Source organism: Camelus ferus, chromosome 8 (genome assembly GCF_009834535.1).
Source record: "Camelus ferus isolate YT-003-E chromosome 8, BCGSAC_Cfer_1.0, whole genome shotgun sequence".
Classification (NCBI taxonomy): domain Eukaryota; kingdom Metazoa; phylum Chordata; class Mammalia; order Artiodactyla; family Camelidae; genus Camelus; species Camelus ferus.
In genome coordinates this window covers 5,162,201-5,298,005 of record NC_045703.1, presented here as the reverse complement: position 1 = coordinate 5,298,005, position 135,805 = coordinate 5,162,201, and the positions used below count along the sequence as shown (strand labels likewise).

The 135,805-nt window shown below is 36.0% G+C and overlaps 1 protein-coding gene and 1 pseudogene across 1 annotated transcript; one reads left to right on the top strand and one right to left on the bottom strand.

Annotated features, from left to right (window-relative positions):
* The first annotated feature begins 143 nt into the window (after positions 1-143).
* Positions 144-969, top strand: LOC102505484 (annotated as a pseudogene).
* A 13,755-nt stretch (positions 970-14,724) lies between these two features.
* HACE1 (HECT domain and ankyrin repeat containing E3 ubiquitin protein ligase 1) lies at positions 14,725-105,335 on the bottom strand. The gene is given in 25 exon segments (XM_032484430.1): positions 14,725-16,131; positions 16,681-16,794; positions 20,688-20,758; positions 21,046-21,144; positions 26,826-26,957; positions 36,008-36,204; positions 36,715-36,864; positions 40,357-40,444; positions 40,627-40,724; positions 40,820-40,931; positions 46,898-46,985; positions 47,235-47,303; positions 54,893-55,227; positions 61,032-61,182; positions 66,369-66,475; positions 67,084-67,185; positions 68,146-68,242; positions 77,754-77,836; positions 85,089-85,169; positions 85,171-85,221; positions 92,064-92,139; positions 97,705-97,809; positions 98,563-98,652; positions 99,596-99,650; positions 105,000-105,335. Coding segments are annotated over 25 exon segments (2,730 nt in total). The 5' UTR covers positions 105,076-105,335; the 3' UTR covers positions 14,725-16,028.
* Between the last annotated feature and the right edge of the window lie 30,470 nt (positions 105,336-135,805).

Below are 135,805 nucleotides of genomic sequence, written 5' to 3'. Positions count from 1 at the left end.
CCACGGAAGAAGACATCCAGCCGGAAGCCAGTAACAGGCCCAGGCCCCAGTGGAGCTCAAGACCCGCGACAAAGAGCATTAGTCTGGTTTTAGAAGGAAGGAGAGCCCCAATCCGAGAGGACCCATAACCATGGAAGCCAAGGATGCAGAGGAGGCAGTTTGACCCCTGCCTGCTGGCCATGCTGTTCATCAGCTGGAATAGCCCCAAGGACCTTTCACAACACAGATCGAGGACAGTTTTGGGGCGATGTGGTTCATCAGCCTGCCGAGCCGCACCCAGATGGAGCGGAAGATGTACAAAGGCACCTTTGACATCACCCTGTGCTTTACCTGGAATTTCCAGAGCTACCTGGCCAAGGGCAGCACCAACGAATACACCAAAGAGAAGCACAGTCTGGTCCTGGCCCCCAACCGCACTATGGCATGGCAGCTGGCCAGCCTGCTCAAAAGCACCTCAGAGCAGTCAGTGACAATCCCCAACATCTTCCCCAAGTATATCTGTGCACCCAGTGGGCTTGAATCCAACCCCTGGAAGCAGCCGCAGCCTAGTGAGGAGGCCGACAACCTTGACACCCACATCCATCTTGGAAGGATCATGTGAGCTCAGGACCACTGGCTTCCACCAGTGGTGGGTCATTGACTGCTGGACTGACCAGCCGACTACAGTCTACCACCCATGGTCATCTTCAGTGACAAAGTCAGCCCCCCCAGGCTCAGCTTTATGGCCAGCTACAGGAACACCGAGCTTGATGCACCTATTGTGTTGGTTACTGGCAAGTTTGTGCCTGGCTTCTTCAGCGTTATCTCACACTCTCTGATGTCCAGGGAGCTGCCACCCTCAGACTCTGCCAGGACATCTTCCTGATATGGGAGACACAGGAGCTGGAGCTGGAAGAGGAGTTGTACATCAGACTCATCTTCCTGTCCCACTCCCTCGAGACCAAGATCAAGTGGACCCCAGAGGAGTAGGAGCCAGACAGACTCATAGGGCTCTGTGAATGAAGGAGCCGGCCAGGTGCTCCTTGGGCTACTGGAACAGATGCCTTAGTCCAAGGCTTCCAGCTGTGACACATCCTCCCAGCTCACTCAGCCCTGATACTGCTGTCAGAAGGAAGCTGTGGTCCTTCCACAGCCTGGCACAGGACTGCTATCCCTTCCCATCATCCCCACGGGGCACAGGGGCACAGCCCTCCCTTCCCCATGCTTACTGTATGCTTCCTAATTTAAAAAACTTTTTATTTATACAAATGAACAGAAAAAAAAAAGTCTGTGTGACTGGGAAAGGCAGTCTCATGTGCACTGTCTTTCTACCTCCCCTGGCTACACAGGAATGAGCCTTGGGCCTGGAACACTTCCTTACCAAGAGATAAGAACCCAGCCAGCCTGTGCCGGGCTTACTGCCTTGTGTGGGTATATGTTTTCCTGTTTCAGACTCAGTGGGTGCTCCGTTCTGCTCAGTGGCCCTCGGCTGTGCCCCCAGCTTTCAATGCTTGAGACCCCACAGGGGAGAGGTCGAGGTCCTTCTGCTGTGGCACGAGATGGGTGTGTGTGGGTGATTGTCCTGCGTCTGTAGCCGGAAGCCCCTGCTGGCCAGAAGTGATCGGTGTATCCTCGCTGAGCTCATCTTGCTCCATCTCTTCTCTGTGTGGGTAAAACCCTTGCTCCATGCTGCACTTGTCTGTGTTGTGTTTTCCGTGATGACGCTGATACCAAGATGCAGTGGGCAGAAGCGTTGGGAATTCTGTTCCTGGTGGCTGGTGCTGTGGCGATCTTTGCTATCCTCCATGTAGGTGGAGGCCTCCCCTGGCTTTGATTCCTGGTTCACAGTGTTCTGCTCGATAGACCGCTGATGGATATTTGGGTCTCTGTTGGGTGATGAAAATGATCTACACTCAGGTCATCACGATGGTCACACAACTGGATAAATATAAGAGATGGACATGGTAACGATGCTCTGGGTTGACAAAAATTCTCCACAGATTCACTAAAATTAAAGCTGTAGCCTAGGTCCCATGAGGATGATGCTCTCAGGGGACTTAGTCTCCTAAGAAAGAAGAGAAGAAACAATCAAGCCAGGCTTCTCATCTCCCCTACTTTAAACATCCCATTCAGCCTCCATATTCACAGAGATCAAGGAGTTGAAATACAGAAGGAAGCTGGGATGGAAGGGATGGTGTGTACGAGACTTTCCTTTTCCTCGTACAAGTTTCAATACTCTTATTTATGTGCTGATCCACCAGAGATGGGTTGGATGTCAGCTTAATGTCATGTCAGCCACTTTTTTTTAATCTATAGCTCAGGCAGGCTGGGAATGTAATTTCAGTCATCAGGCTTAAATTTTACTTAAATCAGATATTCCACTCACTTTTTTAAAAGATGATTTAAATCTCAGCATACTGCTCTTTCATTCTCCTTGATAGCATTGTTTCTTCTATTAAGTTCTTGGGTCCATTCTGAAAGGAGGGAGTGGGAGATGCCTGTATCCCCAAATGCTTTCCATTGTTCACTCAGAAGATGAATCTTTCTACTCCCATTCTAACAGTGGTCAGTGTCAGACGCCTGTGGGGCGGAGGGATACCTCAGACATCCGTTAACGCCTTCGCAGTACACTGGGCACAGCTCAAGTTGCTATTAAAAGCGACATACTCTTCCCTCCCTCACATATGCCTGGGGTCACTTTTGTTTGGCATTGATACCCTTCACATTATTACAAAACCACCATACCCTGGAGGACTGCTAACTCAGTTTTCTCTTTGCTACATTCAATGTAATTTTTTACATCAAGGTGTTTCTATAGACTGGACAGAGTTAGAGTTCAGCTTCTTCTAGCCAAAGTGTTTAAATTTGACTAGACAGCAGCAATTGCTTTTTAATCTAAGCAAACTGATCTGTCAAAGGCAATCAACTCAAGGAAGTTATTCCAGGAGGATCCTAATAATCCCGGTGAATCACACAGCCCTGTGTGAAATTCAGCCGCTGAACTCTTGACATAGTGTCACAAGTACTTAGAGGAGCAAGTACACAAAGCCGAGAACTCTGTGCTGACACACAAACTCTAGCCTCTCGTGCATGGGTTAATGATCACTGCATCTGGTCTGGTGGAGGAGTACACTCTTATGTGTGGTGATGTCAGTTCATGTTTAATGACATTACATCAACTAAGCCTCATGTCCTATAACCCACTATCCTCACTAACACCTATCAACACTGTGCTCCATTGCTCTGGATGTAGATAAAAGTTTTGTGTTGTTGTTTTTAATGGCCTCCTATCCTTTACACAAGGGTTCCCAACCTCTTGATGCCTGTGCCAATTTAGGGCTTTACCATGATCTTAAGCACTCCATCTTCTTTAATTATCGCCAAAAACACCAAACAGTCAGTAGAGACGGTAACATCAATTACATCATCAGTAAGTCACCGGACTGAGACTCAAGATCTGATGGTCTTCCCATTGCTGGAAATCTTGTTCCTGGAGCTGCTGTCTACTGCTAGTCTAGGGTGGCTGGGTCAGGCTGGGAGAGCAGTGGTGAGAGTCCTGTCTTGAGTGGGACAGCACTGTCAGGGTCCCTCTGCTCCCTACAGAGAACCATTCCACACTTTAGATAAGGAAACGGTGGATGCGGAGGCAGCAATAAGTGAGTGGGGTCTGGTAGAGGGCAAGGCTGAAAATTCTCCCGAAGTGATGGGACAAGTCATCTTTGAGAATGATCTCCACTTATTACCAGCTGGAGGAGAGCTTTGAGAAGAATATTGACACGCAGTCAGTTCAGTCAAAGGGCAGTGAAACAGTAGGTGGGCTGGGAGGTAAGCTTGGAGGCATGGTAATAACAGTCATAGTAACAGCTAAAGGATAGTGAGCACTTATTGTTCTCTACTCTTCTAAGTGCTTTTTGTATATTAATTTATTATATTCTCATTATAACCCTATGAAGGAAGCACTGTTCTTCTGAAGAGAAAACTGAGGCAGTGGGAGGTTGATAAACTTGCCTGTGACCACACAGCTGGTAAATGTCAGAACTGAGATTCCAGCTGAGGCAAACTGATTTTCCAGCTTGTGGTCTGATTATTGTGTGGCAGTAACGATGAATTTGGGAAGACCTCCTGAATTCAGAGAAATTTCATCAGTTTTTCCAACTAAAACCAATAACGAATATTTCCATTTCAGGCAGCATTACAGCCTAGATAGCCCAACTGACCTTCTCACCGGAAAACACCCAAAATTGATGCATACAATTAAAAGGGAAAAAACTTTTTAAAAACATGCTAACAAGCTGGCTTGAAAGTAAGGAATACTGAGGTGCCTAAAAATGACATGAAACGTGGACCTGGAGAGGCCAGCGGAACCGTGAAGACGGTGTTCACTTGTGATATCCACCAACCCCAAGGACCTCGCTTTTCGGTTTTCACAGGGTTGTGGGGTGTGGAGACCCAAGTCAGAATCCAGGGCCTGACCGAGGTGGGGAGTCTAATGGGAGACCGCAGTGACCCACAGATCCACTTCCTCCTACATTAGAGATAATAAGAAAGGCTAATTTCTTAATCCCTAGTGCTAATAGAGGAAGAAAAAAAAAAACTCTCCTCAGGATTCATAACCACAAAACAGCCTCTATTTGGGTTTCTAGTCCAAATTCACTGGGACCAAAGAAACTTCAGATTCGGAATAGGGTTTAGAATGGTTCTGGGTCGGTGGTGCATGCAGGTTCCTGGCAGAATCAAAAGCAGCCCCACTCTAAAGGAGCCAACCTTAGGGTCAGTTCTCAAAGAATTCCCACAGACGAATTGCCAAAGAATAAGAATTTATCACAGAACACATAAATAAAGTGTCATGAGTGTAGAGCCAGTAGAAACCGTAATCCTAAGAATCAAACCCTCAAAGACACCAGATAGTGCAGTTGTGCACTAGAGAGTGACAGGTGTACCCTGGTACTGCTCTGCTTCAGCTGCACCGCATCTTGCTCTCTGTGATGTCAGTTAGGATGTCTTCAGAAATCAGCTAGGCACTCGTGCACACGTATCTGGAAGTGTGGGCAAATTATCATCCTTGGGTCGACCTTTTGACCGATGGGCTATGAAAACTAATGGATAAGTGCCCCAGTCTTTCATTCATTTAGTGGACAATCCTGAGATGCCAGCTCTTCCAAAGGTCATGGAATTGAGTCCCAGTTGCCCACAGTGGCGATCAGTCCAGAGAGCACCCTGGTACTGGCTTTCCCTCCTTCCTTGTTTCACTGTCTCCAATCTCCCAATCCTGCTTCCCAGGTTCGCTTCCCACAATTAGCTACGTGCCTGAGAATTTAAAATATGAATAAGAAACAAAAGACTAAAACATGAAAAGGAAGATTTGGAAAAAAGAACCAAACAGAACTTCTAGAAATGAAAAAAAATTTTAAATTAACATTTAAAAGGCAGTTAAACAATAGATACAGCATAAGAAAGAACAAACTGGAAGGTACATCAGCATATTTTGCATAATGCAGAAATGAGACACAAGGAGATGTAAAATATGAAAGCGATGATAGAGTGGAAATATCTACAAAAGCTAAATTGAAATTCCTAAAGGGGAGAACAGAGAATCTTTGGGGAGACAATATTCAAAGAAATAATGGCAAAATTTTTGAGATCATGTTACTTAGATCTTTGGATTCAGAAAGTCCTAAATTGCAAAAGAGAAAAACACAGAAAAGTTGGACAAATAAAAAACATAAACTGATGTTTTAATAAACATTAGTACATGGAAATAAATACAAAATATGAATTACTATATAAGTTTAAATGGAAAAATAAACCTGTTTAAAAGTAAAGATTATCAGATTGGATAAAAATAAGTAAAATCTACTTACACGGTGCTTTAAAAAGAAGCCTGTGACAAATATAATAAATAGTTGAAATTAGAAGTATGAAAAAATATATATACAGTGCAAATAACCAAAGTAAACTGATGTACTATATTAATATCAGCCAAAGTAGACGTTAAGGCAAAAGGCACTGAGACAAACCACATAATGAGAAAAGGTTAATTCACGAGTGATATAAAAATTCTAAACACAATTTAAATAATACAGCATGAAACTATATAAAGCAAAACTTAAAAGAATTACAAGAAGAAATACATCAACACACCAGCAGAGCTGAAGGCTCAGTGGTTGACAGCTCACAAAACCAAGCAGTAAGGATACAGAAGATGTGAACAATATAGTTAATCATCTTTACCTAATTGATATGTATAAAACATTTTGCCCAAAAAGTGGAGAATTATTTCAAGCAGAAACAGTAATTCACAAAAACTGAACACATTCTGGGTCATAAAACAAGATTCAACTAATTTTAAATGACATACCATACAGAATATATTCTTTGCCACAGTGTGATTCACAGAAGAATGAAGCACACATGGCCAATAAATTATAAAAATGCTACTTAACTTTTTGGTAATAAGGAAAATGAAACTTAGAAGCACACTGAGATACCATTTCACACTGGCTGTATTGGCAAGATTTTTTAAAATCTGACAATCTTAAGTGTTGGCAAGAATCTAAAGTAACCACATCTCTTATACACAGCTAGAGAGAATATTGATAGGTATCACCATTTGGGAAAACAAAGGATCATCTATTGAAAGTTGGAGATATATGTTCCTTATGATCCAATTTCACCAAAAAAAAAAAAAAATCCTATAGCACATATGCAGACATTCAAGAATATTCATAGCAGTATTGTTTTAATAACAAAAGCTGAAAGCAATCCAAATGCCTACCCTAAACAAGGCCACAATAAACAAATAATGTCTTCCTTTGGACATATGTGAAATTCCTCTGGGAAATACGAAGCATGAGATGATCATAGGTACACACATTTTAATTTTACTAAATTTTTCCATAACTCTTTCCAGAATGGCCCCACCAGTTGACACTCTAAATAGCAGGGCTCAAGAGTTGTCATGCGCTCACTAAAATTTGGTATTTTCTATTTTCTGATATTTGCTATTCTGATGTAGAATCTAATTTGTATTTTAAACTTGCCTTTTTTGATTTGCATGTCTTCATATGCTTGTCAGCCAGTCAGGTGTCTTCATGTGTGAATTGCCTAAACGTTACAACCTTTGCCCCTTTGTCTATTGGGTTTCCTGTCTTTTTCTCATTGACATGACATGATCTGTTTGTGTATTCTATATGTCAATCTCTTGTTGGACTTAGACATCTTTTCCCAATATGTCATCTGTCTGTTAATTTTCTCTGCTGTCCTTCAAATTAAAGAACTTTTTAATTTTCCAGTAAGCAATGTTTTCACTTTAAACTTCGTGCTTTCTGGGTCTTGTTTAATTTTTTCCCTATTTTCAGGCCATGAGTCCTTTAAATAGTTTTAAGGTTTTATCTGTAAAGGTTTTTGCATTCTTTGAGGGGTTATTTCATAGAAACTTTATAGTTTTAGCAGCTTTTGAAGGTAGTGTCTAATTTCCAATTAAATTTTCTTGTTGGTTATTGCTGATAATCATTCTTACCTCCCATTAGTTCTAATAGTTGTTCTGTTCATTCTGCTTATTTATGTTCATAATATCTACAAATAACTTCAATTTTGTCTTTCTTTCTCATCCTGATAACTCTTAATCCTTTTCCTTACGTCATAGCCAAACCTTCAGGATTATGGCGAACATTAACAGTATTCTTTTCTTAAAGCAAAGCTTAATGAGAATTAAAGTTTTTCCATTAACATAGTTGCTGTAGAATTTTTTGGTATATTATCTTTATCAAATCAAGGAAATTCTTATAAATTTTTTGTGATAGTTTTTATCATCAGTAGAGATAGAAAAAATGCTTTTATAAAGCATTTATTTCTACATTTATTGATGGAATCATGTCTTTTCTCCTTTATTCTAATAACGTTCTGACATCTAGAACTGTTCTGATAATAAATGTGCGTGGTTTTAAGCCACTAAGTTAGCAGTAATTTGTTACAACAGCAATTGGAAACTAACACAGTATGTAATTCTTACAATTTTACATCTCCTTTATAAATTGTTGCATAGAGAGATCAAGAAACTTGCCCAAGGCCACACAGCTGAAAGGTCCGGCTTCTATTAATTACAAAGGCTTTACCTGGTATTCCTCACGGGGAAGGCTGCCCTCCTCACAACAGACTTGGTGCACAACCAATTCACTGCGGTCCCTGGACGAAGCAGCAGTCAAGGACTCAGGCCCCGCTGGCCAGCCATGCTCTTTGCATATTTGCATTCCTAGACCCTGTACCTACCAGCAGGCACCTTCATTCCTAGGTCTCTATCTGATGCCTAGGACAGAAGTCTTAGGGCGCCTCTGCTGAAACCTCTTTATGAGGGGAGGAAGAGAAATCCTTGAAAACACTGTCCCACTCCACCTTTTTCTAATACTTCTACAATTTACACTACAACCTCTCCTCCTTCACCCTGCCCCCAACCTCAGGGTCCATACAATTGCTGGAGCCTTTAGTTCCGAGTGCCCTCAACAGTTAGACAACGCCCGTGTCTGCGCTGATGCACCTGACCCTGGATCAGTGCGCCCCTCCATGGGGGACATGTAACAGGGAGGGCAGACGCCCTCTCCAGTTTTAGATTCTTGATTGTACCAGTAGGTGATGAAAGGCTTAACGCTTTCATTTTGCACTTGTTACATCAATCAACTACTTCAACACCTGACAGCTCAGCTCGCTTGCTCCCAGCTTTTTTTTTTTTTTCTTGTCTGCTCCTCTCCTCTCTTTGCTGTTTGGGCTCACAGTCAGGATTCTTGAGAGAGACTACAGTGGCTGGTCTGGAGAGGGTGGGGGTGGAGAAGGGGAAGAGAGGATTGTGGGAAGTCTTCTAAGGCTCCATCAGGAAGCTGGTGGACTGATTAAGTCCATTAATAATAATAGCTAATGTCTGTATGACACCAGCCATGTGCCAAAACATATATTAATGCATTAAATCCTCTCAACGACCCAATGAGTTAAGTTCTTCTGGTATTTCTTATTCCTGTTTTATCTCTCAACAGAGAGGTTAAGTGACTTGCCTAAGGACACACAGATAAATGCTGAAGACAGGATTGAATTTAGATTCTTTGGTCTACACTCTTAGCCATGACACGGAAGTGCCCCTTGAGGGTGAGGGTAGCTGTCTGCAGAGGCCCCTCTAACTCAGTGGTTCTCAACTAGAGGCGATTTTGCCTTCCAGGGGACAACTGGCAATGTCTGCAGGCATTTTTGGTTATCATGACTCAGGGGCAGATACTACTGACATCTAGTGGGTAGAGGCCAGAGACGCTGCTAAACATCCCACAGTGCACAGGACAAGACAGCCCCTTACAACAAAGAGGCTTCCAGTCAAAAATGTCAATAGTACCAAGGATGAGAAACGCTGCTCTACCTGGACCTATATTCCAGATGTAGCCCAAGAAGAAAACAACAGTACGATTACTAGTTCTCCCTCGGCAAGAAACAAGGATGGTCATTAATGCAGCTAGACACTTCTCTGGCTTTTTTAGCATTCATCCATGTCACACTGTTGGCTTCTATAAAGCTAGTTAGTGGTTACAGAAAATCCTCAGGGTCGTTCTCCCTCATGAATTTACTCTCAAGCCACATGTTCCCTATATTTTTCAGCTTTTTGCTTGAAACCAAGATATAAAACCTTAAATTTAGCTGTTTAAGTTTCATCTTGTTTACTGATCCCTATTTTTCCAGTCCATAGTCATCTTTTTTAAAATTGAGATATAGTTGACATATTACATTATATTAGTTTCAGGTATAAAACTTATTCAGTGTTTGTATATATTGCAAAATGATCACCACAGTAAGTCTAGTTTACATCTCTCACCATATATAGTTAAAATTTTTTTCTTGTGGTAACTTTTAAGACCAATTCTCTTAGCAACTTTCAAATATGCATTAAACTATTAACTGTAGACACCATGATGTACTGATATCCCCAACACTTATTTACTTTATAACTAGTTTTTACCTTTTGACCATCTTCACCCATTTTGCCCACCCTCCACCCTCCTGCCATTTGCAATCACCAATCTGTTCTGAAAACTTGAGTTTGTTTTTTATTTTAAGATTCCACATGTAAGTGAGATCATACAGTGTTCATCTTTGTCTAACTTACTTCACTTAGCACAGTGCCCTCAAGGTCCATCCATGTTGTCGCAAATGGCAAGATTTCATTAGTTTTTATGGCTAAAGAATATTCCATTGTGTATTCATATCCACATTTTTCTTCTCCATTTATCCATCCACTGAGCTTGCTTCCACATAACTTGGCTATTATACATAATGCTGCTGTGAACTTGGGGGTGCAGATTTCAAGTATTTTCATTTTCTTCAGATAAATATCCAGAAGTGAGACTGCTGCATCATATGGTAGTTCTATTTTTCATTTTCTGAGGAAACTCTGTACTGTTTTAGAATTTTGGAATTTGAGTAAGAATATTAATTTTATTTGAATACTGTATAGACACCACTTTAAGCACTCCTCCCCACTTCTACAATAAGCTTTTCAAAAAGAATCAGATATTGGCACTCTTCTCTGAAAAACGTCAAGCCATCCGGACACAACAGCCTTCCAAATCATGAAAGCCATCAGGAGATCAGAACTCTCAAGGAATAACCAGAAAATAGAATGGAGTAAGCTAATATTCACTAATTAAAAATTTTACAACTTAATGACTCATACACATTAGTTTTCTTTTACTCTAAGTTTTTCATGTTTAACTTTTTCAGCTATTTGCTCAATCAACAGGATGATCAATTTATTTGTCTCCAAGTCTAGAGGGCAATTTAATAATTCAGTTAGGGCAGATACTTGAAGCTGCCTTGGACAATTTATATGAAACTCTTCTTCCCCTGCACTAATACACTTCTGAAGCTGGTTTTTACATTTAGTAATATGCTACACTGCATTCTTTAAAAACCTGTTTCAAGTAGGCTTTCCATCTGCCCAACTGAATTTTATTTCCTTTAAGGGTAGGTACCTGGTCACGGACCCTAAACCAGTATTGAATACATAGAGGGCATTAAAGGGAACTTGTTGAATTGATTTGAAAAGTTATCTTCACTAACTGTACATCCAGCACCCACCAAGGACTACTTCCCGTCCATTTTACTCACCTAGACTTGACTTACTCACACAAGTATACAGTTAGAGTCATTATAATCTCAGTTGATGGTATTAATGGCTTTACAACATTAGATGCACAATGTATTTCCAAGCACTAAGTATGCTTGAAATTGAACATTTTTATAAAGATAATAAAAGTTAATGACTACCCATGATCTATGATCTGACAATACATCTGTTCTTTTTCATCCTGAGATGAAGTTTGCTGTGGCACAGTGGGAGAGAAGAAATAGAGTCCTATTAATCATTCTTAACTATCAGCTTATTAAGTTATACATTCACAACAGGCTTGTCTTACATGACTATTAGCAGACTGCAGGTGTTTTTCTAAAAGAGTCTTTTTATAATGCAGTTATGTCATAAAGAGACAGTGTGGAGTAAAAGAAATACTAATGGACTAAAAATCAGAAAATCTAGGTTCTAAATTCTAGTTTGGTTAAATAGCCATGAAGCCATAAGGAAGTCATCACCTCTCTGGTCTCCAATTTTCTCTTCTGTAAAATGAGAGGACTGATTATAAATTAATAAATTTGTGCCAATTTGCACTAGACCAATAGACAGGTAAACATAATCCCAGGAACTAAGAATTTCACAAAAGACATTCTAAGAGAAATCTTGTCCACATTAAAATATCTTAAACCAAATTATAAAATTGGGATTTCTGTTACTGTTGTCAAACTGACAAGTAAATTTTGTTGCCTAACAACCGTTGAATTACACAGGAAAAGAGGCACATTTCACATAACAAAACAAAACAAAAAATTGTGACTATATACATTGATATGCCTAAGTTGTGGTGAAAATAATCAAAATTTTAATATTAGCTAAATACCCACTCAGAAAGACAGCTGTTACATACACATTCTCCAACTGACAAAAGGGTTGCACTCCAAAAGACTGTAAGTCCATTTTGGGGAAATTTTATAAATGGAGACTACATTTCTAGTTTAACCCATAAGCACATTAAGTGACCCCTGATGTAGCTGAACATTAAAATGCTTGTGAGTTCTAGGTCCTAAGACTGGGGCTTGTGTGGCATAGATGATGAATTTCCTCCCCTATTCTTGGGAAGAAGACTGGAAGGAAGCAATTATTAAAACTAATTCACCCTTGTCACAGCCTTCTACCTCCTTCTAATCTTTTTACATTCTGGAAGGGAACATATCCCTAATTGTGCTGTTGGAACAATCCTATCCAGTCCTACCAAAGGGTTCTGTGTTCCAACAGCCCTTTCTTGGGTCTTCAAACAGTAATTCCGCATCTGTGGAGTAACTGATGACCATTTCAACAACCCAGAAAATGTTACTACTCCTAGACTATAAGCAGTGTTGAAAGAGGCCACCTATTATTTATAAAAGCAAAAATATTAGAAATCTAAGCGTTAAAAACTTTAGAGATATGGTCAAGTAAATTATGAAAAATCCACATGCCAGAACATCATGCCACCACTGAGAAAAAGTTTACAAATAAGCTGTAATGACACAGGAAATATTAATTTATAAGGCTGAATACATAAAGAAGATACTAGTATGGAAAAAAACACATTGAGAAAGATTAGAAGAAAATATAATTGTTAGGAAGTATAATCATAATTGATTGCTTTTTTCCATTCAGCATTATGAATCGTGCTTTCCAGATTTTCCCATATTAAAGAAGTACCACTTTTGTTATTAAAAAAAAAAAGGAAAATGGGGGTGGGGAGTATAAATTCAAATAAATCTCTAATTAATAGAATTTGAGCGAGCTATAAGCAGTGCTAATTATCAGGCAATATGGAAACAGCTTTGTGGGCAAGGGAGCGTTCCTTTCTTTGACTTTGTTAGCAAAAGAGTTTAATCAGGAGACATTTTAAATTAATCACATTATAAAATAAGTTTTGTGATTATGAAAATATTGCTTATTGCTATGGCATTTTATAGATTCAGTAAAACCTATTACTGATACTTACCTTGATTTAGGACACGGGACATTTATTTTAATTATATAAATCATGTAGAAAACAACAGGCTTGTGATTTAGACAAACAGGAAGAAAAGGTTATATGGTGAAAAAGTCTTCATCCCTTACAGTGCTCTCCCAGATATAGCAAGTCTGGCCCAGACATTTTTCTTGTGTATAACCCCATGTATACTGTATTTTTACACTAACAACTCTTACGTTCACTAGTGAACATTCTTGTACAAATATCTTATGTACATCAACAAGTATATCCATAGATAAGTTCTTAGAAGTAGAACTGTTAAGTCAAAGAGTATGCGTGCATTTTTAAAAATCCAATATTGCCAAATTGCCTTCCAAAGAATTTGTACCATTTTACACTCCAGGGGAACACTTCTGATCAACAGATTTTTTTTTTTTTTTTTCTAAAGCAAACTCCACTGTTGTCAAGGGCTAAGAAAATAACATAAAGCAGTGAAGGAGGCTGGGGTGGAAAATGGCAAACTGGGAGGCTTGCTCACTCATTGAAAGAAGTGGCTTCTGCTCAATTCCAGTCTGCTAATACCTTCTAGGAATCTCTGCCCAAGGTTAAATTGTCTGATTTCTCAAAAGCCAAAAATCCGGACTTCTGCATGAAATCTCTAGATTTTTTAAATGTTGAAAACTCGTTAAAACTTTAGAATTGGCATGACAGACACAACACGTGAGTGGGAATCACCTGTTCGGCCTCCAACCTGTGACTGACGCTTAAAAGCTTTCATTCCCTCTGACACAGCCAACCACGACGTCCCAGCCACAGGCTTGTTCAGCACATTGTTTTACATCTAGGATTTCCTTAGATTACATTACATTTTGATTTTGGATGAACTAGAGGATGGGTTATATTAACTCTGTGGTCACTATTTGAATAACTTAATCTAGTCTTGCCCAGCTATTTTCCTTAATCAGTTTCTGACAATATGCTCCCTTGCCTGTTAGTTTTCTTCCTTGTATGATACTACCACATGTTTTAAGAGTTATTCCTATTAGTGTAATCTTCTTTTACCCAAAGGGGAAGAAAAATCTCTAATCATTTTTCTAAACTACCTTGCATTCAACATATCCACAACTACTTACAGAAAAAAATTGTGGGGATAGAATAAATTAAAAAGACTTGCTGCCTCTAGTTTAAATGAGATTTTTAATCCATATAAAATCTTTCTATATTAACTAAATTCGTATACCTTAAAAAATGAAGAAATATAAAAGAATAAATCCTAAAATTGCTAGCTCCATATAAAAAACTATTCAAATTCATGGATATAAAACCATGAGACTTTTTAAAATTATCTCTTCTACATAAATACTTGCAAAATGACCACTCTGACAGAGGCAATGTATGATTATAAACATAAATAAATATTTGCAAACATTAAAATTGTAAGCAATGTAATATTGAATAAGACAGTTACCTACCTATTTGAAGTCAGAAGGTAGTGACCTCTTGTACAATTAAATTTTTAAAATTAACATTCTTAAAATTAGCTTCATTTATTGTAAATAAAGCATCTGAATCCTAATTTTAGAACAGTAATTTTTCAAAATTTCCTAGTTTTTAATGCAGTATGTTGAGACATTTTAATATTAAAAAAACCACAGTAACAAAAGAGGACCAAAAAAAAATGTGTTAAAGAAGTTTTATAATTTAGCCAAGCTTTCAATGTATATGCCTATATACATATAATATACAACACATACTTGTCTATACTGACAAATACACTGTCTACATTTGTCAGTGACAAATATACTGGCTGTTCATATGGGAAAATACATATGTATGTAAGAGTCATTTTACCAATAATGATGCCACTGAATGGTCTATTTTTAGTTTCTAGAGGCAAGGTCCTAAACATTACAAATTCCTCCATTAGTTCCCTAAATGTGTGAGTGTTCATATGTCCTCTAAAAGGTATGCTGTAACTACTCAAGTGTGTCTTTTCCAAAGAAAACTGGTTAGACTATCCTAAAATTTAAAAACCCAATGCTCTGTATTAGGTATATATCACTTGAACTCAGCACTTGAATCATAAAAAGCAAATTTAAGAAAAAATTACATACTTAAATTGTAATTTGCACATTGGATTATGTCTTCAAATGTGCCATTAGATTTAAGTCTAAACAAAATTTGTCATCAGAGCTGAGAGATAAAATAAAAGTAATGAAAACAAATATTGTAAAATATCGTATTTTAATTTTATCTAAAATATAAATTAAAATAAAGCATAAAAAAACTCTGACAATATATGCATATGAAAAACTGACCACTGAAAGATGCAAATAATTCATACAATATAGCATAAGCTTTCATATATAAATTAGGTGTCATTCCGTGAGTTGTTTATTAGTCACACCAGTCTAAACTTTACATAATAAAATATTTAAAAGCTAAAAAAAATCATTGCAATATAGATTCAATACGGGAAAATACGTATTTCTGGCTTTATACACAACGTCAATTAATCCATTCTATACAATAGTTTTCCAAAATATAAATGGCACTTTACATGCACCAGGACATACCATCCTGGATGTCCTAATATAATTTACTATATAGAAAATAAAAAGACAACACCTTTTTAACAGGACAGTTACATAGCAGATGTGGAATGTAGAGCAAGACTTTACCTTAACACAATTTTTGGTAAGATGAAAGGAATACAAAAAAGGTCAGTTTCTACTACTTTCAATTAGCATTTTTTAAATGAAGACCACTGTGATTTTATATTTTCTATTTGTTGTATCACAAACTGAGAAAATTTAAAAAGGAAAAGAGAGAGGAGGAAAAGAAAACCTGATCCTTTCTGAATTTGAAACATCAGTCCTGCCTATGGGCTGCATTTAGGTTACTTTTCTGTTGACAGTTTCCTAAATTACTTCTGCCACTCTGAATTGCACATCAGCAGTCAGATGAGTTTTCCAGACTTCATTATGCCATTGTGTAACCATAGCTGCCACAATGCAGTGCCACAAGAAGCCTGTCCTTGAGTATTTCTTTACTTGGGTATTCAGGTAACTTGAGCATGTTGATGCTTTAAAAGAAAAATACATCACTATTAAAGAGGAAATCCATGAAATTTTTTATTGTTTTGTCTAGTTGTGAAAACACTACTCAAAATGAACATAAAACCACTCTCTGAAATTTGCATTCAAATTGGAAAACCCTGAAGCAATATTAAAAAAGGAAAAAACAAAAAACCTGCTGCATTGCAGTTTCCTTTAGCATGCAAATGTAGTGGAAGAAAATAAGTTCCTTTCAGTCTAAAATAAATAAGCAATAGGACAATTTAGTTTGAAGTGATGGTGTAACTCAGTGATACTATGACAGTGTAACTTGAGTGATTCTTGAACTACATATATTCAATTAAAGTATAAGTAGGTAGTTTCCTCAAACATTTTCCCTACCAAAAGAGGGGAAGGCAAGAAGTATGTAGCTACTTATTTAGCAGCACTTACAAATGCTGAATAGAGATCACTGTTGAGATTTTCCTCTAAATGAAGCAATATAGTAGTTAACCTTTGATCATTCAAAATCCATCAGAATAATTTTCAATGCATTTAAATAAACCAGCTGAACATACCATGTGCTTGAAGTTGGTAGAAGGTTTGGAGTATATGGCACGGCAGCAATTGTAAAGTTTTGCAGTCCACTTCCACCCATGATGTTAGCAAATCCACCATGTGGGACCCTGGAACTAAGAGTTCATACCTCAGTAAATTGTAATCATGCATGGAAAATCTCTGTAATAGATACATTTCAAATTAGCAAAATGACTGGCCTCTAGTAGACATTCATCAATCTGCTGAATAAATAAATAAATGGTCTGCTTGATTAACTCAAGCAACAGAGGCTCCTACATGTAATCTAAATGATTTCCCTGTTTGTGAAAAATATCTAGAGTCAAAGGGTTTTTGTTCTGTTTTTCACAGTGGAAAAACTAGAAAATTCTTTACACTTCTCTTTCCAGAAATTCACAATATCAGATTTTTTTTTTTAATGTCACCTAACATAATGAGACCACAGGAAGGTGAACAAAGTCAGAAGTTCCAGTCATACCAACCAAATCATGGGGAAGATAAAATAATTTATTAAATGGTATTTAGATATAAATCATTTAGAAAAAAAGAGAACCCTACCTTACAACATAAACCAAAATAAAGTCCAGATGGCTTAAAATTTGGCACATGAAAATAGAAAGTATATAAAAGTTACAGAAAAAAAATGTAGATAAACATATATATATAAAATCTTGGAAGTAGGAAAGAATTTATAAAAGCCATTTAGGAAAGTACTGATAATCAACTTGCAACATAATTATAAAACTTCCGTTACATAATTTTTATAAATTAAATTTGTAATTTAAATTACATGAAAATCTGTAGATTTAACTTAATAAAATTAAAAGATAAACAATAAACTGAGAAAAGTATTTGCAGAGTTAATGTCTCTCTATATAAAGAACATTTAAAACTGAATTTTTGAAAATGATGGTAGAATAATACACAAAAAATAAAGACAGGAGAGCCACACCACACAAAATAAGTATACAAATAAGAGACTGTATGAAAATAAAAATGAAGTCTCTTCAGCAAACGGTGTTGGACACTGGAGTGTAAATCAATGAAGTTAGAACACTCCCTCACACCATACACAAAAATAAACTCAAAATGGCTTAAAGGCTCAAACATAAGACAACATACCATAAACCTCTTAGGAAAAAACATAGGCAAAACATTATCTGACATAAATCTTAAATGTTCTCCTAGGGCAGTCTACCCAGGCAACAGAAATAAAAGCAAAAATAAACAAACAGGACCTAATAAATCTTGTAAGCTTTTGCACAGCAAAAGAAACCATAAGCAAAACAAAATTTGACAGCCTATGGAATGGGAGAAAATATTTGCAAGTAATGAGACTGACATGGGCTTAATTTCCAGAATATATAAACAGCTCAAATAATTTAATAAGGAAAAAAAAAAAACGCAATCCAAAAATGGGCAGAAGACCTAAACAAACAATTCTCCAATGGAGATATACCAATGGCCAATAGGCACATGAAAAAATGCTCAATATCGCTAATTATCAGAGAAATGGAAATCAAAACTATAATGAGGTATCACCACACACCAGTCAGAATGGCCATCATTCAAAATTCCACAAATGATAAATGCTGGAGAAGGTATAGAGAAAAGGGAACCCTCCTACACTGTTGGTGAGAATGTAGTTTGGTACAGCCGTTACGGAAAACAGTATGGAGATTTCTCAAAAGACTAAAAATAGATCCAGCAATCCCACTCCTGGGCACATACCCAGAGGGAACTTTAACTCAAAAAAGATACATGAACCCCGATGTTTATAGCAGCACTATTTACAACAGCCAAGACATGGAAACGACCTAAATGTCCATCTACAGATGACTGGATAAAGAAGTTGTGGTATATTGTGCAATGGAATACTACTCAGCCATAAAAAAGAATAATGCCATTTGCAGCAACATGGATGCACCTGGCGATTGTCATTCTAAGTGAAGTAAGCCAGAAAGAGAAAGAAAAATACCATATGATATCACTTACATGTGGAATCTAAAAAAATGATGAACTTATTTATAAAACAGAAACAGACTCATAGACATAGAGAACAAACTTACGGTTACCATGGGGCAAAGGGGGTGGGAAGGGATAAATTGGGAGTTCAAGATTTGCAGATACTAATTATAATTTATAAAATAGAAAAACAAGTTTATAGTATATTGCACAGGGAACTATATTGAATATCTTGTAGTAATCTATAATGAATATGAAAATAAACGTATGTATATGTATGACTGAACTGTTATACTGTACACCAGAAACTGACACATTGTAAACCGTCTATATGTTAATAAAAATTAAAAAATAAAGAAAAATGATTACATTCTGTAGAATAAAAGGAAGAGGCCCTCTCATTCCCTGATGTGAATCTGATACCTTTCCGAAGGTTAAAGGAATAATATGTATCAAAGTTAGAAAAAGTTATAGACTTTTTTAATCCAAAAATTTCATTTCTAAGAATTTGTCCCATATTTTTATCCTATATATTATATTTATCTTGTATTTATAAATAATCATACTGGCCTCCAAACATATAAGCACAAGAATTTCTTATTTGTTCAGCATTATTCATAAACAAGATAATTTATCAATATAGGACAATATAAGTTAAGGGAGGTCCATAAATTGAAGAATAGACAGCCATGTAAAAATTAGATTTATAAATGGAACAATTTTTAATTATATATTACTAAATTCAAAAGTTATAAAATAGGAACAAAGTTTTTAAAATAAAAATTTATGTATGGGAGAAAATTCTGGGAGAATAACCAAAGTGTTAACAGTGATTGTCTTCAGAGACTAAGATTAGAGGTGACTTTTTAAAAAAATTTGAATTGTCTAACCATCCTACATAGAAAATATAATTTTTGTATAACTTTTAATTAAATTACTCAAATCTCGAGGTATTTCTTGGCACTAAGAAACCAAAAAAACAAAAACACAAAAGTAAAAAAAAGGTTCTGTTTCAAATCTTTAGTCTACAATCTATAAATATTCATGTTTTACTTATTCTTTAAAATTAGATGTGTAGTACAACTCTAAATATTTTTCTAATTATATAATTTAAAAACTAAGAAAATACAACAAAATATGAAGTGTTATCTCTAAACAATGTAATTACTTAATGAGATTTTCATTTTCTTCTGTCTATATTTTCCATTTTCCAAATTTTCTATAATGGTTATGAACTACTTTAAAAACAAAACAGTGAATTATATATATATAATATATAGATATACAGTCACAATCATGTTTTTAAAATAGGCAGAAAAAAATAAAGAATATATCAATTTATTTATAGTGGTTACTGCTGGCAGGTGATGGTTCTTATTTCTTTTAATTCCAACTTTCTTAGAAGAACAATGTACATTTACATAATGGAACAACTGAACTACATTTTCATTAATAGGACACAGATGAAATTTTCAGATTTTTTCTTTTATCTTTCTGAACTGTAAGTTAAAAGAGGTTTAAATCATTTAGTTTTCTAATATCTATGATATTTAATTGGTTCCAAAAGTAGATTTTTCAAAGTGAAGTATCACAAAATATTTTTTAGGCCATGAATCTTGAGACTTTAAAGTTTGATAAGAACTGGAGAAAAACTGCTGTGTATGGGTATTATATGCTGTGTGTGTGTGCGTGCATGCGTGTGTGCGCATGAGCACGCATGTTGTCCCAGTATTATACAAATATTGGCTATTACCACTGACTTACCCGCAGAATGAAAAGACTACCAAATTATAAAATATTTTGCTGATACTCCTGATTGGGACAGTTCATTTTTTTGTACCTTAAATAAACATTTATTGAGCACTACTATATATGTTTTAACTTTAATGCCTAAATAAATCTTTGTTTAATACCTTAAAAAGGGGAAAGGAAAGGGAGAAACTGACAATTTAGAGTAATAATTCATTTTGAGTTGTTTATCTCTAAGCCATTAAAAATGGAATACATTAAATTCTTTCCACATTATCATGAAAACACTTCTTACCTGCCAGTAACAAACTGCAGGAGAAGAACTCTCTCCTCTGGAGTAATATCTTCCACAACCTCCCAGAACCACTAAGAAAAAACAACGAAAAAACTTTGCTCATATTTCAGAGCAACTGTAGGCTTCTTAATACTAGAGAAGTGTGCAATATTCATAAAGCATATTTTATTCTATGAAACTCATTTATCAAAAATGATTTCATACAAAGCTTTCATATGCAATTCCCATGAGAAGAATTTAAGGGAAAACTTTACTTTGTTAATTAATGTAGGTTTTCATCCAATAGTGCTGAAAAGCTTACAAGATTAAATGGCAAAATTTAACTTCATTCTAAGCTCTAGAGAGATTTTTTTTTTACCTGAATAACTGGATCTTCTCTTTCATAGCCACTTGTGTATTCTGTATTTTTTAACCAATCACTCACATCAATTTCTGGCATGCCAGAAAGCAGCAGCTCCTTTGGGGAAGAAGAAAAATATTTCATTAATCTTCTTTGGGAAAAAAAGCGATTACATTTAAATAGAAAACCTGCTTTAATTAGAAACTAATCCCACGTAAAACTGATTTATTTTTGTGACAGTGTCTGCATGTCACCAACAACAAGCACTACATGCGAGAGAACCCTTGATACTGATAAGCTCAAATATTGTGAGATGTGGAGACATCTGTGCACTGACACAATTTAATTATGAGAGATAATAGTTTACATTTATATATAAATACATATGCTACAACACTTTACATGTGCAACAGTTTTATGAATATTATTATCTTTGGTTTATATTTATTTTTATTTTATGAATTTGTTAAACTCTATAAAGAGACTGTACTCTTAATATGAAAGTGACAACGAAGACTTAGACAAGTCTGGGTTAGGCAAAGGAAAAGATCAAGAAACCCTAATCACTAGAAAAAAAGGAGTTATAATAATAAAAATAGTTATTATTTTAAAAAATACAAAACAGATTCAGGCCTTTGAAGAACTCTATTCTGGAATAATTTTAATCCTTTAAAGTCAACTTGCCCCACGGTGAGAAAAAAATGCAATTTTCCTAAAAATGACTTTTGGTATCCTTTTTTTTCCAGGAAGACCATCAAAGAAACAAAATATCAAATAACTAAGGATGAAATTAAGAATGGCAAAAGTATTTACCACTATGTTTCCCAAGAGAAACGAGGACATGAAAAAAGCTTGTCCACGTCTCTGAGTCAACCCGTATTTCACAGTTGGATGTGTTTACACAGTAAAGTGAGGCAATAACTAGCCTACGCTTAACACTGACAAATCAGAACAGCAGGATTTGTTATTACAGAGATAGATACAATGTGGTTCAAAATCATTTCTACAGCAACTGCTCATAGTATATACCTGACTACTATAGAGTATGCTCTGAAAAGATAAGTGAAGGTTAAGATAAGCTGGTGTCTGAGAACTCTTGGGTGTTTCTGAGATCTATTCAAGGAGTCTGCAAGGTTCTCCCTTTTAGAACTTATCTGAGGCTGGATTTTCTCTATATTGTTCAACCAAACCACATATCATAATAGATTATAAGCAGAAGCAGGTATGAGAACCCAGTTTCCTCTTTTAAGCCAGACATTAAAGAAACTTGCGAACATGTAAAACAATACCACTCTTCCCACTATTTTAATTTTATTCTGCAAAATGTAGTTTTCATTTTAAAATGTTTGTTAAAATGTAATGCATTATTTGTATATGAATTAATAAAATATTTTACATTTGTTTGAATTTCAAACATAATAAATACCAATTACTATAGTCCACATAAACAAAAACTCTTTCCGTGTAAGTGGTCCTAAGACCAAAGAGTTTGGGAACCCCTGGTCTAGGGTGTGTTTTAGTCCTCTTTGCCACAGTACTATAAAAAACTTCTGCTAGATGAAGGCATTCTGGTTAGTGTCCATTTACCACACCCAAATACATTCTCCACCTCTCTTTGCACATTCTGTGCCCCAGGAGGCTGATCCCTGCAGACAGGCTCTCTTGCCTGCTGGCTACAGGTTGGGTTCCATCACTGGGAAACAGGTAGGAGTCTGCAGGTACAAGTATTTTCTGCTCTCCTCCTGCTTCAGTACATCTTTGCAGTGGTCATGTCTCTTCAACTATAGCTACCACCTGGTGTCCCCTTCTGTGTGGTTTAGGCTCTCACAGGACTCCTCACAATAATTCCTCCACTTGTCTTCAATCCTAGGGGTGACAAAGGCTTTCCGCCGTTGCTAGTCTCGGGATGCCTCACCGTATCTTGTTAATATTCTTAACCTGCGCAGGCATCTGTAAGTTCCTTCATTAAAGTTTCTTTATTTGAACCATCCAGGGAAATTCTGTTCCCTGGCAGGACCCTGATACAAATCTGCCAAAAAGGAATGTAGATGATTGTTACATGTTCTTACAACTCATGAGTTTAATCCTCTTTCCTTCCAGGATGAAGATAAGCCTTTAATAATATTAAGCATGCTTTCATTGTTAATTATTAATAAAAATAACTAAGACTATATTCTCTCAAGAAATTTGAAGCATTTCATGAACATCATATGTTACAATTTAGTGAAGAGGAAAAAGATCTTTAGTATCCCACATAATACTTGGGGAAAAAAATTAATTAAATGAAAACAAATGGATGAAATGGGAATTCCACAATAAAAAGTACATGTAACTAAAAGTTTCTGAGTCCCAGTCAATAATTTATTATTAAAGTATGACAGAATAACTGAATTGGTCTGTTGGAACTGGGTGCAACATATACAACCCATACACTAATAGTCAGAAACTGAGTCATGCAGGCATTCAGATCTGTGAGCTTACCTAGTATTCACACAGCTCAGTCTAATATTCTGGCACCACCATGGATAAATTCATAAGCAGCACAATATGGCCGGACAGTCCCTCAGACATGAGGAACCTCTCAATTGTAATAACATTATAGACATAGTAATGACAACAATGTTGTCACCATTTTTGAACCTGAAGATCACCTCTTGACTTGAGATTACATTCTGTCCACATGGATGAATAAATCTCCAGGTCAGGACACTGACACTACTACGTATCTTCTTTTCACTAAAACTCTAGAATCTAATCTAACCTGTATCCTTTAACTCTAATGAACATCTAGCTTAGATGTTTGGGCCAACTTTTTTAAAGTTTCCTATCCTAACCTACCAGAGCCCCTTCCTATGGAAGACACAAAGTCACACAAAAGGTTCCCAAACCAAGTCCTATTTATAACTCATGCCACTGAGAGGCAGTTTGGCAATACTGATGAAGAGAGACTGGGCTGTGGGTCAGAGAACACGGGCTCACAGTCTGGCTGTAACACATACTCTATGAACATGAGCAAGTTTCATATCTTCTTTAGCCTGGTTTTTCTCATCTGTAAAATGGGAATAATAATACCTACTTCAGGGGTCTGATGTGAAGGTTTTGAAAGTTAATACACATGAAGTACCTGGCAAATACTAAATGTTTAATAATAGTAATTATCATCACTGCATAAATCAGCGTTAGGCCTACAACACTGCTCTTCCCAAACAATCCGACCGTCTGAATCAGCTCAACTTAGTAAAGCCAGAGTCTAAGACAGACTAGGAATCCTGACTTAATAAGAACCACAACTAACAACTTACTAGGAGCAGGAGAGAGGTATGTATAGCTCAAGTGGAAGAGTACATGCTTAGCATGCACTGGGTCCTGGGTTCAATCCCCAGTACCCCCTCCAAAAACTAAACAAATAAATAAGCCTAATTACCACCCCCCCCAAAAAAAACCCAACTTACTAGGAGTAGACCTAAATATGAAAAAACAAAGGAATAAAGCTTTTAGAAGAAAACACAGGAAAATACTTTCATGATCTTGGAATAAGAAATAATTTTTTAAACAGGACTGAAAAAGCTCCATTCATTAAAAAAAAAAAAAAAGAGAGAGAGAGAGAAAGAGAGAGAGAAAAAAGTGATAAACTGAGCTGTGTTAAAACTAAAAACTTTTATTAATACCAGAGTGGGAGAAGATATTCACAATACATATACCTAAGAAAGACTCCTATGCAGAATATATAGATTCCAACAAATCAGTTAAAAAAAAAAAACAGAAAACACAACAGAAAAATGGACAAATCACTTGAACAAACACTTCAAAAACAGAGTATACAAATGGCCAATAACCATATAAAATGCATGCTCAACCTCACTGATCATCAGGGAAATGTAAGTTAAAAATCTCCAGGAAATACCACTACTATTCCACCAGAATGATAAAAATAAAAAAGACAGGAAGTATCAAATGCTGGGAAGGATGTGGAATACAGAGAACTCTCATATCTGTTGGTGGGAGTGTAAACTGACACACCGCTTTGGAAAACTATTTGCTAGTATCTACCCTAAGGGTATAAATGCACACCCTGTATCCCAGCAATTCCCCTCCAAGGTAAATAATCTACAGAATGCATACATATGTTCCCCTAAAGACATGTACTAAAGTGTTTGTAGCAGCACTGTTTCAAAAAGCCCGAAACCGTAAAGTACCCACCAAACACTCATCAAGAGTAGAAAAGACAAAAATAAAGTATATTGACACAAAATGAGGTACTACAATGAAAATGAACACATTACAACTGCATGTAACAATACGTATGTTTCTCACAAACAAAAAGTTGTGCTAAAGAATTTAGATATATTCTAGGTGATTATTTCATCTGCATTAGGTTTAAAAACAGGTAACCTAATCTATATTAAGTCAGGAGAGTGGTTACCCATGAGGGGTGGGAGTGACTGGAAGAGGACGTGAGTGGGATCCGGATGCTACAATTTCTCAGTTTCTTAATCTGGGTGCTGTTTCATAGGTGTATTTAGTTTGTGAAAATTCATCAATTTACACATTTATGATGCATGTACTTTTCTCTACGCATTCTGTAATTCAATAAAGTTTCATAAACCTTATCAGTATCAGTAAGTTATGAGGTGAAGTTTTTGTCAATTATTTGTGTTGTTACTTGTTTTTTATACATAGGTCCAGAAAATAATGTAATATTCTGTTTAACAGTTCATACATACTCCTCTACTTTCAAATGCTCAAATAATAACTTTCATGGTCATGCAAAAACTAGAGAAGTCTATGCTAAATGAAACCAATAATAAACCTAAAAAACACAACCAAAATACTCAAAACTGACACTTAATGAAACTAAGTCACAATGGACTTAAAAATTAATTAGCAAATTTTGTCCACTACTATACTAAGATATACTATATAAGTGATGAATTAAAATACTGGTATATGTAAAATTAACAGTACACACCGATATACTTATTAATACATTAAAATGAAAGGCATAGGGTGAAACTAATTTTATGAGACAGAATAAAAAACAAAGGATACTAAAATTTCTTACTCCAAATTGTAATTTTTTAAATAAGAAAGCAGTTACACTCATTTAAAATACTGTGTGGTTTTTTTTTTTTAAGAAATTAGACAATTCAAAGAGTTTGAAAATAATTTACTAACAAAAATAAAAGAGGAAAAAGGAAAGGGGGTAAATGCAGGCATAAATTATATAAAATTAGAAACCCTGTTAGATCATAGTAACAGGCAAACTGAAGAAGCAAAACAAACCATTCCTTAGAGACGAGGGGCCAACAAAGACAGTGGACTCCATATAGTTTAAAATGGAAAATTATAAAAGCATAATACATGATGAATTATAAGCTGGAGAAGATAACAAATACAAGAAAACCCCTCAATCAATTTTTCTTTTCAGAAATACATAAAGTTAGTATCAGTATCCTTTACCTCATTTGGCCAAACAAAAAATTCAGAAATTATGTGAATATTGCTTTGGGGAAGACTGGCTTCAATATCTCCCATAGAGAATACTTTGGAAATACATTCCATTTTTGTTTGTCACCACCTCACTCCATTTCACATTAAAAAACTGTTAATCTGGTTATTAAGCTTAACAGAAGCACGATCACAAATCTTATAACAACTCTCTAAATGTGACTATTAAACCATAATGTCTTACATCATTCCATTCATCACTGTGCTCCAAAATTATTTCTGAATTACATCAACTGGAGTTTTGTGTTGCTGTGTTGTGTAACAACAAAAGAACTGATGTCTTTCCTTACCAATTCATATTCATCAAAAAGTTGTATAAGGGAGGGTGGAATGAACATATGAAAGCCCTGTAAAAAAGCATTGATCTGAGGCTGAATGGCTCTTGTCATTCGAAGTTCCGTAACAAGCTGGACGTATTCCGCCTGTCAAAAAAAAAGAAAGTTTCTGTGATGATTTTTAAAAATTTCATGTACTTAAAACACTGTTGATATGATCATTTCTTATTTAAGAGGTAAAGGTTCAGCATTAATTTGGCACCAATATTCATCCATCTCAGCAAACCAGTAATCTACCATTCCTAAGCTGTTTAAGCCAAAATCCTAGGAATCAATCAACCAGGTTTCTCTCACACCCTCTATCAGCCAGTGCTATCAGACATACCTTCAAAAAGTATTCTCAGTCGGACCTTGTCTCACCACCTCTACTTGTAGCACCTCGGTCCAGGCCACCAGCTTCTCTCACCTGGATTACTGCAACAGCTGGTGGTGCTGCTGCCATTTTTGCCTCTGTACTGCTGCTTCTCCACACCAGTGACTTTTTTAAAAAAATACTTTTTAAAATTATATAATTCAGATCACATAACCCTGCTTCTCAAAACCTTACAATGACTTCCCATGACATCTGGAGTAAAGTTCAAATTTCTTTCCTGGTCCATAAGGCCCTAAATGACCCCGCCTCTCCCCTGCTCTCTCATCTCATGTCCTGCCACTCTTCCCCGCCCGGCTCCCTCACTCTCTCTCCCCAAACACAAGCTTTTTCAGGCCTCAGTGTCTGTGTGCTTCCTGCTATCTGTGACTGAAACGTCTCATTAGATTGTAATCTCTCTGCAAGCAGGGGCTGTTTTGTTTACCAGTATATATGTTCAGCTCTTAAAAAATGGCTTCCACTTTCTAACTGTTCAACAAATATGTGATGAATGTATACATTCAACAAAGTCATTTAAAACACACTTAGAACTAGATAAAATGGTTCATTTAAGTGTAGCCTATTTGATTCTGAGTTAAGGTAAGCTACTTTCACACATTTTATTTTAAAATACACACCATCATCATTGAAAATAGTGTCATGAGAAATTTAACTAGGACTAAAAATGTATTTTAGCTCAGATCAGAATGAATTACCATATATTTCTGTACATAAACTCTATCCATTGTTACCATTCATATATTTTAAAGTCCATCTGAGTGGAACTTCAAGAATTAAAAGCAATATGCTGTATATAGTTCTCATCTCCCAGGAATGAATGCTTTCAACATAGAAGGAGAAAGTCTGTTTTAGGTCTCTTCCTTTGGTTTTTTTTTTTGGCACTAATCTGATGCTCTATTCACCCCAAAAAACCACAGGCACTGAGCCAGCAAATTATATATGACTCTGGCTATGAATTCTCCATACATCTCAGAGCTACAGAAGGGTCACAAAGGATTGCTCACAGCTTTCCCCACACCCCTCACGGCTCTTCCTTGTGCAACCTGGCCCAGGGAAAGCTGCCGGCTCTGCTATTCAATCTATTCCCACCCTAAATCCCACTCCCTGCACCCAAAGGTTTCCCCACTGTGTAGGATTTAATTAGTTTCTACAAGTTACACTCAGGTAGTTATTAGAGAGAGGGAAACAGAAATGCTTCCCAAACAACCAAACAGAAACATAAACAAAATTTTCAGGGTCCAACCCACTAACATACAACACACTTCCAAGTGGCAACCAAGTGGCAATCAGCATTAGCACATGCTTCTCTTTTAACTGATGTCTGCTCTAACTAAAACTGCTTACTGAACATAATAAAATTTTTCTGCCCCATTCACTCACTATCTATGTATTTTAAGTGCTATATGAGATCCTATCTTCCCTTAACGGGAATAGCTTTTTCCCAAGAGGTTTTGCTTTCGTAAACTTAAGGAACAATTCAACAGTCATTGTTCAAGGCCTCAAATTAGGAAGCATGAACTGTTCAAGTATACTTTACCTATTTTCATTTGCCACTGCATTCCAAATTTATCAGAACAGTACACATTTTCTTTTCTATCAATTAATTCCTATTATTTCCTTATACATTCTACTTTTAAAAATTAATTTTCATAAATATACTAACATCCCCTCTAATATTAATTATTTCCCACATTTTTTCTGCAACTCTGGCCCATAGTTACTGAGTATCAATTTGTGAAAATCTGCAACTTCAGATACCAGTCTCCATATTAAGTTAATTTAAATGTGGATGAATCTTGGTCTAAATTATTTCTCAGTAAGACAATAAAATCCTAGCCATCACAAACTCTCCTGAATTGTTTAGTAAAATAAGAGTTTTCCAGGTAGTTGAAAATTAACTATTTAATAAAAAAAATCTAAATCCAACTGCTTCTAAAATGTTTCCCTACCTCCTTAAAGAGCGTATCTTCAAACAGAATAACACATATTAACCTGTTCTTGATACAATTATTACTATGAACATCCACTATTATTATTCACTAACATTTTGACAGTTCATGCTGTGCAGAAATACACTGGCTGCATTCCCACTACCTACAAAAGCATCCAAGTGACTCACCCCTATACTTTATGCCCCTGGGTAACTATATCAAATATCGTAAATACTTTAAGAAAACAGTTGACATGTAGATGACAATCAGTCCACAAAACACAGACATAAAGAGTTGCACAAATAAACATTAAATGTAAATGAAATCTAAAATCCCACTTTGTTCTAAGGTATTTAAAGAGAGGATATAACTTGGGGGTAGGGGATCTTTTATTCCCAATAGATGGCATATCCTAGGAGGAATATTTGCTCCCACCTGAGTTTTGCTGTTAATTCTTTGAGAGTATAAAATAATACCAGATGCCACAGAATTAAATTGGAGAATTAACCATATAAAGAATCTGAGTTAGTACCTGTACTGGTAAAATAGTTATGTTAATATTCATGTTAATATTTTAAAAGTTTTCAACTTAGAAAGACTCAGCATAGACAACAACAATTAAAAAAAGAGCCTTAGCAACTTCTTTCTAGCTCAGAGGCTGCGCCTCATAACTGATATAAGGTAAATAAGAAAAAAAAAGCTGCAAAGGGAAAAAATAAAAAACACTAAGATTGAGATTCAATTTTCAGGCATTATGTTCCAGTTAAACTACATGTCTAGTTACAGAAACACTTTAAGAATCTCCTAGTCTTCTGAATGTGTGGAATGAATAATATCATGTCTGGAAATCTTAAAATTTTAACCTTTTTCAGGCTTTGAACCTAAATTATGTCTTTTTTTTCTTTTTTGTCCACATTAAGTTTTTAGTAGCTGGTATGCATTTACACTTATAGCACATTTCAATTCAGATGATCCACAGTCCAAATGCTCAACGTGTACATGTCCTGGACAGTATACTTCTAGAAAATACTGCAGGAGGAGCCAATCCTTCCAGATGAAACCAAATATACAGATAACATGAAGGCAATTTCTTTACATTTTAAATGTACTAAATCATGTTAGCTTATGAGGAATGGTGGTAGTTTTGAAAACTGACACTTTTCTTTGAAGCTATTTTTCTTCTTGAAAATTTTTTTCATGATTTCATGAAAGATATCTAAATAAAGCATATATATTTTTATAATAGTTAACTTTTAATGGTGAAAACAAGATGTTCTTATTCCCCCTAATTAGAATGATAAACTTGGACACATTTGTAAAACTGTTTGGAACAGTTATTTTTATTTTTAAATTAAAAGTTTAAATGGCATTATGACTGGCATAATTGAATTCACTGTTTGAATACAAATCCTTTAGTAATAAAAGCTTCTTTCCTGGGCTTATTTATCCACCTGGTTATTATTGCTCTGGTACATTAGAATTCTCATTGAAAATTTATTCACTGAAAGATCAAAGGATACCTGTTTTCTTCAGCAGGAAGAAGTAAATATAAGAAAATGGAGTGGCACATTTTTACAATGTAATACTTTTTATATAATTTATTCTTTACCAGTATATTCTTATTTTTAAGATCACAAATCAGTTACAAAGATTGATAGTCTGGTAAAAATCCTACTTCTTCAGTTTCCTTGCAATAAATTCAGTCATTAAAAACTGATTCTTTAGGTTATCATTTCATAGATTTGGTGATTTTTAAAGTGAGTTTTTAGAATATACCAACTAAAATGCTGAGGAAATATGTTCTCCATGTCTACAGGAAGATAGTAAGGATAATTTAAAACCCAATCTAATAATATACACATACACTCAGTATGGAGAACCTTAGATCTAAACTGTTTTAAAAGTTTTCAGGGTAATAAAAAGATCTCACATGGTATATTTTTCTGAACATGCAAACAAGTAATTCACTTTAATAATCTATATAGACAAGTTTGTATTTTTGGGTTTACATGCACATCAAATGTATCTCTATGTGAAATAAATCAGTGAAACTAGCAATAAAATATAAGGTATTAACCATACAAAAATGAAATGGAGGAAAACATACTAAATTTGTATTTGCTACCTTGTTCATATTCACTACCTTAGTTAACGAGAGGCCAAGCAGTTATACAATCACACAGGCCTCGATTTAAACTGAGGGTCCACCAGTTACTAATTCTGAGCCCTTAGACAGTTATTTAATTTCTAAAGCAATACAGTGTCATAGTTAAAGGCTGAGGCTTGAAATTTATTGACTGCTTGGGTTCAAATCCACCATTTATTAACCATATAATTTGGAGGAAAGCTACTTAACCTCTTTATGCCTTAGTTTCCTCACCTGTAGAAAGGGGTATTTATACCTCATAGGACTGTTTAAGAGTAAGGTAATACACATAAAGCACTTTTAACAGTGCTGAGCATATTATAAGCACCTGATAAATATCAGATGCTTTTATTAATAAAGCTGTTTCCACAACGAATTAACAGAAATAACTATCTTACAAGGCTGTTACAGTGAGAGATGCACAAAGAACACACTTCAAATACACAAGAACACAATACAAATACACAAAGTACTCAATAGGCAGTGGCTATTATCATCACCAGAAAATAGAATTGATGTGATGAGGTTGAAGACAGGGTGGATGACACCACCATCCACCATTCCGGAGCCCATCCACGTAAGTGGCTCATCCTCTGTCCTCTTTTTTTTCACCTTCCCAAACAGTTAATTACCATGTTCTAGAAATTCTACATCCTCAAAAGCTATCTCATTTTCTCCATCCTCACTGTCATTGTCTTATAAAATCCCTCCTGCGTGCTCCCCAGACCAATGCCACAATCATTTATCAGTTGCCCTAATTCCAGTATTGCCCCATTTCAACCCATTCTTCACACTCCAAGCTGAATTTGGTTTTGTCTTTCTTTTTTTTCTCTTTTTTTTTAAGGTTTTGTTTTTCATTTAAAAAAAAAAAAAACAGAAATTTGATGATGTCACTGTCCCCTAGAGCATCTGTAATCATCCCCAAGCCTTCGGAATAATTTTCAAATTTCTAATTGTGTATGCAAATTTGGCCCCTGTCTACCTTCCCCACCTCATCTTTTCCCACTCACTCTGCAATTTGAGCTGAGGTCTACAACTCTGATCTACCTGTGGTTCCCCAAATATATCACACTCCATCATCTCTATGCCTTCTGTAAGCGCAGAACATTGCCTTCTCCCTTCCTTATCCTTTCTGATCATTAATACTTTCCCTCTATTATTCAACTTCCATGCCACCTCCTCCATTCCCTGATATTCTTTCTGTCCTATCCTACCCCATTTTTTTCCCCTCAGCCTGAATGAACTTTATGATTAGTATTAGTAAAAGTGTTGTTAACACTTAAAACCCGCGAAGCTTACTCTTCAGTTCTAAGAGCTAGAATTGAAGGTCTAGCAAAAACATGTCACCCCTAACTTAAGATTTTATGGTTCCGCGGGGTTGGTACAGCTCAGTGGTAGCGGGCGTGCTTAGCATGCACAAGGTTGTGGGTCCAACACCCACGACCTCCATTAAAAATAAATAAATGAAAAAACCTAATTACCTCCCCCTACCAAAAACAAACAAACAAACAAAAGATTCTATGGCTCTACAGTTTTAACCTTTGAGTCAAGAATTTAAAAGTGAAATTGAAAAAGTGAGAGCAAAACTTTTTATTTATTTATTTTAATTTTTTCTTGGGGGCGTAATTAAGTTTATTTATTTATGTTTTTTTAGAGGAGATACTGGGGATTGAATCCAGGACCCCGTGCATGCTAGGCAAGCCCTCTGCCACTTGAGCTATACCCTCCCCACCAAAACTTTTTAAAAAGCTGAAAACACTATTTAAATGTAAATGTTCAGCTCCTGGTAATTCAGCCATTTTCTAAAGTAAAACCAAGGGGATTTTTTTTCCTCTAGATTTTAAAACAAATCTTTGACAGATACAAAATTAAATTTAAAAGCGTATTTTATTTCAAATGTGGAACTGATAATATATTGTTCTGCCTACATTACTTGTATTTATCAATGTACTTCTTTTTAAACAAAAGTACTTTTTCTATTTGGTTTCGGACTATAATTACCAAAGCCTTTCAATAAAATGTAAGAATAAATGACTCCCCCATGTGGAGATCAGCTTACACAGACTCTTTCTTACTAACAAGCTTGGCAAGTCATTTAAGCTTTAATATGCTTATAAATTCTGAAGTTGAACTCCAAACGTGACAATTATAACTTTATACTTATAAAGATAAGTAAGTAAAAGGCTAACCCTAGAGTAACAGAAAAGTTCATAACAGGAATGTATGTTAACAAATAATAATAATACTTCTAAAGAATGTGGTTTGAAAATTTTATTTGTAAATTGAATACTTTAACAATTCCAAGTACAGTGATCAATTTAAGATGTAGGGATGTTTCTAAAGATTTTTAATGTTAAAAAATTAATCAAGTTGCTTACTGAATAAACATTAAAGGTTTAAGCATGATATATAATTACACTTGATTCTTACTGGTAATATTAGAAAATGAAGAGGCTCAATTTATTGTGAGAAATGTTTATATTAGAAAAACAAAAGTTGAAAAGAACTAACTTATTAGTGATGAAATCCTGCTTTTAAAATCTCTATTACCAAAGCTAATCATTAAAAATAAAGTTAGCCTGTCATTAACAAAGCAATGCCAGTATAAATAAAAATGTGTTAAACTGAGAAACAAAAGTTCCAGGCTCTGTAATGTTATAGTAGTATTCTGGCCTCAGGTTAGACTCATAATGAAGGGTATACCTTCAATGAAATATATCCTAATTTGTTGTTATTTATTAAGTATCTTCTTTCTGGACCTCAATAAAAGACACAAATGCAAAAGAATTAATAAGATACACCTTCAAAAAAATCTAAGCAAAAATCAAGTCATAGTGGAGGGGGCTGTTAGGAGATGCAAGTGTAAATATAGCTATCATGCAATTGCTAATGAGTCTTTCCACTTTGTCATGTAAAATATATCTGAGAGGAGTGACAATGCACTCACCAGATAGTGCATACACAGAGAGGAATCACCTATGAGGTTTTCTTGTGAAAAACAATCATTTGCTTATAATGAAGATTCTGACTTCGTTACTCCTAATTGAAAGGAAGTCTCCAGGGTAAAATAAAATAATAAAAGCACTATGAGGCAGACAATCTAATAATTAGAAGATTTAAAAAATACTTTCATTCACTAGCAAGCTGATATAGATTTTAAAACTTAATTTAAGCATTTTACTATTTTAATCTTCTAGAGCTTAACATGACTCATTATATTAAAATCAAGTAAGATCTCCAAGATGATTAATTTTGCTAACATGATGACGACTTGAAAAATATTAGACTTGAAACTGGGAGAACTGGGTTTTAGCCCCAGATTTACTAGTAAATCTTCAGGCTTCAACGCCCTCATGGGTAAAATGAAAGGACAGAGTAAAAAAATTTCTAAGTATAAATGTGCAACAACGCAGCTCCTGATTTTATTTTCAAAAACTGAATTTTATGCTTTTTTAGTATGTATATAGAATCTAAGTTTCAAAAAGTAAAATTATGTAGTTTAATTTAGGTCTTCATTACTGTACCTATGTGAAACATAAGAATCTCTTCTTATAGAAAACCAGCCAATAACTACTAACTTCTAGCTTTTTGTTTTTTTTTTAATTTACAAAATGCTAAGAACAATCCTATATGGGAGCTATTATTATCTCAATTACACAGAATAGAAACTGGGGCTCAAAGAGGTTAAAACATGGCTAAGTCTTTTGGCCTTTGAAAAAAAAAACTATATTTTACTAAATTTCTAGTCTATAAAATGATTCAATGGATATACTTTTTTATAGTTAGCTGATTCTGTCCATTTTATTTTATTTACTATTATTTTTTGGTGGGGGCAGGTAATTAGGTTTATTTATTTATTTATTTATTTTTAATGGAGGTACTAGGGATTGAACCCAGGACTTTGTGCATGCTAGACATGCATTCTACCACTGAGCTACACCCTCCCCCTATAGTTAGCTGATTCTGAAGCTGTCTTGGAATTATAATCCAACTGAAGGAAAGGAAAAAAGTTTTAGTCCTATTTAACCAGAAGTTGCTTCTGGTAAGTGACAGAACCAGAATTCTGAAACCAAATTTTCTTGACTCCCAATTTCCTACATAATATATATAAAAACATAAAATAAAACTGTATTATATATTAAAGTAACATAATTTTCAACAGTGTATTTAAAACATGCACCAAATTTTAAAATAATATGTACAAACAAGAAACATAATAATAAATGAAAAATAAATTACAAAGTTAAAAAAAAAAAAAAACCCAAGTTCAGAGGTCTAATAGAATTTACTGGAAACCAGAAGTGTGTACAAAGTTTAAACATTGGGAGTTTTTTTCTCTGTTGGAACTCTTAATGTCATACTTTTAACACATGAGTTAGTGCAAATATGATATTGATGCAAGTTTATATTTCTAATTGAATTTTTTGATATGCAGATCCCCAATTTATACAATCAACTGGACTGTGCTCTAGGCTGCTTCAGAAACTGCCATATCTAACACAATATTGAAACGATCCTTTATAATTCAAAGTTTGGTAATTGATGGTTTAGTTAACTTAAATCTTATTATAAATGCTATGAAACTGTAACAGAAGTTTTTCGACGGAATGCCAGGAGACTATTAGAGTAATCAGCAAACGATCAGGGCCAAGTTACAAACAAAGGCTAAGGTAAGAATTCAAATACTTACTTTGTTATTTTGTGTCACAAGAGTACTTCCACCCCCGGGTTTCAGAGGAACCTCTTCCATTGCTCCAAATACATCAGTCTCAACAGAAAAAGTTAGTTCTAGGCCCAGATCACTAATATCATTATCTAAAATCCACTGCAAATTTTTGGCATATTCTGGATCAATGGATGCCACATCCTGGTAATTCACAGGAATACCTAAAAATGTAAACATACAGCAGTTATATTCTAAATGTTTCCACCTCTCCTTATCTGTTTAATGGTGAAATACTGCCCTCTACAGATACTCTATAAAACTGCAAAATATAATCCAATTCACAGCAATGATTTAAATGAATACTAATAACTGAATTTAGAAGTCTGTAAATTTAAGCTTATGTTTCTTCTACATTTTTACTATGTAATCTTTCTTTGAAACAGCTATTCAGAAAAATTTTATAAACTTTAAAGTGCCAATTCTCAAGTACATTCATATTAAAATGCATTCTTAGCATAAACATATACATGCTAAAATAAAAAGAAATTTTTATCAAAAATGTAGGTTTTTTCTCTCCCTCAGGCCCCCAAATACCCTACATACACAGCCAGTCTCCAATCAAAATAAGATTATTCATCCAAAATGTCATCACTTACCTACTCAGTTTTCCCCAAAGACTGTAAGAAAAACAATTTAAATAAATGCCTATGGAAATAAGAGTAGAGCCATACCAAGAATGTGCTTGTAGAATGATCTAGTGAAGTAAATGTTAACCAGCTGCCTATGGTTCAAAGCTAATCCCAAGATCTGTCCAGCAAACCGAAAATAGTTCAAGTGATCAGGATTTACATAGGAGTTGCTGTTTGGTTGAAAAGTTGTTCCTATTAAAATAAAGATAAAATAATTTATGTTTAAGACCATGCAGAAGAGACATCATTTCAATGCAGATAAATTAGTTCACATACAACTTCAGCAAAGCTAAGGTTACATTATATATAAACTTCCACAAGAACGGACAGTGGAATTGGAAGAATAAAATTTACACATACTTATCAGAGTAAGTCTTGGTGCAGAGAGAAAATTTTAGAATACTTTTCACTGAAAGTAGTTAGAAGATGTCTCAGAGAGATCCTGGAAATACACACACCCACGCACCCACACCCACACGTTTTGCCAGGCAGTGTGGAAATAACTACCTCAGCTGTGAATTAGGGCAGATATTGTCTCATTCATCTATACATGTCCAGTGCAGCAGGCACTCACTACATTTTGCTGCTTAAGGAACAGAGCACTACAAGAGAATAACTAAACATTTTAAATGTACAACTGTTTTCCTCATGACAAATAACATGACGTATAAAAGTAATTAATAACGGCATTGACAATAGTTACTGACTACTGCCAAACTCTAGTGCAATGGAGTGCAATTCTGTTTACATGAAAAAAGTCTGGAAATGTGGTGAATGTACTTAACGCTACTGAATTATACATTTTTAAATGGTTAAAATGGTAAATCCTATGTGTATTTTACCATAATTTTTAAAAAGCCCTCAAAAAAATCTACTGTAATGGAAAAACCTAACACCAAGATCTCAACTTTGAATAACTCTCCCCTTCCTTATCATTTTATGTGATCACTCACTCAGATTTACAAATTCTCTCGTTCATTCAACAAATACTTATTGATGCTCATGCTATTTACTACTCTTCTAGGCACCTGGGCTAAAAGAAAGAAAAACTGATAAATTGAATGAAATAGCATCAAACATAAGTAAATAAAGAAAAAGTACTAGAAAGTGAAATGTTTGGTTACTGAGTATACGTATTTTAATTCTTTGTGCTTCACTGGTCTTTGATTTATTGGTGCTGGCACCGAATGAAATTACCATAACCAGTAAGTTTACTTAGATATAAGGTATACATTTGGAAGCGTATGGCTGAATGACTTAAAAGGGCCACGTGAGCTATTCAATCACTGCTAAGTACTTCTGAGAATCATTCCCAGTCATGATGTAAGACTGGGTATCAAGAGTCAAAGCAAAGTTTCTGTGAGATGAAGAAAGACTTCAAAGACAAAGAAACCCATAATTCCAAAAATAACAATATTCTGAGAATACTCAGAAATATTTTTACCTATAAAACAGTGAATGCTTAGAGTTATTAATGAATCAGCAAAGATTTCTGATGATTCAACTTTCTTCCCCTAGGGCTGTGCATAATTCCTTCTCTACCTTCTGGGAAAAGTGGGATACTAAAAAGAATAGATATGGGGAAATCAAAAGGAAAAAGGAAACAAAGTGGGGCGAGAAATCTTCAGAAAATGAGGAATAGTTTTTAACTTGAAAATGAATTAAGACAGAATATAAAGTTTGTTATGTTTTAAGTTCAAACAAATATAACCGTGACACTCTCAGCTATTTTCATAGCCTGAAAGAAATCCTACTGCATAATATCATTTTCACAGAACAATAATAACAGCATCTACTATTTATTTCTGCTTTCTATATGCCAGGCACTGGGCTAAGCATTTTTATACAGCAGCTGACTGAGTTCCCCCTACATTACAAAACACAGGTTATCACCATTTTCAAACGAGGAAATTGAGGTCCAGAAAGGTTACATTTACTGGCCCAAGATTATAGCAAAAAGAGCCAGGATTCACATTCAGTGGAATGCCACAAAGGCCAAACTCTTAGCCTCTCTACTATACTACACTGCTGTACAGTAAGCATTTAATTTAATTAGAAAGCCGTTTTAAATTAATTATTATAGACATTAGGTCTACTCAAATGTTTCCCAAATTTTCTTGTCAACTAAATATAAGAACACAGAAATATTTCATCTATGTATTAATTTATTAACATTGCAATTCCAAAGAGAAGACTTATATGACTTACAAAAATGAAAAAAATCACAATCTTTACAGTCTATGTGCTTCCACATATGATCTGCTATAAATTTGTAAAATGAGCAAGTACCTCAACTAATAATTCCACACCAAATCTGTTTTTCAGATATGAAACTAAGTAGACAGATTCAGCATAAGGGACTATAAAGAAAAGAAGTAAATCTAAAATACAGTGCTCTAAAGCTAAATCTTGCTTCAACGATTAGGCTTAAATAATAAACTCAGGTCCTCATCAAGCTTGTTATAAAATCACAAACACACCAAGTTCATCTCAGAGCAAATAATCAAAGATTACAGAATTAAAGCAGGAAGTCCCATATTCCTAAATAATTTCAAACACACCAGGTGTGTCTGAAGAGCCCACCACATAGGTGAACAGAGGTGCAGCTCCCTCGCATCACTGCAGCCCACCCCCACTTGCCTCTCTTACTCAATGGAGATTTGTTGCTGGTTTGGTTGGATGCAATCATACTACAATTAATTAGACACTTGTTCCTTATAAAAGAATTTAAACACTGGGAAAGAAAAAATCTTCAGGAAATAAAAGGAATGGTGCAAAGCATTTAAAAACTGAAATCCCAACTTCTCTTGGATGTAAATCTTTATTCAGTTAAAGAACTCTCAGATACAGTGAAAAAGAATGTGACAACGAATATACGTTCATGTGTAACTGAAAAATTGTGCTCCACACTGGAAATTGACACAACCCTATAAACGACTGTAACTCAATAAAATAAAATTAAAAAATAAAAAGAACTCTCAGATATATCTCACACAAATGAGGTGGTAACCATTTCCATTTAGCCTACAATATCAAATTACAATTCTGCAGGTAGCAAACACCATCTCAAAAAGAGTTTTTTATCTGTACTACATGGTTAAGAGCTTTTTAGTTGCCAGTCTTTTAAAAGGACTGAAAACAAAGTTATTATACATAAATGGATTATAAGTTAAGATTTAACACCATGATTTCTAGAATTTGTTTTTAATGACCAATAAATTTTATGACCTAGAAAATCAAATAGGGTTAGAAATTTTTAATTCTTCCAAACAAGGACTTGAATATTTTTAAAATTCACCTACTACCACTACTTTACAAAAGGAAATTTTAACTCAAGAAAAGTAGACTAAAGGACAATCCTTTGATTGAATAAATTAAGTTTTATTTTATAAAGAACTGATAAAAACCTCCTTGAGGCCAGCACTAGTCCGTGAGACAAGCATGTGAGAACCAACTGTTTAGAGGAAAGAATGCTAGACCAGTCAGCTTCCACACATGATCCCACCACTCATTAACTGTTAACAGAGACAAAAACTCTGAATTTCAATTTTCTCTCCTATGAAATGAGAACACCCCACCTAGCTCGCAGGGCTACTTACTATAGGAATCAAGGGATAAAATACAATGAAGTAGTCTGCAAATGTGACAAGTCACAGAGAAAGTCATCTAGACTGAACAACTTACCATCAGCTGATTGGGTAAACAATGCATAATCGGGATTGACTATCTCATTAGACAGAATATCAAACCACTCACGCACAACACCTTGCCCCTGGAGTTCAAGAAAATAAAATGAAGTATCAACACAAATACGGCAAAATTTGTTTTCTAAATAATAATAAAATTAAAATTGTATTAAATTTCTTCCATTATCAATTGAACATCAAACTTCATTCAAAGGCATTTCAATCTTTTATATATAGTGATCTTAACAGCACTTATTCTTATACCCACCATGCCTTCTTCTCCATGGAACCGTACAGCAATTCCTTGCTTTAGCTTTGCACAATTTGCTTTTGACACAACTTCACAGCTACTCCTAAAAATAGAATCTAAATATGTAGCATTGGTTAATTTTACATATTAAAATTTACAATAACTAGTATTTCATGCCTCACACACACATTGTTTTATTTGTTAAACATACCTCTGTGAACCAGCAGGATATCGTTTTCATTCACTGGCCTGTGCACCATGTCTGAATCTGGCTGTCCTGAATGCAAATGTTCATAAAACCATTCACAGCGATCTTTAAATGGCTACCACAACAAATAACAGTGAAATATGTTAGCAGCACTTCAGTCACCTAGCTATCAGATTTACTTAACTAGCAGGCTAAATGCCCTATCTACCATTAATCATTCTTAGACCTTTATTTATTTTAAGTAGTTCTAGATAATGTTCTGACATATCAACCATTATTCACAAAAAGGCAGATTTGAGTTGAAATACTTTGACTACCTAGAGAGTATATTGTTTTAATTCCCTACATTTTCAACAGAAAAGACTTAATAAATTAAAAGAATTTAATATCACATACGCAATTGAATATATTCTCAATTTCTTTTACTCCAAAAAGGCTTGTTAGAATGAATTTCCACATCCAGAAAAATTGTTTCATGTTCCATTTAATTTTTCATGAAAATTAATCTTTACACCTAATTTTAATTTCTATCCTTTGAATATATGCAAGTAACTAGAAAGGAATTTATCCTTTTTCCCTCCCTTCTTCCACCCTAAACACTAAAGAATAAGATCTTGTGAACAGTAAAGAAAGTTTCTACCTTTTGTTCATTTGCCAGATACACAAACTGCAAGTGATTTGTAATTTTTATTAAACACAAAGTATTACTGAGTACCTAGTATGTGCCAATACTGCAAAGCTGTATTCTAACATAAGAGCTGTAAAAACTTCATTGCTAAAGACTGTTTAATACAGTTAAAGAGAGGAGAACAATGCATTAGGACAATACAACACATATAAAATAATATCAAGTTCTAAACATACTATAATGCACTAAGAATTTAGAGACTGTGCAGATGGATGGAGTGGAGTACAGAGGCTTCATGGGGTCCTGGTTTGAACCAGGACTTAAAGGTGGGCAGGACGCGCTCAAGCAGGAGGGAAAGAAAGCACACCCGGCCAAGGGAGACAAAGGAAAAGGCACAGAAGGAGAAACTGTCTCTCCCTGGAAGATGCACTGGCAAAACCCTACATATGATGAAGGAAATAAATTTGTGTAAGTAAATCAAGGACATAATTACAAATCCCAAGAATCAAGTAAAAATTAGGGGTCACCAAAGATATTTGATCAGAGGAATAACATAGTAAATGCAGAACTGAAGACGAGAGTAGTACCAGGATACAGGGAGACCATCCAGGCAGCAGTTGAAGTAACAGGTATTGGGTGATAAGGTCCTGATCATGTTAGGAAAGAACAATAAAGCAAGTCTGAAAGACATTACTCCTTTGAATAAAGAAGAAAAGTAAGGAAGATCTCTAGGGACGGAACTTAATAAAATGGCTGGCGGGGGGTCGGGGGACCCTCTCCTCACAACCTACTCCCACACTCCTAGGAGGCACTGGGGAAAATAATGATGTTTTATATATTTTGAATTTACAGTTAATTGGGATATAACTACTAAGAGCTTGGAAATAAATACTGGAATGTGCTGCAGCTGATACACTGGAAACAGTCATGAACAAAGCTGAAATTGGAGACAAAATAAAGTCCCTTATTCAAGAGATTAAAGATACAGGGACAAACACCAACAGAGAAGTTTATGAGCACAGGTCAGGACTGAGAGTTTGCTTATTAGCACATGATACACACAGCCAGAAAAGTCAAAGGTGAGCCAGGGTGGTGCAACACCACAAAAGCCAAGAGCTCCCAGAGATAAGCCCGACCAATGCCCAGCACCACAAAGAGGTTCTCTCTCAGGCAAGTTTTAAGGACACCGGTAAATTTCTTCATCTGAGCCAAACTAAATACTAGTTTTGCTTCAAAATACTTAAATATTAATTCTCAATGAAAATATTTTTATGAAAATAACTGGTGTAAGATTAACTTTTGCCTTTTGATATCTGCTCTTTCAGTAAGAGAAGAGTAAATATTCCCTTTTCCAAAGTTAAATGTATTACGTACTTCTAGTAGTCTTCAATATTTTGAATAAAACACTCCTGTTACTATGTTCATTACTGGGCATATAAGTTAAATATTCCATTTTTAGTAAACAGGCTAGAAAGTTAAGTGCTTGAAATTTTAATATTGATTATTCCTAAAACTTGGGTAAAAGAGGAGAGAAAAAAATTTATATAGAAGCAATGTATTTAAATATAGGCTTTGAAGTTTGATAAACATGGTTTGAAATCCTGGCTCTGTCACTACTAGGTTTGTGATCTTAGGGAAATTACCAATCCTCTCAGAACTTTAGTTTTCCTACCTGTAAAACAGGGAAAATAGTATCTACCAACAGTTAATTCTGAAGATTAAATCAAATAATGCAAATATAGAACAAAATAGTCATAACTCTAATCATAAATTAGCTAATGTTTATTAAAGCACCTATAAGCCAGGTATTGTTGTTAGCATTTTACACGTAATTTCACATACGTCCTCACACTATGAGAAAAAGTAACTTTTATTATCCCCATTTCACAGAAGAGAAAAATGTAGCTCCAAGAGGTTAAGTAATCTGTGAAATACTCATCTCCCAGAATGCTAAATGATATTGTTCTCATCACTCCCAATGTTAAAATTATTGGCAATAAGTTATTTAAAATGACAGTAAACTTACTTGCCATTATTAGATATTAAATATTAAACTCTAACCTTTATCTATAAAATGTGAGCCAAGAAATAACAAATGACGATTTTTTAAAAGTAATGCAAAGGTAACATTAAAAGGTACAAAATGCTACCTTCAAAAGCTAGTAAATTATCTATAAGATCAAAGCATCCACACACACACATATATATACCTACAAAGCCAAAGGGCACATTTTTGTATGTAAACTTTCTGAGTACCTGCATTTCCATAAAACAATTCACAAAACAGGACTGATTACAGAGGCTCCTCTTAATAGCATTTGTACAGCAATACAAAATGTCTCTCCCTTTAACTACCAGGCCACCTGAAAACCACCAACAGAACAAGAAGTCAATCCCTTAGCAGAGGTAGTTGTTTTTGTTTTTATTTTTTCTTTTAATAGCCTCCAAGGTACAGAAAATTTCTAAGTACAGTACAGTGCAAAGGTGTTTTTTTCCTGAATGTGAAAGTAAGTTGCTCACATGATATCCAGTCACCCCTAAATACTTGAATGTGTACTTTCCACGAACAAGAGAATTCTCCTACATAAGCAGTTCACAACCATCAAAATCAAGAAATTAACACTGTACATTACTATATACCTAATCTTCAGACCCCATTTCAAGTTTTGCCAGATTCCCTTTACAGAAAAATGACATATGAATTGCATTTAGTTGTCCTGTCTCTTTCATTCTGGTATAGTTTTGTTCAGTGTTTTAATTTCACGATCTTGGTATTTTTAAAGATTGCAGGTCAGTTATTCTGTAAAATGCCTCTCAATCGGAGTTTGTCTGATGACTTCTCAGGATTAAATTCAGGGTGTGCATCTTTGGCAGGAATATCAAAGCAATGATGCCACATTCCCAGTGCGTCCTAACAGCTGGCATACTGGTATGTGTGCTGTGATCACTGCCGAGCTTCTCCAGCATAAAGTTCCTTTTTCATCTTTGCAACCAGTGAGTATTCTAAGGGGACATACTTTGAGACTATAAAAATATCCCACCCCTCACCAAATTTACATTTATTCATTAATTCTTTCAGTACAGACTTATGACTTTACTTACAATATTTTGCCATCATTATGTATTTTGATGTTCAAATTGTTCCAGATTTGACCAGTAGAGTCCAGCCAAACTGGTTCTGAATTATTCTGCTATAATCCCATCATTCTCTGAACAATGTTCTTGCACAGTAAGATGATCCAGGCTCATCCTGTTCTTTCCCTGAACTAGCCATTTCTCCAACAAGCCTTAGTTCACTGAGAATGGTACTCAGAGACAAAGAAGTGGGTGCCAGGTTTGCTGTATCTGTCTACCTACATTGGAAACTAAAAGTTCACACTGATATCTCCAATTCCAGCTCAACAGTACATGGTTCATTGTGTTCCTCCATTTTTTAACTCCTTTCACCAAGGAGTTAAAGTAGGCTCCCATTATCTTTACCGCACTTAATCAACTGCCCTATCTCATATATAACCAATCTTCTGTCACTGACATGGACCATTCACTGTATGGATAACCTACACCCCACTCAAGCTTTGTCAAACTACTCTCAGCAACCGTCCCCACCCTCCACATTGGACATCCTCCATATACTGCTGCAACCCACATACTCCATGCTAAGCCCCTGTTCTGTACAAATATCCCCCTTAGCACACCCAAGCTCCAACACGTCTCACTGGTCAGGCTACAAAACCTCTTCTGTGGGTCAAAAAGGTGGACGGCTACTGCAGATGCTTTTTGACTGAACGGTTCCAGAAGTGAAAAGCAGAGACAATATTGAATATAGCAAACTACCTCTTTCAGAAACTGTAAGTTTCTTTCAACTATAATCTCATTTACCCTAGAATGCAGTCACCTAGTGTAGGTTAAGCAAGTGAACTTAAGAACCAGACAGACTTTTAAATTCTGGATCTCCTACTTAGTAACTAAATGACTTAAACAAGTTACTTAATCTCTGCAGCATCAATAAAAGAGTCCCTATCTCATACGACTGTTATGAAAATAAAATAATCTATGTAAAGTAAATGCATGGAAGGAAACTGACTTCAAGTTAACATTCAATAAATATATTATTATTCCTACCTTCTCTTTTACAGTATCATCATTAAACAGATGTCAAAGGAGACCTATATACATGTGTATAATTTTATAAGGATTAGTGCTTAGCCTTCTTTAATTTCTGAAAAGGACAGTGTCCCTAAAGACATTTTAAAACACCTATACCATTTATCTTATGACTACTAATCAAACCACTGCCTCCAGTCTATCCTACATTTTGGACAATTATTTCCTAAAATTTTGCCAGGATGATGTCATTCTCCTAAAGTAAAGCTATCAGTGGCTCCTGACAGCCTAGCAAACAAAGAAGATTCTTCAGTCTGGCAATCAAGGCTCAAGACACTATTACCCCAATCTACCTTTCCAGAATTATATCTCATTCCTCACCTACAACCAACTTAATTTTTTCACTTTTCCATTTCTATGCCCTAACCTGTATCTTGGCTAGAATGGTCATCTTCCCCATTTACTCCCATAAAAATTTTGCATGTTTTTCAAGGTCCAGAAAAAAAATCCACCTCCTCTATGAAATCTCCCTTGACTACAGCAGCCAAAAGCAAACTCGTCCTCCCTTAAACTCCTGAAGAACCAGGTTAATACTGCAATTACTATTTTACAGGTACATTATTATCTCCCCTGCTAGACTGAATTAAGGTCCTCTTGGAGAAGGAATGAACATAGGCTTCTTATCTTCAAAACAACTACCATTATTGAACATATATACCAGTCACTATTTAAAACTTATTCCTCACAATAGAGGTTTTATGATGTTAGTGTCATTATCTCTATTTTACAGATGAAGAACCCAAGGCTCAAGGATGTTAGAAACATGCTCAAAGTCACATGGCTGGTAAGTAGCAAAACAAGCCTCTTCCCAGCACGTTTCATGAAACATGAGATATATGGAATCAACCCTTGTGGGGGAAAGTTCTCAGGTTAAACAAGTTTGGAGGATTAACAAACTTAAATCACTATTTTTACCAAAAGGCTTCTCAAAGCCTTTGGCAAGCTGCTGATATGCTTTATAAATCTCCAACAGAGCATATGTATATTTCCCAAATGTATTTGGGGATAAAATCCCAAAGAACCATCAGCCTCACAGGACTGGTGTTCCATTTCAGGAAATGTGGCAATATGCTGTCTTTGCACATAGTAGGCACTCAGTACACATTTCTTAAAGTAACTCCTCATTCTAAAGTCACATACTAATGTAATCATACAGTAAAGAATAAGGTAATGTCACTCTACTTACAGCAGGTGGTTTCAAGTATAACAATCACTTCACTGAATAGTATTCAAATTAAAAAGTCAGTTTTCTTTAGACAGACTAAAAACAAGATTAAGAGAAACTCTACCTGTGCTTTGATGATATGCATGAATCTTGACATCAATTCAGGACATTCAAGGAGAAAGTGAAAGTGGTCAAATATAATCTTGGGATTCCTAAAAGAAAAACGTATTTTGTCGACAGGGACAGGAAGGTTGAGTAGCATTGAGGGACATGCACATTCGGATACACTGATACTGAAACAGAATTTAAAAATGCATATTAATCCACACCTACTAGACTTTTACTTATCACTGAGCATTTTTGAATAGTAACAGAAGTAACACTTTTTCTGTTGAGATAAAAACTGTAAGTAAAGAAAGAAAAGGCTACAAAAGCAGTCCATGAAACCAAGAAAGCCTTACCTGTTAACAAAGCATTTTAAAACTTCATCATGCTTGCAGACAAATTCAATGAAACGGGGTGAAGTCATTCTGTGGGAGGTAAAAAAAATCAGAACACATACACAAAAAAAATAGCAAATTTGTTAACTTCGCATTGGACTGGCTTCTAAATTGAAAAAAAAAGGGGGGGAAAGTTGGATTGTCTTTATGGAATCTGAGGGATGCCTCATCAATTTATAAGTGAAATATATATACACATATATACATACATATAAGCAACTCTATATATTTCCAATACATAACTGAGCCTATAGAAGGTGACATTCACCATTCTACAAATAATATATATGCTTCAAACTCAAATATTTTGTACTAATTCCAGATTACTTCAGTGAGTATCCTAAAGATCAGAACAGAAGCAAAAATAATAACGTATTTTCTGTTATTTCTGAAATGACAAGAAATCATAGCTTTTCTTCTTCTATCAGAGAAGGAAATAATAAGCATGTAGTATAAACCCTGATAACTGGGTTTTCTCTTCACTTTCCAATGCAAGTGCCTGGCTGAAGCTTTGAATGTAGAGGCATCCACTTCAAAGATGGCTGTCTCAAATAAACACAATGCCAGCCCCACAACTAGGTGAAGAGCCAGGCTACCCCACCACTCAGGCACCTTTATTTTAGAGATCTTGGTTGATTCTGATAACTGACTATTTGGGCCACTTATTTTTTCCTTTTTCTAAGCTTTAAATTCCCACTCTTATGTTTTAAACTCACCAATAAAAAGTGAACCCTTGAAACCCTGGTCCCTCCATTCGACCCCAGGGCTTGTGCCTTTGCACTCACACACTCTCCTCTCCCTCTCCATGATATCCTCGCTGTGTGGCCCAGGTGTGCCCTGTAATTTCCAGATCATCTAAGAAATAAATACTTATTTTCCCCAAAGTTTCCCAATGGTTATTGCTGAAGGACATCCCGCAATCTTAAGAATCACAAGGGCTGGTCCAGCCACACCACTGGTTACTGATAGGCGGAGACAAGCACACAAAACAATTGGCATAGGTGGCAGGACTGCACGACTGCCCTTGCAGTGAACCAAGAGGAATGCCCTTTAGCTGCAACTTGCTTACTACCACCTGACTCAGGAGGGTAACACCATCCGAGGAAGTAGCACCACTTGCTGGGGGTCTGTCTTGCTGCAATGTTCTTTTGTGTATTGCCTCTGTCATGCGTTGTCTAGGCATCCAACCCTAAAGGTTATGGCTGCCATTATAATCCAACAACCTCCCACAGCAGTGTGATCAAGGCCACACTGTCTAATGAGATGGTGAGACTACCAATTATAAAGGCCTTAATTGATTATTAACATGTGTGAGGGTCCTCCAGGCCTCAAGGCCAAGGAGAGCTAAGGCGGGTGAATTGAATAGCAAGGATATTACCAGCACCCAAAGTGAGTCTCTGGGTTAAAGGCACAAGGAAAAGATTCCACAGGTGAAGAGAAGAGACCTCCACTTGCAACCACAGAGTCGGCAGGTAGTGCCTAGACTATGTGTCCTAACCCAGAAGAGTGGAACAGCTCTGCAGTGGAAACCACTGGCACCATGAGAGGGAAATACAACAGAGCCCTATGGTCTCTGTGTCACCACTTCACTCACTCTGTCATTCTCTGTCCCCTAACCCAATGGGATACTGCAGGTCCAACCCCAGGTGTAACGCTGCTAAAAGATGAATGGACAAATGTAAATGTTCTAAACCTCTGGTGCCAATACCTCCTACAAACCCTGAGGCAGTATATCAGCTCCTTAATAAATCCACAACCCCACGGTCATTTCTTGGGCGTTATTCAGTGCCACGCATACTAACACGCCAAGACACCGGTATTACATTCCAGAAGCCTGAGGGCTTTTACCAAAGAACCTGTGGATAGGATGCTAGTAGAGACGGACCTCAATCCTGGAGTGCTTTCTTGGGACAGCCTGGAAAGGAAAGCAGCTATCTACAAAGCAGCTCACAGTGACATCATTCAAAAATTTCCAGTAACAACACATAAGATGAAGGTAACAGAAAAAAACAAGTAGAAACTGAGATCAAAACTATTCCTTAACTGATATTCACCCCTTTCCTAAATATTTTATGCACAGGAAGAAGAGGAAGGAGCTGACTACTGCAGGTTTTCTTGTTTGTAACAAGCTCTAAATTATTACGACAGTCAAAATGCATCAACTGGTTGGTATCTCTGAAGACTCTAAAATCCATAACCTTCTTAACGATCCATTTGGGCCACAGGCTTGTTTCCTCCAGAGACCACAGATCCTGAGCCCCTTCTCGCTTTCCCCTGAACGGGGCAGAACTAAGAAACATGCCTCACATGGCATCCCTGTCGCCAAGGCAAAAGTTGACAGGGTTATGGTAGACTCTGGTGAAGAAAAAATGGATACGAGAAGGCAAAGGCCCCCCAGACCCCCAATATTCACACTAACACCCCTCCTCTCCTTGCCTGGATATTTAATGTCACCATGCTGACCTTCCATCACAATGATCACTACTAAGGCTCACTGTTAATGGAAAACATTCAGATGGGACCCCTCTGCTGCTGCATAAAATTAACATGGTCCAAGGGGGTTATCATTTCCATGACCACAGTAACTCAACAGACCCCTTCATTTCCAACCCTGGAGTAGCCCCATTTGACCCTGAGTCCAGACAATTATTTTCACAGGACACTCCCCCTAATTACAGTGTGGCCCTACTACATTTTATTGGGAATGCCAAGACCATCCAAAAGGCACTAAAAATCCTAGTAGAAAACCTACATTCTTTCTCTATCCTGTAAGATTTAAGTTTTACCATGTCTTTGAAATATAAATATCCCAGGAGGTAACTAAAACTCTGCCCACAATCACCTGAGACAGAAGGGGAAAAAAAGGAGGGGAGGAGTGAAAAAGCATTTTGAAATACAAACTGTTATAAAAGCACTCATGCCCAAAATCTAGTCCACAGTCTCCTTAAGATTACTTGTCAAGGACAAATACAAATCTTGAAAGTCTTCTCCACAAGTATTAGTAAAAAGCTTTAGCCACCGAAGCAGGTAACCTTAACTTGGTCTGTCTGCCAGACACAATTTGGATTCAAACATGATTCATAAGCCAGTAAGTTGTACATTGTTGTACCTAATTCACAGCTAAAATTTTGGAATGGAAGCTACAGGGTCTCTGTGTCTGTCTGCACATTTATGTACATTGTTGGATGTATATTATAAGTGACTTTTTGCCCTCTACCTCTGGATGATGTTGCTAAAATTAATTTGTAAAAGAGCTGTTATTTAATTTAGGCTTAAAAAATAAGTACTATAAATTAAGTATTCCTAAAGCTCAGTAATATAGAAATTAATCCAAATGTTTTTCAGGTTCATGTGATCTGGGACAATCTTCTGTAAATAAAAGCTAATTTAAGTTTACTGGTTTAATTAAAGTAAGTATGTCTCAGAGTTATCAACATTAGATATAATGCAGACATTCTACCTTTTATTCTACTTGGCTTTACTATTCAATTAAGTTCGTTATCTAGGTTACAAAATCTGTCAGCAGCTTGGGAAGACAGCTGACTTTGTCTAATGCCTCATAAGACTTTTGTGAGTAACCTAAACATAACAATTAAGTACAAGTGATTTAAATAGAGGAAGCAGAATAAGAGTTTAGGTGAACTTTTCAGTGATAGTTAAGTATTATGGTATGTCTACTTAAAAAGTTGCCCAGATATCTTTGGTAACTTGAAACTTTAGAGTTTTGTGAAGTTAAATTAAATGACAGAAAATTTACTGAATATCTAGATCATTTCCAAGTAAGGTAAAATATTGAAACATTAATCACTGAGCAAAGGTTTATTTACATTTTGGCTTCCTATTATAGAGGAACTAAAGATAAATTTGCTTCTACTGGTAAACATGTCTTGTACCACACTGAAAAATTATACTGTAAGGAAGCATATGCTTCTAAAAATTATGAAGTGTATTCACAGATTTGCCAATATAAAGAATGCTGATGTAGTAGGCAGTTTACAATTGCTTCTCAGTTTTCACAAAAAATTTAAGTTCCTAAGGGTTAATACTTCTAATTAATATCTGTAAGTGAGACAACTGGATATGATAGAGGAAATGTCTCTGTATGCAACAAGGAAAGCAGAATATGTTCTGGGGTAAGAAAGGTATGAGGTACAGACATGCATTTTTGTTAAGGGAAATGAAAGTAATTTTGTCCCGAAGTAAAGTTGGTTATTTCAGAATAGGAAAGAGGAAAATAAAGGACAAAATTGTGTATAAAGTTTGAAAGATACAGAATGAGAGGATTTTACTTTATGTAGTGAAGGTGGTCAAAATCCAATTGTTACCATAAGGGTTTCTGTTTAATAAGTTTTAGTATCAGTGGTATGGTTAGGTAATTTTCTTTCATCTGCTAAAAGGAGTTTTCCTGCAGTATTGGTCTGCTCCTGATGAGAGACCATGAAAGGTTTTTCTTAACCATTTAAGTAATCTGGCTAGAAAAAAGCAAAGATTTTGTGTTTTATCAAAATAATTTCCTGTGTGTCGGATGTCTAAAATCAGGTCTTTGATTACTTAAGAAAAATCTTAACACAAAGAGTTAAGATTTGCTCATAACAATGTAAGAGTCTGCATTTGCCTTTAAAATCATCTGTTACTTCGGTTAAGCAGATAATTAAGTACTGTTTCATAATGATCTGTGATCCTATTTAATCAAGTGTCAAAAAACTTTTGATATTTTTTGACGAACTTCTCAAAATCAAACTCTAAATAAGTCTTTTTGACCTAAAAGAACTTTGGGGTTTTTTCAAATGGCCTCTGGAACATCTCAAATATATGTTACCTCTCCTTATAAAAAGAGAGACATTAAACTAATTAGGCTTATTTGATACATTAAATTACATGACAAATAAGAAATAATGTTAAACCTTCTTTACAGATATCCTTGTATGGATATATATTATTATGTGTGCCAGAAATAAAATGAAATTCCTAAAAACTTGATATATAATATTATCAGCCATAATTCTGGTTATCATCTTAAAATGTTGTATGTCACAGAAATAGCCAAATTCCCCTGTCAAGTGAATTATAATGAGTTCTCATAAGATCTTTAACCGTGGGCATTTTTAAGTCTTTTTCCATTATAGACAGTTACTGTTTTACTCAGATGCTTTTGCAAAAGCGCTTCATCTTCAAGGAGATTCATGGAAAGGACTGTGATAAAATAGGTTTCTGATCACTTTCAGATCATACCACTGAACTGGGTAAGCATTTACAAAACTCTAAAGGATAACTGAATTCATAAAACTGCTAACAGAAGCTCAAGATCAAATATTAATTACATAGGACTAAATGAACTGGTGAGGGTGATTATAATTTTGTATGAATTTTTGTTTGACATATTGCTGGTTCTTTAATCTTTCGTTTTCCAAGTTTAAGGAACCTTTCTTTTAAGCCAGCTATGACACTCCAATTTGATAAAGTACACCTTTGTGAATAAAGATGAAACAATTACTTTTTCTCCCTACCTGATCCCTCCAGAATTTGGAAACTCTCAGTGAGTATTCTTACTTACATGGCAATTATAATGACTTGCATTAAATTCAGCAAGAATCCATTCTCCTTGTAATAGGACACAATTGAAAACACTGGTTATATTACTAAGGCTTTGACTAGAATGTCATATTCGAGAGAGAAATGCATAGACTCAGATATGACCACACAACTTAAAGGAATTAAGGGTATTAATTTTATGGAGTCATTAAAAGCACTTGGAAAAAGCGACCCGACACCCTGCTTACAGGGTTCCCAGCAGATTTACTAGGTGAGTAAAGAAGGTCACTTCCTGGCAGGCCCAAAAACTTCAGAATATTTTGGAGAGGAACTCACCCAAATCTGTTGGTATTGCAGGCAAAGTGTGATGGCAAGTCCCTGGCTTCGCTTCTTGGCCTCTAATAGGTTTTAAAACTTTCAATATGAGATTCCCTATGAAAAGTTCCAGTAACACAGACTTAAAAGAGACTATATGGTCAATCACTATTCTTGCTCTGCTTATGTAAATAACCAGGTCAAGATTAACAAGTCTAGATGTATACTGCATACAAATTAGTCTTACTGTGATTATCTCTGATAGAAACGGAGGCAATGGTAGAGACAAAAATTATTTCAATGGAAAACCATAGTGTACCCCTGTAGCTAACAGATTCCAGTACTGTTAATTAATTGTCTTTGAGATTTTGTTTTCTACCTGCAAACTGGACTGGATACTGAATTCTTCTCATTTCTCCAATATAATGCTTCCAATTTTTCTCCTACCTCTCTGACTCGGAATCGCTGAGACCTAAAACTGTCCCTTTTCCAAATTCATACAAGATAAAGTGGGAATATTTGATGCAAGTTTCAGAGAAATAACCACAGCAGCTCATATATGGCCTGTTGCTATATGGACCACTCAGAAAAATTATGAGATACATTCAAACTGCAAACCAGGAAAATATATCGGATTGCCATGCCTACCCAGTATCTAGAAATCTTGACTACTGCCTTCAGAACTCAGAGACCAGGATCATAATTTTCATCAATCATTAATGTTTGTTTTTTCTTTTGGTTCTATAGAAATGCCTTTTATAAAATAACCTGATGCAAATACATGTACCACACAGGCCTAACTTGGGGAATCCATCTCCTGAAATGACACAATCCTTTAACTCAACGGACCTATTCTCAGAACTGAGACAGGTTCGATGAGATATGAAGCTATCTACTAACTCAGAACAAGTTCAAACCTTACAGCAGATGGCCCAACATGTTAAAACATTTCACATTATTACCAAAATCTTAGAAGATTCCTAGGGCCCCCAGATCACTGACTTAGCTTCACTACAAGACCCTTCAAGTTTGGGACAATGGGTATGGACTGAACTTCAGACTATTGCCTATTTAATTCGTATAGGATTTGCTACTATATTCCTATTTACATGTGTACCTTTTGGGTTACAATGTGCCCTACCCCTGACTTCTAGCATATCAGCCACCTATGCAGTTAACATCCTCACCACTAACTTGGAGGCTTCAGCATCACATGATGGATTGCACTGCAAGCCCAGACAGTTCGGTTTTCTTTTTTTTTGTAATGTGAGTGCCTGCCTTAAGCTATGAATATAGAGGCATCCACTTCAAAGATGGCTATTTTGAATAAAAACAATGCCAGCCCCACAACTAAAAAAAGAGCCAGTCCCAGAATCTCTAAGCTCCTTTGTGTTAGAGATCTTAGTTGGTTTTAATAACTGACCATTTGGGTCACTGGTGTTTTCTCTTCCCTGGCTTTATTCCTGCTCTCGTGTTTTAAATTCACCAATAAAGAGTGAGCTTTCGAAGTCTTAGGCTTCAACCCCAATAAAAGCAGAACCCCAGGCCCATGAGCTCTCTTTCTACCGGCGACCTTGCCGTGTGGCCCCAGGTGTGCCATGTAATTTCCAGGTCCTGTAAGTAATAAACCTTTTTTTTTTTCAAAGTTTCCTGATGGTTATTGCTGTAGGGTGTCTTGCAATCATAATAAGAACCACAAGGGCTGCTCCAGCCACAACATTGGTTATTGACAGGCAGAAACCAGCACACGAAACAAGCAGAAACCTTCTTACCCTGGAGGCATCTGACAAGAACAGCACATGTAAAAAGCTTGAATGACAGCACTTAGCCGGTTAGCTGTCATAGAAATAACATCCTGACAGTCTGCACTGGCTTCCTGTTTCCCTCCAAGAGCATCTGGTTTAGATTCCCCTGTGCCAGTGGATAGATTTTCATAGCTCCCAGGTCCTGGAGGTTCAAATGGAGGAATGGAAGTACCATCTTGATCTTGGCCTTTTTGTTTCAATAAAATAGAAGTGATGTCCGTTGAGTCCTTTTTGTTTTTCATCAGTTCTGTAGCTATTAAAACTAGCCATTCATCTAATGAATGCCAAAGCAATTCGAGAGGCTAAGAGAAAAAGAAAAGTGTTTTTAAAATATTCTTAAACTACAGGATAAAAAATCCACACAGCCAAAACAAGAATTATAAAAGGGAATATTTATTCTAGATTCTTCTACTCTCCCAAGTTAATGTGACAGTAATGCGTAAAGGTAAGTAACAAAAATATACGAATGTCATATAAATGATAATCTCCTCACTTTTAGAAAAATTTAATTTGCATTTATTTATTCCTTGGAATAAAAAAGGGAAAACCAAACTCCAACAAAAAATTATAAGCTATCTTTCTTCTTTTAAAAATTTTCAAATATTTAGAATAGTTTTAAAACCGTACATTACTTTTATTAGTACAATCCCCCTAACCTTTACTGTACTAATGTGTCAAACATTTTTAATTGTACGTCTTTTTTCAATTAAAAAAAATGAGAATTCCTAAAGAGCTTAAAAAGAACTTAGTTTACTACACTCTTTTCTTTACATGTAATTCCTGAAAATTTATGACAAGAAATTTAAAAATATGACATATTTATATATACACACACATACACATACAAAGGCATACTCACACACAAACACATACTCCATCTCTAATACCTATGAACTATCTAACTAACAAATTCATAATTCAGAGTAAAAAGATTAACAGCTTAATAAAAAAGGAAAAGATTGGAGTAGTTTCTAATTTCTACACTATTTAAAATATTCTTTTGAGAATAATGAAATGTCTTTTGCAAATTAACAGCAAATGAATTTTATTTTTAAAATATTATGTGATCACAGATGCTACAACAGGACTAAGTACTAGAGAGATCAAATATATACATCATTTCTAGTAATTCATGTATTTTTTTTAACACAGGCAGACATACAAATGCCCAACTACTAGTAAAAGACATGCTACTGGGGATCTAACGTGCAGCACGTGACTTGGTCGTCAAACTGCATTGTACACTTGAAAGCTGCCATGAGAGTAGAGCTGTAATGCTCCCACTGTAACAACAATGGCAAAGTGGTAATTATGTGACATGAAGGATGTGTTAACTAACCTGATTGTGGTAAATATTTTGTAATTTATACCGTATCAAATCACACTGTACACCTTAAAGTTATGCAACCTTATATAATAATTATATCTCAAAGCTACGGGGGATAAAAGGCCTTTTAGAACATTTTTAATTGTAAATAAAGATTAATAGTGAAAGCACATGGGGGATCAGAGGGAGGAGTGGTTACATGGTCTTCCCATTCCAACACTTTTAAATATTCCTTTTGAGAATGATAAACTATCTTCCTACAAATGAATATAAAAGGTAATCTTACTTTTTGATTCTTACATGATCACAGAACACTATAAACTAGACCATGTGCTTCTGAAAGACCCACTTTTAAATATTCAACTAAAAGAAATCATCTTACTTTTAAAAACCACTATGTAAAGAGATAATACAATCATATTTGCAACTTTAGAAAATGTTTAGAACATTGCAAGAAATTCTTTGCAATTATTATCTAATAAATCCCCGTTATTATCTTTAGCCTTTCTTAAGATTTCCAGAACATTATTTTTTGACAATATTCTAATTATTGGCTTTGCAAAGAATTAAATCACCCCTAACTCTTAAATATGAAACCAAAAAATAGGGGGGCAGAGGAGACTTACCACCATCAACAAAAAGTTACTTCACTCATGCAACAAATATTTAGTTAGCACATTGTAGATGAACAGGTAAGCAAAGTAAGGAACAAATTTCTGAGAAATCCTTTCTGAGGTTCTCCCACAAAGTAGGTTTTTTCATGGTCAGACACAGAAGCTGGGTGCCTAACTGCTTAACCCGTCCCTGAGCTGCTGAAAAGAAGGGCAAGAAGCGCCAGCTGCCATCAACACTGACATGCTACCTTCACTGAAAACATCCTAATTTTAATCATGATTCAAGTTTGGGTCTATAGTGTCTGTTCATGAGAAAAACATGAAACCTGCTATAAAAGATGAAAAAGAACTTCTTACGTCGGCAAAACTATTCATGTAAACATCAGAAAATGAACTTCCAAAAAAGAAGGAACAGGTGGTAATGTAAAACTGCTTGAGACAAAAGGAAAAAGGAATAATTGGCCTCTAAATGAGAAGGGCTAAAACCCAGGAAACCAGCACACCAGATGAAGGCGAAGCCTAAGGCAGGAAGTCATGCCTGCTGCTCATGTGGACAAGGGCACTGAGCCTGAACTAGAGCCATACTATTCTCAAATACTGACAACCTGCAAAATTCAAGACGAATTCTGAATAACCCAGAAATACCATCCCCCCCAAAAGCCAGATATGTGTAAAGTGATAGTGACAATAAAGATACTGAGAAAAGCTAGAAAGGAACACAGCTAAGAATTAAAAGAAAATGAGGGGAAAAAAAAGAAGAGTAGTACAGCATCTTAGCTCTTTCTTTACTTTTCTTTTTCCTACTGTTTCCTTCTTTCACACATGCACTAAAACTAAATCCCAACCTTAAAGTATTTTTACCTAGAGAGTCATCCCTTTGAAGACTTGTTCAGAAAATTCACTCCTCAATAACAAAAAAAAATACTGTGAAAATAACTTTAATTTCTAACTGTGGTAGCAGCCACAGATAAGAAGGGCTAAAATTAATTTTTTAAATTAAAAATAAACAGTTGCAAACAATAGCTGTGATGCATTTTATATTCATAAATAATAACAAAAAATATCAGACACAAAGCACTGTACATATCAATTGTTACAGGAAAATGAATCAGAGCTTCTTGGCACTATGAAAACACATCACTTCATTTTATATTACTGAGTGATCTTCACCAAAGAATTATATTCTACCTATAAGAACAATGATATGACAATCATATAAGAGTTTCAAAACATTTCAAGTTAATAATTTAAAACTATAATATATAATCCCAAATTTGTTGGACAATTTAAAAAATTTCAAGATCCATGTGCCAAAGTGAGATACAAATTTGACAGGAAAAGCATTACTAACTTAAACTCATTAACAGTATCTTAAAATTCTCTGTTAATCTGACTATTCTCAACTTGATAATGTCAAATGCCATAATCCAAAAGATAAGATCTTAAGTTTCTCAATTTTTCTTGGCTTCCAAATACTCCCAGTTACAATTCTATGAAACAGTTAATAGTCCTAGCTTACTACTCACAAGGAAAGTGCATATCAAGATTCAGGAAGCCTAAACTGTCCTCCCTATGGTCACCCTGCTTCAATAACCAAAACTACCTTCTCCTTCAGATGCTGCAAAGGCTCTAGATAAAAATCTGTTAACACTGAAAAAATGGCTAAGTGTTAAGATTAACTTAAAGGACTTCTAAGATAAATCAGAAAGCTAGTAACAGGATGTTAAACAATTTCACCTACTAAAAACACATGGCCTATAAACCCACTCATTCTTAATGGAAAACCCATTAGCTAATTCTAACAATAAAGTGACAAGTTAGAGTACCTAGTTAATGAAATGGAAAGTAGGGATCAATTGCTCCCTTAGACTAAATGTGGTAAAAATTAAAAATGGTATTTCCAATCTAACAATGCAGGAACTCAACAAACGGTTCAGATTTTTACAACTTCAGTCACCATACAATGAACAGAAGACCTTATATACATAGATGAGAATGTAGTTTGTATTTTTATCCTTGTAAGTGGGATGCCAAATCTTTTTGCCATCCTTTAAAGAGTCTACATTTAATTAATAAAATTAGATGGAAAGAGATTAATCAATCCTTCAAAAGTAACACTTGTTAATGTTTTTAAAAATTGGCTGAGTTATATAACACTGTTTTACCAAAGTGAAAGGTCAAAATTTAAGAGAAAATAAGTGGTCACAGACAAAAGCAGTTGTCAATGATACAGAACAAAAAAAAAAACAACCTTAAAAAAAGAAATAAAGATACTTACAAATGAAATAAAATAGAAGGAAAGAACTTTATATGTTATATATATCACTGATATATAACAATCAAAACATGAAGTCTGGATTCCATAGAAGAAAAGCTAAAAGAAAAACAATGATACACCTTTCTACTCTATTGTATCTGTGCTAACTGGCTAGGCAGCAAACAACATTTAGATCAAGCACTAAATGACTAGAGAGGCTACTTAGCACATATTTTCTGCTATCATTAGCAATAGGTGGCATATCGAAATTTTAACAAAACAAAAAAAGGTAATAATGAATATAATCTATACCCAATTTGTATAATAGTGACTACATCTATACTTGGTTTGATTTTCTGTTCATCATTATACATGAGTAGAAGGATGAGGACAAAATCAATCAGGGGTAGATTCAGTAACTAACAGCATGAGCCATACCAGAACACATTAATAACAACTTCCTGGAATGTGAATGCTTAAACAGTAAAACCCACTTAAAACAGCACTAACAAAACAGAGGATCGATAATGAAGATTCAGATTTTTACAGAAACAGTAAGTTATTACTTCTAACTAGTATTAAAGGAAGTCCTATGTTAAAAAGCTAAATCTGAATTACAAGAAGATGCATAACTTCCTTCTTCCAGGAGATGGCACAATAGGGGGGAAAAAAAGAAGAAAGAAAAAGAATGGCACACACAAAAGAAAACAAGGAGAGCAGCATGCGCATGTGTGGCTGAACATTCTTTCATACTTCAATTTTTTTTTAAAAGAGAGTGAAGCCAACAAACAGATGCACAGAAACTTACATATATCTATCCTAAAAGGCTATATCATTCCTCTTCTAGGTATTGGAGACTCGACTAGCGTCAAAATGCTTGCAAACCATTTATTTATAAGTGTCTGTCAAAAATTTGCCGTGTAGGAAAAGAATCACTTAGCATACACCATTAATTTAACTTCATTTAATTTCAAATTTTATAGATAGTAAAGCTGTCAATTATAAGTAGATTTTGAGGAAGTGGCACATAAAAACACTTATATCATCTTTCTGATAAGACAACTTATATTTACACCCAAAAGGCTGTTTAAAGAAATGTAATTTTTCATGAACTCTAAAGCTAACTGCATACTGTGAAAAGCTCTCCAGATAAATTACCTTTAAAAAAAAAAGTGAAAACAGTTATTAAATTATACATTTGTCCAAAATCTGAGTGATTTAAAAATATAATGCCACAAAAAAAGCATTAACAATAGCAATTATAGCCATGTTCATTATGTTTACTTCACAAAATTATAATTTGACATGGTTACACTGCCTTGGGAATTCCACTGGGAAGGATTCCATTCATAAATGTGCAAAGCAGCAGCAGCTGAAGCAATACAAAATATACTAAGAAAATACCTCAATGATTCTTCCTTGAAGTTATCCCAGGAATTGTTAGTAAACTCAGTAAATGAAAGTAAACTTACTTTAAAAAGACACACAGATACACACAGAACACACACGATTAACAAAACCAAAAATAAAAACTGGATATTTTCTTTCTTTCTGAAAAAAGTATTTTTTAAAGTGTGATAGCAGCATACTGCCAAATTAAAGACCTATAATCCAATAAAAAAGCAAATTTAATTAGATTTAAACATTAAATATCTTCACTCATAGAATAAAACACTAATGAAATTAAAATTTAACTTGTAAGAAAAATATAGAAAGCTCATTAATTTTGAGACTTGCTGTTGATTAGACAGAGATGAAAGGAGAAAGGTGTGTCTAAGTTTAAAAAGTGACACAGGTATAAACCAAACTCACACCCTGTTTATGAGGTTTCTGATTAACGAATGTGTGCTTTTTGTCAAGTTCATCTTTTACATCTATCTTCCTAACAACAGCATATACTTTTCTGACCTTGAACACCTGGCTTCTTGGAGTTTTATTCCCATTGTAGCCCATATCAATTCCATTACTAGGAGAAGACGGACCAATTCGAAAGACATGACAAAATATCCTCACAATCCTTAGAAGGCTCTTCATTTGAGCATCGTAATTACTAGATATGCTGAAAATAAAAATTAAAATATGAACAGATTAGATTCAATGAAACAAATTACATCTTAAAATATTTATTGAAACATTTTTATTACATTTACCATCTATTTCATAATGTAACAAATAAAATCCTTTTCTTTTTCTTTTTTAAATTGAGGTACCATGAGTTACAATGTGTCGATTTCTGGCATACAGCACAATGTCCCAGTCATGCATATACATATGTATATTTGTTTTCATATAAAATTCCTTTCTTATCATGATATGGGATGGAATGTTGTGTTTACCAGGCAGTTAGCAGATACACATTATTTGGATTGCATATGATTTGTTAATCCTTAAGCAATTAGAATATAGCCAAAACATAAAATATTAAGAAAATCACTACTATAGAACAGTATATTTGTAAATTAAATTGATTCTTCAGAATTCTGAGAACATTTCACTGAGAACCAATAGCAGAAATGTTGACTATGATCTTAGGCCAACACCTAACATTAAAACAATAATGATTAATAACGTGGAAACAGCAAATGCCTACACTAAGTACTCCAATTTGATAAATGACAAATTAGAAGATATTTTCTATTCTAGTGACAACTGAACCAAAATTTCCTGACATTTTTATTTCAACATTCATGTTGTTTTCCATTCTAAAAATTATTAAATTGTTAAAACCAGTCAGTAAAAGTTAGCTCTCAGTTACAAGTGTTAGTAAAATATAATAGCTATTGTTACCCATACTGTACATGACTGGGTGGGATAGCTACAACACATTAGCAAAACTTTTACATCATTTTAGTGACTTGGAATCAAATGTGTATAGAATCATTGTTTAACTTGCACTGGGTTTTACATATTTGTCTTTACAAAGTTGTTTCTGATTCTATATCACAAGATTGTTGAGACTGTCAAAATAGAAATGCAGTTTGGTTGAAACCACTTCCTTCTTTTACTGTGTTGCAGCTCTCGGAAGTTAACTCCAATGACTCTCAAATTCTTCTATGAGAAAGATATGAATTTAATTTTCCTCTGGGAAATTACCATATATATAAATTTTTTTAAGCACCTGATCTAGGGAATACTTCATGAGTTATCTTAGGATCTTAAGGTAAGAAGAATTTTCTTACACAATATAATGTGAATATCATCAATTATTAATATAGTCTAATAATGTTACATTATTTTACCCAGGTTAAACTTCTTCCAAGCTAAGTCGCTCATCTAAAAAATGTCATTTTTCACTTTCCAACCAGTGAAATATCTCTTTCATATTTTACAAAAAGATCATAAAATCCAAACTTCATCACATACTTCTCTAGTTCATTACAAAATGATCATTTTTTCCCAAGCCACTAGGTCTCAATACAAAAATTTTTAAATTAGTTTCCTAATTCAAAGCCCTGTCAATGTACTTACCTTTGATTAATAAAAGAGTATACTTTCACTCAGTGTCTTACTTAGCAAACAGCTGTGATTTCTCTTTTCATTTGCACACTGGTAACTATCTTTACCTTCAATTATAAATATACAGAAAGCAAGATAACTCACTTATTTAGTGAAAAACAACACAACACTATGTGCAAAAGGGTCCTCAGTAAATACTTACTTGCTTTAGCAAATATTCCTAGAATTAGTTAGACAAAAGGCTATTCATTTTTCCCAAAATGTGCTAAATAACAAATCAATCATCACAATTCATATAGATTTGAATCAGTTATTTTCTTAATTAAAATTTCTATTAAAGTAAGTGGCCAAAATTACATCACATTGTGGGTTAAGAAACATAAAATGACTGACAAATAAATGAACAAAAGAAGGCAATCTGTGAAAGGACCATTAAATATAAACTGGCAGAGGAGAATAATTTGTATTCTTAAGAATCTACCTTGGTAGCGTAAGATAATAGAAAATATATATACTGTTCTCTGCCTCTGGTTCCTGACACAGAGTTCCTAAATCCCCTGGAATTTCCTCGGTGATAGCAGTACCTTCTGTTCTAATGAGGGGACTCAGTGGGCTCTTTGATGGAGGCTGGTCACCAGAAAGACCATGCAACAATTAGAAGCTTACAATTTTTAGTCCTTTCCCCCATTCTCCAGAGAAAGGTGACGGGCTGGAAATGGAGTTAATGATCAACACGCCCATGTGATGAAGGCTCCATTAAAAAAAATTAATAATAATAAGGGGTTCAGGGAACTTCCAGGTGGTGAACACACCCACATACAGACAGAGTGACACACCTCAACTCCATAGGGACAAAAGCTCCTGTACTAGGGACCCTCCCAGACCTCGTCCTATATATCCTTTCATCTGGCTGTTCATCTGTACCCCTTACCATAGCCTTTAATAAACTGGTAAACCAAAGTGCCTCCCTGAATTCTGTGAGCTATTCTAGGAAATAACTGAATCCAAGGGGGAGTTGGTCATGAAAACCTCTGAGTCATAGTGAGCCTCAACAAATGTTATGGGTAATTTGGGGTTCCACTACTTGCAACTGGCATCTGAGGTCAGGAGCAGTCTCTTGGGATTGGGAGGTATCTTAATCTGTGGGATCAGATGCTGCCTCCAAGTAGATAGTGTCAGACTGAGTTAAACTGTAGGATACCCAGCTTATGTCACAGAATTGCCTGGTGTGGAGAGTAATAAATAAAACCCATACATCTGGTTTCACAAGTGTTGTGAATGTGACAGTGGGGTGAGACTAAAGGAGAAACACAGGAGGAGGACGAGGTTTTGCCAAAACAGTAACAATACAATAAATTCTAACACAATGCTAATAACCAATACTCATTACCAACCCCAACAAAGAGATTTATAGACCAAATTAGTTGTAATGACCGATTCTATAGAGCATTTGAAAGGTATCATCGTAAGTGTTGAGGCAGCACAGGTTAGCAAAGTAGTTTTAAACCTTGTTCTCCCATGGGTCCCTCTCTCCTACCCTGTTTCTCCTGTTCCACTAAGATTCCTGCCATTTTTAAGAACTAAATTGGAGCCCAGGATCTGCTCTTTATTAGTAAGGATATGCATCCTGGTTCTCCTATGTATTAGTCTAGCAAATCACTGAACTTCAATTTTCTTGTAAAATCGAGATAACAATACCTATATCACAAAGGTACTGTGAGGTTTGAAAGAAATAATGTATTTGAATATTCCTTAGCTTATTAGTACCTGCTTGGTACATATTAAAGATGAACTGAAAATAAAAACATAGATACATAGGGGGCAGGTGCCAAGATGATAGAGTAGAGAGACTCACAGCTCACCCTCTCCCACAAATACATCAAGAATTACCTACAAACCCACTGAATCACCAAGAACATCTACTGAACTCTGGCAGAGTGTAATCTCACTTTGAAATACAGGAGGATTCTCACAAATTCCGATAAACAACAAGCTCATAATGTATAGCACAGGGGAACTATATTCAATATCTTATGGTAACTTTTGGTGAATAAGAATATGAAAATGAATATATATATGTTTATGTATGACTCAAACATTTATAATAATGCTATATACCAGAAACTGACAGAACACTGTAAACTGATTATATTTCAATAAAAAATATATACATATATAAAAACCATAGATACATAAAAACATAAATGCTTTCTGATTACTAGGAAGAGCAGAAAATAGTACGAAGTTTTAAGTAGAAGAAACAAGTTTTCTAATGTAGGAAAACAGGTTAAAGGTATGGGGAATTTTAAGAAAGAATCATCATTACCTCCAGCAGCAGCATCATCTCTACCATGTGTCAGACATTATGCTGGGCACTTTGCAGCACCTTATCATTCCATTCTCACAACAATTCATTAAGATATTTACCATTATTTTCCAACAATGAAATAAAATCCTAACTAGACTGTAAATTAAATGTAAGGTGAGATGTAGTCTGTTTTATTCACAGTTATCTAGCAGATGGCCTGGTGGGTATCAGGCACTCAAAAATATGTCTCAGATGGATGTGTGGATGACGAAGGGAACTCCACAAAGTTACTTGCTGAAGTCACATGGTAGGTGGTGATGTCTGGATTTAAATTGAGTCTGGCTGACTCCAGACCCTATGCTTTTACTTCCTATGTCTTAGAAAGTCCTCATCATATAAACGGATTAACAGAAACGACTAAATAAAAGGAGAGCATTATATAAAGCTGGAATTCAATGAATTTTATAGGTAGTCTAAAGTCATCTCAAACGGAGAAAGAGACTAATTAAAAACAAAATTAGCGAACAGAAGACTGAGTAGGACTGCTGAAGAAAGCTAATGGCTAAAAAAACAGAAGCTGATCTTGGTACCATCAAGTCTAAGGGGCTTTCTCAGTAAGTAGCACAGAGTGTGATTCTGGTCTGACGTATATGAAATGTACGAAGGGAGACAGGAATAAAGGACTAACATCATGGATTTGACATGTAGCTGATTTAAAGAAGCAGTATGGAGGTGGGAGGAAGAAAGTCCAGGTGCATGTACAGTGGTGAGAGAAGACCACGACCTATTCTGATTGTCAATGTATTAAAAGTCAAAGTGAAGAGAAAACTATGAAGGTAGAAAGTAATCAAATTAGAAGTGGGCCAAATCTGTAAGCTAAGAAATAACACATTAACCATTTCTAAATAGCTGTTTACACTTAATTGGGCTGGCTAAACCACATACAAAGAAGCGTAGTTGCGTGAAAATGCATAAAGGCATTAACTTCATGACTTAGTGAAGAGCCATTAAAACCACAGAATTTGGGGGGAAAGGATAAAGAGATGAACTGAGGGGGAACAGTTCAGGGAGAAAACTTTGTAAAGAATCACAAGGGTGTACTGAGAGGCTGAACAGTCGCCTATATCCAGTTTTACAAATTAGTGATCAAGATTCCTAATTACTTTCTTGATTCTTTTTTATGAACATTTTACTTATATGACTTAGTCTAAGCAATCATTTTACAAAATTCTATACATATATGCCCAAATCCACTTAAGTAAATCTCTATTTTGAGTCTCTTTAGAGAGAGAAAGTCTCCTCAGGAGTAGCTGATTGCTGTGGTCCTTTGAAACAAAACAATGATAACTCAGCAATCTTTAGAACATCTTACACTGACAAAAGGCACCCAACAAAATAAACTTTTCCCAGAAAAGCCTAAAAGGAGACAAAGCTGACAGATATTTCTGCCTATTGATTTGCTTATATTTTGAAACACTTACCTAAGCAATTTATGACCATTTGTTGTGGCAACTTCAGCAAGGCTTGTTAGAATCTTTAAATACTGACTTTCACTTTGCTGAGACAAATGTTCCAGAACCTGCCGTAACTAAATTTTTTATAAGTAAAAAAAAAATGTGATTACATGATAATCCATTAAATTTTATCAAGAAATGAAGTACCAATTAGTTTAATAAGTATCCCAACATTCAATTAGGTGCAATCAAGTCCTTTACAGTTATTTGCCCTTGCATAAATTCAAAAGCTTATATAGATGACATAAAATCTTTTGTTCAAAATCACCCAGTAAGAAAGTAAAAATAGAACAGAAATTGTCAAGTTTATTTATGGAAAATGAATCCCAAACCTCTAAAATGTAAGAAAAATTTAAACTCAACAATTATTCAAAGAGTAGAGTAAACTAATGATTACCCATTACAACATGATATTCCTCCTTAGATTCTTTCTCTCCACCTACAGGAAATATTCTAATTACCTTAAGGAGAGACCAAAGATCCAGAGGAAGGAAGATTAATAGGCCCAAATATTAGCAAAGTTTATTAATTGTTATATAATTCACACGTATCCTTTAATGCAGATAAGAAATTCAAATTATTAAAATATTTGTAATAATAAAATTATTAAACACATTTGTAAAATGTCATATACACTAAACATGAACAATCATTTTACAAGCTAGTAACACAATTACATTACCATGTTTTCTCGGAGATCTTCATTCTGTGTCATCTGAATAATTGTTTGGAAAAGCCTAGGGTGATACTGAATTAATACTTCACAGGTCTCTCCGTATCCACCCTAAAAACAAGATTTTAAATTATTTATGTTTAAAAACAAAGTCCCTAAAGGAAGATTTATTTCTTTTGCATATAAGTCTGAAACCAAATGTGTAGGTTTTCCACACCAACCAATTCTCCAATTCTTTGTGGACATCAATTGAGTGTCCTACAATTTAATTCAATTCTAATGATAACTGCCTGGATTTAGCACAGACCACACAGCAGGGGCTCAGTCCCAAAAGACCACCTCCACTTCAGAAGCCAATCACAAGCCCATAATTCTGACTCTCCAGCCACAAGCAAGGAGTTCCCAGGACCTCCTCTTTAGGTTTGACAATTTATTAGAGCAGCTCACAGAACTCAGGGAAATACCTTACTTATTACCTGTTTATTATAAAGGATACAACCTCAGGAAGAGCCAAACAGAAGTGACGCATAGGGTAAGCCATGTGGGGAGGGGCATAGAGCTTCCATGCCCTCCCTGGGCATGCCACCCTCCCAGCACTTGGATGTGTTCACCAACCTGGATGCTCTCTGAGAACCACACTGTGAAGCTTTTTACGGTAAAGTTCCATCATATGGGCATAGTTGATTAAATTATCAGTCACGAGTGACTGAACTCAACCTCTAGTCCCTGACTACTCCTGGGAGTAGGGAAGGAGGCTGCCCTCTAATCACATGGGGGTTGGCTCCTCAGTCGATCAGCCCCTTTCCTGAAGCTATCTAGGGCCTTTCAGCCACTCGTCATCTCATTAATATACAAAAAGACATTCTCATCACTCTGAAGATGTCAAGGGTCTTAGAAACTGCGATGAAGATCAATATATAATTCTTACACTATTATAGTTCCTTTTAAAGAGCATATTCTCCACAGAACAAAAATCTTTGCACCCACTCTCTCATTTGAGAAAAAAGTGGTTTCACCTGTCTCAGTTTCTATTATAAAGTAAGGAACTAAGAATATACATTAACAATGTACCTGTACACATAAATCCAGAGGGGTTACTCCATTTTTATCTGGCAAATATTTGGCTCCTCTTAACAGAAGAATCTGTGCTGTGTCTCTCTGACCATGACTGTACAGGAATAGAACCAAGTTAAACACATAATCTTTTAAAAGTCTTTCCTATAAATTATGCACAGTTAATACCAATCAACAGAGGATTAACAATTTTAAAAAAACCGAGAGGAAGACCTGAACACAACATTTATAAAAGCTTCCCAATGTTAAGCCATACTAATACAATATAGGTAAGAAATCTCAGAGCTGAACTTGGGACCCATACCTATAATAAAGCATAATACTCTGGGATAAGTAGCTGTCACTCAGGCTTATTTATGCTTTTTTTTTTTCCCAATCACTTCCTTCTCAACTATAGCCTGACTTCCTTCCTACCACAAAGTTCTAAGTCTCCAGACTTCTTGGTCCAAAAGAACCTCAATACTTAAAACAAGAGTACATTTTATAACACTTAAATCCTTGGTAAAAAAAAAAAAATAAAATAAAAAGGAAGGAAGGAGAAAGACAAATATCAAAGCAGGTGAATGGGGGAGGGAGTAATTATTAATTAGCCAAAAATACTATCTATATTCCAATCTTCGTTTTATCAGCGCACTCAGTTTGGCTTCTGTGGACAGCTATTCAATCTGACCTAGAACGAGCAACTCTCTTATTCACATGCCCCACTCTTTCTACTTGCCCTTCCAGTAGGTGCAATGACCACTCTTTCAGCTAGGAGGAAGTACTTTAGGGATAGCAATCACTAGACTCTAGGTTTCATTACTAAATGAGCTGATTGGACCCTAGATACAGACAATAAAAAATAAATTTATAATGCAGGGACATTAAAGTTTAAAGCTAATTTTACAAAACACTCACAGAAGTCATACAATTTGGAAGAGTATCTTATCAAAAATTTTTATTTGGTAGATGAGAAAAGCTACTAACTCAATCACAAGTGAAACTAGAACTCAGAACTGTGCTCTTCTAGACCAACAGTCTTTCCAGAGTACCATTTCCTACAAAGGAATGTCATTTTGGAAAGAGAAAGACTACACAGATTCCGCAGAAACTTAAACAAAAACAACTTATTCATTCTTTTCCACAAAATGACACTGTGTAAAGTATAACTAGTGTTCATCTTAAAAAATAGGATCTTACTATGAATTTGGTGGCAGATATGAGGTATATCATTCTCTTGATACTTTACTATAATACTGACTGCGTTCCTCAATACAAATATCAATAAACCAAAACTAACTTAACAATATTTAATTTACTCCAGAAAAAGCAGAAAATAAAAAAACCAAGTAAATCAGTAATCCCTCTAAAAGCAACAGTAACTAGTTTTATTTATCTACATCAAGAAAAGTCTTCATCAAGCATCATCTGTCATTAAGCTGGGAGTACTGGCCAACACTTTATACATTACAGCTAATAGTGATTAGAATTAACACTGTTCTGTTCTGTATAATACTTAAAAATAAGGGTTAAGTGAAACGAAACCACATTGAGCTTAATTTACTTAGGGAGACAGTGATGTCTTTGCTAGAACTGAAGGTTCTGAGAAGCCCAGATTTACAAAGCTATTCCATTCAATTTAATGACATTATTTTTACAGTTATTCATTACCTACACTAGGTATGTTCAATCTTTCCAGCTAAACTGTAAACTTCTTGACAATACACCTATTCCACAGCACCAAGCATGGCAGTTGGTTTATAACAGGTACTTAATGTACCTACTGACTTACATGAGCTTTAATTTTAGACACAATTCATTTGACAAATAAACATTAAATAAGGTACTAAGCTATAGAAAATAACAACAACAAAAAAAACATGAATCAGAATTTATTTAGGATCTGCTAGATGACAAGAATAATGCTCCATTCTTCACACAGTCTGATTTAGTCCTGACATTGTTATAAGTATTCAGGTCATTGAGAAAACCGTAACTCGAGAGTATAATGGAGTTATTCAAGATCAGCATTTACATGGCAGGACAGAATCTGAATGTAGATCAGTCTGATTCCAAAATCTTTCATCTATATTATATTGCTCCACCAAGATAAATAAAGTGTTTGCCTACAAAGAGTTAACAACATAGTACTCAAGAGAGTACGGTGTAAGATGCAAGGTGAGGTACGCTATGAGAACAATGGGGATCACATAGTATGAACAGACAAGATCACTACGTACAAATAGGACATTGCTCAATATACATGGTTTTTAAAAAGTCTCAAAATGATTAATTTTGTACCATATATAGCAAACAGAATAATTAATATCAAGAAAAAGAAATACTACTATTATATTTTAAGAAAGCTGGAGTAATTTCTAAACTGCACTAAAATCTCATCTATGACCACGTGGCATTTCATTTCAATAACAAATTAGAAGCAAGAAATAATTGCTAATAGAGAGAGGCAAGATGGTAGAGTAGAACGACGCTTGTAGCTCACCCTCTCCCACAAATACGCCAAATCTCACATCTACGGACCTACACAGCCAACCAGAGCACCTGCCGAACTCTGACAGAACATCATCCTCTTCAAAAAACAAAGACGCCAAAAATCTGGTAGGAGAAAAGGAAAAAAGAAAGAAGAAAATGCAAAACAGTGTGGGACCGGTTCCGTGGGGAGGGAGCGGCAAAGGAGGACTGGCACTTATTCGCTGGGTCTTCCCTCTCCAACGGAGAGGCCAGCAGAACAGAGAGGGAGCCTCCGAGGCTCAGATCTGCCCCGAGCACCCCTTGACTGACAGAACTGAGTTAAACTGGCACAAAGGGTCCCCACAACACCCAGCCTGAGACGTGAACCAGCAGCTGGGACCAGGACAGGCTTCCTGAGCCCGGCGGAGCACTGGGGCGGCTGCACTGAGGCAGCCCTGGGGGACTGCAGGGGGCTGCGCGCCGTGGCTGGGAGGGGATATGGAGCAGAACCACCTCGGTCCCCCATAAATTGCGAAAAAAGCAAAGCAACAGGGCTGGTGTGCCCTGAGGGGAGGGGCACCATAGCCTTTGTCTCCTCAGACCTGCAGCATCATTACTGGCGCTTCTCGCGAGAAGAGAGGAGGGGTGCAGCCACAGCTGCCATCTCCTCCTGTTCACAGTGCCCAGGCAGGGGTGGGGCCGAGACCTGAATCCACACCCAGGGGCTCCACAACCTCCTAGGCAGGACTGAGACTTGTTTACAGTCCCAGGCAGATAGGATAGTTCTGCCCTGGCACCTCAGAGAACTCCCGCCGCCATGACAAACAAGGAGCTGAGATTTGGCAGGGAGTAAGGGTGGAGCCGTTCCACAGTCTTCCCCAAGCCCGCCTTCAGAGAGCCAACCCGAGGTGGAGCAGGCAGCTGCACAGAGCAGCAGAGCAATGGGCACCGGGAGAAGGCTGGCAGCCACTCACCTTCCTAGCAGGAACGCAGCACCTGATGACGGTGCTGGGAGGGGGTGCAATCTGCCTACCTGCCTCGCCCAAGCGCAGCATCTGACTGCGGCATCGGGAGGGGGAGTGACCCTCCTGCCCACTGGACCCTCCTGCCCAGTGTTGGAAGGGGGCACGATCTGCTAGCTGACAGCCACTGGGAGCAGCACAGACAAGGGCGTCATTGAAGGGCCTCTGGAAACAGCAAGCTGAGTTTGCGAAACAGGGCAAAGACACAAAGACCTCTCGATAAAATCATTAAGAGCACACCGTCTCCAGGAGAAATAGATAACTGGTACTCCTTAAGCCACAGTGCCAGAGAGATATGAGCAATATGAAGAAGCAGAAGAACCACTCCCAATTAAAAGACCAAGAGAAATCCCCTGAAAGCACAATCAAGGAAATAGACATTGATGGCCTACTAGATCAAGATCTCAGAAAAGGAGTGATCAAAGTACTGAATGAACTAAAAGAAATAGTGTTTAGAGATATAAAATATGTCAAAAACGAAATAGAAGCTATAAAGAAGAACCAAGTAGAATTAGTAAACTCGTTTGCTGAGATGAGAGCTGACCTAAAGGCTGTACAAAGCAGGCTAGATAATGCAGAGGAACGAATAAGTGACCTAGAAGACAGGACAACAGAAAGCACCCAATCAGAACAGCAGAGAGAAAAACAAATAAAAAACAATGAAACAATATAAGGGACCTATGGGATAATATAAAGCGTGCCAATCTACGCATAATAGGGGTTCCAGAAGGGGAAGAAAGAACAAAGGGGATTGAAAAGGTATTGGAAGAAATCATGACTGAAAACTTCCCAAACCTAAAGAAGGAATCAGATATCCAAGTACAGGAGGCTCAGAGGGTCCCAAACAGGAAGAACCCAAATAGACCCACACCAAGACACATCATAACCAAGATGGCCAGAGTCAAGGATAAAGAAATGATCCTAAAGGCAGCAAGAGAAAAACAAAGAGTGAGTTACAAGGGAACCCCCATAAGGCTCTCAGCTGATTTCTCTACACAAATACTACAGGCCAGAAGGGAGTGGCAAGATATATTTAAAGTCCTGAATGAAAAAAAGATGCAGCCTAGGATACTCTATCCAGCAAGGCTATCGTTTAGAATAGAAGGAGAGATAAATAACTTCACAGACATGGAAAAACTAAGAATTTAGCAACACCAAACCCATGCTAAAAGAAATACTGACAGGTCTACACCAAATAGAAAAGAAGCAGGATTCTACAAAAATGAGAAACTCATAACTGGAAAGGAGATAACTGCCATGAATTACAAAAAGAATAAACAAAATTGTAAAAGAAGACATCTAAATCATTAAGAGTGGGAGAGGGAAGCAAGGAAAGCCACTGTGGAAAACAGTATGGAGATTCCTCAAAAGACTAGAAACAGACTTACCATGTGACCCAGGAATCCCACTCCTGGGCATATATCCAGAAGGAACCCTACTTCAAAATGACAACTGCACCCCAATGTTCATAGCAGCACTATTCACAATAGCCAAGACATGGAAACAGCCTAAATGTCCATCAACAGACGACTGGATAAAGAAGATGTGGTATATTTATATAATGGAATACTATTCAGCCACAAAAACCAAAAACATAACGCCATTTGCAGCAACATGGGTGTTCCTGGAGAATGTCATTCTAAGTGAAGTAAGCCAGAAAGAGAAAGAAAAATACCATATGAGATCGCTCATATGAGGAATCTAAAAAACAAACAAACAAGCAAACAAAACATAAATACAAAACAGAAACAGAGTCATAGACACAGAATACAAACTTGTGGTTGCCAAGAGGGCAGGGGGTGGGAAGGGACAGACTGGGATTTTAAAATGCAGAATAGATAAACAAGATTATACTGTATAGCACAGGGAAATATATACAAGATCTTGGGATAGCTCAGTGAAAAAAAAATGTGGCAATGAATATACGTATGTTCATGTATAACTGAAAAATTGTGCTCTACACTAAAATTTGACACAACATTGTAAAATGACGTTAACTCAATAAAAAAATGTTAAAAAAAAAAAAGAATTGCTAATAATATATAAAATCTACATAAGCTCATTAGGGCCTCAAGTGCCTTATCTGTAATACTGCAAGAAATGAAGATTACCCTGTAACAGACTGCCCAGAGAGTTGCATGAAAGATTTTTCAGTTCAAATACCTGCAAAAATTTGCTCAATGAATAATTACTCTTTATAATTCAACTTTATTTTTCAAACTGATTGAGATAATACTCCCTTCAAGGAAATGCCAATGTATTTCATGGAAGCTAGGAAGCTGGCAAGATTTAAATTAATAAGAAACCAGTAGAGCTTCTAAAGCACTTAGAACTGATTCCTCAAGCACTTTCTGTCACTAACTTTAGGCTCTTAGAGTGATACGATTTGAAAACTTGGCTAAAGTGCATATAGTACATATTGCAATGTTTCTTGGAACTGCTTATGAAACAAACAGGCCATATTTTCCAGTAGTCCTTTCCTATTCCAGAAGTTTTCAGTTTGAGTCTGTGGGCTGTTTTATGTGTTCACTCTCATTTTGAGTTCACTAAGTGAAAGGAGTTGCTTCGCAGTAGCTACAAACCATGTTCAGAATCTTACCTCTTTCCCAGTCATTACAGATCTCCAAAATTCCATAAAAATCTCACTAATTTACTGTATCTATATAACCCCAGCTAAATAACAGAATAAAAGTCAGCTAGCCGCAGATACAGAAAATATCTGAAAATCATTACACACCAAAACCTTTACTTGAAGAACCCAGTTATGGGAATGGGAAGTATTATGCCTGAGTATAAAACCAATCTAAAAATGCAAGGACTTGATGCATACATAGATACCATAAAAAAGGCCTGAAAACAAAGGCACCTGAAGACTGGGGATGGAGTCAATGTGTCTACAGTCCACATGAAAGAAAGCTGATGAATTATAATGCCTTGTGCAAAATATCTAGAGAAGAAAAGTGGCTAGGAAATAGTTCCCGTCATAATTTTAGGTCAAAATCTATCTGAAATGATTCACTCACAGAAGCATCAGTTTATTACATAGCGCTCAGAATTAGAAGAGAAGCAATACAAAGGAAAGAAGGAAAGGCCTGTATGGTGGGAGAAGAATCAAATTTCTTAGAAAATCCTGCACAGCAATGAAACTGAACGAGGACCATACAACTTTGTGCCCACTGGGGAGTGGAAACGTGTGCTAGAGCTTAGTGAGCTCTTACCAACTACTCCATGCAACATCCTCTGCAGGATGCTTTACAGAAGCTATCTCATTTCATTATCACTAGTCCCACAAGGCAGATGTCCGCATTTCCATTTCACAAACAAAGAAACAAAACTTCAGAGGTCAAGAGACTTGACTAAAGTTTCATAGCTTTGGGGCTGAGATTTGAATCCTGCCTCCTACTTATTTCAATGCTTTTTCGATTTAACTAAAAAAAAAATAGTCTCACCCTTGAAAAAATAGTTGATCCTTGAATTAGACATATGATGATATATCTAATAACATCTCTCAACGAATAAAAACTTACATTAAGTTCAGCATTTTATCTTAAAGCCCTGTAAATGGTAGGGTCAATTTCTTCTATTTCTCACATTCCTTTCCCTTTTGGTTATCAGAGACAACACATTAGGAATAATTTATATTTTTAATATATACTTGTATCTAGACATCACAAATATAATTAAAAGTCTGCCTACAAATGAACCATTTTCCCATGTTCCATATCTATCATCCTGCTACAATGAAGAATTTATTTTCTAGTTTCAATTTTTATCAGATTTGCTTAACCATCTTTGTTCAAAGAGCTCTAATGTTTGCCAGATTAAAACTTAATGATGGGTATACAATGCTGCCAGAAAGTACTTCTAAAAAACTATTTTACCACATCCCTATGCTTAGACTGACTTTACGAATATCCCAGTTCAGTACAGCACTAATGCACCTATATTTTACCAGTATACATGGCGTTGTTTTATATAAGATATTTTTCATAGTGCTCAGAATTAGAAGAGAAGGAATATAATGACTTCAATCATTCAAAACCATTTACTAAGCATCCAAGCACAAAGCACTGTACTATATATGGAACATTAAGTATGAATAAATACACAGAGTTCCTTCCTTCACTGAGCTTTCAGTCTAGCCAGGGAGACGTTAATTATAAACAAGTAAATAAACATTATAAAATACACAGTGCTATGAAGAAAATGATCATGACGCTGTGACAGGAAATACGGGGAGAGGCCTACTGAGATTGGTCAGGAATTGCTTTCTTAAAAAGCAAGTGAAACAGTGACATGGAGTCAGACACATAAAAAGCCTAAGGAAGAACATTTGAGGCAAAATAAACAGAATGTGGAAAGCCTGCTGTAAAGAGTCCACTGCATCTGGCAAACTCAAAAGGAACCAATGTGGCTGAAGCCAGAGAGCTAAGCAGGGTCAGACCATGCAGGTCACATGGAGGAAGGCAGAGTTTGGATTTTATTTGAAATGCAACAAAGAGGCACTGAAAAATTTAAATACAAGGTTTAAACACAAAGTGACAAGAGCCAGTTAATTTTTCTTAGATCACTTTGGCTTCTGAGGAGAAAACAGGAGAAGGGAAACAACAGGGAAATCAGGAAGATGCGTTAAAAGTCTATCGCAGTATTCTAGACAAGAGATAACTTCAACTCAGGTGGTTTAGTGAAGTGGAGAGAAGTGAAGAGATTCAGAATATATTCTGTAAGTGGAATTTATAGAACTTACTAATATATTCCAAGCTGAGGGTCAGAGAGAGAGAGAAAAAAATGACCTACTTTCTGGTTTACACAACTCAAAGCATAAGGGTTCTAATGACCAAGATGCAAAAAATTAGAGGAAAGGTTTAAGAAGGAAATCAGAAGCTGTATTTTAGAAATGCTAACATCTGAGATTCTGTTGAGACTTGCATGTTATGATATAAATCAGGCAGGTGGGCATTTAAATCTGAAGTTTCAAAGAAAGGTCTGATCTAGAGATAACCCCTCACGATAGGCTATTATTTCAGGGAATCAAACAGTGATATTATTCAAAAATTCACAACACTATAGAAGGAACTGGTACTCCAGCCAAGCAACCAAATCACAAGTATAAGAAAAAGCCTGGATTCAGATAAGATCTAGAAGTCTAGAGATCCAAAAGTCCCTGTATGAACAGCCTCAATTCAAGGCTGTTCAATGATGATTTGAATCAATCTGATCAAAGCAACATCAGAGACCCTAAAGAGAAGCTAAATAAGAGGAAACAAAGATCTTTCATGTAAAACAAACCTCCAGTAAAATAATATAAAAAGGAAAAAATACAACAAAACAGAAGCTTTCTAGAAAGCTCTGTATCAAAAATTAAGAGCCTAAATAGATACTATAATTCCTATAATCTAAACCAAAGAGAAAAATCAAGTGGCTTGTGAACTGCTCCTAACTGCAACTAAATTTACACAACATGTTACATGGCGGGGTGGGGGGTTTGTATGTGTACAATTATTACACTGTTAGCTCCTTAAGGACTGGGGTTTATTTATTATTGTATCACTAATGCCTATAATAAAGCATGGCACACAGTGAGTGCTAACTGAATGTTTGCTTATCACATGAATGAATCAATGAACAAAATGTATGCTTTAAGAAAATGAACCAAGATAGAAGTGTAAAAACAACTCAATGCATAATTTAGTATCTACTGAGAATGATTCAAGAATTGTTTTTAAAGTGACAAATTCAGAGAAAGCAAAGACTTGGCTCTGGACTAAGACATACTTTAATAGCTCATCCCACTGGAACTGACTTGGTACTTGATAAAGAAAACTACAGAAATTACTGGATTATTGATATATTTTTTTTATTAATTAAAAAGTAATTAGTCTAAAATTTAAATAATCAACTAAATCAAAAGCTCCTAGTTATAACATATAAAAACACTGGCAATATAATAGAAAATACTTTTCCTCATGCAATTAAATAACAGAACCGTAACACTACACTTCATCTGAAAAAAGGGAGCATAGTATTTCTGAGAAAACAGAGATTAGAAAATATACATAAATGTTTGTATTTAGAAATATAGCAGATACAACATTCTTTACTGAGAGCATCTGGAAATATAAAATACCATACCTGCAAGCAAAGTACAGTGGAGTGGCTCCTGACACATTTGGCCTGTTAATGTCAGCACCACTGTCTAGCAAGCATTGCACTGTCTAGGGGGAAAAAAACACAAGTAAAGCCAGAGGAGTCAAACAAAGACACAAGCAGTACAATTTAAATCCATATAATTCTAATTTTTCTTAAATTCAGATTATTAAATAGTATCATAGCCAGTTTAGCATATCTTCATAAGCTTCATGGACCACAGACGATTTACTAGTTCCCTACTATGTAACTGTTTGAGAGTCAAGCTCAAGTGCCTAGACAGTTACTTGTGTTTCATTTTTAAATACTGCCCTTCCTAAATCCAAATACTTTTTACAGTATTTCTGTATTTTTATTTATACTGTATAGCGCACAGTACAAAAACAAATTCGCCATTAGACTAACATTCCTCTATAAGGTGGTCGACAAACTTCAGGCAAATCATAGCAAGAAAGCATAACTTACAATATGAACTGATACACATTTCTATCATACCACTGTATACAGGAAATATCCTACAAAGACATTAAAAAATTCTTTTAAGAGATAAAAGCACTTAATTAACAAAGTGGAAACAGCTCATTCCAGCATTTTCTTTTACATTCATTAATCTTTCTGCTTTTCTGTTAAGATATGTTAAGATCCTCAAAATATTCAACTATTAAAAGAAACATATTTTTAAAAAGCTTTCAATAGCTCACTCGTAGATAAAAGTTTGCCTAAAGACAAACAGGGAGAAAAACCCATTTCTCTCAGAGTAAGAATAAAAAAACACATAAAGGAATTTGAATGTGAAGGATTAAAAAATTGCCTTGCAGCACTGAAATGAGTAAAAGATCATCAATCTTTGTGATTAAAAAAATGTTTCAGATTTATTTTTGTAGAAGTTCTGAAACAGGAGGAGAAAGGAAAATGTAGAATTAAATTATACAGTAAATGGCATAATAAAAGAGCAAAAAAGTCACATAACCTAAATCACAGGGTTTTAAAAAATTTTTTCAGTCTATATAAAACTGCTTATATGTATACAAAGCATAAAGTAACTTCAAAAGTTAAAATTTAAGTGGAATATTTATAAAATTAAAAACATAAAAGCTCTTGAAGAAACAATACTACCTGAGGATTTTAAATTACACAGAAGCAAAAGGCAAAACATAATCAAAGGGAATAAATTCTGGATTCAACTAAATTCCTAAGGATCCTCAAAAGCAGGTATTTTCAGCAACAGACACAAATCAGATACCACCTTTTATAAGAATCAGCACTATCAATATACATTTCACTTACAGGTACAGAAGAAAAAAAGGACAAGGGTCATTTCGGTAGCACCAGTAAATAAAGAATAATAAACAGACAAAGCATAAGAAAAAAAATATGAAAAGGAATATATCCATGTACATGTATGACTGAAACATTATGCTGTACACCAGAAATTGACACATTATAACTGACTATACATCAACTTAAAAAAAAGAAAAAAAATGACAAACATTCAGAAATGGAAAGAAAATGACAGAAAAAACTACTCAGAATGATACTGCATTTGACTTGTCCATTTTTCAACAAAAATTTCAACATCTGTGTGTGCTAGTAGCATAAACCACTCTAGATGCTGGAGTCACAGCAATGAACAAAATGGACAAACATCTGCCTTCATGATGCTTACATTCTAGTGGAAAAGGAAAACAAAGGGACACAAGAAATAAAATATGTAGGGTGCTAGATGGGGATTGGTGCTACCCAGAAAAACTGATAGGATTCTCTACAACAGATTTGGATTCAATTTGTTTTAGCAGATTTCTCACCCCTAAACCCCTACACACAAATACTTCTGCAAAAACTGCTGCATCTGTTTAAAAGACTGTAAGCTGTGAAGTCCAAAAAGAAAAAAAAAATCACTGTAATTTACGATGGTTGTGAGTTCTGTTCTCAAAAATGTATGGCTTCTCATTTACTGGTAAAATTAAGCTCAGTAGCTTACAATTTAGTAAACGTGAACGTGTAAAAGTATACTAACAAATATCTGTGACTGGTAACTGATCACCTGTATCTTCCAAGTTACAGAACACATATAATTTTAAGAACCACACTGAACTAAAATCATGTTATGTGTCTAATTTAGATCACCAAAATACGCTTTGTTTGTTTTGGGGTTTTTTTTTTTAGGGGGGTGAGGGTGGGAAGGAAGGGGTAATTAGGTCTATTTATTTATTTTTAATGGAGGTACTGGGGATTGAACCCAGGTCCTGGGGCATGCTAAGCATGTGCTCTACCACTAAGCTGTAACCTCCCCAACAAAACACGCTTTTAAAATAATTCAGAACTTCAAATTCCCTGTCCAAGCCTCTCCCCATTAAACACACACACACAATTCTCCTACTCCTAGATAACCTACGATGGGAGGCTTCCTCCTTTAGAATAAGAAACTACTGGGAAGGAATCTTAAAAGAAAAGCATTGAAAAGGGACTTTCATATGGCCTTCAAGAAATCCTTAAGAAGAAACAACACATTTTCAACAAACTTTGTGACCTTTCAAGTGATAAAACAACATCCTGAGTGGAAAAACTAATGTGCAAAGCTAATGTTTGGGTCAATCTCAAAAGTCATTTAATTGAAGGCAGTAACTAACCAAGACCACCTGTGCCCAATAAACGGATAAATTACAAAGCAAGAAATCCAAGGCAGCTCTACTTTATCAATGTCAACTCTCTGGACAGCACTGATCAAAGTAAGCAGGAACAGACATTCAGTGTTAAACTACAAGTAAAACTCTGAGTTGTGGTACTATCATTTACTAAAATAATGACAACCAAACAGCAACAACAAAAAGATTTTATCTCTTATTAAAAGTAATTCTGATGACAGGACAGCAATGCACAATCTATACACTACGAAAAATGGCCAATTCGTTAATCAGTGACTGGTTTATAGAGGTCTTCTCTAGAAACCTGTCCACACAAGCCCATCAAGACTCTGAACTCTCATGTTATATCCAGTAAAAATCAGTATTATCCAGTTGTGTCAGAAAAATCACAATAATAGAGGAACTTTCTATTATTTGCTCATATTTCTCAGGAGTGATTGAAGGAAAATTCTAACATTAGAATAAATTACTCTGAACCTAAAAATATATTCTAAAATATTAACTACATCTACATTTCTGCTTCAAGGCCGAATTCAGCTAATGTTTTTGCAAAAGCTCTCAATTAAGTTTACATGGCTGTCCTGTAATTGTTTGGATGAACAGCTTGGAAACTAGCTAAAGATATCAAGAGAGCTGACTGAACAGCAGGTGAGCACTGTTCCTTAACATGTCTACAATTTTAGTTAAAAAAGAAATGCAGTCAGTTCTATCAAAGATAATCTACTCTAAGCAGGGTTCAACTACCATTTTATACTGTTCGTGAAGCTTCATATTCAGCTATATAAATTTAGCAATATAAAGGTTATTTTGATAAAAACAATTTTTTAAGTGAACTGAAACTAGTCCATGAATTAATCCTGCTGTGTACTCTAACTTACATAAATTGAGACTGAACCATTTAACAGTTCTCTAAGGTTTCTAAACCCAAGTTATTCCAGGGAAACAAGGATCAACCATTTACGGCAATTCAACACATTAATAAATCTTAAAGGACTAGTAACAAAGAAAAAAGTTACCAAAACATAAGTTCAATTTACAGCCAAAAACACTGGAGTCAATTATACCTACGTAGAATATAATATTAGGTTTTATACACTTTCTAAAAAATGAGATTAAAAATCAAACAACACACGGGGTCTAGCTTATTGCACAAAAGTATTAAGAGTCCAGACAGTACACTCCGTACTGTTCTTTCAGAATCACATCATCCATATTAACAATGGTAGTAATAGTACCAACAGTATCATAACTCTTAAGTGTCTTCCAAAGTGTTCATAACGCTTTCCTTAATTATGTAATCAGTAGACAGAATATACTTTAGGAGCCAGATAAGGGCAGGGGAAGAAAAAGCTGTCAAAGACTATATAATAAGCGAGATGAATAACCAAAATCTCAAATGTTTATTTTAAAACAATATCCAAAGACGAACCATAATTCTGATATTGTACAGCTAGTAACAGCTGGCCTAAGGGAAATTACAGAAAACTAAATTTTTAAGGAGTTGTTATGATCATTTCTTTTATCTGATCATTTTTATATTAGAAGCAATTTTAAATCACAGTGCTATTATGCTGCAAGGACAAAGATGGTCAGACTGCACTCTTCAACTGCCTACACCACTTCCTTCCAACAAGAGGTTGAAGAGGCCCTTATCTTGGTTTACTTCTAATGAAACAGATATATCTATATGAAATCATGGCAAAAATTACTTGATTTCTTACTTAATGACAAAAATCAATCTTTCTTCCAAATCTTTTATCTGAAAAAAAAAAGTAATATAAATCTGAAAATTATTTGTCATCAAAGCAAGAATACAGAATTCAATTATAAATTCTACAAGGCTTTAGAGCTCTTGGTCAGTTGTTCAAAATCTTTTCATGCATTCTTGAGATTTACCCTAAAATGAGATTAGAAGGTAAATTTCAAGGGATTTCTTTATCAAATCAGCTTCTTTAATTTGAAAGAGCTGATAAGCTTTCTAAAATATTTTAATGGAATCTTTCCCCCTTTAAAGTTTTAACATTTTATTCTATAAAATATATAAAACCAATGTATATTATTAATTTTAAACTTAAAAAAAATCTTGAAACCTATGTGCTCTGGTATATATCTACATGGACACAAGTTTTAAAGACCTTTTAATGAATTTATGTAAAAACTGGCTACTGTGAGACAGTGAAAAGGCCATTTTCATTTGCTGACACCTGACAAAGCATTTCAGACCCAATGTTCAATTTATGGAAAGATACACAAAGGGTTAAAAAAAATCAATAATCCCTACCCTGTAATAGCTCACCATATCTCAGTCCTGAAATCATATTCAACTCAAAATAAAACAATATGCTCAACCACTGAGACTTGAACATATCTCAGAAATACATGAGCAAGTATGAGATATAGGTAGTTATCAGCACAATTATCATCACAGATTTTTAGAGGTGTAATTCAACCTGGAGGCTAGGAGATAGACTGATGTTTCAAGATTTCTTCTTGCCCTAGTTGAAGGATTAAAAATGCATACAACGAATCAGAAAACAGTGCTAACCATTCTCTTTGTATGTGATCCTCGCAGATAACTATAATGGAGCAACTATGACAGAAAAGAATCTCAATTAATCACAAGTCACCGTGGCTTTTTTGTACCCTTCCTCCTCTACTATATCTGTAAAATCTCACCTTGTGAAACTCATCACTACAGTGAAATCAGGCCCTCTATAAATCTGAAAATACAATTCTTCAAAGGCATTTGACTAAAAGGAATTCTCCCCTAATTTTTTACCACACCTGCTTTAGGTTGTAAAGCATATGGAGTATATTAGACTTACACTAACTACTCTTCAGTAACTTCAGAAGGCAATTCTAAATTTTTAATGCACCCTATAATGCACATGTTTTGAACTAAGGTTTTCTGAGTAATTCTTGCTTCTTCACTGGCTCAAGGCAGCTAAAATTAGCTTTTGTACATAATTTCTAATCTGAATTCCATTTTTTACTATCAAGTTCCTGGGCAATAAGTAGGGTTTGCAATCTTAGTAAATGACACTCCACTCACTTCTTACAGCAGAGAGAGTTTACATGAAAGTAGGTCCTCTTCTGTCCTGGAAAAGCTGCCAGCAGGACTCCTTCTCTAACATGCAACAGTTGCTTAAAACCTGGGGCCATTCAAGATTAGAACATTTCAGATAATTTTTATTTCCACATAGAATACTTCTTAAATATAATAATATTTATATTAAATGTAATAATATTTAAGAAGTATTGTAGAAAGTAAAAACTAATGATAAGGTATACTCCTTGAGAACACTGGGTTAGTTTTTAGATGATAAAAGACAAAAGAATAAAAATGAACATTGGTATGCAGAAGAAATTTCAGGAAACCAAAAAAATTATACATCCCTCTTTTTATCCAATTCTTACTAAACATAAGACGTCAACCTTGGTCTCACTATCTTAAAGAACAGTAATAGTCTGTGAATGAAGGTCATACTTAAAAAGCCTCTAAGTACACAGGATCCTACCTCCTGAACCCAGGTTAGGAAAAAAGTATCTGCAGAGATAGAAATCCATATCCCACCTACAATTCTCTCAACAAAAATATAAGGCTCAGAAAAAGTATGTACAAGAACAAACAAACTTCTGTACCTTTGTAGATGCTGGTGATTTTTTTTGTTTTTGGTTGGTTTTCACTGTTGTTATGGTTAGCTAGTTAATAAATAATATTCTATTATCAATAATGTTAAAAGATTGGGGGGGAGGGACTGAAAGTATCCAGAATAGGAAATTACAGAAAACAGAAATCCAATAAAATCTTAAGCTAACAATCTTTAAATAAGGCAGCAGTCTCCTAACGAGAAGGAAAACTATTAGCAATTTATTTAATATTTTTTTACTATTAGCAATTTTAAAAGCCAAATGTTTATACACAGGGATAACAAAAAATAACTTGTCATAAAACAAATGCATTTTAGAAACCAAGAGTAAGAAATAAAACAACTGTGCCATCATAATACTTGTATCATATTCCAGGAGAGTAGAAATACATGACAATCCAAGATGTACTACTTAAGCAATGTCAGAGCTCACTTTCTTCACTGCCTAATCCCCAAAATCGAGTCTTAATGGTAAAAAAACATGAAAAAGTTATTTGATAAAACTGAGAACAGAACATTATAACTGTTACAATTATACATGAACACACATTTAAATTTTAATATATTCAGCTATTAAAATCTGTGAATCAAAATATAATTGAAATCTAAATTACAAACACTTTAAACATTTAAAAGCACTATTTTCTGTTCCTTTCATCCACATGGCATATATTAATTAGATCATGTGATGCAGAATTGTTATAAGATTTTGCTACGATGCTTCATGTTCCCAACTTTGTATCAATTCAAGGTCTTCAAAAGTAAACACATGGGGGGAGGGTGTAGCTCAGTGGTAGAGTGAGTGCTTAGCATGCACAAGGTCCTGGGTTCAATCCCCAGTACCTCCATTAAAAAAAAACAGTGAAAAATAATAAATAAATAAACCTAATTGCCTCCTCCATCTGAAATTTAAAAAAATAAAAACACCACAAATTTAAAAATTTTTTTAATATTTTTTAAAATAAATAAAATATAATAAAATAAACACATGCAACTTAATTTAAAGTCCTCAAGGTCTAATTTACCGTCTTGTGACCGTTCTGGCAGGCCACATGCAGTGCTGTCTGCCCCATCGCGTCCTCAACATCAACGTCACTGACGTGTTGTCACAAGGTCATGGAGTAGCTCTGTCCGCCCATTCACAGCCAGCCAGTGTATCTGTGCAGCCATTTAGTTACTCAGCATCAATGTAATAGTATTTCATATAAAAATAGTAGATAAATACTGCAATTATTTCTCAACTGTGAGCATGACATGCACAGGAAAGATTGAAACTAAAGCCAATATACTTTTTTCCTTATTTTTATTATGGGGGAAAAATGCATCAAAATGTAGATTATACCACCATGTATTTCAAAATCAAGCACTTATGGTTCAAAGTAGGTAAAAATCCTAAACTTAGGATGACCAAATATTCTGCTTCTTAGATGACCCTGGACTGTATATACATACAGCTTATCTCTAGAGAAAAGGTACTGGATATTTTTCCTCCCCTAGAAGCAAACATAAGTTAAAAAGTAATTAACACAATAGATGTCATATTCTTTCCTTCTTATATTTTACATGTAACACATGTATTATGTATAAATAACACACATAAGGAGGATAAAAAAATATTAAACACATGCCAAGTCCACCACTCAAAGATAATCAATGTTAAAACTTTGGACTATGCTGTCCATGCATCTTTTACCTGATTTTTTTCTATTAAAAAATATATCATGAAACTTGTTTTAAAATGGTAGCCCTGAACTCTTGCATCAGCTTCTACTTCTTCCCCAAACACCGTTGAAGTGACAGTAAAGAGTACTTTTTCTTTAAGGACAGACCTATTAAGATAAAGAAAAGGAAAGAATACAATAGCAACACATTTTGGGAGATGGAAGCTTTTGTATGACTTGTCAGAACAAAAACCTGAATCCTAAACCAGTAATAGAGAGCCAAGGAAGAAGACTCAGATCACAGAATTCCCAAAAGGCTCAAGAACAGGTAGTAAGCACCCTGCTGCACCTCTGCAGTAGGGTGAATGTGGGACTAAAAACAGATCATTCAAAGTTTATTGAATAAGATTTAGACCCTCAGATCCCCATCTGTTCCCAACTCTGCAAGGCTAGTAACTGCCCCTCTGCAATCTGACGGAACACAAGAAGCTTGAAAACAGAGTCGCTACATAAGACACCAGGCCCACCAAAGCAAGAATATCACACTGAAAAAGGGAGATGATGTGCAAGTTTACATACTGAATACGGAAATCCTAAAGCATTCTGGATGCTGAGCAGAGGAGAATGCTAACATCCTCCTGGCAGGTGGAAGGATTTTCTGAGGAATCTTGATCAGCTCAACAGTAAATGCCTAGAGAAACTGATATTAGGAAGGATTCTAAAGACAATTGCCCAAGCAGATCACCATACACTGAAGCCCACAGTGAGCAACCGCACATATTCAGACAGCTTTCAAATAGCCTTTTCCTGTTCCACCAAGCATTTGACGAATGCATCTTATTTGAAAGACAAAATACAAAACAAAAAGTAAAGAAGAAAAAAATATAGAAAAAAACTTCAAAAGAAAAAAGTACATTTAACACTCTCAGAGACAGAACATAACGACTGCGTCCTTGAAATGAGAACAGAATAATATTTTTTTTAAAGAAGCAGTGGGGGGAAAAATTCTTGGAAATTAATACTGTGATTAAAACATACATACTCAAAAGAGTCAGAAGATAATATTGAGGAAGTCTCCCAGAAAGCACAAGAAGACAAAGAAATGGAGAAATAAGAGAAAAGGTAAATTACAAACAAAAGAAAATTAAAAGGCTAGCACATGAGGCCTAATATTCAAATAACAGGAATTCAGAAAGGAGAGAACAGGGAAAACAGTGGAGTAGAAATCATCAAAGAAATAATTCATGAACATTTCTCATGAGTTTCCATTACATGTTTCTAGGTTGACAGAGCCTCAGTATTATTCAGCCAAATGGATAAAATTCATCCAAACCAAGACACATAATCATGAAATTTTAGAATACTAAGGACATAACAGATTCTATAAGTTTCTAGAGAGAAAAGAACAAAACAGGTTTCATAAAAAGATTCAAGAATCAAAACAGCACCAAACTTCAAAACTGAAAGCTAGAAGATGACAAAGCAATGCTTTAAAAATTCTAAGGAAAGAGGTCCAGTCTAGGATTTACTACTAACTAAATTATCAATTACATAATCAGACAGACTCAAAGACTCAAGTATTATTCAGTCATGCAAAGAATCAACAAATTTACCTCCTATGTACCCTTTCTCAGTTAACTATTCGAAAATGTGCTCCAGCAAAGTGACAGAATAGTTATCAGGAAAGACAGGCACAGAAGAACCTATAGACAGGCATACCTTTGTGTTTATTGCACTTTGCTTTACTGAGCATCTCAGATACTGTGTTGGTTTTTTTTGCTTGTTTGTTTTCGCAGTTGAAGGTTTGTGGCAGCTCTACTACATCAGGCAGTTGTATCGCCACCATTTTTCCAACAGCATTTGCTCACTTCATGTCTGTGTGTCACATGTTGGTCATTCTCACAATATTTCAAACTTTATCATTATTATTGTTATTTGCTATGGTGACCTGTGATCTTTGGTGTTACTTCTAAGTGTTTTGGAGCACCACAAACCAAGCTCATATAAGACAGTGAAGTTAATCGATTGTTGAAATGGCAACAAAGGATTCAGAAGACAACATAAACTTAGTCAATAAAGCAGCACCAGGGCTTGAGAGGACTGACTCCAATTGTGAAAGAAGTTCTACTGTGGGTAAAATGCTATCAAACAGCTCTGCACGCAATAGAGACTTTGTTCATAAAAGGAAGAGCCAATCAATACAGCAAACTTCACTGTTGTCTTATTTTAAGAAATTGCCACAGACCGCCCCCAATCTTCAACAACCACTGCCCTGATCTGTCAACAGCCATTAACATCAAGGCAAGACCCTCCCCCTCCCCCAGCAAAAAGATTAAAAGACTCACTGAAGGCTCAGAGGAAGGTTAGTACTTTTTTAACATTAAAGTTTTTAAATTAAGGTCTGTACATTGTTAGACACAATGCTATTTTTATTGCACATTGAACAGACTACAGTATAGTGTAAACATAACTTTTATATGCACTGGGAAACAACAAAAAAATTGTGTGACCTGTTTTGCTGCAATATTCACTTTATTGGAGTGGTTAGGAACAGAACCCGTGATATCTCCCAGGCATGCCTGTAAGTAAAAACCCAAAACCAGAGAAAGGCAAAGGAATCTCCAGGATGATGGTGAAGAGACATTTCAAACAACTCTATAAAGCAGGCCTAGAAATCAATCAATCCAGCTTAGTCTCCATAAAAGACTCCTTCAAAATTTATCAAGATGAAAGGTATTGAATAAATGTTATGAGGATACTTACAAAGCTAGGTAAAGTTTGATAATAAATTAATGATAAGTACTTAGAAAACTTTAAAAAAATTAGGGTGCAATAAAAGAAGAAACAGAAATAGACATACAGTTGGAAAGGAAAAAGTAAAACTGGAAAGGAAAAAGTAAAACTATCTCCATTTGCAGATGACATGACCGTCTAAATAGAAAATCCCAAAGAATCTACAAAAAACTCCTAGAATAAGTGACTTGACCAAGGTCACAGGATACATGACCAACATACAAAAAGCAATTGCATTTCTATATACTATCAGTGAACAAGCACAAATTAAAATTAAAAACCTAATGCCATTTACAATCACTCCAAAGGAAATAAAATACTTAGCTGTACACTTAAAACATGCGTAAGATCTGTATGCTGAATAATACAAAATTCTGATCAAAGTAATCAAAGAACTAAATAAATGGAGAGACATACTGTCTTTATAGATTGGAAGACTCAACACAGTAAAGATGTCAAATTCTCCCCAAATTGATCTATGGGCTTAATGCAATTCCAATAAAAATCTCAGAAAGATTTTTTGTCATAGACAAGTTTATTCTAAAATTTATATGGAAAGGCAAAAGAATCAGAGTAGTTAACACAATCTTGACAAAGAAAAATAAAGTGGGAGGAATTACTCTACCTGATAGTAAGGCTTACTAGATAGCTGCAATAATCAAGACAGTGTGTTACTGGCAAAAGGACGGAGATCAGTGGAATGGAATTGAGGACCCAGAAATAACCACGTACAAATATGCCCACAAGATTTCTGAGGAAGATGCAAAACCAATTTCATGCAAGAAGGATAACCTTTTCAACAAACAGTGCTAGAGTAATTGGACTTCTTAGGTAAAAAAATGAACCTTGATTTAAGTATCACATACAAATATTAGCTCAAAAGAGATCATACATTTAGACATAAAATGTTATAAAACTTTTGGAAAAAAATAGAAAAATCTTCAGGATCTACAGCTAGGCAAAGAGTTCCCAAACTTCATACCAAAAGCATAATCCATAAATAGAAAACCTGATATACTGAACTTCATCAAAATTTAAATCTTTTACACTACAAAAGACCTTGTTAAGAGTTTTAAAAGGCAAACTAAAGACTGGGAGAAAATATTTGCAACTCACCCACCCCACAAATGTCTAGCATCCTCAAATATAAAGAATTCCAACAACTCAACAGTTAAAAAAAAAACCCAATTAGAAGAAAATGGGCAAATGACACGAACTGACATTTCACATAAGAGGATATACAGATGGTAAAGAAACACATGAAAAGCTGTTCAACAACATTAGCAACTAGGCAAATGCAAATTAAAACCACAATGAGATAACATTACACACATATCTATCATAATGGCTAAAAACAGCGACAACACTAAATGCTGGTAAGGATACCAGAAAACCAGATCACTTATATGTTGCTGGCAGGGGTATAAAATGATACAGTCACTCTGGAAAAGTTAGGCAATGCATTTTAAAACTAAACACGAAAGCACCACACAACCTAGCAACTGTGTTCCTGGGCATTGACTCCAAAGAAATGAAAACTTGTATGTTCACACAAAAAATTGTACACTGTTTATATTCACAGCAGCTTTATTCACAAACAGGAAATGACCTGGATGTTCTTCAACAGGTGTATAGTTTAAACAAACAGTGGCACATCTACACCCAGGAATACTAGTTAGCAATGTACAGGAAAGAACAATTGATAAACACAACCTAGATCCATCTCCAGGGAATATGATGAGCACACAAAAGCCCACTGCAGAGAATCCATATAGTATGATTCCATTTACATTACATTTTTGCAATGACAAAATTTTAGAAATGGAGAACATACTAGTGGTTGCCAGGGGTTAGGCACAGGAGTGAAGGAAAGAAAAGGTGTGGTTATAAAAGAGCAATACAAAACATCTTTGTGGAGTTGGAAATGTCTAGAATATTGACTGTGGTAGTGGACACATGGACCTATGCAGGTAGTAAAACTGTCTAGAACTCAATATACATCCCCCACAGGTAAAAGGCAGAAAGAAAGCAGAGGCTATTTTTACACAATATGCCTTCAGAATTATTTGACTCTTTAAATATATGCATGAATAACTTTTTAATAAAAATTTTAGTTTTAAAAATTTTATACTTCACTTCCCTCAAAGTTCAGCAATGAAGGGGAAAAATTAGCAGATAAAAACTTTTGCAGTTAAACAGACTATGTCAATACTGAACAGCTTATCTTGCCTATACTAGTGTGCTAAGGATAGAGCTATGTCAATTCCATAGTTTTGTAACCCTCTGTGGTAACTACCATATCACCATAGAATCCTGTAGATATTTGGAATAGTTTTTCTTCACAGACTAGATGGCACTATATTGTTAATATATAACAAAATCTGGATTATCACAGGAATGGTGATTCCATATAATAATGATGACTGAGTTTGTTCTTTAAGAAGTCATTTATAGAATAATCTAAATCTTAGGAAAGCTAGTTTTTCTATGCCCCAGCTCCCTCCACATCCACCAAAAAAATTTTTAATCAGAAAGGCCTTGAAAACTAGCATGGTATTTAAATACTCAATATTCTTCTTAATTCACAAATTAAAAGATTCAAAATCTACAGATACTACCAAAGGGTAAAAATAATTTTTCTTCAGCTTTATTGAGATATAACTAACAAAACTGTACAACATTAAAGTGTGCACTGTGATGGTTTGATATATATTGTGAAAGGATTCCCATCATCCGGTTAATCAAAACACCCATCACCTCACATACAGGAAGGTAAAATTTAATAAATAAAATTTATTTTTTGTCACAACTTCAAAACAATTTCTTCATAATCACATAATTCTATTTCATCTCTACTTCTAAATCAAATAACACTCCATTAAATGACAATATGATTAAATTTTTCAGATTTCAGCAATCTCTTCAGAAATATCCCACACCACCTCCCTATAATATCTGTGTGGATCAAAAATATATTAACTTATTTTGAAAAGAAAACAACATGACAAAATGGATAAAAATTCTAGTTTAAGTAAGATATTACAAGTCTGAAGGAAAACAGGCCAAAATATTAACAGTGATTATCTCTGAGTGCAGGGAGTAGAGGTGAGTGATCTTTACCTTCATAACCTTTTCTCCCTTCCTTTTTATAACTAAGATGAGTTATAAAAACATAGCCATCCAATTTTTCTACAATGTACACATTAAAAAATTTTAAAGGACATAATGAAAAACAGCTCTCCTACAATGAACACACCTTAGCAGAGACGCTCCTACGAAGTTCCTTAAAAGTCAGTGACAAAAGCTAAGGGGAACAAGACTTCAAAATAAATGAAGGGTCATAAACTTAAAAAGGAGAAAGGAGAAACGTGGTGAACTGTAACTTAATAACTAGAGCTGAGAACTGTATCTCAAATCATTGTTATCTTCTCAATCACGACAGAGGAGTAACTTGCAGAAATACCTGTACGTTGCATTACTATCACCTTCAATATTGTTTTCTAAAAAGTATTTTCAAAATATCAGATAAAAATTCCTAGCACTTACTGCTGTAAGGCCTTCATTATTACAAATGTTGACATCAGCACTGTATTCTAATAATTTACTCATGCATTTCTTCTGCCTGAAAAGAAAAAGAGACAGTCACAGATAATTAGTACTAGAAAAATAAACAAATGACAATTATTTTACTGAAATATTAACTACACTCAACATTAATTGATGGCAAGTATGAATCTATACCCGCAATATTTTTAAAAATACTGTAACATCTGAAACAAAACAAAATTGTTCCTATGACTCAAAGATAATGGGATAAAGAAAAAGCACAATGAGGTTTTCATGCCATTAGGATAAATTCATCATTTAAAAGGCTGAGAAATTTCTAGTGTCGACAGAATATTTGGAATGGTAACCTTCATTAGAACTATAAGACAATATAAGTCTAATGGAAGGGGAATGGATAGAGGAAAATGATGTCTCAATGTTCTATGCTACATTCTTAATTGTAAAATATTTAAAATACCAAGATGAGTTATAAAAACAACCACAAAATTAATAAAACGCATATCTATGCATCCACCTACCCACTTCACTTCCTTTTCAATTTTTTTTTTACTGTGGCAAAATACACATAATATACATTTACCATCTTAACCACTTTTAAGTGTATAGTTCAGTGATATAAGTATATCCATATTGTTGTCCAACCATCACCACCATTCATCTTGAGAACTCTTTTCATCTTGCAAAACTGAAATTCTATACCCAGTAAACAGTAACTCCCCATTCCGTCTCCCACCAGCCCCTGGAAACCACCATTCTACTTTCTATCTCTACGATTTGGGCTTACCTAAGTACCTTATAAAAGTGGACTCGTACAGTTTGTCCTTCTGTGACTAGCTTATTTCATTTAGCGTAATGTCCTCAAGGCTCATCCATGTTGTAGCATGTCAGAATTTCCTTTCTTCTTAAGGCTGAATAATATTCAGCTGTATGTAGATACCACATTTTGCTTACTGATCTGTCAATGGAAACTTGGGTTCCTTTTGTTTTTGCTATTGTGAATACTGCTATGAATATGAGTATACAAATATGTCTGCAAGACCCTGCTTTAAATTTCATTGAGTACATACCCAGAAGTGGGATTGTTGGATCATATGGTAATTCTATTTATTTTTGAGGAATCACCAAACTAGTTTTCAGAGCATCTGCACCATTTTCCTTTATCACCAACAGAGTACTTTTTATTTTCTGTTTTTGTGATAGCCATACTAATGAGTGTGAGTTGGTATCTCACTGTAGTTTCAATTTGCATTTCCCTGATTAGTGATATCAAGCATCTTTTCATGTTCTTATTGGTCATTTGTATATCTTATTTGGAGACATGTCTATAAAAGTCTTCTGCCCTCTTCTGATCTGCCTACCCATTTCAATTCGCTCACAGTATCTCCTAGCTTGATCCATTCCTAGTCACTATTCGATATTTATCTCAATTTCCTCTTCACTAAATAATGAAATGAAAATTCATGTTTTGGAAACAAAGTGATATATACACACACTATATATTTATATATATGTAATATATATTTTATGTATATGCTTAACTATGCTTAGTACTGAATTAATCCATGGCTTAAAAAAGTTTATGCTCTATTTGAGTAAATGACTATGTAGACACATAAAAAAATACAACAAACAGATACACATAATAGTATATCACATATAATGTTATACAACGTAGTATATATAATGTGTATATATAGTATTAATATGAGTACTGAGATACTGTGATTTATAGGAAAAATATACATTTGGTCTTAATCCAGACTTACTGGCTCACAGCTCCCAAACCCTTGGAATTTCCTAAAGTGATTAAGACCATTGGGCCTCCTTTCCTGAAACCGTTTCAGGGAAGGTGCCTTTGGATCCCACTCAAGGGTAGGGGCTGGCTGCCAGGAGAACCAACCCTGTGATTAGAGGGTACTTTCAATCCCCATTTCCAGGGAGGTGAGAGGGGCTGGAGGTTGAATCAATCCCTATTGGCCAGTAATTTGCGTCAATCATGACTATGTAATAAAACCTTCATAAAGATGCAAAAGGACAGCTTTTTGTTCCTTTCAGGGAGAGCTTCCACGTAGGGGAACCAAAATACTTCTCCTTGCCACACATTGAGGACAGAAGCTCCTTTGCTCAGAACATCACCCTATGTATCTCTTCATTTGGCTAGTGATTCATATACTTTATACCCTTTTACAATAAATCAGTAATCTAATGAGTAAACAAATGGATTTTCCCAAGTTCTGTGTGCTGTTCTACCAAATTAATTAAACTCAAAAAAAGGGATCATGGGAATCTCTGATTTACAGCCAGGAGGTCAAGTATTGGTAAGAGCCTGGACTCGTGATTGGATCTTGAGTTGGAGGGGGTGGTCAGAACCTCCGATTTAAAGCTGGTCAGTCAGAAGCACCAACCTGTGACTGAGCTTGCAACGGGCATCTGAAGTGCAGGGCAGTCTTACAGGACTGAGCCCTTTCCCAATGGAATCTGCTTCTATCTGATAGTGTGCACAGTGCCAGAATTGAGTTGAACTCTTGGATACTCTGCTGGCATGCGAGAATTGCTTGCTGGGGTGGGGAAGCCTACACACACATATAGACACACACTGGAACTGGGGCCAGGAACCCTTTGCAAGTATGCTACAATACATGGCATATAGAAAGTATACATAATCACATAGAATATATGTATATATACTTTTTTACTCAGATCATAAATTTCTTCATGCTATGGATTATATCTTATTTCTTTCATCAATTCAGTACTAAGCACAGCTAGGCACTCTCAGTAAAATGTAATGAAACTTTACTAATTATTATTCAAGCTTATAATCAATAACTAACATTTTTATTGACTGAATAAACCTTGTAAGAGAGAACAAATTACTTTTCTTGATTTAATTTTTATATCCAAAACGACGTTCAATATCATTTAAAATCAGCATTATAATCAAAGTGGAAGAAAATAAGGCTCTGAGTAAACTTCTAAGTTCAAACATTTACAAAGTTCTTTCATTGAACACACTGTTACGAAAACCTTAGGAAATAAATCTTCAATAACTGTGAGACAACAGATCAGAAAATCCTATTAAAATTAATTATATTTGTGTGTGTGTCTGTACCCATATTGCTGGATTTCTAAAACCTACTCAGAAGCCTGTTGTGGACCACTAGACTACTGTCAAAATAAACACTTAAAAATAAACTGCAGAAAGTGCAAGACAATATGAAAAATATATCCTCTTTTTCTTACTTAACAATCATTATTGCTATTTTCCAGAACCTGAGTAAATCAAAACAACCCACTAAATGAGCACCTATTTTGCTTAGAATTGGAGCCAACATATTAACTAACACATGAGCTCTGCCTTTTATGAGCTCACATGCTAGCCCAAAAAATTAAGAAAAAAAATGTTTCAAATCTAACCAATATACAACTTAAGGATACACAATAATTTTTAAGTCTTCCCTTTTAACGTTCTCATACAATCCTGAGCAGCAATGAGCAGCACTGGATCCTACTGTTTGGGAAGCCAATTATTTTCCTGCCCAGATACTGCAACAATTATAGGAAGCTTATGGTAACCCAAATGACACAGCGACCAGTCATCCAAGTGCTCTGAGGCAGCTTAATGGGTCTTCTATTGGAAAGGAGGGCAACTTGGTATTAATGCACCCAGCACTGATGGGTGAAGAGAGAACTACTAAAGCAGGCCAAGAGAAATAGTCTACCCATCTCAAGATGACCGATAAGGGAACAAAACAAAAAAACCCAGAAATCAGATGAGCCAGCAAAAAGGGCAGAATTCACCTATGACTTCTATTTCAGTGTAGACAAATCCAAATTCATAAAGAAATTACAGAAAAAAAGCTATTTCTGAAAACATCAAAAGCTACAGGAAGCAATAAGTGATGAAGTAACTTAGCAAACATTTACTGAGCACCTCTAAGTTGTACAAGGTATCCATTCAGTAAACAAAAACCAAAGTAGTTAAGTACTGAATATCAAAAGCCCAAAGTAATCTTTACAAAAATAGAAAGGCATCTGTTATATGTTATGTTAGGGTTATGGACTCTTCTTATTCCTTTTCTCTTCACTGGCTTGCCATGCGAATTATGTAATAACAACTGTCATATTTCTTCATCTTTAATGTCATTGTCTCCAACTTGAATGTCTAACCAAAAAAAAGATAAATATGTACGGTGATGGGTGTGTTAATTAACTAGACGAGAGAAGTCCTTTCATAACATGTAGATCAATCATCATGATGTACACTTTAAATATCTTACAATCTTATTTGTCAATTATACCTCAAAGAAGCTGGGAGGAAAAAAGCAATGGTCTCCTAAATGACTCAGTCTCCTACTACAATGACAGCATTTTATCCCCACTGTGCACCAATCTGCCCTTTCATTTACAGTTGTGGAGACAGTGTACTGAGGTATTTTTCTCTATGTAACTTTCAAAGAGCTCTATCACTATCCTACCAACACCTAGAACAATGTATCTAGACCTGAGATCAGTTCAGTAAGGAAATGAATGATCTACTCTTTGACCTTGGGTGTGACACCCTACCACATACCTAATGTGGTCAATTATTATAAAACAATTGTTGAATCAGCATGTTACTTCTTACAACAGTGGGCAACTAAACTGGTTCACATGCTAAATCAGGAAATGGGACAAACCAGAAGGATGAAAGGACTATGCCTCTCCCCTTTCCAACCCAGACATCACTATGGTTCTTGTCTTTCTGGTTCCTCTTTAATCCTGGTATGCAAAAATTTGGCCTCAGACTGACATAGTGGACAATTTTAGCCCCATATCGATCTCACTTAGGCAGCCACCTCAACTACCTAGATTTCCTGTTCTAAACAAGCAACAAAAATATTTTCAAGAGTAATCAAAAGAAGAGACATATAGGAATATACTTTCACAGAAAAGTTTTCTAGCATTCAAAAAATGTTTATAAGTTCTTCAGGTCTTGACTCAAAAGCTATTCATTTTCATTTTAAACATAATTCTAACCATTTTGGTCTGTTTTCTCAGTCCAACAGAATTTTAAGAAGTGAAAGATAGTGTAGAGGCAGACACAGAGATGTGACCTCTGAAAATCTTGACAAAAAAGGAGAAAGAAACCCATTTAAAAACAGTATAGTAGGTTTAAAATAGCACACAATGAGTTAGTACAGCTATTTCACAAATAATTATACATAAACTGGGTGTATCTATTCTGTCTTTAATTGTATTAATAATATTTTCCAAATTGTTTATTTAATTAACAAGCAATTTGGAAAATAAGCCCTGGAGTCAGATGTGGCAAAAGACTAGCAAGAAAAAGGACACTAAAACGAAGAGGTGAAATTATGCTTTTCAGAAAATAAAATGTCATTCTAATACAAGTAAAAATGAACTGACAAACATATTTTCAAGAACAATATTAGTAAACATCTTAGTAAGTTACTAAATATTACAATTATTTAAAAGTTGAACATAATAATCCAAGATCTTTTTCCCAAGGCAAATATTGGAGAGGGGGGGGGAATCCCTAAATAAAGACAGAGTGCCTTGAATAGTCTTAGTCGTAACTGAGTAATACAATTTAAGCTACTTAAGAAAAAATATTTACCCATTTCTAGCTGCCAAATGAAGGGGTGTACAGCCTGAAATATCTTGATAGTTAGGATTTGCTCCTTTCTTTAACAGCAGAACCAAGCATTCCACCGATCCACAACTAAAACAATATTAAAAACACTTCAGAGACATTCAACAGTGAGCCATAGTTGACCTAGCTTAATTGAAAAACAGAAAGTTATGTTAAACACATTATTTTGGGGATCCATATTAACCTACAATTTAATTCCTGTCACAAACAGTAAATACCTTCTACTTTAAAGATGGTACGTTCTACACCAAAAGCTATGAAGTATTTGAGAAGTTCACATTAAGCAAAATAAAGTATTAGCACATAAAAGAAATCATATAGTACTCTCAACTTTTGGCCTTCCAGAAGCCAAATTTATATTGAAAAATCAACTTTATTTAGATAGAGTTACCTGAAAGATGGCCAGATATAAATGAATTGGTTACAAACTGTAAGATTATGAATAAAAATAAAAATTCTCATACCTAAGTAAAAAACATAAAGCCAACAACTTCACATGTAGTTAGCATATAAAAACCTCAAAGTAAAATTCTGGAATATGTGTCCTCTTAAGTAGGTCCAAGAAAGAGAATTCCTGTGCCTAACCCCCTCTAATCTGATCTAAAATAAGCTAAAACAGCAGATACAAAACTGAGTCCAGTCCCAAGATTAACAATTTATCTAGAGAAAGAATACAAGCACAGTATACCACGCCCTCAGCAAAACAAAGAACCACTCAGCTGTCTTCTCATCTCTCTCCATAACTACTGTGGAACACACTATTCAAAGCTTACTGATTATTACTCTAGACCAGAGTTCAATCCAAAATATCTGTAGTCTTACTTTGCTGCAATGTGAAGCAAGCTTCTTTTCACACGTCCAAATGCGTAATTGACATCAAACTTTGAATTTGATAGTAGTTCAGAAACAGACCTATGCCAAAAGAAAATTTAACAATGTCAAAAAAAAAAGTTTTTAAAAACATAATAAACTTAAGTTAACAGCTCTTTAGTTATTCTTACCAATTATTCAAAAGGTTCTGTCCCACATCAGCCAAAAAACAAGGCACTATTCTAAGCAGAGCACGGCAGCCAGAGCAGCATCATCCAAAACCCACTGCCCTCACCTATAAACTGGTGCTGAAGGGCTCCTTGTCTGCCGCTCTGACTATGTCCCCTGCCCTGAGGACACCTAAGTTGGCTTCAGCTCACTCTAGATTCTTGAGAAACAAAGAAAGTAGGGTTGGCTGCTCCCCTTGCAGAAAGTTGAGCCTATCTATATTAATTTTGGCCAAATAAGAAAAATCAGACAAACACGTTTTAATTATATCAAACAGGAAGTTCAAAGCAAAAAAAACATTAATATTTTAAAGCTGTTTCAAAATACAGTCTCTCTACTTTCTCCCCATAATACCAAACTACCCAATGGCTAACCACAGTACAGCTGTCTATTACAAGTGTAAACACCTCATCACCCTGCCAGATAACCGTACCTCATTCGTGCCCTGTAAAAAAAAATTGTCAACACTACATCAATAAAAAGAACACCGAAGTAGTAGAATAAGTTGTCCATAAGCCTTAGTCTTTTGCTATAAAGAACAGTAGTGACCTCTAACAGAAACCATCAGTGCTTTTTTTCACTGTCAGTGACCAAGCAAACACTTGTCTTAGTATCTGACTATTCATTTAGAAAATCTCTTACCATAGAATTTTACAGTTGACATGAACTTAGAAAATCTTTTCATTATTTCACAGACAGAAAATGGTAGCAGAGGTAAAATAACTTGCTCCAGGGCATATTTGTGTGTGTGTTTGTACACAACATTTAGGTAAACTGATATTCTCAAAAAGTATAAATTTGTGGAACAGGTACTCACCTGTGTTGATCCGCCATAACCATTGGCATTAATGTATAAACAGCAGTTTCATTATCTAAATATTAAAAAAAAACAAACAGAAAAAGAATTAATCTCCCCCTTTTCCCAAAAGGTATACTATACTTAAGGCCACTTTAGTTTTCTTAACTCAAAATAAAAAGCTAGGAGAAGAGGTAGGAGAAGGTTAAGGATAGTGTAAAACACAAGAGGCATTGCAAAATTTGCAATAATGCAGAATTTCTTATCCTCTCTAATGCTCGTTCCCGCTACATCATCGCAAAAGTGCTTTGATTTGAGGGGAAAATTAGAGACCTGTTATTTTCTGTAGCTTTAACAACTGAAATTTTCTTTCCAAAAGAGTGTTTATCGACTTTATGTTTCATCGTACTTACGTGCACTTTGCAGGAATTTTAAGTATATATGAATATCAAAGATACGTATGTTAAAATAATTTTAAGCCACTAAATATACATAGTACTTGCTTCTCATCAATATAACAAAAGAAATTATTTCAGAAGCTTTTATGGCATACTTTTACTGATTAGTTAATTCACATTTCCATTTATTTTCTTCTATGGAATAAATCCAAAGAAAGTCAACATCTATGGTCTCATGTTACACCTATGCAAATTTCAGCTAGTGTATGAATTTACTTTTATACATTAGTAATGGTCATTTCTCAATTCAATGCATTTCAGAGGTTTATATTTTTTAATAAGTTATTTACAGAGTAGTAAGCCTTAGCCCTTAAGAAGTTAACAGCAACGCTAAAATTAATAAGAAAAGTTTGAGACAAAGGATATTTGCATAGTATCAAAGTATCTCCCCCAAATATTAGTTACAAAGGAAAAAGTGAATTTACAGTAGAGAACCAGCAGATATCACCTCAAATCAACTGATAAAGGGTAACATCACCAGAAGTAGTACATAATGATACCATGTAGGCCGTGAGACGATCCACTGAGATCACTTCTGTAGTATTCTTGCCAAAAACCTGTAACTTTAATCTAGTCATGAGAAAACATCAAACCCAAATTAAGGGGAATTCCACAAAATACGTCATTAGTCCTCATAAAAAGTCTCAAGATCATTAAAGACAATGAAAAGCTGAAGAGTTATCACAGTTCAGGGGAGGCTAACGAAATATGAAAACTAATGCAACATGATAATCTGGATTGGATCCTAAAATAGAAAAAAGACATTAGTGGGAAAACCCATGAAATTCTAATAAAAGTCTGTAATGTAATCAATATTATTACACCAATATTAATTTCTTAGTTTTGATAACTGTACTTCCGTTGCATAAGATGTGAACGTCAGGGGAAGCTTGGTGAAGGGAACGCTACTATTTATACAACTCCTCTGTGAGTTTAAAACTGTAAGACGGAATTTGTGAGAGGAGAAAACTGAATATGGACCAGGTATTTGATAAGAATAAAAAATTACTGTTAATCACGTTGGTTCTAATGACAGTATTGTGATTATGTTAAAAAAAATTATACATTTAAAAATACATACTACTGTATTTAGAAGAGAGAAAAGTTATTACCCTTTCTTCACAATTTTGTTCATTGTTTTACTATTTTTGAGTAAATGCATGAAGAATAACTTAGTCCTAGTCAACATTCACAAGTTCAGTATGCAGATGCAATAACTCTTTTCACTATAAAAAATAAATAACCAAAGAACCCTATTAACAACAGGCAGCATGTTTTAAACCATTAACGGCACTTTTCTAAATCCTTTACAAGCACATGCATCACCTCGTTTATCCTCACAACCACCTTATAAAGCAGGTACTGTTATTATTCTCACTTTACAAATGAGAAAGGTGAAGCACAAAGTAACAAGCTGTGTGATGGTGAAGTGGCTAAACTGGAATTCAAAGCTAGCCGATTCCAGAGGCCCCAGAGGAAACAATCTTACAGTGCACCCAGTTTGCATTGTATATAGTAGCCAGAAGGTCTACTATATTTGTTCTTAATATATACAATACAGTCTAATTTGTCTTATTCTCTCCTATTTCATCTTTTCAAAATGCTGATTGCAACTACTAAATTATTCTCATTAACTACCAGCGAGTCACCACCAGTAGGTGAAAAACACCGCACTAAGCCTTCCTCAGCATGGCAACATTCTTTATCTCTCATGTAATACGCGCCCCAATAAAAATCTGAACTTCTAAACAATGAGTTTCAATCAGGCCACTCCATAATAAAGTCATCAACAGGAAATACCCTTACTTGTGAATTTAAACTTATAAATCAAGACAGCACATAATTTTAAGTGAGCATCATGAGGTTCATTCACATGGTTTTTACTTACAGGATATTTAGATAAAATTTAGATGTCAATCTTATTTTTTAAGTCACATCTAACCTTATGAAAAATACAGCTCACATACACTAAAAGGTATGAAGACATAACTATAACCACAAGTATGGTGCTAGAAGGAGACTATCCAGGAAATACTATACTAAGAACTGAATAAAATTAGTTGTTGGGTGCTGCCTTCTCCACACTCATGAAGAAACCATGAGGACTAAGTATATAATAAAAGTTTTGAGAGTGATAAGAAAAGTTTAATCTCTCACTTTATCAGATATGTTGGTCATTTTTATTAATAAAGTTCCAGAACTCAACAACTAAAAGGAAAACCTTAAAGAATAGGAAGCATAGATTCATTATACCATATACAATTTCTCCTCAAGTCATAAAATGGGAGCAATTAAAAAAAAATTATCCTAATCATCACTCAAATACATATTCAAATGGCTCAAGCTTTATTATTTTATTAAACAAACTACATTCACTGTAAATGCTGTAGTTTAAGATTATTTTTCCACATAAGTGGACAATATAAACCAACTTTTTAAGTCCACTGAGAATTTATATCCTTAAAGTAATTGTTTTCCCTTCAATTCCCCTCCCACAAGAATACTCCTATGTCAGCCCCGCCTAGGATGACTGAACAACCTGTATGCCACTACTTTGTGGGAATACTCAGGTTTTCACCATCCAGGGAAACATAACTGTGTCCTCCTAGTGTCCAATTCAGTAAATCAAATACCTGCAGTTTAATCCTATGAAACAAAGTTAATTTTCGAGTGAAAGCTGACTAAAACCTTTCCAACCTTAATAATTTGTTCCAAATGCTTATTAATCACTGAGTTCTAATAGGGCAAGATAAATATCTGACCATTTCCTAAATTTACAGAGATCCTCAGAACTGCTCAGCCCTTAAAATGCAAGTAAGCAATCTGGATTTTTACAAATAGAATATAACGTGCACGCACGCGCGCGCGCGCACACACACACACACACACTCGAGTCAATCTCTGAGAATTCAAAAGATTCATCAGAACGTAGAAACAAAGATAAATTAAAAGAGTAAGATGAATAAACTCATTACAATCAAAGAAAACCAAGTATCAGCAACATGGGGAAAAGTTTCTAGTTTCCAGGGACTCTCAGACTGTCGGTGAACTTTCCAAAGAGTAAGCTGAGAGGCTGATACTGAGAGCCTTAAGAATGTCGATATAATGAGATCTATATTCTTCTATATAATAATCCTAAGGAAATATTTACCGAAGCAGACTAAGACTTAAACATGTGCAAAGCTGTTCCTCATAAAATCTATTATAAAAACAAAAATTTGATTCGTTTGTTACATGTTATCCTATGAAATTCTACAAAGTTATTTAACATATTTAAAGACATTAAAATGTGTTCTTTTCTAAAAGCAAAATAAAAGACTATAGACAGCATGATCTTAATTTGCTAGAGAAAGAAATAATGGAAGGAAATAAAATACTAACATTGTTTACTACTGGGCATTAAATAATAGATTATTTTATTTTTCTTTCTTTTCAAAATCTCCTACAATGAAAATATTACTTTTAAAACCAGGAAACATTATCAAAGTCTTCTAAACCATATTTATGTAAAAATATTTGGATTTAAAATAAGCAATACAAATTGCCATGTCAATGAAACTACACATGCATTCTTCTTCCCCAAACCAGTAATTTGACTGTGGAAAACGAGAGAGAGCAGCACTTAAGAAACAAGACTCAGGAGGTAGGGTATAGCTCAGTGGTAGAGTGCATGCCTAGCATGCACAAGGTCCTGGGTTCAATCCCCAGTACTGCCATTAAGAAATAAACAAACCTGATTACTTCCTCCACTAAAAGAAAAAAGAAAAAAAAAAGGAAATGAACTCAAAAGTGCAAGGTGGAAAGAAAACAAAAAGTTGAAGCTGAAAGTCTAGTTACTAAAATCAGGATTATTTTCAGTCTACGACTTTATATTAGCAAAGTACCAAGTACAAATATTATTTTGGAGCAAGTCACCACAAATCATCCTATTCTGAATCATAAGTAGAGACTGGGGAAATTTTTCAAGAAAATTATCTCCAAAGTCCCCAACCCCACATTTCTTTGATGATTCCCTCCCAAGGTCTCCCTTAACCTACAAATCACCTCTAGCAGCAATTCAAAGAAAGTTTTGAAAAAACTGAAATGAATTAATAGAATGCATTAAAAAAAAAAAAAAAAAAAAGAAGTCACCAGCAGCCATACCACTACCACTTCTCTCACTTGGGCACACAGAACCAAAAGCCTCTTAGAGGCAGCACTGCCATCTCCCCGGGCCACTAAACCATCCGAATTCATGAGGCTGCGAACAAAACGGCTTTCTTTCTCACCTCTTTTATTTCTAGTGTTTTACCTGTCCTTAAGGAATCCTGGCACACTGAACTAAAATTCCTAAACTACAGGCATCATGCCTTCCTCCTCTTTGTAGAAGCGCCCCAGGCCCCACCCGTCTGATGAATAACTGAAGAAGGCGGACTTGCATATTAAAGAAAAATGTTACAGATGTAAACATAGTAATTTAAGTGCACGTTTGACATTTGACACCTTTTTGTTTATTGTCAAAATACAACACTGCTCTACATTTTGAAAAAAGAAAAGACTGCTTAATTCCCCTCAGCAGCCTAAATTAAACAATACTATCTGGGGGTATCGCTCCATCCCCGCAAGCAGCGACGATATAAAAAGGCCCACAACTGTAATGTTTTGTGAATCCGGGTCTCCGCCATCCAGATGATATTTCTGTCCCTTCGTCAAGACCTCTAATCGATAGTCAGGACAGACTTCGGTCTGTCCGGCTTCTTCCAGCAGCAGAATCCGCCCGGCCCGGGCCGCTCCCAAACTCCCACCTGCCGCATCCGGAACAGCGGGCGAGGGGTAGCCGGGGGTCCCAGCCCAGTCCCTCCCAGCCAAGGAAAGTAAATGTGGGCGTTAGCTCAGCTTTCTGTTAGTTTTCCCACCGGACCTCGCCGCGCCCCGAGCTCCGCCCCTCCCCGGGGCCCCCGCGCCCCCAGCCCCGCGGCCCCGCTCACCGTCCGGCAGCTCCACGGTGCGCGCGCGGCGCAGCGAGCGCGTCAGGCGGTTGAGCTGCTCCATCGCTCTCTCCATCCTCGGCGCACCCTCCGCGATCCCCCTGCCGCGCCCGCGGCCTCCGCGCCCAGCGCCCTACATCCCGCCCCGGGCCCGTCCCGCGGGTGGAGGCGCCGGCTCTCCCCGGCCAAGCCCGGGGCTGCGGGGGCCGCTCGGGAACGCGTTCTCCGTCTGGGGCCCCGGGGCTGTCGGACCCAACAAACACGAAGGAAGAACCCTCCACCAAAGCAGTCGCTCGCGCCCTTCCTGCCGCCGCCCCCGCCCCCGCCTCCGCTTCCCTCCCGGACTCGCACAGCCTTCTGGGAATGGTAGTTCCGAGCCGGCCGAGCCGCGCGCCCGGGGCGGAGCCACGCTGGGTGCGCCCGTGGCTCCGCGCCTCCACGGCGGGAAGCCGTGCCCAGACTGGACGTACCGGCAAGTTTCTGGAGAGACCTCCCGGGTGTCCCCACGCCCCCTCCTCCCGCCCCGCAGAGCTGTACAAAAGCAGCTCCCTTCAATTCTGTCACTCCCCTATATAGCCAATTGGGGATTTGCACAATTGTTCTTAAATCGGTCATCATCAACCATCCACTTTTGGTACATTTGTTTTCCAAACACATAAACTGCTAAAATATTATCTTTTCATATGTTAAATTTAAAGAATGATAAAGTCAAACAAATGCAAACGTAGAATACACTTTTTCCTTCATTGCAAGTAACTTAACCATAGCTTAATTATTTGTCTCCCCTACTGAGCGATTCGTGAGGGTGAAGACGCCACTCCATCTTGTGCCTTGTATTCCCGTACTTAGGGGAAGATACGGATGACGACATCCTGGAACAAAATTTTAGTTTATTTGGTACAATGCTGAAGTGTCAAGGTTATGACAGATCCAAGTGGGAAATCCAAAGACTAATTTTATGAATTGCAAAAGCTTGATAATACTAACAAAGTGTGGAAGAAATGAATTACAGGGAAATTAGTGGGGGGAAAATCAGACACAAAAGTTGAGCACAAATCAGAATAAAAACAGAAATCTGAAGCTGCTGAAACATGAAAGAATTAATCCAATCCAAGTAAATATGAGTCTACAGAACATAACTGACAATGAAAAGGGAGGAATTTTCTCTTCTTGGATATAGCCAGTGCCAAATTAAGCTAGAGTAATACAGAACCAATGAGCTTGGCGTTTCTCAACTCCTCCTTCCTCAAAGAGGTGAAGCTGTTCCTGCAATGAGCGGGCACATGTATATTAATGATGTATATAGGCTGGCCTAGAGGAAGAAAGAGAATCTCATCTTCCCTTCCAGGATATGCAGGGGCAGATGGTGGCTGGCATGAGTGTTCCCTACCAATGCCATGCTAAATCAATTCCAAGCTGCAGCTATTGGTCATTTGTGCTGGCGATGCAACAGGCTCAGGGCAGACCTCCTAACTAGTTGGTTCAGATAAGACTTAAGCCAGTCTGGCAACAAGGTGGAGATGTCAAAGTGTCAAAGGAATGCCAAATGCTATGGGCCAGGCCATGTCCAATCCTTTGCAACCTGGCTTCAACTGGAAATGCTCCAGTCTTTCTTGGTCTCCCTGTACCATGCAGAAAGTCAAGATCCCCACTGCCGTACAGAAGTTAGCACTTCAGCCCCTGCTATCACTGCAATTCCTTAAGCTGTTGCTCCATATAAATCACTTCCCATGTTCCATGGGCACCAAGCCTGGAGTTTATGTACAGAGCAGGAGCCACCAATAACCTCCATGGTGGGCATCACTCCCCATGCTGGTCACTGTTCACCACAGGAGTAGAAGATGCTGGAAGAATGTTACAGAATGCTACTGTAAACTGTCAGTTCTAAATTCTGCACATGATGCAGTCTCTCAAATAGTTCTGCTCCAAGGTATATGAAGCTGTGAATGATAAGCTTATTATCTCCTGTACAATAGAACTTTCTGCAATGACAGAAATGTTCTATCTGTGTTGTTCAGAATAGTAGCCACTAACTAAATGGGGCTACTGGGTGCTTGAAATGTGGCTAGTGCAACTAGATTTTAAATATGTATTTAAATGTGATTACTCTAATTAATTTAAATCAAATAGCCACATGTGCGTAGTGGCTACCATATTGGACAGGGCAGTTTATCATACCAAGAAGGAAGCAGTTCATAAGGACAACAAAAGAGGCAAATAGGTCCTCACAGGTTATAGGTGAAGAATTGAAGATTCTCTCTTGCCCTGTGGAAGCCAACACCTAGAATATCAGTGAAATATTTAAAATGATATTTTGTATCATAAATTCCAATTATCAAAAGCATAGAAATTTTCACTTATAAGAATCCAGATTTCTCTGTGGCCCAGTTTTAACTCTCCCTTTTCTATTTCTGGATTTTTTTCCTCCCTGAAAATTGGTTTTATTGGAGATACCCAACCTGTAAGTTCCTCCATTTAAAAGAAGAAAACAATTAATACAATAAAAGGCAGGAAAAGAGCAGGGGGAAAAAAAGACCAAAGAACAACCACTGTAAAAACAAAACACAAAAATAAGATGGTAGAAATAAGTCCAAATATATCCATGGCCATATACACAGAAAATAAAAACAGAAGAAACTGTGGTTAGAAGACAGAGGTCTTAGATTATATGAAAAAGTAAAACAAAAGAATTTGCTATTTTCAAGAGACCACCATTTCTGCAAGGAAATAGGGAAAAAAGATGTATCTAAAATACATTAACCAGAAAATCTGGTATTGTTATGTATTGGTCAGGGTTCTTCAGAGAAAGAGAACCAATAGAATATGTGTGTGTGTATATATACACAGAAAGAGATTTATTATAAAGAATTGACTCATGTGATTATGGTAGCTGTCCAGTTCAAAATTTGCAGTGTGGGCTGGCAAGCTGGACACCCAGAACAGTGTATGGAGTAGATAAAGTACTGAAGAATTTCCTCTTGTCAGTCTTTTTGTTCTCGTTTGGCCTTCAAGTGATTGGATGAAGCCCACTCATACTATGGAAGAATATCTGCTTTACTCAAAGTTCACTGATTTAAATGTGAAGGAGAACTGAATAGGTTGCCCCCCAAATGTGCCACTTTGACATGCAAATTGTTTTTAGCTGAAAGCAATCAAGACCTAGCAGATACAAGAAAAACTTTTACCTCTCCCTTAATTACCTAAAAGAATTTATACAGGGGACCTGGCCCAGAAAAAAAGCTATTTCCAGAGATAACATTTTATCTGAATGACCTATCTGCATGGCAGGGCAAACATCTAATTACCAAACAGCTGTACTTCCGAGGATCATGTGAATTACCCTGCTCCCCTTTGAAGCCCCGGGCCCCTATCCCATTCCTTAGCTCAAGTCTAAATTGCTCAACTTTCCCTTGGGTTGCATATTTTTGGGGGGCTCCTGTAAGTACAAAGTTAAATTTGTCTTTCTCCTGTTAATCTGTCTTCTATCAATTTCATTATTAAACCAGCCAAAGAACCTAGAAGGAAAGAAAGGAAAATTCTTCTTCCCCTGTAAATGTTAATCTCATCCAAAAACACCCTCCAAGTAGACACATAAAATGAACCATCACAAACTGTTAATATCAACAAAATAAACTCTAAAGCCAAAACATTACTAGAGTCAAAGAGAGTCACTAAAAAGTTTATAATAATCTACACGTAACGACATAGACTAAAAATAAATCTATACATGACAGAATCAGAAGAATAAGTCCACAACCAACTGTGGTAGATTTGTAACACTTTCTCTCTCCAACTGATAGAGCTAGCAGAAAAAGGTAAGGAGATAGAAGAGTCAAAAAAATTCATCTGTAAGCTTCATTCAACTACAAAAGGCAGGTTTGGAACATTCACTCCACCTAACAAAGAGGAAATATACATTCCTTTAAAGCACATATGTTACATTTACAAAAACACAAAGGGCAGTAGTGCTAGTCTTCAGAAGAGTCAATCAGGAGGCAACAGAGAAGCCAGGTTGAGGCAGGGTGAGAACCTAATGGAATGGAGTGGACAGAACAGCTATCAAAGGAAAACAAAGCAAGCAGGAGACACTGGAGCCAATAAAAGGAGCTCTGGATCTTCTTTTTTTTGGCAGGGAGAAGGGTTGCAGTGAGGGAATGACCCGTATCACTTTATTGCCTGCCTGTGCTGTTTGACAAGTTCATTCAGAGTAGGTTTAGTTAGGGCATGAGACTCCCAAGGATATGACACCACATTTCAGGATGAAGATGTGTGGAGAAGGGATCCAGCCTCATGGCCCTTTCTCAAGTAGGAAAAAGTATATAGGAGATGGAAGAAAAAAATAGGATCACTTGTTTCAGGAAAGCATATAAATATAAGAAATATTAGGGAAAAAATTCAAAAAGGTTTACTGCTTCACTTAACCTTGCTAACGGAATGTCTATCACTTTAATGTTATTACTAGAATCACATTATTCATGAATAGAACTCTAGAGCTGCCAGGAGAGGTAGCCACAGGTCTCACTAAACCATACTGTCTTGTTCAGAACCTCACCAACAGAAGTTTTAAATTAAAGTGCAGGATCCTACACCTCCCCTGTTGGATTTTACCTTCAAATATCAAGGCCATTATTATAACCTGTAAAATTTTGGGGGGATCCTGCCTCTACTAATTAGGTATATAGTATCTTTCTGCAATGTGTGTCATATGCAGATGTGACAAACTCTCCCTCCACAGGGTTTAAGTCACAAATATACTGAAACAAGAGAGGGCCAAAGGAAAAAAAATCATTAAAATTGACACATAAAGCTTTTCCCAGATTATCTTTGATCCATTAACAGGCTCTTTTGAGGAGAATGTTTCACAGTCTGTTAATACATCTGATTGTCTACCTATTAATAGTCATTTTAAAATGATTGTGTGCCATTTGATCCATCCATTTCACCTCTGGGAATATAGCCCAAAGAAATAATCTGTTAAAGGCAAAGATCTATAATAAATACATTCATTTATTCATTCAAAAGTATGTATTAAATGCCTTCCATGATCCGAGCACTATATTAATAGTACCAGCATCCTAACTTATGAGAGGACAGACATAGTTCTTAAATAACATTTTTCAGAGAAGTATACTCATAAACATATAAATATAAATAGAGACAAGCACTCTGAAAGAAAGGAAAAGCATTCCATGGAAGACTGAGAATATCTAGAAGGGCTTTCCCAAGAAACAAACACTTAAGCAAAGAATCAAAAGATGAATAGAAGGTATCTATGCACAGGTGAGGAATGTTCTAGATGGTGAGAATGGAATCTGCAAACACCCTATGGTGAATGGAATGTTCAAGGAACCTAAAGAAAGTTGTCTTTTGGTTACGTTGCTTGAAAGCCAAGGAGTAAAGGGAGTCCACTCTGTGAGAGGAGACAGGAGAGGAAGCAGTCCATGCGGCCTTTGAGGCCATGATAGGGCCTTTAGCGTAAGAGCAGTGAAAGGCATTAAAGAATTTTAAGCTGGTGGGAGTATTGTGATCAGATCTGTCTCTGGAAGGAAAAAAGTCACTCCACCTAAAGTATGAAAAATGGATTGGATTGATGGTAGAATAGATAAGGAGAGACTAGTTAGTGGGCAACTAGTTACTTCAGGTGAGAGGTGATTGTCTTTTGGACAAGCATGGTGACTCTGTAAGTAGAATCAACTGGATGGATTAGAGAAGTATTTGGGTGATAAAATCAGTAACAGATAATGACAGTGATGTGGGAGGTGATAAATAGAAAAGTGGCTCAGGCAATTGTATGTATGATGGTACTGTTGCCTGAAACAGAAGACACTGGAATAGAACTAGGTTTGGAGGAAGAGATCATGTCGTGGAGCGTTTGAAGTGCCTCTGAGGTAGTGAAGTGATGATATCAGATGGATAAGTGGGCATATATGGCTATTCAGGGCTAGAGATATGTATTTGGAGGTATCACAGTACAGATGGTGTTTGAAACTTAAGTTCGGAGTATAAAGTGGAAGAGGAGAATTAAATTGTCCAAGATTGATCCCTGCAGGTTGACCTCCCAGACAGGAGGCTAGCTTCCTGAGATGCTTAGTGGGAAATGGATCAATCTGAGTGGCAGAGGTAGTCTGTCTCGGTAGAATCTTGATGTGTTGGATCAGATGTGAAAGAGAGAAGAGTGATATAAAGGGAGCTTGAGTGGAATGTGGGATTGAAGGAAGGGTTTTTTTGGATTTTGTTTTGTTTTTTCAAGTAACCAGATAATTGACGGTTTTTTAAATGCTCTGGTTGAAATTAACTGAATATCCCAGAGAAAGGAATGTTTCAGTCCGTTCAGGCTGCTATAACAAAAATACCACAGACTGGGTGATTTCAACAACAGACATTTGTTTCTCCCAGTTCTGGAGACTGGAAGTCTGGTATCAGGGTGCCAGTATGAGGGTGCCAGCATGGCCAGGTTCTGGTAAGGGCTCTCTTCCAAGTTGCAGACTGTTGTCTTCTCATTGTATCCTCACATGGTAGGAACAGAGGTAGAGAGCACTCTTGAGTCTCTCTTTTTTTTAAATTTTCATTTATTAATTTTTATTATTTTGGGGGGGAGGTAATTAGGTTTATTTATTTATGTTTAGAGGAAGTACTGGGGATTGAACCTAGGACCTCGTTCATGCTAAGCATGAGTTCTACCACTTGAGCTATACCCTTTCCCCTTAGGGTCTCTAAAGACACTAATCCTACTGATTAGGGCTCCATCCTTATGACTCTATTACCTCCCAAAGACCCCACCTCCTAATACCATCACATTGGGGGATTAGGATTTCAACATATGAATTTTGGAGGGACACAAACATTTCGTCCGTGATAAGGAATAACTGATGATATAAGATCTAAAGTGCAGGAAGCTTTATAAATATATAAATGAAAACTTCTTAAATGCCCAACAGTAAGAAAAGTATTCAATAAATTGTGGTATGTTTACATGATGTAGTATTTTGCAGCTATTAAAAATGATGCATTTGAGAAAAGGATAGCATTGAGTCCAGGGTAAGGCCAGAGGGGAGCTGTGGGGATGGAAAACTAAGTGACAAGGGTCAGACATGGGCAGGAGACTTATCACTGTATACTCCTTTAGATCTTTTTAATTTTGACTTCTATGAGGTCATTCCTTATCCAAAACTGTGAAAATAAACAATAAATAATTTTAAACAATTAGAAACCATGATATATATGAAAAGTATTAATGGAGTGAGTACTGTGGTTGCCTCCAAAAAACATTCAGTCTCCCTGTTTTTGATGACAATCCCTATTTATTTATTTTTGGTGGAGGATTTTTTTTAAATTCTATGAAGGAAATTTTCTACATAAAAGTAAGAAAAATAGCAAAAGGAATGCCAATATACTCATCACCTAATCAATCTTGTTTTGTCAATATTCCCTTTTACTCCCCAACCCTCACACTGGATTACTTTAAATGTCAGACACCATAGCATTTTAGCATTTTATCTGTAAATATTTCTTACATATCTCTAAAACGTAAGTGTAATAGAAAAGAACAAATATGACTCCATATTAGATCTGTTCCCTTGGCTTTAACCCTGTGCTCTGTTTCCTAGGCTTAGTCTTGCTAGTTCTGTACCTTTTGTATAAGAATGTTGCCTATAGCCTGAAATACACAGAATAGCCTGTTCTCAAGACTGTAAACTTAAGGCTATTCATATAAAGATAACAAGTTGCAGAACATAAAATAAGGTTTGTTTTGTTGGAGGTTTACAGGGACACCATGATCTGACCCAGGTGGACAGCTACAAGAACAAAGGATCCCAAGAAAAAAGAATTCCTACACCAAGAAGTCTGCAACAACCAAGCATATGCCCTCCACTTTTAGTATAAAAGCAGCCTGAATTCTGACTTGGGGAAGATGGTTCCCCAGGACATTAATTTGCCATCTTCTCGGTCTACCGGCTTTCCAAATAAGGTCTCTATCCCTTGCCCCAACCCCTCCTCCCTCCTCTACTGATTTATTGGCCTGTCATGCGGCAAACAGAACGGGTTTGGACTCGGTAACATAAGGATGCCAAAAATAATTACAATTCCATTATTATACATAAAATAGTTGCAAAAGTATATTGGTATCTGATAGACCAGACCAACTCCATTTTGGTGACCCGCCGCCATTTCAGGACAAGCCGAGTCAACCTCAAGCCACAAATTCTGCCTTCTGCCTGAAAATCCTTCCCAGACCTGAGTGAGAACTATTGGTGGGAGGGTTCATCCAACACACCCCTCTCTCTTTCAGACACGCCCTTCTCACTTTCAGCATCCCTCATTTGCATAAGAACCCACCAATCCAATCAGCTCCTTCTCCAGCTCTAACTGGAGATCCACTCTCCAGGTTTCTTGCAATAAACCTGACTCTGCTGTTGAGCTGTCTCTGATCCTTTCTCACCAATTCTAAAAGTATTGTTAAATATCCAGAGAATTTTCAAATTTTCTCAATTGTCTTGGACATTTTTAACAATTGGTTTATTTGAATCAGAATCCAAAAATGATCACATGTCACATATTGTTGATATGTCTCTAAAGTCTCTTTTATTAGGTAGGATTCCCTTCCTCTTTTTCTTTTTTCTTAACACTTACTTATGACTTTTAATTTCATTCTGGCTTCCATACTTCTGCACAGCTCAGTGTGCTGACTCTACCCCTGACCATAGGGGCATGTGGCTCAGGTGTAATCTCATCCCAGGCCCCTATTGATAGTTAATAGTTCAGAAATCAGATCAATGAAAAATGAGATGTTGTTAAGAACTTTCAGGAAAGAAGCTTCCCACTCTTCTAAGGAAGCTTCCAGAACTCAAGTGCATTTTCTCTTTCTCTCTCGTATTTATAGCAAAATATTTATTGTTTTCCTCCTAAGATCAGGAATAAGACAAGAATGTTTGTTTTCATCATTTCCCTTCAACATTGTACTAAAGGTCCTTATCAGTGAAAATAGTACTAGAGTAAGTTGATATTCATTTGGAGAAAAAAAAGAACCTCAATCACTACATCACATCACATGCAAATTAATTTGGTAAGGATCATAAATGTGAACATAAGTGCTAAAACTATACAGCTTCTGAAAGAAAATATAGGAGACTATTTTTGTGACCTGGGAGAAGGCAAAGACTTCTTATCTATGATATGATACAAGAAAAAAAAAAGCATAAAAGCAAAAATTTGATGTCAGTATTCAAAATTAAAAACTGACATTTATCAAAATATGCCATTATGACAATGAATAAGGAAATTCTCCATGGGAAAAATATTCACAAAGCACATATTTCATAAAGAATTTGCATATGAGCAACTCCTACTAATCAAAAGACAAACAACCCAGGAAATTGAAGATGTTTCTGTTACAGTCCTCTCAGGAACCATGACATGGCCCCTGGATTAGAGAGACGTTCTAATATCTCTTATGACACACAGAGTTAATACGTATCTATTTCATCAAAGCAAGATGCTCTTCTCTGAAACCGTGATGAAATAATACAGAGATAGGGTGGAATATGTTCTCCTTTCCAGATATATATGGGAAAGAATTAGTCCTGGAAAAATCTAACTGCAGTAAAATTTTTTTCCTCTTTTCTTGTGTCACGAGAAAACACACTACAAATATTGAAGACAAATTCATTAAAAATCCATATCTAACTCCATGAATTCAAAGCACCTATAGAAACCATGGGAAGGAAATACATCCTCATGGATATGAATTGCAAGCCACAAGAACTTTCTTAGTAGTTGATTACTGCAAGCCTACATAAAATTTAGGATCAAAAATATATTAGCTTTTGGGAGAGATGTAAAGTATGAGATCTCCATCAATCATATAAACTGTGATTGTATAAAGTAGGAGCATTTGGCTATGACTAAAATGACTTTGATATATCAAGTTTTCATATACCTGCTGCAAAAACATCATGGTTTATGCTAATATTAAAAGCAGTGCTATGTCTTCTAAAGTGAGGCATTAGGCTACATAGAGAGATAACATCCAAAATGAGACTCATACTTAGAATTTTAAAATTTTAAACCATTAAAGCATTTGTAGACATCTCTGACTTTCATAAGTGAAATGAAATCAGTAATTTCATGAAATTAACTATGAAAGAACTTTCTAAATTTTGCAGTAAGTTTACTAATCTTAGTGATCACTGGAAAGAGCTCAAAAGACCATGTTTCCTACCAAAAAATAATAGTGTCAAGAAAACCAGTATCACTGAACTTGTATTTATTTGAAATAATTTTGTATTGAGTTTTTTCCCATTTCAATAAAAATCTGCCTCTTTTAAATATTCAATTTAGGTTAACTAAAAAATGTTGGTGAGTTCATTGCATCATCAGTAACTCAGTCCCAAATTCAATGCAAACAAATATTTATACATAATATTATATATATGTATGTGCAAGGTGAAGTTACAATAAAGAGTAAGACTTCTTTTTTTAACTCTCAATGAGTTCAATTTCTAGAAAGGAAGTTAAGACATACACAAATATGATAGCAGTACATAGTAAACTGTGGAGAGTCCTTCATGTTGTACTCAAAACCTTGGGGGTGTCAGGGAGAGAATCATCACTTCATTGTAGGGAGACAGTAGCATCAAGGAAAATTTCATGCCGATAGGAGGTCATGTTAACACATGGGAAATAGAAACAAGCAGGACAATCTGATTAACAACAAATACTAGCAGTTGATACCTAAGGAGTATCATTTAGCTGAGGTTTGTGGGTAATTAAGGCTAATATGTTAGTTACAGTTACCCAAGAATGTCATGCTTAGGAGCTTGAAGCCAGTTCTGCAGGCATTGAGAAGCAACATAATTAGAAGGTAGTGGGAGAGAATGGTAACAGCTGAATGGGTTAAGAGGCCACTTCCATCGTACAGGTGAGTGGAAACAAAACACTGTATTAAGACGAGAGTGAAGGAAAAACACAGATACGAATACTGTGGATTGACAGGATGCAAAATCTGGAATCTAGATGAACAGTGGACTAGATGGGTAACAGTTAAAGATGGCTCCAAAGTTAGTGGTAGTCAGGAGTAAGCTCTTTTGAGGGGAAAAAGGCTTGTTCAAAAGTTGCATATTCTGTGTCTCTAACTCCAAATCACTAGGTGACAGAATGTGAGGAGCCTTATCAAGGCTATGTTTGGAATATGGGGTGATCTTATGCTAGACCCATTGATAAATGCCTCTGTCATCTGAGTACTGGTTTTCCACATCCATATTAGTATGGGTTTAATTTACATTTAAAAATTTAAAATCACTTTCAATTGCCTATGAAGAACTAATTCGCTCACCTTTTCTTCAAGACAAATAGTGTAAAGGGTCTGACTTCCCAGGGTAGGATGGTTTAGGCTAGGGATTGGAGACATAGTGCTGACATTGACACCAGAAACTGTAATTCATTTCATCGGTCTGGTTTCAAGTTTCCTCATTTGCAAACTGAAACTATTAATTATGGCTTTTTCAGTTGCAAGTGATAGAAATATGACTTCAGCAGATAGATAAAAAATTTATTAATACAACAGGTTGGCTCAAAGAACCCCAAGGGAAGGAGACACCAATAGAATTCCCTCTGGTCTCTGTCAGAGTTATCTTCTTAAAGAACAACTTGAAACATTTCCATTCCTGCGTCAGAATCTATGTAGCTGTTCTGATTCTGCATAAAGTCTAAACTCCTAAGCATGCTATTCAAAGCCTGACACAATCTCGCACAAACTTCCCAGTCTTATTTTAAGAGTTGCCTGCATTTATTGAGCACTAACTATAATCAGGATTTGTCTTAGAGGGAAACAGCTGCAATTAAAATCCTTGGGTCTACCTGTACTAACCATGTGCCTTGGAAAAACTTTCTTAACCCCTGGAAACCTCCATTTTCATCCTTTGCAAAATGGGAGTAATTACAATATCTGTCTTACTTACTTATTTCATTCTTCATTTCATGGTGTGAAACATGGTCTCATAATTTACAACTTTTCTTGATGACCCTCTCTTGGACCAAGGTACAGGGTCAAGCTATTTAATTAGACTGCCCTCTTAGAAGCCACATGCACAGGAGTTGCAGTTCCCTAAAAGGTAGAGCCAAGAGATGCAAAATAATTTGGCCAAAAAAATGATGTGGACTTATTTATTCAACCCTACAAGTCTGTGTCTGGGAAATAACATCCTTATTTGGCACATCCTTGACATTTATTCTTCCAAAATGTACTGTCAAATTTTCTGTTTCTTTTGTTTGTACTTCCAGCCTTGCATTTACCTCCTGAATTCTTCTTCATTTTTAGCACTACCACACTCCTAGGAATCCTTGATTAATTGAATATCTTAGCACATGTTGCCTTCAGGAAAAAGTTGAGCTGATCTAATAGAATTTCCTCTACCCTCTATACTCCATAATAGCGATAGCAGAAGACTGTGCCTCCTCACCACTGCCTTGACTCAAATTGTCCATTTGGGGAGCATCATGAATACTTGGTCAGCCTCCCCACTCTGAGCCTTGGATGTGGTAGATTTCATGTTATCAAAGGAGGGCCGTTTTCTTGGAGCTTTATTTTACCTCAACACAGACCATGGATCCAAAGTCCTTATTTAACCTTAGATCTACCTACTTCACTGTTGGCTTCTGTGCCCCTACCTGCTTCCTACCTACTCCCACAGTTGCAATTTAACCCCTACATTTCAACATTTTGGTCACTGGCTCTTCAAATTACATGTATGACTTAGTGTGCCTATAGCATTCACAAGGGTAGGGTTTTACTTCATGTGGAAATCGCAAAGAAAACCAGTAAAGATGGCTGGATCTATTTTTTATTCACAATTATCTAAAATGTGGATACCTGGCAATGCAAGTATACAGATTCAGAAGTAGACTATAGCAAATCTTTGATGCTTAATGTACTTTCTTAGCTGAGCACTAACTCAGTTGGAGAGGAATGATTCCTTTTCATCTTCCAAAATAATCTATACAGAATCTTTAGTTTCTCTTTCTCTGAATTTCAACACAATAGGTCCAGTTATACTTCCTGGGTCATGTGAAGAGAGGTTTGGTGGGGATTGGGGCAGAAGGCAAAGGAAAGGGGAAGTGGGTGCTCTAGATAAGATGTGTGAAAAATAGATGGGGGGATGGGGGAGAGGAGATTATCTACACTCCTGTGCTCAGACCCAGCTTTCTGTTAGAAAATTATATGGCTCTGATCACCTCATTTCTGGAAAGGATTGTTCCCAGAAGCATTGAGGGTGGGAAGGAATCTGATTCTCAAAGAGGAACCTGCATGGCTATGTGCCAATTACAGTGCTGCTCAGAGAAGTGCCAATAGGCTGGCACTATTCTATTATAATTATAGAATAGCTACTATACTGGCTATTCTTTTCTGAACAGCTTTTTATAACTGAGTTGATTATAACTTTAAACAGTTTTGGAAGTTATCATCAGACTGTAAGGCTAAAAGAAAGCCTTTCATCCTTCTGACACCTCTTTATTTCTCCAAACCCTTATTTCATCATTCATTCAAGAGATGGAACCAGGGCAGAGCCTTGTGCTTCCTGCTGAAGGAGACATTAATTAAATATAAAGTGCTGTCTCAGAAAATAAGTGAGAGCTGGTGGTGGAGATGGGGGGGGGGGAGATGAAATACTTGGCAGAAAACAGATGAAGATATGCACATTTTAATTCACTTAATACATATTTATTGTGTATCTGTTCCATTCCAGGCACTGTTCTAGGTTCTGGGGACATAGCTGTAAGTAAGACAGACAATATCTCTGTCCTCGTGGGTTTATATTTAAGTGGAGAAAACTCAAAATATGAAAATAAAAATAAATAATACAATATTAGCTATTTACAGGTGCTGGGGGAAAGAGGCAGAAGAAACCACAAGTACAAAGATCAGGAACTGGAAGAGAGCTTGGGGTGTCTGAGGAATAGGACAAAGCTCAGGGTAATTAGAATGCAGCGATCTTGGGAGAAAGTGCTAGGGTATGAGGTAAGAGAGGTACTGGGGTAGGTAGACCATAATTTGAAGAACTACCAAATGGTTTGAACCAATGTAGTGATATAATGGATATTTTAAAAAGTATTTCCCTAGCTACTGAGTAGAGAGAAAACTGTATGAGTGAAAGATTGCAAACTAGGAGGTCAGTTAGGAAGCTCTTGGAACAATTTAGTAGAGGAACTGGTAGTGGCTTGAACCAAGATTATTTCAATGAAGGTGGTGAGATTTGATGGTTTTTGAGAATTTGCTGGTAGACAAGATGAGGGGTTTTAGAGAAAAAGAAGACAAGAGTCTAAGATTTAGAGTCAAAGGAGGTGCCATTTACTGATATGGAGGACCCTGGAGGAGGAGATGGGTGGAGCAGGGAGAAATCAAGAGTCCTTTAAGTTTGATAGGCTTTACAGACGTCTAAGGAAAAATGTCAAGTTGAAGGTTGGATTTTGAGTCTGGCTCTGAGGAAAGAGGTCAGGACGAATTGCATTATATTTCTCATTATATTTACGTTACATACCTCATCAGCATTAGTTGTATTACAACCATAGTACTGAATGAGATCCCTTAGGGAATGACCATTGATAAAGAAAGTTGAGGTTATAAGTCATCCAACACTTACAGATAGGGAAGCGTTAGATGCATCCAGCACAGCAGGCCAAGAGGAAGCAATCAATTGTGGTTGATAGACCAGAAGCCAAGTAAAAAAGTGTTTAAAGTGCTCCTGAGAGTGAGAGTAAAAAGACTGAAAATTGACTAGAACTTGGCAGTCTGAGATCATTTGTGTCCTCGAGAAGTACAGTTTCAGTGGAGTAGTGAGTATAAAATCTGGTTGGAGTAGTTTGAAGGGAAATTGAACTGCTTTCCTGTATCACTGAAGATAGAGTTAACTGGTATAACTCATTTGGAGGACAGTTTGGCAATACCTATCAAAACTCAAATCTTTGCACATATCTTTGATCTGGCAATTCAACTTGGAGTTTATCTAGTAGACATACTTGAATGTGTGCAAAATAACATATGTAAAGGTAATTTTTTTAAATTGTGGTAAAATGTACATAACATAAAATTTACCACCTTAACTATTTTTAAATGACTCAGGGGAATTAATCTGTGTAACCATCACCACCATCCATCCATCTCCAGAACATTTTTCATCTTACAAAAATGAAACTCTGTATGCATTAAATAATAATTCCCCTTTCCCCTCTTCCTCCACACCTGGCAACCACTATTCTACTTTCTGTCTCTGTGACAGAGAGGTGTTTTTGACTACTAGCTTATGTAATTTAATACCGTTAAATTAATTAAGCAAAGAGACCATTAGACCGAGACAGTCTATGTAAGCTAGCCAAATACTAAACCTGTAAGTGCTTCAATTTTAAGAACTCAAAACATAAGGACAACCAATCACAAACAGCCAACCAGGCTTTCCCAAATAAGGCAATCACTTAAGCCATAGCCAATCAACTAATTTCCTTGCTTTGCTTCTGTGTCTTCTCTATAAAAGGCTTGCCCTAGCTTCTGTTAGTGGAGTACTTATAACTACCTCCAGTAGGATGCTGCCCAATTTGAGTGGATTTTCACTCAAATAAACTCTTAAAATTTTTATTATGTCTCAGTTCATCTTTAAACAATACCCATTTGAATCTTCCTCTCATTTTCTAGATCCTTCATCTTGTTTTATTTTTTCTCATTATGTTCATTTCTGCCTGACACATAGTTATTTACCTGTATCCCCCCCACTGGGATGTGTGATCCTTGAGGGTAGAAACTTTGCTTATTTTCATTCATTGCTATAGCCTCAGAACATAGCATAGTACTTGGCAAGTGCAGGAGCACAAATACTTGTTGGCATGAATAAGGTTTAGGGGCAAAAGCATTCCTATTCTAATTTCCTGGCTAATGGTTCAGACCCTTTCTGAGAGGATGTGCATTTTCCAGGTGTTGAGCCCTTAGTTCCTGCTCCTGTTTCTCTCCAACTCAGTTCTCTACCAGTACAACTTTTTTCTAAGTACAACTTTTTGCCTTGTTTTGTTTTGTTTTTTGTGGGGGAAGGTAATTAGGTTTATTTGTTTATTTATTTTTAATGGAGGGACTGGGGATCTAACGCAGGACCTCGTGCGTGCTAAGCATGCATTCTACCACTGAGCTATATCCTCCCCATCTAAGTGCAACTTTGATCCAATTTCTTATCTTTTGCCACCATTTCAAATTCTTAAGTCCCCTCATCCTTCCTCTATGACTTCCTGAAAACTGTTACCTTCAGTCTACTGATGTGTCCAAGATACATGAACATATTGACTATTTCTTCCTCTCTCTTTCCATGTTTGTTAATATTTTCTTGCATGCGCACGCGTGCACACACACACACACACAGACACACACATGAAGTTTCTGGAGTAGAGACAGATCTTATTATTCATTTAAAAGCAAATAACCACCTTTTGGTTCCCCATGTCCCCATTCTTTCCCCAGGGATGATACTACAAAAGCCAGGTATTACTCTACAAATACAGGGATTGTATTGTAGGAAAAGAATCCCCTTCCACCCAAAAAAAGAATCAGTACATTTATATAAAGGAATGAGGCAGTGGTGCCCTTCCCTACAGAAAATCTCCTTGGAGATGGGATGGAAAGCATCCTGGATTCTCATGTAAATAAATCTCTCCTGGGAAAGATAAGACCATTGTCTTCAGACTTACAACCCATGGGTGCATCCAGGGTCCTGGCTTGCACACCTGCCCCCACTCCACCCAACTCTAAACATATGTCTCTCAGAGGTAAATCTCTCCAGAAGTCTCACCTTAACTAATTAGTCATAAGTCACCTTTAAGGGCATGCTAGAACCAAGTTCCAGTAACATTTGTTCAGAAAGCCCCAGCTGTACCGAAACATTAAAGTATTATCTCTACAACCCTACACTATCTCTCAACCTCCAAATTTGCTAGTATCCATCTAAGAACTTAATCACAAGCATCAGAAACTTCTCTGACTGATTTATGCTGAAAAGGAGTCACCAGGAAGCATAGCGCCAGGCTTGGGAACCAGGCAAGTCAAAGGGGATCTGGACAGCAGCCAGGGTTACGATCAGGATCATTCCACAGGAAGTCTGATGTGACTGCTGGTGAATGCCAGGCACCACAGTCACATAGCCACTGTCAACTGTTAGCTGACACAAACACTGGACACCACAGCAGAATCTGAACATACCTTCTATGGTGGGAGATGGGCTCGGACTATATTATAACTAAGACTTTATGGAGAGTTGCCCTTCCAGAAAGAAGGGAGTTCTGATACTGGGCAGACACAAAAACAACAAATGTCCACTACCTTGCTGTTCTCTCTGTACTCTTTAGCTCAGTCTTTATCTACATCCATCCAAATGCATAAGCCAGAAATCACAGCATCATCTCCGAATTGTTTACTTTTATACCCAATAGGTCTCACAATTCTGTTGCTCCTGTCTACGTCCCCTGAAGAATTTCTTTCCTGCCCTCCTCCCACCAGGCTTATTGAGATATAATTGACATGTAACATTGTATTAGTTTTAGGTATCCAACATACTGATTTGATACATGTACATATTGCAAAATGACTACCACAGTAAGTTTAATTAACATTCATCACCTTACATAGTCACATTTTTTTTCTTGTGATGGTAACTTTTAAGAGCTATTCTTTTAGCAACTTTCAACCAAAAAATACAGTATTGTTAACTGTACCATGGTGTAAATTACATCTCCTAAGCTTATTTATCTCATAACTGGAAGTTTGCACATTTTGACCACCTTCACCATTTCCTCCACCCCTACACTTAAGCATTTCTTGTGTTTATCCTTTTACCTCTATCCCCATTACTATGGCCACAATTAGGCCTTCGCCATTTCCTCTTGAATAGTCTCCATGAATATTTGCTATAGTATCCTGCTTGGTTCGCCTGAGCCAGGCCTCATCCCCTACAATCGATCTTCAATAAGTATCTTTTTTTTCTTTCTTTATCTTACTTTCTTTTCTTTTTCTCTCTTTTCTTTTTCTTTCTTCTCTTTTTTTCTTTCTTTCTTTCTTTCTTTCTTTCTTTCTTTTTTCTTTCTTTCTTCCTTTCTTTCATTCATGTTACAAATGTCTTTCTAATATTTAATCATATCATTGCCCTTCTTAAAGTCTAAGTAGTTTTAATCACATTTAGAATAAAGTTCAGACTAGTGGAATGGCATTCAAGGCCCTTCTAAAGCCCCATTTTCAGCTTCATCTTCTTTGGATATTCTGCTCTATGAACACCTCACTCCAATTGTGACAAAATATTGCTCTCCAAATATATAGTGCTTTCTCACATATCACATCTATGCACGTCCTGTTGCCTTTCCCTGGAATATCCTTCCAACCTCATTTACTTGCTTAACTCCTCCTTTTTCTTCAAGACTCAGCTCAAGCCACTCCCTAGATGAGTTAGGGGTCTGCCCTCTGGGATACTATTGTTTATTCTACACATGTATTTCAGTTTAATCATCACATGTTAGGTTATTTTACTGTCTGCCTCCCTCACTAAGTGATTTATTCGAGGTAGAGTCTGGCTATCTCCATTTTCTCATTGCCTTGAATATTCAATAAATATTTAGTGATGGAATAAAAGCATCACTGGAGGTGGAAAAGAAAAGAATTTCCATTGAACAGACTGAGATCTAAGCAGATTAGATGAGTTGTCCAGAGCTACACAGCTAATTATGGCAGAACTAAAACTAGAATTCTTTTTTGTTGTTATTGTTTTTTGTGTGTAAGTTGTTTGTTTGTTTTTGGGGGTAATTAGGTTTATTTCTTTATTTATTCATTCATTCATTCATTCATTCATATAATGGAGGTACTAGGGATGGAACCCAGGACCTCGTGCATGCTCAGCATGCACTTTACCACTGAGCTATACCCTCCCCACCAAAAACCCCCCAAAACTAGAATTCTTAAAACCTAACTCACTACTCTCTCCTGTCTACTATAGCTCTTCTATAAGACATATTGCCTCTTATGAAAATCTCACTACAGATTCGATTCTGGAAATATGCTCCTGCATATGAAAGGGACACAAGATTTTAAGTAGGAGATATTAAAAGATATTGCACCAATAGCAAGTCTCATTGTTAAGAGGCTATATATCCTCAGGAAAAGTTACCCAGGTTTAGGGGAGGGGGATATAGCTCAGTGGTAGAGGACATGCTTAGCGTGCACGAGGTCCTGGGTTCCATCCCTAGTACCTCCGTTAAAAACAATTGATTTAAAAATAAATAAATAAACCTAATTACCACCCCCACCAAAAAAAAAAAAAAAGTTACACATGTTTTATCAATTTTATATACACAGAAATTCTTTCTATTATAAAGTATTTAAAAGTTGATGTCTTATAATACAGCCCTTAGTGAGGTTTGAGGTGATGGTACTTACATGAAGGCAAAAATTTGGGTTTTGAGAAAGACAAATAATGTATGATATCATTTATATGTGGAGTCTAAAAAAGGCAAACTCAGAGAAACAGAGTGGTGGTTACCAGGTTATAAACTATCAGTTATAAGGTTAACAAGTCTGGGGATCTAATGTGTAGCATGGTGATTATAGCTAAAAAATACTGTCTCATATACTGCTAAGAGAGTAGGTCTTAAGTGTTCTCACCACAAAAAAGAAATGGTAACATGTAATGCAATGGAGGTGGCAATCATTTTGCAATTTTTAAATGTATCAAATCAATACACTGTAAACCTTAAACTTATACAATCACATCTCAATAAAGTTGGAGGGGAAAAAAACCCATAGAAAATAGCTAATGCAAGAGGGAAAAAAATCTGGGTTTTAAGGGAGCAGGTAATGTTTTAAGACACTGACATGTCAATATTAGGTGGCTTTTGTGCTAATCACCCTTGTTAAGCAAATCAGATGACTGTTTATGTCCCTGCCAGTGCTTTGATACTGTAATTGCAGTAATTATATGCTCAAAAAAAGCAACAGAGAACAACTGACAGGCAACCATGAGCACATGGATGACCCAGAACAAAGTTGTCAGACTCTGCATGTTAGGTAATAATTACAGGACCAGAGCAGAATTCACCATGATTGGAAGTCTAATTTTGTCTCAGTACCATTCCTGGGAAAACTAGAGAAGTAGTTCCAAATCATTACTGCCAGGTATTTTATAAGTTCAGGCTAAAAATTTATCATACCTACATGGACTGCAGTAATAGCAGATGGTAAATATTTTCTGTTATCTTTAAAATTGCATCATTTTTTCTCCACCAGGAATACACACACACACACACACACACACACATATGTACAATAGAGCTATACATTTATAAATTTACACACCGATATTAATTCATTTTTTTTAAAGCCTACAAGGATAATACCCACAAACCTGATAATGGTGTCACTTCTGAGGACACTATATTGAGAGAAGAAAAGTTAAGGCCCCATGCAGAAATTTATACTTTACATGTCTCTGTATTTTTTAAAGTTTTTAATAAAAAAAAAGTCACAAGTTGTGTTAAGGATTAGTCTTGCCAGTTTAAAAACCAAAAACTAAAAACCTCATGAATTGGTAGAGCACAACTTGACACAGACTTGATAGAATTTCCCATGCCCTTAATAGCTCTGTCATCATAACACAATTAAATTATAAGCATATTTACATAAAACATTCAGAAATAACTTGTGTATTTGGCATTTTATTATATAGATGTAATGTAATTTTACTCATAAGTTTCTCATTTTGTCTCCAACTCTCTAAGACAAATTTTAGAACTTTCTGTTATGGAGTTTTCCAAACACAAACAAAAGTGGAGGGAACATGTGTAAGGAACCCTCAAGTACACATAACCCAGCTTCAATGATTATCAATTTATGGCCCAATTTGTTGGCCTAAAATGAAAACTTTATACTTTCTCTACTCATATAACTTCTTCTCTTTGTAATCATCTTTATCTAAAGATAAAGAAGAGATTTATAAATATCTGGATTCTGATCCACTCACTATTCTCAAGAACTTTAATTAGCCTTTCAAATCATCCTTCATTAATAATAAAGTCATTTATCAGAGTTTCACAACTGTCTGGGCAAACTTATTTAAAATCTAGATCCCTAAGATTTTCTCCACCCTTGGGACAAAAATAAAATAAAAAATTATAAAAATCCTGTGCAAAGAACTACAATGATAATTATGTATATAAAGCTATCAGTGTGCAATGACAGACAGTTAAAGAGTTGAGTAAAATGGAGGGATCAGAAAAGAAAATAACTTGGAAGATCTAAGAGTTGTACCCACACTTAACATTTTCTTTCAATCCATAGTCTTTGGTTTTAAATATCTTTTGATCAAATGAAAATAAACTCAGGTGGCAGATGGAGGCCAAGTTCACTATTTCAGTGTCTCCACATAGCATCCTCCTGGAGGTGCTTTGTGACTTAAAATAGTGTTCATGTCCAATGCTTGGCAGTGTACAACTCAGAGGCCAAGACCTTGAACCAGGCTGGAGAGCAAGATAAATGGAGTATAGGCAGATCAAAGAACACCATGGTGTTTTAGCAGAGTGTTGATTCAGGACCATGGACAGTGATGTGCGTGTACCCTCACCTTTTGTATCCCTCTACTTTGGGTGGTTTGCTTTTACAGAAAAACATACTGTGTATAAAAAGTGGCGGGGTGAAAGTACAGACACCGTGTAGAAGTCAACTGCAAAGGAAAAATCTGGCAACCACAGAGTCCAGGCAGAGGCATGGTAAAGGTCTTAACATCCAAAGAAAGACATCCAGGAGTCAAAGGAAAGGAAGTCAAATCTGAGGACAAAAGGAAGGATTGAGGCTGAATAAAATAGAAAAGGGAAGGCATTCAGACTTGAGAAATAGAAACAGCACTTTCAAGTGAAGAAGCAAGCAAGCAGATGCCAACAACAGTACACATAGATTAAGGTCTTCCTTCCTTTTAATCTGATTCAATTCAATTCAAGTGGATGCAAATCCACAAGTACTCAACGCATGTCAATAATAGTGAAATGATGGTTTTGAACAATAATGTTGTGTGGACAGATAAGAGCTAACAGATTTGCATTGCTCATAGGTGTGAACAGCATTAACTGGAGGCCATTGATTACACCTGTGACCTAGGTCCTCTGGAGCCCTCATGGTCTTGACATTTTAGAAGCAAATACCATAATTCACTACTGATTGTTTTGCTCTAACTCAGAGAAGATTTAAAAAACAAAACAAAACAGAATGAAATAAGGAGTGAGGTAGTTGGGGAAGGGAAAATTGATGAGTACTGACATAATTATCCCCATTCTTATGTGAGATATTTCATTTTAACATTTTTTTAATCTCTCATGACAAAAAATGACTTTATGAACCTGCTTTAGGAAGAAAACCACAGGCATGTGTGTGTGTGTGCGTGCGTGTGTGTGTGTGTGTACATATGCATGTAAGTTGAGAAGCCCTTTTGTTTTGATTTTATCCAAAATAGAAAAAGGGGTGCCAACACAATTGGGAAAAATAGACAAGTAAGCAGAGTATATAGAGAAAAGTCTTTTCCATTCAAGAAGTAAATCACCTCTTACTTAAAGTACACATAAGGTACCTTACACTTAACATGTAAGAACAGAATCCTTATAATCTCTTCTTACATATTTTAAATAAGGGGAAGTCTTACTAGAAGAAACAAATCAAGAGTACAGAGGTAAGGTTCTTAACATCAGAGACTTCTTTCTCAGAGATTGACAATGCTCACCAACTTAGTGGGAAGAAATTGTTAACAGAAGTTCAAGAGTTTGTCAAATAGGCAAGCAGAAGTAGTAAAAAACAATATACCTACTTTATTTTGCTACATCAACAGCATAATTATCATGCATGCAAATGTAATCTGGCATTAACATAAGTTTGCTGAGCTCTACAATGGATTTGGTATGATATTACTGACTTCCGGGATGTCCTCAAATTTCTTCAATGCTCCATGTGTACTTTTCCCAAATTTGCACTTTGCTGGTTATAGAATAACTTTCTAGATAAGAGACTCATTCTCTGGTCAGAGGTAAACAGGAAACTGTATTTCTGCCTAAGATATTCAGGTCTTGCCTAACAACTAGGAATACCAAGGGTCATGCCTGGACCATAACGATTTTTATTCTGCACGTGCTATGATTAGGGCCTCTGAGCCAACTCCTAGAATAGGAGACAAATGTTTCTATAAAGGGCCAGATAGTAAATATTTTTAGGCCTTTGAGGGCCACATATTCTTCTCCATCACACAAACTTCATTTAAAAAAAATTTAAACAACTCAAAAATATTTTTAAAAAATTTCTTAGTTTAAACAGACCACAAACCAGATTTGACCCATAGGACATAGTTTGCCAACTCTTGCAAGAAAAAAAGGTGAGTAGATCAGAATTACTTGCCTAAAGAAAGTAGTGGGATGAAGGCATATCAATGAAACCAGGGAAATACAAATAACTTTCTAAAGAAGATATACTAATCTCTTTTCCAAAGGAATGATATGGCCATGCTATGTATGTTTTGGGTTTTTTGATAGCTAACATGAGTTTGTCCCTTGGAAAAGGATATGATGTGCCCATTCTATATGAGCAGTGATGTTTATGAGAGCAAATTAGTAAGAAAGACTGCTGACAAACTCAAGTGGAGTATTCACTATCCTCCTTGATTTTCATCCTCAAAGCAGAGCTGTGTAAGCAACAATTTGATTGAAGAAAACTTTCCTTCTAAATTATGTGGAGAAAATCTGTATGTGTGTAGGTGTGTGTATTTATACATAGGAAATAGATAAGATGTATATTATTTATACATATATAATAATGAATATGGGGGGAGGAAAATAGCTCAGTGGTCAAGTGCATGCTTAGCATGCATGAGGTCCTGGGTTCAATCCCCAGTACCTCCATTAAAAATAACAATAATAATGACTATATAAAATATGTGTACATATAATAAATATATAAACACATATTTACATGTTTTCTCTAGTTCACAGTTCCTGCTCTTGTAAAACACAGTTTTCATACTTAATTTCAAAAGATTAGAGGAGCTAATAGAGTATATTTGGATGAGTAGAATGGTCATTGCATGGCCATCTACTTGACTAGTTTTGTCCAATCATTGCCTCCCACCCCTACAAGGTACTGGACATATCCCACTCATGCAGCAAAGAGGTCTCCAGTGTCACATTATAGAGCAGTGTTCATGTCTGGAGTGAAGAGTTCTGGGCTTGCCTGATAACCATTGCCAAGGTACACCTTACCCGTTTCCAATTAATCAATCTGCTGCTCCTCTCAGGGGAGGAAGTTTTTCATAAATGTGTGTATTTAGATCAAACTTATTGTCAAGGAGGTGACACTGCCTGCTACAAATGGACCCCATATGTGCTAATTACCTTACAGAACACAGAAGCTATGGAGAGATTAGGGTAATGACTTGGATGGCTGAACAAATAGGTCAGCATGAGATGAGTGAACTGATTTGTCTAATATTAGAACCAAGCCTTACAAACCCCCTGCCTGAACTAAATCATTCAACTGCTTCTGCAGCTTTAGAACTTAGAGTACTGTTTTAAACCTTCAGAGTTTTTGATTTTCATGTATTTGCAGGTCTTCTGCCTCTGGAGAATTATAGGAGGTGTAAAAATACACTATCTAACAAAACTGCATTCCTAGAGGTTAATAGTTTGTCAGAAGATTCTCTACCATTCAGTAAGGTTTTCATAATCTCCCTAATACCCATCAGAAAATCCTCAGGAACTGCATGGGATGTACGAACAAATATCAAAATATAACAGAAAGATGATCCTCTATAACATCTATCAGCAGACTGGACTTCATGATTTGAGTAGATAATATAAGGCGATAAGTGAAGCAGCCAACACAGAGACTTGGCTGCTGTTCTAAGAGTCAAGAGACACAGATTCTTAGTTCATTTCTGCCTTAAGGGGCTTTGTGAAGTTAAGACATTTAATCCCTCAGTGCCTTTTTTTTTTTTTTAAATGAAGCTGATTTCATGTGCTAGGATCTATACCTCAGTTAATGCTAAAGTTATCTGAAAGAAGGAAAAGGAGAGGGTTCTTTATTTTGCACTTTTCCCTGCCTTTCAAATGCACCCTTCTCAATTTTTATCCCACAGAAATAAAAATACTGGATTCACTGATAAGATGAGAAGGAGCATTGGTTAAAAAAACAAAGCTAAGCTATAGCTAAGGTTTTGGGCAATATGATCTGATTTAACACTTGTTTTAATTTCCTTAGGCAACCAAAGACCATCTCCATATATGCTGCTCAGACATCTCACCTCTATGGTAAGAATCAGGTCAGGGAGTTTAAATAAGACCAATTTTTAACCACCATAGGAAAAGCTGAAGGTTACTCACATGATTGGATGTAGTGGGGCCGTAGAGAGCCAAACCAGCATGTAGACATGTCTGGACCAGACTTTTATCTTGTTTTCTGACTTTTCTCCCCTGCCATCTCCCACACCTGCACACTCCCCTCAACCACTGCACCTGAGGCCAAAGATGATCTGTGTCTTGGATACTCGCCCCCTAGCTGTATTTCATTTATTCCTATTGGAACCCTCCAGAAAGAGAGTTATAAAAAATTACAAGGAATTTTTATATGGCACTCTAGGAGCTAAGGGAACACAGCTTGATATAAGTGAGGAAGTGGCTAATCTCCACCTGTCTTTTCACAGCACAGCATGACTTGGCAACACCAACAGTAGCTTCAGAAAATGCAAAGCTGCGTCAGCACCTCCCGGTTTGGTAGCTCTGAAAGCAATGAAAGATGGCACCTTCAATAAATTCAATATTATATTGGACATGGGCAACAAAGCCAGCACCACTTCCAGGGACTTTCTATTCTTGGGCAGGCACATTAACCAGGTGACTTGTAATTCCAAAGCACGTGAGAGGGCTTCCTAAGCTGATGGGAAAGATGCCCTAAAGACTTAGAGGGACCTTGGAAGTCCTGTAATAGTAGGTCTTGAGGATGGGAATGTGGAATCTGATTGATCACTTATTTAACTCCATTTGTACCCAACAGGCTGGTGAAGACTGAGGAATTCAGCATATGTGGATTTTCTCATAAGATCCAGATTTCAAATAAGCCATGGAAACATGTAAACTTCATCTTCAAATTATATGTCCCATTTTGGGGCAGAAATGAAGTTACTATACTCATATGTTGTAGTCCGAGAGGTGTTGGGAAGAACTCTTGCCAAAAGAAAAGTCATTTCCATTGATTGCTGAAATTCCACGATAAATAATGTATTCCTTTTTATTAGTAAGCACTGATCTCTGAGTGCAGATCTGTTTATTTATCAGATGAAAAAGGGGAAAAGGAGTTAAGAGGGCAGGAAAGAAGTGAAAATGAGAGGAAACATGAAGAAAATATTTGGTGCCTCAAAGTCTTCCTCTGGCTGGAAGGCAGAAGGAAAGGGGCCTTTCAGTCTCTGCTTCAGTCTCCCCCTCCCCAGTTTGTCTCTGAGCAGTTTCTAGTTATGCTGGTGAGAAGAATGGCATGGTTTGGTGAAAGGATCACTGGACTTAGAACAGGACACCTGGTTTTAGACCTGTATCTCTAACTAGCTAACAAGAGGTGCTTAAAATGGGGAGTGGTGGGAGATGAGTGGTCACGATTTGCCGTACTTGGCAACTTCCATGATGTGAATGTTCCCACCACGACCTATTTCAGGGCTACCAGCATGATGTCAGTGAATGTGCAGTTATGAAGAGATGCCAAGTGGCAGAATATCATATAGTACTGCCATCATACAGGTACAATAGGTGTAACTAGTAACCCCAAGGACATAGACGACAATAGAAAGTAGCACACTAATTAGGAAATGATGAGTTCTGAGTGTGTCTTACCTGTGTGTGTGTTCATAATAGCTAAATTTTATTGAGTTACTACTGTGGATCAGAGTTTGTTTTCTTTTAACTGAGGTATATTTAGTATAAAATAAACAGCACATTTAAATTGTACAATTTGATAACTTTTGGTATGTGTATACACCCATGAAACCATCAACAAAATATCCATCACCCCCAAAAGTTCCCTTCTACACTTTTGTAATCTCTTCCCTTTGCTCCTCCCACTCTCACTCTATTCCCTAGGTAACCACTGCTCTGCTTTCTGTCACTATAATTATATAAATAGAATCATACAGTGTGTACCCTTTTGTTATCTTGCTTCTCCCACAGACTAATTATTTTGAGATTCACCCATGTTGTATATATCAATAATTTATCCTTTCTATTGCTGACCCATATTCCACTGTATAAATATACATTTGTTCATCCATCTACCTACTGACAGATGTTTGGATTGTTTCTATCTCAAAGTTTAGCGATGCTCCTTTCATTAAAAAATTATTTTTACTCTTTGGGTTTTATTGTAAACAGTTTCTACTGCTATGTATTCAAGTTCACCAATCTTCTGCAATCAGCTATTAATCCAATCTAGCGTATCTTTCAATCTCCGACTTTGTAGATTTCATCTCTAGAAGTTTTATATAGGTCTTTTTTTTTTTCTATCCTCTGTGTTTCTATTTAAATGTTGAGCACATGCACTATAGCTAAAATAAGTAACTTTTTATAAGTGAAGTAAGCCAGAAAGAGAGAGAAAAATACCATATGAGATCGCTCATATGTGGAATCTAAAAAACAAAAACAAAAACAAAAATAAACAAAAAAACCAAAGCATAAATACAAAACAAAAATAGACTCATAGGCATAGAATACAAACTTGTGGTTGCCAAGGGGGCAGGGTGGGAAGGGATAGACTGGGATTTCAAAATTGTGGAATAGATAAACAAGATTATACTGTATAGCACAGGGAAATAAACACAAGATCTTATGGTAGCCCATGGAGAAAAAAATGTGACAATGAATATGTGCATGTATAACTAAAAATTGTGCTGAACACTGGAATTTGACACAACATTGTAAAATAATTATAAATCAATAAAAAATAAGTAACTTTTACTGTTTTCCTGCTAATGATGATCTATCTCCTCTGAGTTGGTTTTAATTGATTAGTTTTTTTATGGCTCCTGTTTTCCTGCTTCTTTGCATTTCCTGCAATCTTGGATGAGAAATTGTGAATTTCATTTTGTTGAGTGTTGCCTATTTGTGTATTCCTCTAAATTTTCTTCAGCTTTTTCTGATAAAGTTAAGTTACTTGAAAACAGTTCATCCCTTTTGGGTCTCAATTTTCAGGTTTTTCAAGGGGAGGCCAGAGCAGTATTTGGTCTAGAGAGAGTTGTTCCCCACTACTGGGGCCAGACCTTTCTGAGTATTTTATCCAAATTATGAGTTTTTCCAGCTGGTGGGAACAGGCACTATTTCAGATCAGGTGTGAGCACAGAATACTCTTTTCCTGTAATCCTTCCAGGTAATCATTTAGCCAGGATCAAGTGATTTCCTTATATGCATGTGCTGATTAGTACCCTACGGAATATTCCAGAGGGATCCTTTCAGAGCTCTGAGATGCTCTTGCCCTGCAGCTGTCTCCTCTGGCACTTTGTCCTGAGGACTGTAGCCACCTTGGTCTCCCAGGACTCACAGCTCTGTCTCCTCAGCTCAGGGATTCTGGGCTCTGCCTGCGAGCTCCCTCTCTGCTCCATGGCCTGGAACCTTTCTTAAGGCAGTAAGCTGGGGCCACTTGCAGGCTTCTTTTCGTTTGTTTCTCATCTCTCAGGGATCACTGTATTTTGTTACCAGATGTCCAGTGTCTAGAAAACTGTGGTTTCATATATTTTGTCTAAGTTAAAAAAATAGTTCTCAGGTGGACAAGCCAATCCATTTCCTTAATCTTGGCTGGAAGCAGAAGTGATTTCCCCTATTTTTAGTATAATTAATTTCATTGTAAGTTTATACACTTTAATTTTTAATAATGGCTGTGTAAATCACCTGGCTCACAAAATTTCTGAAAATTTAGCAATTGGCTCTCACAAGCCAGTATAAGCTACCCCCAGCATACCCCTCCATACTTTCTTCATCCACTGGACAAAGAGATCATTTTATGCAATTTAAGATTACTTCTAGTTTATCAAGTCTAAATTTCATGGTCTTAAGAAGAACTGCTACGGTCAAAGTTATTCAATAATTTTTAAGTGAAACAAAATAAAACTAGTAAGTTCTTCAAGATTCAGACTCAAGACTACTCTCTTCTCTTTATTCAGCAGGGTCTCCTGTCTCTTTGAAGGCTAAGGCACATTTCTAGCTCAAGTCTTTGTCATCTCTAGATTAAGAAATTTCTACAACTGGTATTCCTGCTCTTAGTCATGTTCCTTTTCAATTCTCCCCTCCGAGGCATCAGGAGAACCAGCATTCTCAAATCACAGACTTGATCAGGTCTTTTCCCATTACCTGCAGGATGAAGTCCAAGCTCCTCAGGATGGTATACAAGGCCCTTGCAATAAAAGAAATATAACAAAATAAATCACTGCCAAATCATATTCTCCTCGATAGTATTATACACCCACATCCATGTCATGGCTCCATGGAGGCACAGAGTGCTCTCTGGCCCTTCAACTTTGGACTTGGCCATGTGACTGCTTTGACCAATGGTATGTTAGGAATGTGACATGAACAGAGGTTGGCAGAAGCATGCATGGGTGGGCTTGTGCTTCTGCCATCACTAAAGGAAGAACAGACCCTGATAGCCTTTGTCCCTATAGCCTGAGCCCAGCATGAGATATGTGAGCTGGACCCACAACCTGAAGCAGAGCTTCCCAGCCAACCGCAGCCTAGATGTGCTGATTGGTAGCTGACCTGCAGACCAATGAGCATGAAAATAAATGCTAATTATTGTAGGCACAAAAATTTTTGTGGTTGTTTATTATTCAGCAAAAATGATGGGTACAATAACTAACAGTTTAGTCCTTATTCAATGCCAGGAATTTTCACATTTATTCCTCATTTAACTTTCCCAATAACCTATGAAACAGTCTTTCTTGCACTGCATGGTTAGGAGAACTGATATTTAGTGAGCTTATGTTACTTGCTAAAGTTTATAGGCTAAGTAAGTGTGGTGGATATTGGATCTGAACTCAGATTTCTCTTTCCCCACCACACACCTTCACTTTTCACTGCTCCCTCAATTTCTTCTATCTTCTGCCTTAGCAATAGCATACTCTAAAATATCACTTATATCCAGCCCTTGCACATGCTGTACCCCATTAGACACCTACTATATGGTAGCTACTCAATACTTACTGAATGGCTAATGAATAAATGGTTGCCTAGAATGTCTCTTTTCTGTCGCCTAGATAATTCATAAGTAACCTTCAAAACCTGGTTTAGAAATCACTCCTATGTGAAGTGTTTCCATCTCTCCAATCATTTCCTCCATGGTGCTTTTCAATCTTTACCGCAGTCAAATGGTCTACCTACTATACTGAACTGCAATTATTTCATGACATGCGTGTTTTCCTTACCTTAAAATTTCTCAGCGGTTAAAGGTCACAATAATTCATTTTGTATCCCTAAGGCTAGTCTGGGCACATGCCCAGTAAAGTATATTTTTATTCTAAGTGGTCTTTGTGATCACCAAAATAGCACTAGATCTAAGATTCCAGGAAATTCCAATGAATTTAAGCATCATGACCATACAGCAATGCTATACACATTCATAAGCAGACACTGAAGAAAAACTTTAAACTAGTAAATTTCAAGAGGTTTAGGAAACTCCTTACCCATATCCTAGGACTTCCCACCTCTCTTCCATTCCCCTCCTGAAAATCATTGCATGTAGTAGGATG